Raw genomic sequence first — 144179 nt, 5'->3', positions numbered from 1 at the left:
TGAATAGCCAGTGTACTTTAGCAAAGCTTGAGCCTACAGCAAACATCAGGTGAGCATTGATACAAACAACCAGATGACTCCATGCCAACTAAGAATAGCAAAAGGTCACAGCAAACAACTATAATCAACACAGTTTTTAAAAGCAGCATTACATGCAAACAGTAGGGCTGTTGGTATACATATACACCAGCTGGACCCTTCTTTTCTCTTAATGAAAAAATATTTTATAATGGCTGAAAATCATTACATAATCCCAATTCCTTCACGTAATGTTTTATAAAATGGGAACCAGCTATCTCTTTATAATTCAAGTGTAGAGCCATTGTGAACATACGTCTAGCCATTAAGCAATGTTGTAATTCACTGATATTAGAAATGGGATGGTACTGCACTATTGGATAGAATGAAACTCAGACGGTCTTTACAAAATGTTTAATTGTTTACACATTTTCTCATTGCCAGAGTTTTCCTAACAATATCTCTTTGAGGGAGTAAAGATGCTCTCACTCTCTCCCAAATAATTTTCTATGTGAAGGACTCTTCATACATTCTGAGATTATGCTCTAATAAATAACATGTACCAACTATGGTAGATTGATATCTTTGGTTTTATGTGTTGTCAAAGGCTTTCATGACCAGAATCACTGGGTTGCTGCGAGTTTTCTGGGCTGTATGGCCATGTTCCAGAAGCATTCTCTCCTGACGTTTCATATGGCAGGCATACTCAGAGGTTGTGAGGTCAGTTGGAAACTAGGCAAGTGGGGTTATATATATCTGTGAAATGTCCAGAGTGGGAGAAAGAACTCTTGTCTGCTTGAAGCAAGTGTGAATGTTGCTCATTAGCCAAAAAAATGAATACTGTTGCTAGCCAGGCATGTAGCCGGGGGGGGGGGGGTTTGAGGGGCTTCAGCCCCCCCCCCCCCCCGAAATTCTCATGGTGGTTCGCGAAAAGGCCTTACTGGTGCATTATTTAAACTGTTATGTTTATTCATATCATGATCTGATCACCATACTCAATATATCGTCTCTGGCTGTGGCTGCTTCTGGAAGGCGCTGAACAGATTGCGCTCTGGCACCACGAGATGCAGAGCCAATCTTAAGAAATGGGGCTACAGGGTGGAATCCTCAGCATGCGAGTGCGGAGAAGAACAAACCACTGACCACCTGCTGCAATGCACCCTGAGCCCTGCCACATGCACAATGGAGGACCTTCTTGCGGCAACCCCAGAGGCACTCCAAGTGGCCAGATACTGGTCAAAGGACATTTAACCAAATACCAAATTTACAAAATCTGTGTGGTTTTTTTTCTTTCTTTTTTTTTCTTTTTTCTTTTTCTTTTTAATCTCTGTGTTTGTTTTGCTCTGTTAGAATTGTAATACAATGGTTGCTGATGACACGATAAATAAATACTCAATATATCTCATATGCATGGGGGTATTGGGGTAATGATACAAAAGGTTTGCTAGAGTAGACCCTCTTTCACTCAGACTCAGCCCCCCTGAAACTCAGCCCCCCCCGAAACCCCCCCCCTGAAAAAAACTCCCCCCCCCCCCCGAATTGAAATCCTGGCTACGGGCCTGTTGCTAGCTGTTGCATTATTCTGCGAAAGGCATTTATTTTTGGTTCAGTGTTGCACATAACATCATAACAGATTACTCACTGGAGCGACTTACAGGGAGCATGCCACTTCCTCAACTCCCCTGGTTGCTGATCCACTTCTGAGCACAATTCAAAGCGCTGGTCTTGATCTATAAAGCCCTAAACAGTTCCAGCTCAGTTTACTTGTCCTAACATATCTCCCTCTATGATTCACCTCTGAGTTTATCATCATTGGGGGAGGCCCTGCTCTCGATCCTGCCAGCCTTGCAAACGTAATTGGCGGGGATGAGAGACAGGGCCTTCTCGATGGTGGCCCCCATCTGTGGAATGCACTCCCCATTGAAATCAGGATGACTCCTTCTCTCCTCACCTTCAGGAAGAAACTCAAGTCTTGGCTTTGGGACCAAGCATTCAGGCAGCTGGCTGAGCAACAACTGTAATGATTCATGAGAATTGTCAATTAAGAGACCTTGGACCGGAACTCTGGACTATGATTTAGATTTGCGGACTCAGTCAAGAGGGTTTCAAAAAAGAAAACCCCAAAGGAGAACCCACACACAACCCACAACAATCAGCAAAAACGCCAGCTGCAAGATTATTGCATTTCAGGAAAACTTCCAGGGCTATTTGATTGCAGAAAACTGCATATGAATTTTCTATATTAAGAACCAAGCATTTTCACAGAAAATATTGTATTTTGCTCAGAAAAAGTAGTGTTGAAAAAACACACATACTTCTATGCAAAATAATTTCCCCAAAGATTTCCCAAAGTGCAAATAACAATCAAATATTGTGTAGACAATCATCACAATGTTGTCTGCATCTTAGGACAATCAGGAATAAGTGAGTAACTTGAGTTATGCCTGCATAATAGTAAATATTGTATATATATATATAGGATAAAATGATTGAAGATGATTACTGCAAGATTCTTGAGAACCAGACATTATGGATAATATAGAGACACATCGTTTCATTTCCCTGCAGATTAGAGAAAGCCAGATTTGACTCTATGAGTATTTCTACTGACACTAATTTCTGCTATTTTGTGCAGATGGACCTTGGAGGATTTTACAAGCAAATTAAAAAAGTTATTTTTTTTACCTACCCAACATCCTGATCTCATGGAAAATGATGTTTCAAAAAGAATGCCTGATTTAACAAGTGTGCTGCTTTCCTTGAAATGGTTGAGCCAAGGAGGTAATCCCATGTGATGGGGGTGAGTGAATTCTCCATCTTCTTTAAAGACGCAAACCCATGAAACGCCGCACAAAGTGACTATATTTTGGGGGCGTTGTCTACAACACTTCAGGTGACAATACTTTTAAATGCATACTTTGTTAAATCTAGTTCTGAAGGAGAAGTAATTTTAGAAGATTTTAATTGCTATATAGGAGTATAGGTCCCATCTTTAGAGGGAAAACAGACAAAAGTATCGCTTGGAAAAACAGCTTCCACTGCAGTAGTCTTCATGCCTACCTTACCTATTCTTTCACACAGCATTCTCGCTGTAACTTGTAACCAAGAGATAAGCTGGTGCCTGGTGAACACTTCCCCTCGAGTCAGGGTCACTTGAAAAAGATATGAACTTTCCAGTTAATTCCAATTTCTGTTGTTTTCCACCTGTTTGCTTGCTTAGTAATAGATAGCCAATCGGAAATGTGTTAGGTAAGCATAGATCAATTGAACAGACAATGTATTAACATCAATCAAAATGTGCTTTTTTGATTTCTGTAAAACAATAAAAGATGGCAACCCCATTCTGGGGGGGGGGGGTGTCAGAAGGGAACGTCTGAGAATGTGCAGAGTGCATGCCCCTTCGGTTCTATGTGTATTGTGCACTGAATATGAATTTAGCAGACTAAAATGTCCAGTCTTGGCCAACTGTTTTATAAAATTATTTATTTCATTTATATACCACTTTTCTCACCCATGAGGGGACTCAAAGCGATTTCCAAATATAAGGGTTTAAAAATTCAGAAGGCCACAAGCTGCTGGCTTGTGGTAAAAAAGACATCTGAGCAGGAATGCAGCACATCTCATAGTTATAAATTGTACTGTAGAAGATTACATTTATGCTCCCAAAAGAGTTATGTTATTTCTTATTCAATTACCTCCAGAATATAACTTAGTTGTTTTGTTTTTTTAATCATTTCAGAAGCAACTTGAGAACATACTGCAAGTCGGTTCTGGTGAGAAAGAATTGGCCATCTATAGATGGTAACGCCCAGACGTGTTACCATCCTGCTGGGAGACTTCTCTCATGTCCCTGCAAGCTAGAGCTGATAGATGGGAGTTCACCCTGTCTCGCGGATTCAAACCAGCAACCTTCAGGTCAGCAACCCAATCTTCAGGTGAGCAGTCCAGCCAGCACAACGATTTAACCTTAGTAACAGCAAAGAAGAATTAGTTGCAAGTAACATGTCATTTGTAACTAGTTCATTTCAAGTACAGGGATCATATTGATCTGTCAACAGAGCACACCGCTCCAGTCCAGGTGACTTCTATACTGCTTTTGTGTCATAAAAATCAACCGCACAGTGATTTTTAAATGATTTCAGCTCTCAGCTCTCAGTTGAGAATGGAAGAGAAGCTATTACCCACAGATTATACCTTTTCTGATAGGTCTAATTTGTTTTTGTGTCTTGGAGAAAAGAGGCACTTTTAACTAAAAGAACCACAGTGTTATTTTTGGCCTGAAACAAAACAATCTGAAGAAAAGGAAAAGCTGCTGAGAAACAGACATGGGTTGTTTCCTATCCCTTCCATCACAACCAGAAAGTTCTCACGTTCTTTTGAGTGCAATAGTAATAACAGCTCTGCTTGCTTTAATCTGAATTTTTCATAGGACTAATCCAAGATATTTTGAGGCAAAGAATAAGAGGTACCCACCTGCAAATTCAGTGTACAATAGCTAATCAGGCTGAGAGTTGGATCCCACATCAACCCTGGGAATGGGGCATCATGGGGATAGCTGACACATGCAGCTGATGCATGTAGCTCTGCCTGGAGTTTGGAACTGCATTATATGGCCAGTATAGACACATATAATGCAGTTCCAGTCATAGTCGTCCTGACTAGTTAGCCTCCTTTTCTGGATACTGCAGATTCATCATGCATTGTGTGTCATCACATACTTTCACTTCTGTCAGTTTCCTAAAAATGCTGAATTCCATGCTCAGTGCCAAATTTTGCACTATAGTAACTAGGAAATGAACGCAGCTTGATTATATGCCTCAGCAGAGAGATCAAAACATTAATTTTCTATTGCAAAATGACCATCTTTAGTTTGTCTGTCAATTGCTTAGCTTTTAATTGTTGAAAATCACTTTGTTGTTATGCAAGCTATAACTTATTTTATTTAAAAGCATGTGATTACATCAGCCCAAATTTACATCTGAATAAGCTACAGCTGGGCTGAATGGCTTCAGTGTCAGCACTCTTGAAAACTGCTAGGTAGTTCGCAAATGTCTGAAAAAAGACTGCCGTCTACCAGTTCGCCTTTGCATTAACATTAGGGTTCTTACCATTCACTGTGCTGTTGATTACAAATTATTTCAATAGTTTGAAAGTTTCCCATAAAGTTTACCTGGAGGACCTAGAGATTCCTGAAAAGACCATATGAATCAAATCTGGGAATAATCAAATCTACAAAAGTTAAACCTGCAAATGTGGAAGGCCGACAATATAAGCACTGTGATTCTGCCATATTTTTGTCCGAAGGAACCCTCAGATTTGCAGTTTTGGGATGTGCATTTAGAATCTTTGGCCAGAGATCTCCCTAGCGAATTTCATGGGATACAGCCATGCATTCCCCCCCCCCCCTTCATGGTAGTGGCTCAGGGTGGTTCCAGACAGGATTTTAACTTGTGTCCAATCTGGTTTTAAAAACCTGATTGAGTCTGCAATAGAGTCCACATATGCCCCAGAAAGCTCGTGCTTTTCAGGGGGATAGGTGTCCAGATGCCCTGTCAGACCCCCCAGAAAAGACTTAAAAACAAAAAAATTAATTTCCCTGCTGCCGACCCTCTCCTGGTGCATCAGGAGAAGGGTGGGGGGAAGCGATTTTCCTTCTCCCCCTCTTCTCCTGGCATGTCATTTCTATATATAATTTTAAGGTTAATATAACCAGTTGTTTTAAATGAATATTGATGCCTGGAATGAAATACATACCTTAAAATATCTTTAAAATATTCTTGGTAAAGGGTCTTGAAAGATTATGGATAATACTATTTGTTTCTCAGCATTGGAACCTCATTAGTAGCTTCACAGGAATCTGGACAGTCTACTAAATAGAAACCATCTCTTCCTTGCAAAAGGACACAATTATTAACTTAATTAAAGGATTTGTGTCTTGTAGGAACCAGCTAGAATTGCTAATGTGTTTTCTGTAAACATAAATGCAAATTGCAAATGATATGCATAGCCTAATTTGTCACTGCTATTATAGAGATAGCTTTTAATTACTCTGGGGAGGAAATCCACATGGAAATAGATCAATAAGCTAATTAATGGTCAGTTTCATCTGAAGGATTTTTAAGTGAATGAATGTCAACATATTCCCAAAGGCTATAATTCTGCTTTGGCATGCCACCTTTCCTGAGACCTCTTGCACTTACTGGGCACCTGCTCTATGCATACCAACGATATATGTTGTTGTGTGTATATGTGCTTTCATGTCACCTGTCAACATATGATGACCCTAGGGAATTTCCTAGGGCTTTCTTTGGTAAGGAGGATTCAGTGATGATTTTGCTAGTTGCTTCCTCTGAAATCATAGCCTAATAGCACCTAATAGTCATTGGCATCTCCCATCCAAGTACTAACCAGAGCTGATTTTGCTTAGCTTCTAATATTGGGAAGGGAAAGACACTGCCCCTCCTCTCCTCTAATCTTATTATAACACATAGATGATTTTTTAAAAAAAAACATGAATAAAACTCACCATAAAATTTATGGTGCATGATTGCCTTTGCCTTGCCTAATTACTTGTGAGGGAACTCTATTAAAGTCTTTTGTGCTTCCTTCCTTCTAAGTTGATAGGTTCAGTTTGCAAAACACACTAAAACTGAGCAAATGATTTTGAGCTAGTTGGAGTGAAACCTTCAAAAGTTCAATTATAACCACAAGCAATATTATAAGCCAGAAGTGGCCATTGTGGTCCATGCCTTGGTTATATCCCATGTGCCCTATGTGGGGCAGCCCCTGAAGACTGCCTGGGAGCTTCAACTAGTCCAAAGAGCTGCAGCCAGATTACTTACAGGTGCTGGAAACAGGAAGTGTACTACCCCCCTGCTACAGCAACTTCAGTGGCTGCCAGTTTGTTTCTTAGCCTGATTTAAAGCACTGGTTTTAACCTTTAAAGCCCTAAATGATTCAGGTCCAACTTACTTATCAGACCGCATCTCCTCATACCAACCTGTCCACACCCTAAAGTCATCAGGGGAGGCCCTACTCTCACTACCATCACCATCCCAAATGCGCGCAAGAGAGAATCTTTTTGGTGGCTGCCCCAAGTCTCTGGAATACCCTCCCTAGGGAGATCAAAATGGCACCCACCCTAACATCATTCAAGAAACAGCTGAAGCTCTTCCTTTTTAAACAACCCTTCAGTGATGAAATCTAGGCTGAAGTGATGAGAAGGTTAATCTTCACCAGGCAATATGAAGTGCAATAAGATTTTACAAGACAACAAAAGAATGCATATCATTTTTAAATGCTATTTATGTTTTATTGACTATCTACCTGTGCCTTTCACTGTTGATTATTTTGTTTTGCATTTTATTGTATTTTATTTTGTTTTGCACTTTATTGTATTTTAACATGTTGGAAACCGTTTTGAGCCCCTTTGTGAGAGAAAAGTGGGATATAAATAAAGATTTATTAGTATTATTATTTATTATAAAACAATAGTGTTTACACCCGTGATTCCCAACATGTGGTCTGTGGACCACCAGTGGTTCACAAGAATGAAAATATTGTCCACAGCCTCACCATTACTACTCCGTTGCCTCAAAACCACACAGCAATGAGAGTGACTGGTCTCACAAAACCCTCTTATAGTGCCGAGGCAATGGGGATATCAGGAGGGGAGAGGCTGACTACCCACAAAAGATTACTACTACCACATCAACTCTAGAATATTAAATATGGTTTTCTGTGGGTGAGCAGATGGCGACTTCTGGGTGGCATATGCTCTGTATCAGAAACTAGAGCTGATGTGGTCAATCCAATGCCATTTTCTGAATCAGCACCCCAAATAATCAAACTTAATCTAAAGTTGACCAAAAACTGATTTGTAACCCTTTTGGTACTAATGTTGGAGAGTGGTTCCTGGTCAAAAAAGGTTGGCAACCACAGGTTTACACAGTTGGCATAAACTCGAAACTTCCTTGTTCTCTGAGATCTTCTGACCTTGTGAGCACAAAGACTGATAATTTCAGATATGTCTCCTTAATTTCTTTGAACTAGAAATTAACAATTTCTTCCAGTCTTGATATTTGTTTATTTTCTGGTTGTTGTTTACAGTCCAGGTCATTATTATACCTATGAAATGTACAATGCACATTTAAAAATTCAGTTTTTATTGTAAACATCCAATTTCAGTGGAGTAGCAATGTTAAAATAACAGTTTAACACTGTGCCCAAACATTTCTTGTTTTTGAAAGTAATTCTCTGCAAAGCTTCCTAAGGAGAAAGAACAAGAATCAATACAGATCCTTTCAAACTGCAGGAACCTTGTTTTTTGCCCAAAGCATAGGTTGTTTAACCTAGACAAAATTTATTTGAAAACTATCCTAAAAGAGGATAATTAGAAGTCTGCCAGAAAAAGCAAAATCTTCAACTACTGCATTTTATGTGGAATTGCTTTCTTAAAACAAGGTTAGGGGATCTTTGGATCTTCAGATGTTGTTAGACTGCAACTACTATGAGTCCTAAGCAGCACAGCCACTGTGGAAGGATGATGGAAGTTGCAGTTCAACAGCATCTGGAAGAGCTATAGGTTCCCCATCCCTGTTGTAAAAGAATCTGGATTTGCTAGCAGCAGGAAGGGGGAAATGATATGTTAACCCAGTTTAGAAATGATTGCTTAGAAATAACTTTCTCTTGACACATTTTTTCCTTTTGCCCAGTATTTGTGCCTCTGTTGCCTCTATTACCAACAGCACTGATAAAATCTTCAAATGTTTCTATTGCATCTTCATGATCTGTTGTGAAAGTTGAGGTGGTGACAAGGTAGTACATTGGATACCAGATGGGGACCTCTGTAAATGTAATCCTGACCAGGAGCAATATGAAGTAATGTAAAACTCTGCCAAGCAAGACAAAAGTACCTGTCCTTTCTTACCTTCCAATCTCCAGGTTTCAGTGACAGTCATCACCTCCCAAAGTGGTATGAGTATATAGTGAAGAGCAAGGGGATGGTCCACGGCAGAACCCCCAGGTCTGTTCTTCTCGTGGGTACCCCCAAACTCCAACTTCCTGCTTCCAGTCAGGTAAGCAATAGCTAAACTGAGTGGGGTTGGCTGCAGCTGAAAGTTGGAACTTGGAATGTATGAGAGGACGGGTACTATTGTCCTGCTTGACAGAGTTTATGGTACTTTGTATTGCTCCATGAGAATGAAAGTTGGAGGAGCCCCATCCTATATTCAACTTGTAATAATAAATGTTATAATAATAACAATAATAAAGTAATTTTATTGCTTTTGTTATTGTTATTATTGTTGTTGTTGTCAACCTCAAAGTCAACCTTCCATTGACTTCCTGTCTTTGAAAGGGATTTTAAAAAGTATAACTGAAGCTCTGGCTTGATGGTATTTCAGAGTTTCTTTTGGCTAGAATAAAAGTAGTTAGGAAAATTCCACTTTAGGAATTGGGGGGGGGGGGGGGAGGGAAACAGCAATATGCACGGGCAAGCACACAGAGGAAGTTTAATTGAATATAAAAATATGTTCCTTTCTTTTTGTCCATTATACAGAGTGTTATAGGTGCAGGTTGTGGAGCAGAATAGTTGAATAGCATTTCATTCCATTCTGTGCAGAATTAATAACCACTCTCCTCTATTACATTGCTCTTAGCAAGTCGTTTTCCTCAACTGGCTGAGCATGGTTAGCAATAATACTCTTTTTACTAAACCGTTATTAAGTGACACAAAGCTCTTCCAAATGTTCGGCCTGAAAGAAATGGATAAGGCAGCCCGCTGTGCTTGTTATAGCTAAATAATCCGAGTCTTCACAGATGAGTGCTATGCTGTATTTGAACTGCTGTGTTTGAAACAATCACAGCTGATTGTTCTGTTCTCCTACTTTCCCTCTTTGACCTCAGCAAACACTCACTGGTGTAATTTCAAAGAGCAAAACTAATTTGTTTTCCAGTAACTCAATGTGGGGCATGAGAGGAGGGGACAAAGTCTTATTCTTCCCTGAAGTTTCAAGCAAAATCACACTGCTGCAGCCTCTCCTATTTTGTGTGTTCTTCATCATCATAATTTTTGTCATCTTGACCACAATCGGATGTTGCTTGACCACAGATGGCCCACTTTATATCTGTATTGCTGGAGGTCATGTATTTTTCCTCTGAAATCCGCTTGGAGAAGAAAGTAAAACAGCATCCAATTCTAAATTATTTCCCCAAGAAGTAAGCTGCTTTGGGTCTATGTGTTGTCGAAGGCTTTCATGGTTGGAATCACTGGGTTGCTGTGAGTTTTCCAGGCTGTATGGCCATGTTCCATACATGGGTCTCTTTATAGAGAGATAAAGCAAGATATAAATAAATATAATAAAAAAATCTCATTGGTTCGAAAAAATTACCTGTAGCTATGTTGTCTAGAACTACAAGTTTTCATATATTCAGTTGATGTTACCTTCATTTCCAACTCACCAAGCGATGGGGAAACTTTCTGAGTTGAGGGAAAGATACATGAACACGTGTTTAATCCTGTCATTCAAAAACAATGGCCTGATAAAATGTTCAGCTTTTCACTTAGTAAAAATTTAGAAGGGAGGTACAGAATTGTTGACCCATCAGAGGTTGTTGGATAAGAACTCTATGAATCCTCAACACTTGCCTGCTGATGATTGTGTCTGACAGGCCATTCTTTTTCGTGTCAAGAGCGACTTAAGAAACTGCAAGTAGCGTCTGTGGAGAATTGGCCGACTGCAGGGACATTGCCCCATGTGATGCCCAGATGTTTTACCATCCCGTGGGAGGCTTCTCTCATTTCCCCACATGAGAAGCTAGAGCTGACAGATGGGAGCTCACCCCACTCCCTGGATTCAAACCTCCGACCTTTCAGTCAGCAGTCCTGCTGGCACAAGGGCTTAACCCATTGTGCCACTGGGGGCTCCTGACAGGCAATAGAATCCAATGGTATCTTGGAAACCCGGATTCCCAACTCTTACTTTATATTCAGCACAGGTTATGCTCCATACAGCAAGATCTTTGCGAGTTTATTGAAGAAATGCTATCTCACATTCCTTGCTAATTAGTTCTATTGTATTCCATTGTGGTTCTAGTGCTTTCATAGACCATGTCATATTCAATTCCTTACTTATATATTTTAAATTATCTTTTCTCTTAGGGAATTTGCTTCCTGCCCCTCTGATTAATGAGTAACACTCTTCTCTATTGTTTCTATTCTACATCATCCTTTTTGAGATAGAGTGCCCAGGGCTATAGCCAGTCGCTGGAATTCAGTATTGCAGAAATGAATTCATAACCTATCACATTTATGGATTTTAACCTTGAGCAAAACTATGTAAATGCCCCTTCCATCCTTTTAACAGCTTGCAGCTGCATCAAATGAAGGAAGTCTGCTCAGAAGATTTTTATTTTTAATTTTGAGAAACTGCAAGTTGTTTCTGGTGTGAGAGAATTGGCTGTTGCCCAATTCTCTCACACCAGGACGTTGCCCAGGGGACGCCCAGATGTTTTACCATCCCGTGGGAGGCTTCTCTCATGTCCCCACAAGAGAAGCTGGAGCTGACAGATGGGAACTCACCCTGCTCCCTGGATTTGAACCGCCAACCTTTTGTCAGCAGTTCAGCTGGCACAAGGGTTGAACCCATTGTGCCACTAGGGGCTCCTGCACAACAGATAATAGAGACACAAGAAGGATAATGTTTCCAACCCCATCCCAACAGCAGTGCAAGATGCAGTGAAGATCTATCCTGCAATCCAGCTTCACTCACTGATAGGAATGAACTGGAAATATCCTTGTGGCCCAACTGGCAACTGAACAGACTTCCTTCACCTGATGTGGCTAGGGGGTTCAGGCGAATAGATGTTCTTAATTATGTAGACATAATTAGTCAGTGTAGAATACTAGCTAGTACTGGAAGAATGACTTCAAGATGGTTGTGTATTCTGGCATTACAATATTATGGTTGGTATACTGTTAGTTCCATTATTCACTTGGTTGTACTGTTTTGACCATGATGTAGCATTCACAGTTGCATAAAAGTAGTTCACAGTCAGTTCACAGTTGTTTCAACACAACACAATTCTGCCTATGTAAATGGTGTACACACACTTGCACGTTTTTGGATGGTGCTTAATGACTCCTTGGTGTTTTCAATGTACCACTCAGGTCACTGGGATTTTAGAAACAGGAAGCACATTGTGGAAATAACATAAAGATTATGTAATGTAATATCTCTTAACTACTCGAATGTAGATTTACAATACCCATGTGTTTGTCTCAATTCCTTTTTCAATAACTCCTATATTAGCATTTATGTATTAGATGTCGTTCATGCATGCCGGTGGTGCTTAAACTTTATCTTGACCAGTGCTGTGAGTAAGTCAAACTGAAATTGGTGCTGGGACTTGATAGATCCTTTGACCAAAGTTAGGGTTTGTTGTGTGTTTGCCTTCTTGCCCAGTATCAGGGGTCATTCCAGTTCCATGTCTCACTTGAGAGATATAGTAGGTTGATATTTCAGTGCTACCCAAAATATAAGAAACAGAAAAACACAATTGTCATCTGACAGGTAAGTGCATTATCTAGTACCATCAACTGTTAACTGAGGCACTTTCCTTTCTGATGTATCTTTGAATGCCACAATTTGTTCTTTGTACGGAGCTGACATTAGAACACTTCACCACAATGGATTCACAACCTTGATTTTAATTTCTTTTCTTTTTCATCCAGCTTCTGGTGAAAATAGTTTCAATGTATGCATTACAATACAGCCAAAGTTATGAATGTTCTGCAGGAAAATGCAATACATCTGCTGTGGTGCACAAAGGAACTGGAGAAAATGGAAATCGCATGCAAGCCATTTGTAGGCATTTTATACCATAAACCTGATACATGAGATCGGCTTTTATAAAACATACTACTCCAGCATGGAAGAAGAAAAGCTGTTTCACATGTCTGTGACTTGTTCAAACATTTATTTTTGAATTAATATAGACCAGGCATGGGCAAACTATGGCCCAGGTGCCGGATGTGGCCCCCTGGGTGCTTACCTCAGGCCCTCCTCATTTTCCCTGTCCTCCCAGCATAAGCACATGGGGGCTCATCCTTATGCAGCAAGGACAGGGGAGGAAGGCACACAGCAGCTGAGAGCCCTCTGGAGGGCTTTCAGCCACCACATGTCTTGTTTTCCTCCCAGCATAAGCATGGAGTGAGCAGCCCCAAGTCCTCTTGAGGAAATAGGACAGGTTATAAATAAAGTTGTTGTTGTTGTTGTTGTTATGATGATGCCAGGAGGACAACCTTTGAAAATGCAGTGTAATAGATAAACATGGAGCTATGAAATAACGAAACATGGAACGGCCTAGACAATGCTACTGGAAGATGAGATTAACAGGAAGAAATTGTTTTTATATATATTTTAATGGGTTTGTATGGATTTTATAATGTTGTTTTATTGTTTTTAATTGTATACTGTGGACTGTTATGGCATCGAATTGCTGCCAATTTGTAAGCCGCTGAGAAAGGCGGAATAGAAATATCATAAATAAACCTCAGGATGACCCGGGTCCTGCCATGCCACATTGCGGCCCCACCCTATCACAGGCCCTCTCCCTCCTTGGCCCATTTCACCCAGCCCATGCCTAGCCGCCCTTCTCCCCGCCCTCTCAGTCAGGCCCACAATGTGGCCCCAAGGCAAAAAAGCTTTCCCATGCCTTGTGACAAAATTAAAATCAAGTGTAGGTCACGTTTGACCAGTCTACACATTGCCTTGCCAGAAAAAAGATATGCAACACAAATGAACAGTAAATAACAAGTAGTTTACTCTTCATAATCCAGAACAACATATTTACAATCATGTAATCAGTTGCATCGACTCACATAATGTCCTTTTATAAGAGATTTAAAATGGTCTTTCTTTGTCTTTGTGGAGAAACACTTTCAGCAACTGATAAAGCAAAAGCACACTCCAAACTGTGTCTCTGTCTGCTTCTCTCTGTTTCTCTGCAAACATCTGCATAGGTCAAGCCTGAAAAATGTTAGCTTCATGCATCTTATTCTACAGTTGACGCACACACATTAACCAATTTCTTATATGCTCCAACATGCCTGATATAGACCAACTAATTTCTTAGATTTGCTGAATGTTCTTAGTTTGTCCCAAAATGCCATCTGTTGCCACACCTTTGTTATAATACTTTCAAAGAAATACGTCTTTATTTTACAAGATATTATTTGTCGAGAATAATTTAGCTATACAGGTTGCAAAATTTATTTCACACAAAATAAAAGCTCAGGAAAAATATGCTCAGCATGAGAACATACCTACCTGCATCAAATTAATGTTTTATATACAGTACTTTTTTACAATGAGATCATGATGAAGTTATATTTCAAAGGTATCATATAATGCAGGGGTCCCCAAACCTTTTAAACAGAGGGCCAGGTCACAGTCCCTCAAACTGTTGGAGGGCCAGATTATAATTTGAAAAAAACAAGAATGAATTCCTATGCACACGGCACATATCTTATTTGTAGTGTAAAAGACGTTTAAAATCAATACAATAATTAAAATGAAGAACAATTTAAACAAATATAAACTTATCAGTTTTTCAATGGGAAGTGTGGGCCTGCTTTTGGCTGATGAGATAGCATTGTTATTATTGTTGTGTGCTTTCAAGTCATTTCAGGGCCAGGTAAATCCGGTGCCCGGGCCATCGTTTGAGGACCCCTGATATAATGTGTGGAAACAAGACAAAAAGAAGAGGAACAATTTCTAGTTATTTTTCAAAATTACCTCTCAGACACATTTTAAGACATTTTTACAGATGTTTATGTAGAATGTTAAATGTTTGATGCTGTTCTCGTCATTATACTTGTTTCAAGACATCTTAACTTTTAAAATTTACATGTAATTAGGAATACAACAAATAAAATGATGAAGTAACACAGTTTTGTTGGGACTGTGTAGTGAGTTACAAAGGTAATCACTTTTCATAGAATCATAGAGTTGGAAGAGACCTCGTGGGCCATCCAGTCCAACTCCCTGCCAAGAAGCAGGAAAATCACATTCAAAGCACCCCTGAGAGATGGCTATCCAGCCTCTGCTTAAAAACCTCCAAAGAAGAAACCTCCCAATTTTATGAAGTAACTTCCCAAGCTTTATTTATTTATTTATTTATTTAAAATATATTTTGCTTTCCTCCCCACACAGGATCCACAACAGCATGCAATCCTAGGGGACAGAAAGCATATACTTTGTTGGGGTCTAGAGATCCCTTTCCACCTCCAGCCCTGGCTGTAGTCCCATTGATCAGGCATTTGGAAATGTATAATATGTTTTACAGAATTAAATAGTAAGATTTTCCCCACAATTCATGAAAACTGTGCATATGGGCTGCAACTGATTCATGGAATGTGTGTAGGCAACTTACAACTTTGTACTGGGTCCCCCTGAATGATGCTTGGGCCCAACTTGAAGTGCTATTTTCTCTGAGATGATCCCAGGATTATCTGCCAAAGTGGAGCAGGTGGTCAGCCGGGAGACCTTGCACGACGTGATGCTTGACTTCTTCCTGTGATAAAAATAGTTACCAATGTGGAAACGAAACTTGTCATGGAGGGAAGCGTAGATGAATGGATTGAAGCATGCCGAACTCATTGCAACAAGATGGCAGGACACTTGGATAACATTCACGTATCTCTTGTCAAGGATGGCAAATTCCTCGTCAATATCTCGGATCAGGTTAACCACCTGAAGGGGGAGCCAGCAGAAAGCAAAACACATGACAGCAATAACTAGGATCCGAAAGGTCTTCTGCTTTTTTTTAGCCCACTTTTCCTGGCTGTGGCATGCAGCTCCTGGGACTTTTCTCTTTTGGAGATGATAAGAAATGGCACAATAAGAAATGGACACAGACAACAGTGGGAGCATGTAGGATAAAAGGAGCATCAGGCAAGAATACAAGCGTCTCTCCTTCTTGTGGTGTTTCCAGAACTCTTCGCAAATGATCATGTCATGACCAATGCTGTTTAGATCCAGGTAATGGGTGTGCATGGAGGTGGGTATGGAGACCATGATGGAGAGTAACCAAATGAGAGCCACTATATAGACACAGGACCTGCATTGGATCCTTTTGCGAATGGGGTAAGCTACAACAACATATCGGTCCACAGCGATCGCTGTGAGGGACAGGACAGACACAAACACGGTCGCCACTTGCATGAGGGTGACAAAGTAACACATGAACATCCCAAAGAGCCACCCACGCATTTCAAATGCATAAGAAGCAGTCAAGGGGACACAGAAAATGCACATGATTAAGTCAGCCGCTGCCAAGTTCCCAATGAGGAAATTTGTGGTGCTGTGCAACTTTTTAGTGAAACCAATCAGAACAATAAGGAGAACATTGCCAGTGCAGGCCACAAGGACTAGAAGGGCATAGAGAGGGATGAAGAGAGGCTTCAGTTCGAAGAGGAGATCCAGGCCTGTGAAAATGGAAGCCGAGCTATTTGCACAGGAATCATTTGGTAGCTGGCCGTAAGTTTCCATCTTGAATTTTGGCTGTGATGGTGCTTATGTCAGGTCTGTTCTTCTGTTTCCTTTTTTTGTAAGCAGAAAAAGGAGAGAGGAATTTCATTAGATTCCAGAAAAATAAATTGCTGGAAAATTTATTGTTTCCAGTATTTCTACCCCGTTCCTTCTCAAACCCCAAAGGGGGACTCAGGACGGCTTACATTTGGCAGCAATTCGATGCCACTACATAGAACAAAGCAGTATAATAACAATTATAACAATAAATAGATCATTCATTAAAAACAATAAAAACAGTAGTAACAGCCATATCATCATTCCAGTTGAATTCCACATCCAAAGTGCTATTTATGCCTGCTGTCCAAAAGCCTGGTTCTAGAACTATGACTTCAATTTCTTCCTAAAAGACAAGAGGGATGAAGCTGATCTTACCTTGGTGGGAAGCAAGTTCCATAGGTAGATGGCCACGGCTGAGAAGGCCATGTCTCTTGTCCCCGCCAGCCATATTTGCGACACTGGCAGGAGTGAGAGCAGGGCCTCCCCGCATGATCTTAAACTGCGAGGCAGAACATAGAGGGAGATGCATTCGGACAAGTAAGCTGGGCCAGAACCATATAGGGCTTTATAGGTCAAAACCAGCATTTTGAATTGGCTAGCTTGTGGTCAAAGGACATTTAATATAATGCCAAGTTTTCAAACTTTGTTTTTTTTAATACAATACAACTGTACGCTTGGTTCACTCCTGATATAATAAATAAATCTCTGTGGTTGAGATGCTAACAACAATTTAAAAACACTACAATTTAAAACTAGTCTATTCTAGTGCTAGTTGAAGCATCACATGGACCATCTCTCGAGGGTGCTTTGATGGTGTGTTCCTGCATGGCAGCGGATTGGATTGGATGACTTTTGTGGCCTCTTCTGTGATTCTAAAGTGGTGGTCCATGGACTGGTGCAGGTCCATGAGCTGCCACTTTGCAGTGAGTTTCCAGGAAATAATCAGTTATAGTAAACAGTCATAAATATGGTGCCAATCCCTGGTCCATCAAGGATAAAAAAAAAAAAAGCTCTGTTGGTCCCCCATATCAGAGAACTCAAGAATCACTAGTCTGTTCCAATGTGCTGCGTACTGCAGGAGTCAAACAACTGCCACATCCCTTCCAGGGCCATTCAGCCTCTCTTATGTAACTCCAGCAAAGCAGCATTCATGATACACCTACCAAAGCTTGGAAAGGTGTGTTTCTTTTTACTAGAACTCCCCAAATCTCCAGCAGACTTTCTGGCTGGGGATTTCTGTCAGGCTCCAACTGTGCTTTTACTCTGGATCCCTAGATTCTTTTTCACCTCTACAGGATGTCACACATCCTACATATTGGTGCATTAGGGTTTTCCTGCCTAAATGTAATATCCTATATTTGTCCCTATGGAAATGCATTTTGATCATTTTTGCTCTGCAATCTGTTAAAACCATCCTCAGTTTAATGCCATCTGAAACTTTGATAAGCATGGCTTTTATTCCATCATCCAAGTCATTTGCAAAGATGTTGAACAACTGGGTGAAGGATGGAACCTCAGAACACTCCACTATTTTCTTCTCTCCAAGTTGACAAGGAACCATTGAGGAACACTATTTGGCCTCAGATTGTCAACCAGTTATAAATCCATCTGTCGTTAGTATTGTCTAAACCAATAGTTCCCAACCTTTGGTCCTCTAGATGTTTTGGACTTCGGCTCCCACAATTACTAGCAGCAAATGGACCCTAATCTACACTACCATATGATCCAGTTTCAGAATGTAGTTTAACTGCATTGAACTGGATGATATGAGTCTACACTGCTGTATCATGCATTCTGAAACTTCTTCATATGGCAGTGTAGATGGGCCCTTAATAAAAACAAGCTGCACAGAAGACAAGATACACTGGTAGTCCACTGTAATCAAAGATATAAGCTGGGGACGGGGGAGACCATGGGCCAGAGGTAATAAGAAATAATCCTGATTTTGGAATTGCTTGCTTCTCATTTTACTGGAATGGCACAGAAATGGCCTATGATCATCCCTGGATCAAATTTAAATTCTGATTAATAACCATGATTGAAAATTTTTAAAAAGCACCAAAGCACCTACAGCCCAGATTTTCCTGCTTAGAGACATTCTCTTCCTGCCTGAGACCTCTTTACGTTGATCATTCTATTCTCTGATACTTGGTATTATTTTTCATAGTAAGTAGTTTGTGTTCAAAGAGATTTTTCTTCTGCTTGGCTTTTATTTTCTTCCTGGAAAAGAAGTTATTATTTCACACACTACTTAGCATTTCTCATTTATATGAAAGATGGAGTTATCTATCTTCCATTCCGATGGGATTGCAGGAAATGCACAGTTGTCATTTCTAGGATAAAAGATTAAATGTGTCGTCTACATTTTTAAGGCAAGCTATTCAAACTGGGGACAATACTGCACTCTGTTGCTGGATTTGAGAGGAAACTTGTTATACATATACAAACTCTATTTTGGGTAAGATGAGTGTTAAGTTCAGGGAATGTTTTCATATAGACCGGGCTGTGGCACAGCTAGCTGATAGCCAGCTACATTAAATCACTACTGACCGAGAGGTCAAGAGTTCGAAGCTAATCAGGGTGGAGTGAGCTTCCGGCCATTAGTCCAGCTTGCTATCGACCTTTGCAGCCCAAAAGACAGTTGCATCTGTCAAGTACGAAATGTACGTACGTACCGCTTTATGCAGGGAAGCTAATTTAACTAATGAATGACACCATAAAACCTTCCAGCAGCATGCAAAAGAATGAGGAAGTACGTGTCACAAATGGACTCAGTGTCACAAATGGACGATGAAGCAGCAGCTCCCCCTCTAGCCAGAATCGAGCCAGAATCGAACATAACCTCATGAAGCCGGAAAGCTGGAGTGTTAAATTGCCTCTGTGTCTGTCTATATATGTTGTCTGTCTAATTGGCATTAAATGTTTGCCATGTATATGTGCATTGTAATCCATCCTGAGTCCCCTGCAGGTGAAAAGAGCAGAATATAAATACTGTAAATAGGTAATTAAAAATAAATATAGAGAAACCAGGATGACTTCCTCCTCTTTGTCCAAAACATGTTCACTAGTGCACAATATTTCAGGAAGAATCCTTTATGATTCAGGGGGTTGGACTACATAGCCCATGATTCCAGGGTAGTTAAAATGGAATGACAGGGCTGTGATTGTGTAGTATGGGAGTGGGCAAAATATAGTCCATGGGTCCAGTAGGTCCTTGTAATGCCCTTAAAGCCCATATACCCCCTAATTAAAAAAACCTAGATATTTTTTCACTCATAACCTTCTCCCAACTCAAAGCCATTGTGAATGTTTCACAACATCTTAATGTCCACCCCCACCCAAAAAAATAAATGGCTGAAAATTGTCTGAACTGAAACAAGAAGTGATGTTATTGCATTCTGCAGTGGTTTGCAGTGAGAGGTTTTTCTTAAAATGAGACAGTCTGGAGGATTTCTTGCACTTTCTAGAAGATGCAGTGATCAACACTGGTCTCCACCTACTCTGGAGATTTCTTATCAATGTTGTATAGTCAGCCTTCCATGTCCATGGATTATGCATTCATGAATGCCACTATCAACATCTTAAAAATATATATTTATTTGCTTACAATATTTATATTCCACCCTTCTCACCCCGAAGAGGACTCAAGGCGGATCACAATGCACACATACACGGCAAACATTCAGTGCCATTTTTAGACATACAAGACAGATAGTGGTCATTCAGCCTTTTTCCCAACTTCAGCTCCTGGTGGTTGCTCGATTCCAGCCAAAGCGGGGAGCTGTCGCTTCATCCACTATGACGCTGAGTCTTTCATCGTAGTATTTCATCCTTGTTCTTTGATCTCTGGCATTTTTATAGTGTCACAAATTAACCTCCCTGCTTTAAATGGTCGCTAATTTCTATACTTACAGCTCCGCTGTTTTCGAACTGCTTAGGTGAACAGTAAACTAGCTATTAACAGTCGGGAGCTCAAACCCAACTCGAACTTGCTTTGAACTTGCCACCTTCTGGTAGGCAGTGATTATTGGTGCTAGTGATTAACCAGCTGTGCTACAGCCAGCTGGTTCATTACAAAACCCAAATTGTTTTACATAAAGGACATCATTTTACTATTCTACTGCATATAATGGGACTTGAGGGTATTGGAGTGTAAGGAATTCACTTTCAAGTCCTTCCTGGACCATGAAGGCAAGGGTTGCCCTTGGGTCAGTCACTTTTTCTCGGCTTAGCCTACCTCACAGGGTTGTTCTGAAGACATTGTAGGAAGGGGAGGGCTAGGTGCAGCTCCCTTGAGCTCATGAGAGGACAAATATAACAAGTATGGTATATAAATAAATGCCATCTTAACAAAACAGAAGATTCCAAGTAGCAGAGACCACCAAAAATACTTATCTCTGACATCATGGTTTATGTATTGGTATAAAAATCAAAAATATCAAACCCAGTCAATTTTAAGTATGAATTTTAAACTCATTTTATTGCGTCTTTTAATATATGTATTTCATAGAGATATGTGCATTATATAATGTACAGGTGGCCTCCCTGGTGGTGCAGCAGGTTAAACAGTTGAGCTGCTTAACTTGCTGACCAAAAGTTCGGCAGTTCGAATCCGGGGAGCGAAGTGAGCTCCTGTTGTTAACCCCAGCCTCTACCAACCTAGCAGTTCAAAAACATGCAAATATGAGTAGATCAATAGCGGCATGTAACAGTGCCCCATGCAGTCATGCTGGCCACATGAACTAGGAGATGTCTATGGACAAGGCTGGCTCTTCAATTTAGAAATGGAGATGAGCACCACCCCTCAGAGTCGGACATGACTAGACTTAATGTCAGGGGAAACCTTTACCTATAATGTTTATGATTATATGTTTTAGCCATATTGTAACCCACCTCAAGTCACAAGGAGAGATGGATAAGAATTATTATTATTATTATTATTATTATTGCTGTTCCAAAAGATATTTCCCCAGAAAAAATAACAAAATGTGAAACAGGACAGCGTTCCTACTAATTCAATAGTTATGTAGACAGAATTTAAAGAAAGCATCCAGGAGAACAGCCTTCTTCAATAAGCAGTTTTCTTCTGAGACTTTTTAGCATTTGGTATGCTCAGGATTAAACTCTAGTATTGTATAGGATTCTAGTTGTTTTTTATTGTGTTTTAGTGGCTTGAGTCTGAAGACCATGCTTTGAATCCTTGTTCAGCCACAGAAACCCACTTGATGATCTTGGGCAGGTCACGTTTTATCAACCCCAGAGGAAGACCCCCTGTAAACAAATCTTGCCAAGAAAACCCCATGAAAGGTTTTGCTTTCAAGTCACTACATAACTATTGAAGGATATCAAAACCATCACGAATGCAGTCATCTGCAACAAGTATTCTGCTAAGTTTGGAAAGTAGTGTAATACTTGAAAATAAGGCAGTTGGATATTTCACATTTCACCACGAGGGGGAGCAAAGCACCTGCTAAAAGAGTGTAGTAACTAACTGATGCTTTTTGTAAGCAATAGGCATTGAAATGAAATGAGACAATTCTCCATATATTGTTTTTCACAAATTGATACTCCCGAGGAAAATGTGCTGCAACCAGTCATACAATAATCCAATGATTCTCAACCCAATCTAAAGCTTCCCTATGTATGTATACCAATACAGTCAGCCTGTCATATCTAGAGATTTTGTATTCATTGATGTAATCATTTATGGCTTGAAAATATTCTACTCCAAAAATTCCAAGAATCAAGCCTTGATTTTGCCATTTTATATAAGGGACACCATTTTATTACACCATTGTATTTAATAGACTTGAGTGGCCATGGATTTTGCTATCCACAAGGGGTCTTGGATCATGGCAAATGCAGGGAAAGAGAACTTGAAGCTATTGCTTTTTCAACACAGTGTGCCTTTCTTTGCTCCTCTAGGACCGTCCCATCCTACAACACTTTCTTGACACATACGGCACAGAGCCCGCCAGATCTCATCCTGCAACGTGCATGGGCAAGCGAGTGGTGTGGGTGATGTGGGATGCCGGGTGACAGATTCACCCCAGTGCCCCAGGGTTTGCTCCACAGCTCTACAGGATTCCTTGCTGTCCCCCATTTCAAGCAACTCAATGTGATGATGCCCTTACATTATTCTATTCAACAGTAAATCTGACCATAGTATTTGAACAAGTACTACATGAGTAAACAGCCCCATCCTCTGAAGAATTACTCTGCTGAAACTTCCACTGATATTAATATATTGGTGGGAATGTGCATCCTTCCAGAAGTAGTTGAATTTCTAGCACCAATGCCTGTCAACAATATATTTTAAAAACATAATTTCCAGCCTTGATTAAGAAGATTAAAGTAGATCAATTGAACCAATGAGATTTAGACAAGCATTGGTACATTAACATTAACATTTGAATTTGCTAGGATGGCTCCATATGGGACTACAAATAGGATTGATGACTGGCTCTTTCTAAAGTGCCTGTCCAATGTTAACCACAAAGTACTTCTAAATAGAAGGTTTTATAAAATCATAGAGTTATTTATTTTTTATTTATCATATCAGGAGCGAACCAAACAGTTGTATTGTATTTAAAACACACACACACAAAGTTTGAAAACTTGGCATTATACTAAATGTCCTTTGACTAGTAGCTGTCCACTTGGAGTGCCTCTGGTGTTGCTATAAGAAGGTCCTCCATTGTGCATGTGCAGGGCTCAGACTGCATTGTAATAGGTGGTCTGTGGTTTTCTCTTCTCTACACTCACATGTCCTGGACTCCACTTTGCAGCTGAAAGAGACCATCTAGGCTAACTCCCTACCATGCAGAAAAAGCACAGTCAACGTACCCCTGACAGATGGCCACCCAGCCTCTGTTTAAAAGCCTCCAAGGAAGGAGCTTCCACCAGATTCTGAAATATAGAGTTCCACTGGTGAACAGCTCTCAAGGGCAGGAAGTTCTTCCTAATGTTCAGGTTTAATCTCCTTCTTTGTAATTTGAACCCTTTGCTCTGAGTCCTAGGACCAGATCACCCACTTTACTATGACCCCCATCCCACAGCGGGAAACATCACTGCCCAGCTTCCCCCTATTGCTCCTAAGGAAACATGGAAAGCTTCCTGTATTGCCACCTCAGGGGCATACACCACTTGCTTTCCTCTTTCAGCACGGAGCCTGACCAGAAGTCCTTGTGCATCGTATAATGGGCTCCATGCCGAAAATGGAGAGCAAGCAGCATACAACGGGCAAATTAGTCACTGAATAGGTTGCTAGTCTCCAAGGCAGCAGAAAACAAGCCTGTTTCCTCTTTTGACATCCTTTCATATATTTATACATAGCTATCATGTCTCCTTTCAACCACCTCTTCTGTAGGCTAAACATACCCAGCTCTTTAAGCTGCTCCTCATAGGGCATGGTCTCCAGACCATGGATCATTTTAGTTGCCCTCCTCTGGACACCTTTCGGTTTATCAATATCTCTTTTAAACTGTGGCGTCCAGGATTTCTAAGCTACCAAAGACAGTGAATAGCCAACCTATTTTTCTGTCGTTAGTCATATTTGGTTTTGGAATTTTGGAGAGATAAAAAAGATGAAAGGAGCATCGGGGAAATGCAGGGAAGAAACAAATGGAAGGCAGTGTTATTTGGACCCACCACCATAAAATTACATAATAAGTGCCAATCCTGTCTGGAAGTACCCTTAGGGTATTTCTTTTATGTGTTTTTACTTAAATGTAATACATAATTTTTTTCACTTCTTATCATTAGCAATCAGAAACATGATTATTTTTATTAATAATGATAATAATAATAACAATAATTTTATTACCCCCCTCTCCTCATGACTCAAGGTAGGACACAGCACAATCAAAACACCCAAATATTGCAAAAATTCTATAAACACACATATTAAAATTGAGTTCTATAAAAGACACATATTAAAATATATTTCTATAAAATACATATTATATACACAGGACAGAGATTAAAACATTGGGCACAAATTTAAAATTCATGCTTAAAACTGGCGGGGTAGCCCTGCTGGAAGAGATAATCTTTAGATTTTTTTTTATTCTGACAGCTCATTTATCTGTCGGAGGTCTCCTGGCAGGTCATTCCACAGTCTTGCGGAGGCCGATGAAAAGGTCCTCTGGGTGGTGACTGCCAGTCGAGTACCCCCCCCCCCTGAGAACCTAAGTGTGTGGGATAGATTGTATGTAGGTAACCTGGATCCAAACCATGTAGATCTTTAAAGGTCAAACCCAACCTATTTACTTTGCCTGGAAACTAATTGGCAGCCAGTGGAGTGATGTCCTGGATGTTCCTGTAACCAATCTGGCTGCCATATTATGAACCAACTGGCATTTCCGAACTTGGTACAAAGGTAGCCCAATGTAAAGCGCATTGCAGACATCCAGCCTTGAGGTTACCAGTGCGTACACTGCCATATTTAGGTCCTCCAACTAGGAAGAGGCACAGCTGGTGGATCAGCCAAAGGTAATAGTAAGGAAACACTCCTGACCGTCGCATCTACCTGGGCTGACTTTTGGAGGGATGGATCCAGGAGCACTCCCAAGCTGCGAACACAGTCTTTCAGAGGGAGTGCAACTCCACCCAGAACTGATTGACACACCTCCATCCCCAGATCAGGACCCTTGATGGCAAGCACCTCTGTTTTGTCTGGATTCAGTTTCATTTGCTTTTCCTCCTGTAGCCCATTATCGAAAGCCCCTGAGAGGTCTAGACACACTCCTCAGTATTAAGATGGAGTTAATCCACTAAGCTGACTATAGCAGTCTCAACTCCGTATCCTGCTCTGAAGCCAGTCTAAAATGAGTCAAGGAAGTGTGTGTCATCCAAGACTGCCTGGAGTTGGAGAGCAACTGCCTTCTCAACCACCTTGCCCAAAAAAATGAAGGTTAGACACTGATCAGTCATTAGATTAGTCATTAGGGGATAGAGTTGGAAGAGATCACATCTAATCCAGTCCTCTGCCATGCAGGAAAAGCACAATGAAATCACCCCCAACAGATGGCCATCTAGGCTCTGTTTAAAAACCTCCAAAGAAGGAACTTCCACCAAATTCCATGGCAGAGAGCAATTAGAGAGGCGTTTTTCATGTGAAAATCACAGATTTTGGGTTGCATCCAAAGGAGTATAGTATCTGTTTGGAGGTGTCATGAGGCCCCAGGAGCAGAAAAATATTTTTAACCATTTTCTTTCACACAAAAATTGCCTCTCAAATTGCTCCAAAAGGTCCATTAGAAGATGTGGATTGCATTTCCACCACATTTTGCACACACACACACACACACCAGCAATGTAGCCTTTTATGGAACCAAAAACATATCCCCATATTCCCAAAGGCATTTGAGGGCTTTTTAAAGTAGTCAAACACTAATCTGAACATTGGAACATTTTTTCCTGACCTTAAGAGGCATTCAATAACAGAAGACAGTGCCTCTGAGGACGGTGGAATCTCCTTCTTTGGAGATTTTTGAAACAAAGGTTGGCTGATCATCTCATGCGAGGGCTTGTGTATTCCTGTATGGTGAGGTTGGACTAGATGGCCATTGGAGTCACTTCCAACTCTGATACTATGGTCAGAGTTGTGGAAAAACACTGGAGCTTCACCTGAATCTCCCCTTGTGTTGTTAGGTGCAGAAGCTGGAAGAATTAGCAACAAGATCTAATTTAAAATCCAGGGTTTGGGAAAGTTCCCCTCTAGACCTTAGTTGCCAGAATCTCCAGTGCAGGTGCTGGTTGGGAATTATGGGAACTGTTTTTAAAAAAAGAAAGAAGGGAAGGGAGTGTTGGAAATAACAACCTTCTTCAAGCCTCCTATACTAGTAATTTGTTATGTATATAATTCAGATTGCTTACTGTAGTGTATATGTAGGCAGTTTTCCTTAATTCTATGTTGTGGGAAGGACTGCAGACCATGTGATCAGGTCTGGGACTGTTCAGATCTCAGACTCTGTTTTAAAAACAGTATGCTTTACAGACGTTAGTAGAAACAGAATGCTTTAGTTCTTCAAGTTGTGGTGACCCCCAACCATAAAATTATTTTTATTGCTACTTCATCACTGTAATTGTGCTACTGTTATGAATTGTAATGTAAATACTTGATATGCAGGATGTATTTTCATTCACTGGACCAAATTTTGCACAATTACCCAAAACGCCCAAATTTGGATACTGGTGGGGTTGAGGAGGAGGAACTGATTTTGTCATTTGGGAGTTGTTGTTGGTGGAATTTATAGTTAACCTACAATCAAAGAGCATTCAGAACTCCACCAACGATGGAATTGAACCAAGCTTGGCACACAGAACTCCCATGACCAACAGAAAATACTGGAAGGGTTTGGTGGACATTGACTTTGAGTTTTGGAGTTGTAGTTCACCTACATCCAGAGAGATTGTGGACTCAAACAATGATGGATCTGGACCAAACTTGGCACAAATCCTTGATATGCCCAAATGTGGACACTGATGGAGTTTGGGGGAAATAGATCTTGACATTTGGGAGTTGTAATAGCTGGAATTTTCAGTTCACCTACAATCAAAGAGCATTCTAAACCTCTCCAACAATAGAATTGGGCCAAACTTCCCACACAGAACCCCCATAACCAACAAAAAATACTGTGTTTTCTGATGGTCTTTGGCGACTCCTCACACACACACACACCGGGTCCCAACCCCCAGGTTGAGAAATGCTGCTTTCAAGACTCCATTAGACTCTCAGACCAGAGAGATGCTTTAGACTTTGAATTGTTGGTTCTAAGAATTGTGCCCTATGTTATCTGCACAGAGAAACTACTTCAACTACTTGCCTTGCATGAATACTAGTGGGTATTTCCCACTGAGGAGAAGATTGACTCAAGCGAGTTTTTAATTCTTCTCAGGAAGATCATGCCTTTCCAATAGGTTATGATTACTCCAAATAGTATGAGTTGATCAATTGATCAAAATAAAGTCGTTTTTGCAGGAATACACAACTGAGTCCCTCACAAAAGATTATCAACCAACCTCTGCTCCAAAAATCTCCAAAAATGCTGGTGCCTTACCAAACTATGGCTCTGAGGATTCTGTAGCATTGAACCAGGGCAGTTAAAGTGGTGTCGAAATGCATTTACGTCCACAATGTAGATCAGGCATGGGCAAATTTGGATCCTCCAGGAATTTTGGACTTCAACTCTCACCATTCCTAACAGCCTGGGGTCCCTTCCTTTTCCCCCTCAGCGGCTTAAGCCACTGAGGGGGAAAAGGAAAGGGCCTGAGGCTGTTAGGAATGGTGAGAGTTGAAGTCCAAAACATCTGGAGGACCCAAATTTGCCCATGCCTGGTGTAGCTATACGCTTGCTCTTTTGAATCTTTTTCAGTCCTTTACTTTCTCGCCCCTGCAGCCCAGACCCTGACTTACCTCTTGTGGAAATCCGTGACGCCTGTCTCCAACCTGTTGAGCGGTTGTCTGGGGTTTTGCCCAGGTTTTCTTGCAGAGCCTCCCAGGGATGGCAGAGACAAGAGCCAGGAACCCTGCCAAGCCCCCTCTTCTCCTTCTTCCAGTCGCCCAAGTGGATCTTCCCCTCCCTGAAAAGAAACCCTCTTCCAAATCCCTTCGCTGCTCTAGTCCAAAGTCGAGAGTTGCTTTCGGAAAAGAAACATCTTCTACAGTCTAAATGGGGTTACTTTCTGATCTCCCTTTTCGGGGATGCTCAGATTGAATTGACTGAATGAAGAGACACAATCAATCGGAGCTGTCCACCCTTGTGGTGCTGAAGAGGCGCGCCTGCTCGCTCTGCTTCCTGGAGTGGACTCGTCTCCTCGGTTTGAATCCCAATTCTGTGGTCTCCTCCCACTTCATCTCGGCGCATCAGATTCCCTCCTGCCTGTTTTGGGAAAGGAGAGAGAGAAAGACAGCAGACCTGGGTCCAAGAGCGGGAGCTTGTGGCTTGATGAACCTCCCAGAGTGTCCCTCCCCACAGCATTTGAAAAACAAATTAAATCATCCAGACTTTAAATCCCACACGGTTTGATGTTGTTCAAATAGGTCTGGAAGCCAAGTCCTATGAGGAGCAACTTTTATTTATTTATTGTGTCAAAAGCAAATTTAGAATACAATTAATGAAGGTGAAGGTTTTCTCCTGACATTAAGTCCACTTGTGTCCGACTCTTTCTAAGCCGAAGAGCCAGCGTACTCCATAGACATCTCCAAGGTCATATGGCTGGCATGACTGCATGGAGTGCTGTTACCTTCCCGCTGGAGCAGTACCCATTGATCTACTCATATTTGCATGTTTTCGAACTGCTAGGTTGGCAGAAGCTGGGGCTGGCAGCAGAAGCTCATGCCGCTCTCTGGATTTGAACCTGTGACCTTTCAGTCAACAAGCTCAACAGCTCAGCGGTTTAACCCATTGTGCCACCGGGGACTCCTATACAGTTATAATATATAAAAAAACCCTACAAAGTTAAAAACTTGTCATTATGTTAAATTTCCTTTGACTATAACCTGGTCATTTCAAGTGCCTCTGATGTGGCTGTGAGAAGGACCTCCATTGTGCATGTGGCAGGGCTAAGACTGCATTGTTGTAAGTGGTCTGTGGTTTGCGCTCCTCCACACTCGCATGTCCTGGACTCCACTTTGTGGCCCCATTTGTTAAGATTGGGTCTGCACCTCGTGGTACCAGTGCACAGTCTATTGAGCACCTTCTACGTCGGCCAGTCTTTTCTGTGACCAGGAGGGACTTTCTCATCCAGTATCAGCTACTGATTGAGAATTTGGGTTTTAGCCTGCCACTTTTGGACTCTCACTTGTTGAGGTGGTGCTGTGAGTATTTCTATAAATCTTAGGAAGCTGATTTAAGTTGTTGGCATGCTGGCTGATATCTGAACAGAGGATGGGCTTGAGGTGTCAATGCCTTGGTCTTCCCAGTGGATATCAGGTGGTGCAACACTGATTAAACCCTAATTTCTCCGGTGGTTTTAGGTGTAGACATCCTGTGTTAATGTGACATGTCCCATTAAGAACCATATCCACTGTTTTAACATGGTGAGGTGTATTCCACACTGGGCATGCATATTCAGAAGCAGAGTAGCAAAGTGCAAGGGCAGGTGTCTTCACTGTTTCTGGTTGTAATCCCCAGGTTGTGCCAGTCAGCTTTCATATAATATTATTTCTAGAACCTACTTTTTGCTTGAAAGTTAAGCAATGCTTCTTGTAAACCAGAGCACGGTCCAGGGTAACTCCCAGGTATTTGGGTGTGCTGCAATGCTCCAGTGGGATTCATTCCCAGGTAATCCTCAGAGCTCGAGATGCTTGTCTGTTCTTAAGATGAAAAGCACACATCAGCATTTTAGATGGATTAGGAATAAGACGGTTTTCCCTGCAATATGCAATAAGAGCATCTAACGCTTTGAAGAGCTTCTGTTCAACCATTTCAAAGCTCCCTGCTTGAGTGGTGATGGCACAATCATCAACATAGATGAAACTCTCTGTCCCTTCTGGCAGTGGCTTATCATTGGTGTAAATGTTCAACATTAATGGAGCAAGCATGCTCCCCTGAGGCAGGCCGTTCTTCTGTTTTTGCCAGGAGCAACGAGGAGCAGCTCAGGTAGCTAGGTATGTTTGGCTTGGAGAATGAAAGGTTGAGAGAGAACATGAAAGGATGTCACATTGTTTTTTGTTGCACTAGAGACCAGGACATGGAGCAATGAGTTCAAATTGCAGGAAAAAAGATTCCACCTAGACATTCAGAAGAACTGATAGTAAGAGCTGTTTGGCAGTGAAATGTTCCATAGTCCATAGTCCAAAGCATATCTCTGTTCTGAGAGTTAATAGAGTCTCTATCTAGTCTCTAAGCATACTGTTCTTACTGAAGTCTAAAGGCATACTGTTTCTAAAATGGAGTCTGAGTCCTGAACAAGCCCAGTTCTGATTGCATGGTCTGCAGCCCCTCCCACAACAAAGAGTTAAAGTAAATTTGCATACCAATACACACATATACAATACAGTAAGCCATTATATGCGTAAGAAATAACTAGTGGAGGCTTGAGGAAGGTTGCTATTTTCAACAGGAAAGCCATACTGTTGGACTGTATTAGATATAAAACTGCCTTTCAATAGCAGTATGTGTCCTCAGCCATTAAGCACACTTCAGGTTTTCTTGAGAATCACCTTCATCATTATGATGCTCTATACTTTATTGTCATGTTTTAAGTTCTGTTTCATCCCTACCAGTAAGATCAATGAATTTTGCAAGCATAGAAGGCCGCACCTTCTCAGTGTTCAGGCCACAAATGTGGAATCCCCTTCCAAATAAATTATATTTGTCTCCTTTAAAATACACCTCTTCCAGGATGACCTTCCTTGGGAATACTTTCATTCAACTGCTTCTGTATGCTGCTGATCTGTGTATAGGAATCTTCATGGAAGATCTTTATTCAGATCTTTGTGGCACAATAATTTATATCATTTTGATGTTTATTGTTTATTTATTTATTTATTTCATTTATATACCACTTTTCTCAGCCCTCAGGCGGCTCAAAGAGGTTTACAACAGCAAAATTCAATGCAAAAACGTCACAAAAGATAAACATTTCTTTCTTTCTTTCTTTCTTTCTTTGGTGTATGTTACTTCAAGAAATAGGTTCTAAATACTGCGAATAATAAATAAACAGCATACAAAGAAAAATAATTAAAAGCAATATTATTCACATCCTAGTAGGCTGGATCTACACTGCAATATACCCCAGGATCTGATCCCAGATTATCTGTTTATCCCATATTATCTGTCAATGCAGAACTCATATAATCCAGTCCAAGACAGATAATCAGGGATCAGATCCTGGGATATAGGGCAGTGTATATCCAGCCCCAGTCTCATCTTCTCCATCTAATTCTCAGGACCAGACAAGAAAGTATACAGAAAAGGCATCATCTAGCATTCTGCTCAGTATTTACAATATCGTAAGCCACACCAAGTCATTGTAAATATTGCAGTTCATATTTACAACCATTGAAATATCCCCACCAAAGCTCACTTTAAAAGTCAGATAGTCACACCACCTGAAGGACACCTGAGGTGACAGTTTGCAGAGCACCTCCAGCCCTCTCTTTCCAGAAAAGTGTGGTGTGGCAAGCAGGAAGCTCTGTGGTTCAAGCAGTGGATTGCAGGTAGGCTGAATCAGGAGACATGGGGTGCATCTACACCAGTGGTTTCCAACCTTTGGCTAGGGACCACTTGACCAGGGACCACTTCAACAAAGGAACACTTTGACCAGGAACTACTCTCCAACATTAGTACCAAAAGGGTTACAAATCTGTTTTTGGTCAACTTTATATTTGGTTTGGTTATTGAGATGCTGATTCAAAATGTTGCATTAAATAGACAACATCAGCTCTAGTTTCTGATACAGAAAACCATATTTAATAATCTAGAGCTGATGTGGTCTATCAATTTTCTGAATCAGCACCCCCAAATAACCCCAGGAACAAAGACATCAAGCTCCCCCACTTCAAGGTGCCACGTGGAATGGCTCCACTCAGGGGGAAGGAGGGAGGAGAAGGAGAAGCAGCAATCAAGAGGCTTGTCAAGAGGCTTTTGTGGGTAATCAGCCTCTCCCTTCCTGACATCCCCATTGTCTCAGCACTATAAGAGGGTTTTGCAAGACCAGTTGCTCTCATTGCAACGATGTAGTAATGGTGAGGTCGCGGACTATATTATAGTTCTTGGGGACCACTGGTGGTCCACAGACCACATGTTGGGAACCACTGAGCTACACTGTAAAATTAATGCAGTTTGACACCACTTTGGTTGCCATGACTTAATGTTATGGAATCATGGAAGCTGTAGTTTTACAGAGTATTTAGTCTTCTGTGTCAAAGGGTGCTGGTGCCTTGCCAAACTCCTAATATTCCATAGCATGGATTCAAGGTATTTAAAGTGATGTTAAACTGCAGTAATTCTATAGTATAGATTCTGGACAAATAATGCACTCATGGTGACAATGACAGAGCTCCAGCTGCCAGTACAGAATTTGAGAACTATCTTTGTGCCGTAACCTTTACTGTAAGCTTTTCCATAATGACTAAGGGCCAAACTTTCTGTCTCTATTGATTTCATGACAAATATTCTTGCCATTTTTCAACATCCCTTGCTCTGTTTACAAGGATAGGAAAGTAAATTTTTGAATAAAAAGAAATTATTGATTCTAGAAAAAACTGACTGGTAGCGAATGGAATATTGAAATGAAACAATCAACACTGAGGGTTTCATTTACGGTAAGTATCCCACTATTTTTACCACAACACATATCTTATTTGTCCATTTCTTCATAACTTAGTTTAGACAATATTTATTTCACCCTAAGAGAAGGACTCTGGCCAGTCTGTACATCTTAGGAAAGGAAAGGAAAGGGGGAAAAAACACTCATTTGAAACATAATCATGTAGGAGAAGTAAAGAAAGTCTGATCTCTACCTAAAAGCTAAAATGATTTCTTACTTGAGACAAATTAGAAGACAATGTGATTAGTTGGAAAAGATAGTTCATATGAGTCAAGTTGAAGTTGGTAGGGAAAGAGGAAGGTGATATTACGGAATGATTGAATCATTCAAGAAAGTCACAGCCTAAATTTGCAAGATTTTGGCAGGACTGTTGATAATAGGATCTTCAGGGGTTTCTCATTCATAGGGTCAGCATAAGTCAAAGCCAATTCAACAGCTTATAGAAAGAAGAAGATTAAGTGAATTCATGCAGACTTTTTCTTGTATGCGAAGGGATCTGGTAGTTCCTTTGAGACTCACTGATAGAAAGAAATTGGAACTATAAGTCCTCATAGACTAAAGGACTTTATCACATGTGGCAGGCAAACCAGCATTTCAGCTGGACCATCATGCTACCGGGTTTGCTCCCCTGCCTCATAATTCGTCTATCCCTAGCTACTGATAGATTAAACAAATATTTCTCAACCTGGGGGTCGGGACCCCGGGGGGGGGGGGCGGTCACAAGGGGCTGCCAGAGGTATCACAAAAGACCATCAGAAAACACAGTATTTTCTGTTGCTCCTGGGGCTTCTGTGTGGGAAGTTTGGCCCAATTCTATTGTTAGTGAGATTCAGAATGCTCTTTGACTGTAGGTGAACTATAAATACCAGCAACTACAACTCCCAAATGTCGTCAGTTTCCCCCAAACTCCACCAGTGTTCACATTTGGGCATATTGAGTATTCATGCCAAGTTTGGTCCAGATCCATCATTGTTTGAGTCCATAGTGCTCTCTGGATGTAGGTGAACTACAACTCCAAAACTCAAGGTCAATGCCCACCAAACCCTTCCAGAATTTTCTGTTGGTCATGGGAGTTCAGGGTGCCAAGCTTGGTTCAATTCTCTTTGTTTATTGGTGAACTATAAATCCCAGCAACTACAACTCCCAAATGACAAAAGCAATTCACTCCAACCCCACCAGTATGAAAATTTGAGTGAATCTGGTATCTGTGCCAAATTTGGTCCAGTGAATGAAAATACATCCTGCATATCAGATATTTACATTACAATTCATAACAGTAGCAAAATTATAGTTATGAAGTAGCAATGAAAATAATTTAATGGTTGGGGATCACAACAACATGAGGAACTGTATTAAGGGGTCGTAGCATGAGGAAGGTTGAGAAACACTTGATTAAACAGTAGGATGATGAGTCCCTTTCACATCTATGTTCATATACTGCTGCCTGTCATGTGACATCAGTGGGTGGGATTCTCCTGCTCTCCCCTCCCACTTGCTATTCCAAGTTAGTGATTTTGCTTCTACTTTGTACTAGCTTAAGTACATGGTATTGCCCGGGTATACACTTTCTAAAGGGACAAATCATAAAACTGTAAATCTAATAATGAGTATTTCTAATAACTGGCATTAGAAGATTAATACCCAGGCACTGCTGAGTACATGAATGAATCATACTCTCTTGGCCTTGAGTCACACTCTCACACCAGCACTCTTTGACAGAGAAGGCTAAAGACCTGGTGAAACTTCTATTTCCATGATTCCATCTACCCTCTCCACTTCTGTGGAATGCCCTCCCCAGGGACATTAGATTGCCCCCTCCCCAAACCGTCAACGATTCGTAAAAGAGTCAAAACCTGGCTATTTGAGCAGGCTTTCCCAAATGCAGTGTAGCAGATAAACTCTGATCTTGGAATGGCTGGACAACGCGACTGGATAAGCCCTCTCTCCTTACTTTGCTTATCACAATTCTCTCTGCTTGCTTTTCCAAAGGAGAGACCGAGTGACCTGCTGCCTTTTATAATCTGTTTTAACATTTAACATTCCCAATTTCAGTTGGAGTTGTTAGTTAAAGTCTTTAAAAATTATCTGGTCATTTATCAGCTTGTTCAAGCTGCTAATATTGTTTTTCAGCTGTGTTTATATGCTCAGTAATGGCGAATTCTCATTCACTTTCGGTTTTGCCTCCCTGGGCATTCATAAATATTGAGCTTATCTTTTACCTTTTGAAGGTTTATTTCTGCTCATTGGGTTCTCCACCGTTTCCCCCTTCCTTCCAGTCCAAAAAGGATAAATCCGATTCTCTTTATCGGCTCATTTTCACTGCTTATTTCTATTTTGCTCACGAACCGGCACTGGATCCCTCTTTACCCAGCCAAGGATGACTCTGCCCCCCCCCCCCCGACTTTCAACTTTCCTATCAATTGTATATACCTTTCTAAATCTGACCTCTTCTGTAGTCTTACTGTTCCATTCTTCTACCTCTTATTTCTATTAATTTTCAAAGCCCACATTTACCAACATTTTCCAAAAATGCTATTAAAGGTTCCCAACCATTTGTTAAACTCCTAGTGATTTCTCTCTTAAAATCAATACAATCAATAATTTATCAGCCTTCGACAATACAATCAATAATTTATCAGTTTCTGCCAGTTTCCACATTTTCATTATCCAATATTTTTTTCTAATGAAATTTCCATATTCTTCACATTTATCAATCTCACTGAAGTAAGCTTTCCACTTATTTTTCTCCTCAGAATAAATGCCAGCTCCCACAAGATGAATGCATAGTGTTTTGCACCTTTTCATTCTGGTCCAAATAAGTTGATACGGTATTGAGTACCAAGCAAAGGGTAACAAACAAACTTTGACAATTTTCAAAGCATTCCCAAAGATGAAAGCAGGCAGATGCAAACCATCCAGTTCTTTAGCTCATGACTTCTTTTTAATCAAAGGCAGCCTGTGGCTGTTTTGGTGACAGCCCATTTCAGGAAATTGATATTCTTGCCCTGCACCTTGTTGTAAAGTTACAGTCCTGTCTGTGACAAAATGAAAATCATGTGTTGTTCACGTTTGATCAACCCACACACTGCCTTGCCAGAGAAAGAAAATATGCCATTCATATGAACAGTAAAGAACAAGTAGTTTACTCTTCGTAGTTCAGAACAACATATGTACAATGTGATCAGTTACATCAACTCGAACCATCCAGAAGGCCAAGATCTTCTGGGGAGGCCCTGCTCTCGCTCCTGCCTTCCTCACAGATGCGTTTGGCTGGGACAAGAGATGGGGCCTTCTCAGTGGTGGCCCTTCGACTGTGGAACGCCCTGCCTAGAGAGATAAGATCAGCCCCCTCCCTCCTGTCCTTTTGAAGAATGGTGAAAACCAAGCTTTTCGAACAGGCCTTCCCACATATGGCATAGATATATGATATTATGGACAATGATTTGAGATGGAGACACTTTGACAATGTTTTTAAATGCTGTTTATGATTTTTATGTTTTATATTGCTGTTAGTATTTTAAAGTATCTATGATTGTTTTAATTTGTTGTAACTGCACTGGCATCGAATTGTTGCCTATTGCTAACCGATTCGCCCTTGGGCTGAGAGGGGCGGTATATAAATGTAGTAGTAGTAGTAGTAAACTCAAGTAATGTCATTTTATGATAGATTTAAAATTGTATTTCTTTGTCCATGTGGAGAATCTTCCTCCAGTAGTTCATGAAGCAAGAGCACATTTCAAACTGTGTTTCTCTCTACGTCTATCTGCACCTGCATAGCTCAAGCCTGAACAAAAATGTAACAGTATCCAAAAGTCTCAGGATCGGCCATCTCCCCAAGCATTGCCCAGTAAATCAGCTTCATGCATCTTATTTTACAATTGACACACACACACTAACCGATTTCTTACATGCTCTAACACTTTCCTAAAGATACGCCCCACATTTTTAGGCACAGTAATAGGAATACTGTTGAGATCTTTTTCCTAAAAATGTTTTTAATTATCTTTTTGAACAAGAAAACAACAAATAAAGAAAAACTATGTGTACATAAACATAGACATACTTAAATGACAATTAACAAACTACACAACATACATATTTGAATGTGGTTTTCTTGCTTCTTGGCAGGGGGTTGGACTGGATGGCCCACGAGGTCACTTCCAACTTTATGATCCTATTATTGTCACTCTGTTCTAATTACATGTAACTCTAAAATACAAACATATATGCATAAATTAGTTTTAAAAGAGGATTTCTTGCTTCCCTTTTGTTGGTTTTGTTGTTATTTAACTTTTTTTTCATCCACCTTATATCCAACAAGTTGTTTACTCCTGCTTGTTTTAACATCCCCATAGTTATATCTCCAAACTTGTACATAAAGTCTTTCCCTTTCCCTCAGATATATATTGATAAAAAGCTGTTCATTCTTCTAAGAATGTGACAAGTGACTTGTCCTTCAACAGCATTGTTAATTTGTCAATTCTGTTAGTCCCCACATCTTAGTGTCTAATCTTGGTGTTTCTATCTTTTTCTACTGTTGAACATATAGGAGTCTTGCTGCTCTTAATATGTACTGCAGTAATGCTGAGAACTTAATAGAAAATAGAGCGCTAGCTGTTCAGCCATCAGATTAACAGCTGTGTATTCACTGATGAGGCCTGAACTTTGTGTATTGCATGTGAAGATGAACAGTGGACGGTACTTTGTCGGTGAATAGCCCTTACTCAAGAAAATGTAGTCCTGGATTTACAGGAAACAAGGTTAAATTAAAATAGCTAGCAACATGTAGAATTAGAGGAAGAAGAAAAATAAAATGTTGGGGTGAGGGTGGTGTTCATTGGAAAAGGAAGCTGAAAGCAGTTCGAGTTTCTATGGTGATTCTGGCTGAAATTCACTTTTGACCTTTTGAATCTGAAGTCTCAGTGTTGTTGTTCATTCGTTCAGTCATTTCTGACTCTTCGTGACCTCATGGACCAGCCCACACCAGACCTCCTTGTCAGCCGTCACCTCCCCAGCTCCTTCAGAGTCAAGCCAGTCACTTCAAGGACTGGTCGGCCCCTCTTCCTTTTTACTTCCATTTTCCCCAGCATCATTGTATTCTCTAAGCTTTCCTGTCTCCTCATGATGTGGCAAAAGTAATTCAACTTTGTCTCCAATTCCTTCCCTCCAATGAGCAGTCAGGCTTTATTTCCTGAAGTATGGACTGGTTGGATCTTCTCGCTGTCCAAGGCACTCTCAGAACTTTCCTCCAACACCACAGTTCAAAAGCATCTATCTTCCTTCGCTCAGCCTTCCCTAAGGTCCAGCTCTCACATCCGTAGGTGACAATGGGGAACACCATTGCTTTGACTATGTGGATCTTTGTTGCCAGTGTGATGTCTCTACTCTTCACTATTTTATCGAGATTGGACATTGCTCCTCCCAAGAAGTAAGTATTTTTAGCAGCATATGAAAGCTTGCATCCAATCACTAGAATAGACCCATGGCTTCATTGCTGAATGGATTTTTTTGTAAATATTTTTTTATTAATCATAAAAAGAAGAAAAGAAAAAAAATATTATTTACAAGTAGTAAAAGGCTCAGAAGAACCAGACGGGTAGAGGTATGACGGGGGGGGGGGGGGGGGGGGGGAGACAGGAAAAAGGAGTGGGGGGGGGGTTAAGAAAAGTAGGAAGGGGAGTTGTTGACTTCCACTCTCTTTCTTCTGGTAGATGAATCTTTGTTTATTTTCAGTCCTTGTTAAAATATTCTACTCCCTCTCTGAGTGTAGATTATATTACATCATCATCTTCATTTTTTCTTATTTCAAATGGTCTTTAAATAAAGTCCAGTCTGTTGTTTTTTTCTGGGTTCCCTTGGTAGTTCTTAAGTTGATAGGTTAAATTGTCCATACTCATAATGTCTGTAATTTTCAGTAACCATTCCTTTGTTGTTGGGATTTCTTTGGTTTTCCATTTCCTTGCATAGGTTATTCTTGCAAAATAGTTAAATAAAATACCTTGATTCTTTTCTAAGTTCATATCTGTCATTCCCAAGAGGAAGTATTCTGGTTTCATTTGAAATTTTATATTCAATATTTTCTGTATCATTTTGTGTATATTTCTCCAGTAATTATTCACAATTCCACAAAACTACCACATGTGGTAGAACTTACCCACACGCTTTTCACATTTCCAACATTTTTCCTGAATGTTCTTGTGGGTTTTTCCTGAATGTTTTTATAGCATTTTGCTTAATTTTGGGGTGTAATATACCACTGGTACATCATCTTGTACCAGTTTTCTTTCAAGACACATGAATATGTATATATTAATTTTTTATTCCAAATTCTTTGCCATTCTTCTATTTTTATATTATTCCCAATGTTAGCTGCCCATTTAGTCATGCAATCTTTTGCTTGTTCAGTCTCTGTTGACCTCTTCAAAAGGATTTTATATATTTTGATGATTACTTTCTTTTACATTAGTAGTAATTTGTCCCAGATAGATTCCTTATCAGAGAAACCCTTTTCCTTGTGTTTTAAACCTTCTGGTTTAATTGTACATTTAAAGGGGTGCAGGCTTGGGAGAAAACCAGGATATAAATTAAGTAAATAAATATTAAGCAAACTTTTATCTACATTCTCTAGTTGAGGGTAGCCATACCATAATTTGAAAGATGTTTTACAATGATTCACTCCGGCAGTGGAAGTAAATCTAGCATAAGGAAGTATATCACTGAATATCAACGGCGCTCCATGCAGTCATCCTGGCCACATGTTCTTGGAGGTGTCTATGGACAATGCTGGCTCTTTGGCTTAGAACTGGAGTTGAGCACCAATCCCAGAGTCGAACACAACTAGACTTAATGTCAGGGGAAACTTCTACCTTTACCTATAATCTAGGAATGTGTAGCAAAATAATTTGAAATATGTTTTACAATGATTCACTCCAGCAGTGGAAGTAAATCTAGCATAAGGAAGTATGTCACTGCATATCAAAATTCATGCCATAGTGTTCTTGATTTCTATGAGAGCTATAAAATGAAGAAAGTCAAAAGGAAGAAAATTAATCAATTTGAATGTGGCACAGAAGGGAAATTCTATAGATACCAAAAAGACAAATGAATGGGTCCTAGAGCTAATTAAGACTGAATTCTACCTAGAGAAGCCCCCAGTGGCGCAGTGGGTTAAACCGCTGAGCTGCTGAACTTGCTAACTGAAAGGTCACAGGTTCAAATCCGGAGAGCAGCATGAGCTTCTGCTGTTAGCCCCAGCTTCTGCCAACCTAGCAGTTCAAAAACATGCAAATGTGAATAGATCAATAGGTACCGCTGTGGCGGGAAGGTAATGGCGCTCCATGCAGTCATGCTGGCCACATGACCTTGGAGGTGTCTGCGGATAATGCTGGCTCTTTGGCTTAGAAATGGAGATGAGCCCCAACCCCCAGAGTCAGACACGACTGGACTTAATGTCAGGGGGAAACCTTTAACTTTACCTTTACCTCTGCCTAGAAGCCAAACTGAGAGCATCATACCTTGGACATATCACAAGACAACATGATTTGTTAGAAAAGACAGCAATGCTTTCCAAAGTGGAAGGCAATAGGAAAAGATAACTGCTATTTTAAAGATGGATAGATTCAATCGAGGAAGCCACAGCCCGGAGTTTAAAAAATGGCTCCCCTCCCATCTTTCCTCTCTTCTCCAAATCACACAACCTTGGCTGACTGGCAAATGCATTGGACAAATGTCCAGGAGATCTCTGGAGCTTCATGGGAGCCACTATGGTGATAAAAAATTTTGACAAAGGTAAGGGTGATTGTCCTTTGGTGCTGAATTAGAATTACAATAACTTTATTATCATTGTACATTGTACAACGAAATTAAATGCCATCCCCAATCACATTATGTATGTAGAATTACAAAACAAAACACCCATTATTCCATATACTAATCACTGTTTCAAAAAGCATCCAACCGCAGCAACTACGTGAGCAATCATTACCATGACATGTCTTCAAAGCAGAGACAAGTAAACACCATGGCAGAATTTGGGGTTGGTTCAAAGCAGCAATGTTTCAAGCCAGACCGGGATTTTGTGACCTGTGTAGATAGGCTCTGGGATTTCACCTACACTGTATAATTGATCCAATTTGACACCACTTTAAGTGCCATTATTGAACACCACTACCCCCACCCCTAATAAAAATGATTTATTGTTAGAGTTTAATAGTTTTCCAATGGCAACAAGCCAGAATGAAATACAGTGGCATCCTCTCTTTTGTATAAAGCTCCCAAGCCTCCCCACCACCCCAGCTGTCTCTCTCCATTCTATAAACTATATTTTACTCCACTTTTATGCCTATAAATCTATTAAATATATTCTATTTTACTTCTGGGAAAGGAAATATTGACCTCTACCTGACCTAGGTCAGGAAGCAAATGATTCAACTATTGTTTCACCTTGAGAAACAGCCTCCGGTGTGGTTTAGAAACAAAAGGAGGTTTTGGGTCATTGCAACATCCTTTATCTGGCTTTAAATCATCGCTTGTTTGTTTTTATTCTGATAACTGGTCTCATAATTAAGATTGGGAAGGATTTGGTCTATATAACTTACATGATCTGTACATTATAATCCCTCCTAAATCAGGAGCACGGAAACCTAACTGAGGGATCTTTTGAGACAGTGGATCCAGATTTCTCAATTGTTTTTCCTCTCACCTGTAGGTTTAAAGCACTTTCAATCCTCAAATAAAAAATGTGATTGAGCCTCAAAAATGTATATGATGATCAAATCTTCTTATGGCAGTGGTTTGGACATTTGTCGAGCACGGGAGGAGGTTTTTAATTTTCCCATAGATAATAGTAATAATATATACAGAGATAGTTGTGGTGCAAAAAAAACTACTTGCTAAGTTTTAGCAACAATAAAAGAACATATGGTCAAACTTCTGAACAGATGGTGGTATTCTCCAATTAAATTAAATCACATCCCTAATGAGTTAAGTACTGAGTGTTGGAGTTCAGAGGTCAGTTCATACTTTTATATTCCAAAACCTAACCATTCCGAGCGAATTGTAAAATGAGTATCTAATATAATGCTCCCGAACAACAATGTAATGTCTTTGCTAAGCTTGCAAAGCTTTGTTGGGAACAATAGTCTGGTTTTACATAAGTATCTTGGTTTCAATATTTACAGATTAAGGAACATTTCAACCTGGACAAGAAAATTGGATTGAGTGACAATGAGGACTTATGGGACAAAATTTTAATTGGAGAAAAGAAAATTATTATAAGAATATATAATAAACTCATAGGATGGGCGACGGAAACAGAAGAGATTAAAAACTCTATGATTAAGTGGGCCCAAAATATTGGAAGAATGATTCAATTAAGAGGGTGGGAACAAATATGGTCAAACCATTTAAAATTTACTTATGCTTCAGACCTCCAAGAATGATGTATAAAAATTTGGACAACAAATGTTGGAAATGTAAATCCCATAAAGGGTCATTTTACCATATGTGGTGGTCCTACGAAAAAACAAGGGAATATTGGCAAATGATACATGTAGAATGCAAAAAAAAAAAAAATTAAATGTAGACTTCCCTATGAAACCAGAATTTTATTCATTAGGTAAGTTTGAATCAGAGACATTTTGAAGACATTCATACAAAAAAATTCTTTACTTTTTTTACAACAGCGGCCAGAATTGTTTTTGCTAAATTATAGAAACAGGAACAAATCCCTTCAAAGATGCAATGGCTGGACAAGGTAATGGAAATTAAGGATATGGATGAACTGACATTTTGGCTTAGACAAAACAATGGGAAATGAATGAAAAGAACAGACTGGAAAGTTTGAAAAAGGAATACTCAACAAATATGAGATTGACAGGAAAAATAGAATGTTGTAGGGAAAAACAGATGATATAAGAATCCTCTCTTTATTTTGTGTTTTTTTAGAGAAAGGAAAAAGAGAACTAGAACAAAAACTGAGAAAAGGTAATGGAAGAAGAACAGAAGTCAAAACTCTTTTATTTTTTTATTTTTTCTTCTTTTCCTATCTCTACAGTTTTTTTCTCTTTTTTTGTATATGGAAGTTGGTATATGTGTGTATATATATGTGTAACAGAGAGTAGATGGATGAGTGACAGTTGTAGTTTCTCTAAAATCTTGTTATGTTATTTTATATTCTTTTGTGAAATTACTAATAAAATTATTTTTTTAAAGAATACATAGATTTTTTTGGTGTCCATGGGAGAACCTGGAACCAAATCCTAGCCTAGTAGATAATAAGGGTTTTGTGTAATCTGTTACTGATAAGTTTAATCTCAATTTGTGGTTTTTAAGGTAAACATGAGAAATTACACTGAGGGAAAACACAAGAATCTGAAAATCCATATTTGTGTTTACTGCTGGAAGCTTCCTGAGCATCAAAACACAAATATGAAAAAAGTGGGGGGAAATCAAAACATGCCTTTCAATTAAGTATATGATGTATACAACCCTTAGAAGTTAATGGTTACTATGGCAATTCATGTTCTTTGGAAGCACTCACAATTTCAAATCTCCTTTTTCACGGAATAACATTGTGGAATTAAATTATAGCTCTGTTGCTTTGCATCCTTCTGAAGTATGTAATTTTTATCTTTCTGCTTATTTTACTTGAAAAGAAGCAACAAGAGGAACACATTTTGCTTCTCTGGAGACTTCATTTTTGAATATGTAATCAGACCATGTTTGGCACACAGATACCCCATGATCGACTTCATGTGCTAGCGCCAATAGGGGGAGGATGGACCATGGATGATGGGATTTGCAGTACCTTCACCTGATTCAGCTCTAACTTCAGCAGACCACTGAGATCCACAAGAATGATGGACCTAGACCAACCTTGACACACAGACTCTCCATGACCAACACAACATACTGGAAAGGTTTGGGGGACATGTGATTTACATGAGTTATAGTTCACCTGCATCCAATGAAACTGTGCCCCCCACCAACACTGGACCACGACCAAACTTGACACACAGAACCCCCATTACCATCTGAATATACTGGTGTGTTTTGTGGGAATTGACCTTGATTACGGGAGTTGTAGTTCACCATTATCCAGGGAGCAGTCCACCCAGTTGACATGGGATCTGGACTAAATTTGGCACACAGATCCAATATAGCCAACTGTGCATATGGGCAGGAGTTGGGGTGAATGCCCTGGGAATATGGGAGTTGTAATTCACCCTTATCCAGAGAGCACTAAGCCCAGCTGACGAAGGATCTGGACCATACTTGGCACACAGACCCAACATGGCCAACTGTGCATACAGGCAGGAGTTGGGGGAGATTGCCCTGAGAATCTGGGAGTTGTAGTTCACCCTTACCCAGAGAGCACTAAACCCAGCTGATGACAGATCTAGACCAAACTTAAGTGATATTACCTAACATCCTAAAACAGAAAATGCCTTCTTCTACTAACCCAGGCACTGCCGGGTGCCCAAGCTAGTTATGAATAAAAGGTAGCTTGTAGTTACATCCCAAAACAAAAGATCTGATCTCTCGCCTAATAAAATGCATTCTAGAGAGCACAGCTGCCATTAAAAATATCAGCAGAGGGGTTTTTTTGGTTCTTGGAACAGAAATTATTATCGCAAATACTGGGTGAAAGAAGTCAATGAAAAGATTAGCCACAAGTCAGTGTGATCCATCTGCCTGAAACACAGTCGGGGTTACTTGCAGTATGAGAAGACAATCATCTTTAATTAACTGTCATTTTCTGTCAAAAAAAATCTATCCTAATTTTGAACATAATTGTATGTGAAAAGCAGAGGCAGGTGACTCTATCAAAAGTAATTTCAAATGACAAACAGAAAATGAATTTATGCTGATAATGGGGCATCAGTATAGTTATCTTCTCTGCCAGATCCCCCCCCCCTTCCTTTTCACTCCTTAAATCTATTCATTCAGATAGTATTCATGCCTTATGACACCTTCTCAAATCTATCAATATTTATGTTTAGGGAAGGAGATGTTACTGCAGTCCAGCCACTTCTGTTCATAACAGCATTGTTGTTGCCACAGTCCAACTGCTCTTTGCAGATGCACGCTTTCAAAAGGCATACAAGAATGGGTTTCTGTTCTTGGAAACACCTCCAAGGATGAGATACAATGGAAGACCTTTTGGAAGAAGATTTCCATTGTGGTGTGGAGTCTCCTTCCTTTCCCCATGCTACCCCATGTCTTTTCGTAAAGTTTGCTGTGGAGGTTCCTCAAGCATTGGAGCACCGTTAAATGCCTTCAAACAATTAAATAACTTGGTTGCTCTGAGTTTTCTGGGCTGTAAGGCCATGTTCCAGAAGCATTCAATTCTCTATATTATGTATGGCCATAAATATATTTTTAGATTGGATATTTCATAGTCTTGGAGTGAACCAGTGTTAGAGTTTATTTACACTGCAGAGTGTGTATTTACACTGTAGAATGGATGCAGTTTGACACTATTTTAACTGTGATGACTCAATGCTATGGAAGCTTGAGAGTTGTAGTTTAACAAGTTTTTTTAGCTTCTTAATAGTGCTGGTGCTAAAAGAATAAGACATTTCTGGGCTTTTGAGGATTCAGTTCAGGAAAGCTTGTGCCAGAAATGTAATCCTTCCAGTTACTCTCAAAGGTGCTACTGAATTCCTTTATGTCTTTCATTAATCTAAACCACGTTTCAACTACAGTTAAATTGCCCAATTTTATTGAAAGGCATCGAAGAGTTCAGCCAATCCTTTCCTCTGCACTTCTATCTCCACTTACCCACCAAACTGAATGGGGCGTACTTCTGAGTCTGCATGTATAGGGCTGTTCTGATAATTGTGTGCTTCTGGTTGCCATTCACCTTGAACTTCCTGAGAAACACAAAACAAAAAATTTCAACCAAAAACAAGAGGGAATGAATATGTATCTTGGGTGATGTTTCTATAGACAGACGTACTTCTTTAAAAAATGCAGTATGGGGAACAACTTTTATGGCACAAAAGACCACAAGCTGGCATGTATCTTTTGCAGTCTCAATTAAAACTGAAAGGACCTAATTCATTTATTTTCAAGTGTGTCAGGAACATCAGGCAGAGGATATAATATAATACAAAATTCTACTTTAATGGCTGTGTTCCAATGCTAGCTCATGCTCTCAATAATTGCATAGATTCTTAAGTATTTTAAATCTCAGCTGAGTATGTGATATATTCTTTCTTATGTCAAGATGTGTCCTCTACAGTGAAAGAATGTCATAATAGATAGTTCAGCACTATTTAAAAGCAATCAATGATTGGTTACTTTAGGAGTGGGTTGTATGTGTTGAGCACCAGTAAGTGTCCCCAACTATTATGACCACTTCCTTCATCACCCTAAGGAGTTTGTTGTATTTGTTTCCATATAGTAGAACAGCATTTCTCAACCTGGGGGTCGGGACTCCTGGGAGGGTCACAAGGGGGCGTCAGAAGGGTCACCAAAAACCATCAGAAAACAGTATTTTCGGTTGGTCATGGGGGTTCTGTGTGGGAAGTTTGGCCCAATTCTATCATTGGTAGGGTTCAGAATGCTCTTTGATTGTAGATGAACTATAAATCCCAGCAACTACAACTCCAAAATGTCAAGATATATTTTCCCCAAACTCCCCCAGTGTTCACATTTGGGCACATTGAGAATCCGTGCCAAGTTTGGCCCACTTCCATCATTGTTTGAGTCCACAGTGCTCTCTGGATGTAGGTGAACTACAACTGCAAAACTCAAGGTCAATGCCTACCAAAACCTTCCACTATTTTCTGTTGGTCAGGGGAGTTCTGTGTGCTAAGGTTGGTTCAATTCCATCATTGGTAGAGTTCAGAATGCTCTTTGATTTTAGGTGAACTATAAATCCCAGCAACTACAACTCCCAACAAAATCAACCCCAGCCCCACCAGTTTTCAAATTTGGGCGTATCTGGTATTTGTGCCAAATTTGGTCCAGTAAATGAAAATACATCCTGCATATCAGATATTTAGTTACGTTTCATAACAGTAGCACAATTACAATTATGAAGTAACAGTGAAAATAATTTTATGCTTGTAAGTCACCACAACATGAAGAACTGTATTAAGGGGTCACAGTATTAGGAAGGTTGAGAAACACTGTAGTAGAGGATCATCAACACAGGTGATCATTTGTGGCTGAGTAGGATTGTCTTCCAAAGCTAGTCTTGGCAGTGGGTTCGTAAGTGACTGGATCCACATGATCTTTCACACTGAGGACATATATTTCCAGATGGAAGGTGGTCACAAGGTTTTGCTTGATGTGCCTTCCTCTTGGCACATTTTTCCTTTTGCTCTGAATTTGTACCGCTTCAAAATCCATAGCACCATTACTAACAGCTGACCTCTAGTTATAACACTTGAGTGCCAGAGCTTCCCAAATCTCAGTGTTTCAGTTGGAAATGCATTGTTTGACATGGGCTGTTCCTTTGCTTTCAGAATGTGATACTGGACAACTACTGTTCAGCTTGGTGGGCTCTGGTGTCCATCAAGGTTCCATCTTGGCTCCTCTGTGGTTTAACATATACACAAACCTCCTATGAATTCTAGGTTTTCTGATACGGGTTTGCAGTAAACTGGTAATACCTAGCTTTGTCTGTTTCACTTGAATCCAAAGACATTTATTTAGTCCTAAAACACAGCAAACAAATCAAAACTTAATCTAAACAAACTAGAAATGCTTACCATTTGAAAGCAGAACTTGGAAATGTGATCTTTCTTTGGTATATGACTCCCAGTAACTTCAAGTGATCTTGCTATATGGATCTGAATTCCAAAACAGCAAATTTCTCAATCTTTGTGCTAGGTGGGGTGTTGGATTATACTGCATTTTAAGAATCAGGTTTGCAGTTTGGGTTTACTGAATGTGACATTGAACTGGACATCCAAGTATTTGCAGTCTCCATGAAAATGTCTATACAAATAATGTTCTGTTTGCCAAGAATACCTGCTCTTGCACATTTTGAATCTAGGCACATTGACATAAACACTATAAATTGTATTAGTCTGATATCATTTTAACTGGCATGGCTCAGTCTATGGCATCCTGGGATGCATAATTTCGTTAGTTTCTTAGAATTTGCTGCTAGAGCTTATTACCATTTCCAAACTTTTTTTCAGAGAAGGCTGAGCACCACATTCAGAGGATATTTTGTGATAGTCTGGCTTCAAATACAGGCTCATTGGCATACACAAAATCTACTTTAGGAGCTCCAGAATCACCCACAAGATGGGAAAATTTTAAAATAAAATTTAAAATAAAGTTTTATATCAAGTATATCTGACCTTCTCATATACTGCACAACTTTTGAATGGTTGGAGATGTGATATGGTTTTTTTTAATACCCCACCCTCAATCAAAATGTCTCCCAGGATGACATTTAAATCCTTCATTTGAGTTTTCTGCTCTCAGGCTCATGATCATAAATGTAGTATACACTAGAAAAAAAGGGATAGTAATTGTTAGGGATTAAGGCCAACAGGTTTTAGCTGTTCGTGTCTGCCGTAAAGGCCAGATCAATGGCAAGTGGAGTTTGGAAGAAGCACCTCTCACCAGCTGCCAAGGCATGATAAAGCTGACTGGTTGCTCTTCTCCCCCTCAGGGAAGTTGGTAAAAATATAAGGTAAAAGTAAAGGTTTCCCATGACATTAAGTCTAGTCGTATCCAGCTCTGGGCAGTGGTGCTCATCTCCATTTCTAAGCTGAAGAGCCAGCATTGTCCTTAGATGCTTCCAAGGTCATGTGGAAAGCATGACTACATGGAGCACTGTTACCCGCTAGAGCAGTACCTATTGATTTACTCACACTTGCATGTTTTCGAACTGCTAGGTTGGCAAAAGCTGGGGCTAACAGCGGGAGCTCACCTCGCTCCCCAGATTCAAACCACCAACCTTTCAGTCAGCAAGTTCAGCAGTTTAACCTGCTGTGCCACTGGAGACCCCTTTGGTAAAACTATATCATACTCCAAATGATAGTTGTCTTTCTGTTATTAGATAAATATTTCATAAGGACATGATTAGATCAAGTTATAACCCTTTCAATGTAACTTAACAAGTTCAATGAGCAAATACCATTCAGAATCTGTGATGACTTTATTATCTACTGGTGCAAACTGGAAAATTATGACTAGGCCATTCTTTTTTGTTTAGAGAAAACTGAAATATTATTTTAAGAGTAAGATAAGGTGGTCAGACAACAGACATCTCAATTGGAGAAAATATTTTCATTTTGTGATATAATGGAACTACAAGCAGAATGGCTTTATCTTTTGGTGTTTTCATCCTGCTGTGACAGAAAGAAAATTGCATTTTGCTTTAGTCCTTCAGTTATTGACCATTTGTGTAAAAATGATCCTGGTAATGCATTTGAGAGAAGCAGACATTTCAGTAACTAAAAAACAGAAATGGTCTTTATCCGGAACCTACTGAAAATCTACCAGACTACCTGCTTCTTTTAAGAAGTAGAAGTCTTGCTCAAATGAGAGTATTGAAAAATATATCCCCCAAAGTTTGATGAGTTTGTGTCAAAAGCAAGCAGTGAAGTACAAAATTACCCAGAAGAGTAAAAGTATGTGAAGAATTCTAAAGACAGCTCTCAAAACCAGAGAGGCTTCTGAATGGTCCTATAATCATCCTGCCTCTAACAGTGAAACCTTACAAGAAGCCTAGGAAATCTTCTAGAGGAGTATACCTGGGAGAATTGCCATGCCAATGACAGCCCAGGTCTGCCTGATATTTTGTGCAGACTACCCCCCTCCAAGTCAAAATATATTAAATTATCTTGCTGGGGCAGGGACAAGTCACAGCAGGCGAGAACCTTTTATTCTTTGAATTCCCATCCTGAGAATGTCCAAAGGTTTGGAGGAGCCCAGCAGCAGCTACCGGCACCCAGGATACTTTAAGCAATCTTCCCTCATTTGATTAGTTATATTACTTTCTAACCCCTAAATATACATGCACATTGGTGCGTTATTCTCTATATCTGCTTCTTTGTATCTTTGTTCTCTCTCTCCCGTTTCCACCATCCGCAGCCGACACCTTCAGCCACATGGCCAACACAGCCCCCAGAGCGGGGTTCATTCTCTCCCTCACCTCAACCCCCCTTTTGTCTCCACAAACCCCTGCCAACCCTCCTCCCCTGGTTCCCTCGATTGGGAACCCCCTGGTATCCACAAATCCCCATTATGTAACCCTTTTAATGTATATATTTTATATATTGATATAAAATATCTTTTGGAGAAGCCTTGGTGGCCTTTCATCATGACCCAGGAAATTCCCTCCAGCTGTTTTCCTGGGCATCATCTCAATCATAAAGGATTCACTCGCGCATCATCTCCAGAGCCAGTCCATCTCTACTGGCTTATAGACCCAGCTGTAGAGAACAACAGAAGCCTGAGTTTGGGCCACCGTCCTTTGTGTAGTTACTTGGACGTTGCAAAAACACTCATCACCTTGGCATGGATGCCAGAGGGCCATGACCTCTTTTCCCAAACTGACATTTCCCCCTTTTCCAGGACGTTATTACTAATCTTATCACTTTGGACAAAACTACACAGGAAACACAATGGACATCGGTGCCATGTGTGCCCAACCCACCTTGATGGGTCACTCATCCTCACAAAAGACTTTCATAAAACGCATAGTACCTGATGGCCCCTCTTTGCTCATTCCCTTGTTGGGACAACTGTGATTCATTCAAAGTACTTTACAATTCTTTTGTCACCCGAACCAGGCTGCCCCGTCAGCCATTGGAGAGCGGAAATCTGCATTAGAAATGGAGAACGCTCTTCTATAAATTGAAGAGGCATCGCAGTCCCGCCTCTTCAAGGGAATCCCACCCAGCTGATCATGATGTCAATGGAGCTCAGCCAATCATGGTGCAGCCAGGTCCAGCTGGTTCAAGAGCGGGAAATTCAAAGGATTTCTATCTATTAAAAATGTATGTTTTTAACTGTATGGCATCTCAGCTTCCTTCTACAGCTTTCTGCGAGCTGGCATCCATTTCAGCTTACTTGAATAAATTACCTCAGTGGCTTCTTCTTCAGCTTTGTGAGATTTCTTGATTTGAGAACATTGGGTTAGCTTCTTCACCTTACCAGGTGCATGGATCCACAAGCAGCCTGCTGCCAGTACCGGTATCCGCTTATCAAACTTGGTATCAGCACTCAGGTTTCCCTATCTGCAGCCCAGATCTCACTATCCATGGTTGTTTTAAATTGCTCAAGTTCATGCCTACCCAGAAATATCAGTCATGATTGTTAAGTAACAGCCTGGAGAACAATGCTGTGGAACGGAAGTTGCAGGTAGGCCAACAAAGGAAAGCCTATCACCCTCCGTGTATCTTGTTTCATGCCCTCCCAAAAGTATCAAGTTTAATGTAAGTAACATTCATGGTACAGTGCCCCCACGAACATTGGGCAGATTGCACAACATTTTGCTGGGTGCAAAGAAGAGAATGGTGTCTCTACACAACAGCATATTCTGGGTATCTGCTTGTCACAGCTTGGCCTTCTTCCCTGGGAAAGGGAACTGAAAAAGCCCCTACTTGCATCTAATTTATTTTCCCAAATAAATGTGTGATAAAACAAACAGCTGCTGCTTCCTCAGCAGTTCTGGCCAAATTAGAAATTCGGATTTATGTACCCACGAGGTGAAGCAAGTGGTAACAGTTTTTTGTCATATATGCAGCAAACACTACCTGGCAAGCTTGCAGATACTCAAAAGAATATTTATTGTTTTTTTTCTAGCAGGTAAGTTCAAGAGCATTACAACCGCCTCTAAACCCTCCAGTACTTTTGTGTTTTAACTCCCCCCAATCCTCCATTTCTGGCATTTATCCCACACTCTCCATTTGTCCTTGCTGTGATGCATTCTCTACTCCTCTTTCCTCTCATCTGATGCAAAAAAAGTTACATTTTTTTCTGTTGACCTGAGAAAGAACTAACAAAAACATCAACATGCTTTATCCTCCACCTGATACTGGACAAAAACTGAGGCTAAACTGGAATGCAGACCACATATTAAAAAGGTGAGTAAAATGGAGTTAAAAGGGGAAAATCTGCATAAAAGGCAACACTTTTATCCTACATTAAACCCATGAAAGCAAGAAGAAATTATAGTTTGATTTTTGGATTGAGTATGTCAACTCAGTGCTGAAAACACCTCTGAAGTGGATTTTCAGCCCCAGATAGATTAGCCCAAGAAGAGAAAATTGAGAAGTGACGTTTTTCTGTATTTGAAGAGATATCGTGCAGATAGAACAACCTTGGTTTTTGCTGATCTTGAGATTAAGATGTGAACTAATAGATTCAAATTACAAGGAGAAAAATTCCACTGACACTTTGGGAGCCCCAAATAGCCTAAAGGTGCGTGCTTTGCTACTAAGCAGGTTGTTTTTATGAGCCTCCAAGTTAACTCCAACTTATAACAACTTTACTACAAGGGATTATTGGCAAGATTTATTCTGGGGTTGGTTGCTTTACACCAGTGGTTCTCAACCTGTGGGTCCCCAAATGTTTTGGCCTTCAACTCCCAGAAATCCTAACAGCTGGTAAACTGGCTGGGATTTCTGGGAGTTGTAGGCCAAAACACCTGGGGACCCACAGGCTGAGAACCACTGCTTTACACCTTCCTTGTTCAAGTGACAGGGTGTGACTTACCCAAGGTCACTCCGTGGGTTTCTATGGCTCCTGAAATTCTAGAATCCTGATCGAGCATTCAAACACTACACCTCTCACTGGTCCTCAGAGTAAGCAGGTAGCTGGCACTAATGCTTTCTACTCTCTAAAATAACCAATACATTAAAGACTACAGACTTCGGAATCCTTAAGCTTATTCTGAATAGTTTGAAATGAACCATTCCCTACTTCCAAATCTTGTTTCATATCCTGTTATCAGTTGTGATTGCATAGAAGGAAACCTACCTGTGTAAACAACTTAAAATAGATTGACATTACTACATTTAGATAGAAAACGTGAGTTTTTCCAGAATGGGGAAAAGTGAACCAAATGCAGAAATAACAATTAATTTTATTACACTTTAATGGGAAATTGAACTCCAAAGGAGAGGGAAGTAGGGGGGTTTGTTTTGCTTGAAATAGCTCTACTTTTATGTATATATATCTTGCCTTTCTCCCAGGATAAGACTTGCCATGTGAGTATATAACAGAACTATTTAAAGATTCTTTCATTTCACATTTAAGTTCCTTATTAGCTTTACAGCAGAAGAAACATACTTCAGCATCAAAATTTAAGTCACAGTTCTGAAATCATATGATCGTCAGTCATACCATGCACTTCTTACAGATATATATATATTGCTGGATTTAGATAAAAGTTATTAAAACTTATTTGTGAAAAGGTATCAACTATATAAATAGTCAGTATATAGATTACACACAATACAACAGCAAAATACGTAGCTCACAATCTACAATATCTCATCAAGAATAGGAAGAACTTCAACTAAAGATGAAATCAGATGAACTAATACAATGTAAACTTCTCTTACTTTCAAACATTTTGGCTAGCAAACGTGGTTGACTCTTTTATTTATTGATAATTTCATTCAGATAATACTGCTCTTTGATTTCAGATAAGAGATAATCATGACATATTTACACTCCTTCCTCACAAAAAAACCTCTTCCAGAACCACATTTTTCTACGTCCACACTTTGTAATATGTCAGATTTTCCCCAGGCACAAATTTCAAGTGATGAGGATATCAAAGCATTTTATAAAAGCCTTCTAACCCTGATTTATTTCTGCTTGCTGGTGAACCTCAACAAACTCACACTTGATGTCACTTTAGAAATGGTTTCAAATCAGTTTTCTGTATCCTTGGACCAATGACTTCACCAGGTAGCCACTCAGAGGGACCATTACTGACAGCTTCTCTGGTGACAAATTTATTCAGGCTTAGTCTGACATCAATACTGTCCACAAGTCAAGCCTGACAGGTTAAAACCTCAATGTTTTTAAGAAGTGAAAAACTAATGGAAAAGAAAGGGCATTCAAGCAGGAGGCGGAGAGACAGCAGAAACAGTAAAGGGAGCCAATGGGTAGGAGCGATAGAGATGCTGAAGTCGCGGCATGGGGTGAGGCTACAGAACAAATACCTTCACACAAAATCAGTGAAGCAGGAGGGACTAGATCAGTGGTTCTAAACCTGTGGGTCCCCAGATGTTTCTGACTTCAGCTCCCAGAAATCCAAACAGCTGGTAAACTGGTTGGGATTTCTGTGAGTTGTAGGCAAGACACCTGGGGACCCACAGGTTGAGAACCACTGGACTAGATCATCAGATGATGGTCATATTAATGAAATATATCACCTACTGCAGCTCCCTGCATCCTATTTCAGCTTGTTTTATGTGTTGTTTTGTTTATTCCAATGCATTGCACAAGTTTATGTCCAGATTTTTCCCCCAGAATATACTATGCTTGCTTCTGGCAAAAAAAAGAGAAAAGAAACAGAAACATGAAATATTCTTGGTAAAATTCTTGATAAACTTAGACTATAAATAAAACGAATTAAAAAGCAAAGTACTTCCACTTCAGAGTAATTGAAGTCCAAAATTATGAGTAAAGTACTCCATGAAGTACTGCAGTATGAAAGACAGTTTCTTTGTGGCAACAACAATATTAACACAGAAGTGCTGCATTTATCCAAGACTGAAACTTTCTGGATATGGAGCAGTTATTTTGGAGAAACCTAAACTCTGCATGAAGTACTAGTACTGAATTCAAAGACTGTTTCTTTGCGGGAACAAGAACAATATTAACACAAAGAGATTTTTCACTCCCTAGGAAATGCTTCATTTATTTAAGGTTGAAACTACCTCATGGTGACCTCAATGTTTTGTTGTATAACTACAAATAATGGGCACAGGAACATTCAAAACAGACGCCCAGCTGCTTTTCACTTCTCTAGAGATAATCTATCTTTTGGGCTGGTTAAAGTTATGGGAAAGATGTTGACAGCTGCATGTCACAGGGATGTTTCAACCTTAGAAATTATCCATTAAATAATTATATACTGGGAAACTATATTTGCAAGAATTATGGTTTCTAATGATGGATGTTGTGATGTTGCGTGGCTGAAGTACTGGGTGGCATTTCTTTACCTGGCTTAGCTTTGCTCCTCCATTACACAATACACTGTGCAGGAAAGGGGTAGCAAATGGCCTCAGAAACTGGCTGGATCCTCACATCAGGACTCAACTAATGTCTGCACTCATCAAGTGAGGCCATAGAAAAGGAGACCCTGTCATTTGTGATCACAGATCAGGGCGAATGTTCTTCTCTCAGCTAATTGGGAAGCAAAGGAATGTCGTGGGGTGGCCCTGTGGGCTGTAGTGAACCTTTGTGGGCTCATGATTGAGAGGTTCCTCTCCATGATGGAAGGAAGAGAGGAAGAGTAAAATGTTTCTCCTGCAGTGGAATTTGAATGGCAACTTTCTGCACATTCTGAGGCCATTTTGAACCAGCTAACAATACAAAAGAAGATGGCATAAAGCATATTTCAGAAACAACACTACAAAACTACAAAAATTATCTGGGAATGATGCCAATACAAATAAACAACAATAGGAGATATTACAAGTGAATTAGCTGACTCTTTAACTTGAATGCTCAATTCCAGTCCATGTAAAATTTCAAATGTGCATTCATTGACTTCAATCATCTTCACAGATTACATATGTCTAATTATAAATCTGTGACAATATAGACATTCCAAGTGGAATAGCTACTGTAAGCTAGAAAGTGCGAGGGGGGCAAAAGCTACTGAGCAGACAACAATTGGTCTACCTCAGCCAATTGTTGGCACTTCCCTCCTCTTGGTTTTTTAACAAATGCTGCCAGCCCCTGTCTTGGAGGCAAGGTTTCACTGCATTTCACTGTTCCACAGCCATGGCCTCTTCTTCACTCTCTTGCTTCTCAACACGAGCTTCAAGGGGAATCAAATACTGTATTTCCTCACTGCTGACAGCAACTTTATCAGGCTGCAACCAACGCTTCAAGTGCTCCAGGGTGCTGAAAACAGAAAATACATATTAAAGTACAGGGAAGTAGGAAAGAATAAATAGAAAAGAACATAATCAATAGGTTCCTACAAGCCTTTCTGACTCTCTTCAGTCTCTAGGTAACAAAAGACTCGGCCTGGAAAGGCCCACCATCAAATTCTAATAAGATTTACAAGCAACTCCAGGGTCTTTTAATCACTTGCTGGAACAACTTTTATTACAGAGATACAATGGTGACAGTCACCATGATGTAGTGGTTTGAGTGTTCCACTCGTTTTGAATCCCCACTTGGCGATGAAAAGTCATTGAGTGATCCTGGCTACATTGCACTCTCTCAGTCTCAGAGGAAGGCAAGAGAAAAGCCTCTCTGAAAAAGTTGTGCCAAGAAAATCCAGTGGTAGATTTGCCAAAAAGTCAGAAATGACTTTAAGTTACATAGCAAACACAACGTTGTTTTTTGCTCCTTGGAGGAAGTGCGGCATATAAATAAAATAGCCAAATAGTGAGGACATCACTCTCCAAAAACCATAGTTCCACATCCACGCTAAGCCACCAAGCCTGGACAGGAGATTCTGCCATCCCATTACAAGAAATATTATCTAGGGCATGGTTCTAGGAATCAAACACATCTAGCACAATGAAGAAAACTACCGTAAAAGGTCCACGGAAAGCAAGCCAGATCAGCTTCACTGGGGGAAATCTTTCTCATATAATTAAAAACATCAGGACAGCAACCATCATTTTGAGATAAAATCTTCGCCATAAAAGATGTGAGATAAGTAACAACAAATAATGCATTCCCTTTGTGGTAGATTACCATCTAGCATCTCTTAACAATTAGAGAGTAAGCTGTCCATTGCAAACAAATTCAAAACATCTTACTACAACCTTTGGCAATCTTCTAGTTAGAGCTAAGGAGACTGCTGGTAAAAGCTGTCCTAAAAACACCAGCCATCCAGGATCACACCCTTGTGACTCAAAGTGTTCAATCATCTATAAATATCTTAAGCAACCCATCACTTGCCAATCCTACAATCTTATTTATCTGATCAAATACAGGCAGGCAGGATGTCATCTTCAGTATGTGTACATCACAGACTTGTGTACACACTGTAGCTTGAGCTTTGAGTATGTTTTTAATCTGTTTTTATGGATTTTAACTGTGACTTTAAAATACCATTGACATTTAATTCTGTTTTAATGTTTGTATATTTGGAGATTTTACATTGTATTGAAATGTTTTTATAATGTAAGCTGCTTTGAGTCTCCTTTGGGGAGAGAAATAGTGGGGTATAAATAAACGCAATAGTAGCAGTAGTAGTAGTAGTAGTAGTAACAACTGTAAGTCTGCTATTCTAACAAGGAAGCCAGAACAACCAGCAGCCTGGCATTTTTGCTTGGATTACGGAAGTATTAAAAGTGATCATTTGATAATGTAAGGCTTCATGTGTTTGCTTTCGTTACAGATAATCAGTTGCTTTAAACAGGAAACGTTACATACAGATTATCGTCAGAGGAGGCCCTGCTCTCGATCCCACCTGCTTCACAAGCATGTCTGGCAGGGATGAGAGACAGGGCCTTCTCTGTGGTGGCGCCTCTGCTGTGGAACTCCTTGCCCAGGGATATCAGATTGGCCCCCTCCCTTCTAAGCTTTCAAAAAACCCCTGAAAACTTGGCTCTTTGAGAAAGCTTTTGGAGCCTCAGCTTAATCAGATAAACCTGAATTGGAAAACGACCTAGGAATGGCTAAGACGATGGAACGGATGAGGAGTGAATATGACGACATAGTTTTAAAAAATTTATTGTTCACTGGTTTGATGTTTTTAGATATAGTGTAATGTAATGTTTTATTTTTATTGATGTATGTATTTTATATATGGCATTGAATTGTGCCGATTGTTCGCCATCCTGAGTCGCCTTTGGGCTGATATGGGCGGGGTAAAAATGATATAAATAAATAAATAAGTGATTGAAAAGTATTCCAAATGAATTGCTCTAGAATTCCACATTTGGGGGAAAGGTCCTAACTGTGCTATCCCCAACAATATAAATTGTGTGTATAACAGGAGCATACTAAATAAATGTAAAATAGTCTGCGAAGGAAAAAAAAACTTTCCACAAAATAGATGATATTTGATAAGCTATTTTTCAAAGATTATGACACCTAGAATCTTCTATGTTATCTGGGGATATCAAGAGTTGTATGCCAAAACGTAACTTTTCCAAGATTTTCAAAAGAGGACAAGGAAAGAAAACATGCTGCTAAAATGAAGGGAACCCATGTCTTTGTTGCACTTTGGTGTCAAGAAGGTGGCACCAATTTTGTAGAAAAATCAAACAAATACCATAGAGCAGGGCTTAGTGACATGGAAGCTGTCAGTTTGCTCATTATTTCACAACCTTGAACAGAAGCCCTCAAGGTGTGAAAAAGCAGCCTGAAAATGGGCAAGCCATTTGTACTCAATGTATGTAATCCCATTTGTATCAAACAAGCTTTCCCAAGCTTACATGGGTCAGGTTTAAAACCAGAGAGAAAGCGGAATGAAATAACGAGCAATGGATATTCAATTAAAAAGGCCTCCAGCTACAAAAATGCCAGCCCAAGTGAAAATGCTTTGAATTAGTTTCATTGAGGTCTCAGCTAAGGCAAAGCTTCTGAACTAGATTTTTAAAAAGCTAAAACAAGTCAATACAAACCCTAGAGCGCTCTTACATTACTGCTAGACATCCCAGAGTTTAGAAAACGTGAAGAACAGTAACACTTTGACTACTCATTTTACTCCCTAACCACAGATGCCCAGAGGAGAAATTGTATGTATGCTGTAGTTTTTCAGCAGGGAAGTACTTAACTCTGGATACAATCAAGAGACATTCCCCCTCTAGCATGAAATGAACCTTTGGCCCTCCAGACACTGGCCCTACAATTCCCACAATCCCTTATATAATAATAATAATAATAATAATAATAATAATAATAATAATAATAATTCAATTTTTTAAATTTATTTTCCAGGGTGATTCAGGGCAGATTCCAACATACAACGGCAAACATTCAATGCCTACATAGGACAAACAAGTACTGACATAATAATCCAAAAAAAAATCCCACATATGAAAATAATATTAGAACCTAACATCACTAAATTAAACCAAACATAATAGAACAAAAATTATACAATGACATAAAATCTGAACAGAAAACATCCACATTGATTTACAGAAGCCAACTATCATTCACAAAGTTCAGCATGGCCCTTATCGTTGGCCATGCTGAAAGGTGTCTTGAGGGCAATAGCATTCCTTTTCCCTTTCTATGCTGTATCTAGGACTGGATCCTAGCAGGGAGGCACTGCCTTAGGATCATGAGAGGGGGAAGGGGAGGCACTGGTAGGGTGCTTAAAGGATTGGTCCAATGTTTTATTTGTGTATGGGGTTATTATGGTTTAATATGTTTAATGGTTTAAAATGTTATTTATATGCTTATTGGTTCTAGTGATTTTATGTTATGTTTTATATGATTTGTATAATGAGGCATTGAATTTTTGCTTAGATGTATGTTGTACGCTGCTCTGAGTCTCCTGAGGGGTGAGAAGAGAGGGATAGAAATGAAGTAAATAAATAAATAAATAAAAATAGCACCAAAAATTGGGCAAGTACAGCTTAAACCAAACCCCTGAAAATCCCTTTTCACATAATATTCAGCATCTCTATAAGTATGGAAGGTCTCTGTGGGAATTCAGGAAGCTGTAATCTAACAATAACATTTCCAGATGTTAAGACCACTTGATAAAGTTTCAGAGGATAGGCTCCTCACACATCAAGGAGCCGGAGTTGCTTACTATGGCTTATTACCTCTCGTCTGAATCAATTCCTTCCATATAAAAGTCAGATTCTGATTTCTCCTGCAGAAATCTGTCCCAGCATTCTTTCTTAGCTTGAGAAAGAGTGTGCAGCATATCCTTGGAGGTCACTTCCTGAGACAAACCCTTTATTCTCATTAATCTTCTCTCTAAGGAAAGAACCAAACAAAGAAAGGAAATAGGTTTCAGAGCTAGAAAACACAGAGACACCTTGAAGTCAATGATTTCTAATCCAGCCTCTCAAACAGATTTCAAATAAAATGCAATTGCTGATTAAGGCATCTCTTTTACCATACTGGGATATCCAGAGATGCCCTGACTTTGAGGGACAACAGATGAAAAAGAACCTACATGTAACAGGTCAGTGAATTTCTTCCCCTCGTCTTCACTGTCCACTTGTGTTCACATTTCAAAACCCACATTAAACATTTTTAAATGCTTGTGGATCAAAGTTTACTTTATGGAAAAAGTACATTTTAGTTTTTAAAGTATGGCTTAGTATTATTACTTCTTTATTCTCTCGAAATCCAGGAAAATGAGAGCTTTATTTCCCTACTCAACAATAGATTAATTGTATACATCAGTGGTTCTCAACCTATTCTTCACCACAGGCCCTCTTTTAAATATCTTGGTTGTGGATCCCCTAGATTTAAGGATTTAAGACACTACACTGCATGAAATAATTATTTCACTTTTCTTATAAAGGTCCTTCAAATTTAGAGAGAAGGGGATATAAGTTAATCTCTTAATGCACACACTCCTAATATATAATATTTTGATTATAATGATTCCATATGAATTTAAGATAATAGTATCAACACTAATAATAGTAATCATTGAATAGTTTAATCCTTCGCAGATCCCCTGTGATGACATCACAGCCCCTAGTCTGGAATGCATAAATAAGATTAATGCTCACAGACAAACCTCTTTAAAACTTTCTACTCAGTTATACAACAGACTGACTTTTAACATATTTAACCTGGGAGGAAGTCAGCTTTAAAAAAAATACATCCTTATTTTTTAGTTCTGCACAACATGAATATTTGTTGGTGGGGCTCACAAAGCCCTGGCGCTTTGCTACTCTGCTACTAAATGCGCACGCCCAGTGTGAAATACATCTCACCATGTTAAACAGTGGATGTGGCTCTTAATGAGACATGCTGCATTATCACAGGATGTCTACGCCCTACATCCCTGGAGAAATTATACTGTTTAGCTAGTATTGCACCACCTGACATCCGTCGGGAAGTAGCAGACTGTAATGAAAGGACCAAGGCATTGACATCTCCAGCCCATCCTCTGTTCAGATATCAGCCAGCAAGCTGACGCCTTAAGTTAAGATATAGCTTCCAAAGATCTCCACAGATATTCGCAGGAACACCTCAGCAAGTGAGAGTCCAAAAGTGGCAGGTTAAAACCCTGAACCTCAATCAGTGGCTGATACCAGATGAGAAACTTCCCCCTGGGCGCAGAGAAGACTGGGCAACTTGGAAGGCACTGAACAGAATGCGCTCTGGCACCACGAGAAGCAGAGCCAATATTAAGAAACAGGGGTACAAAGTGGAGTCTACAACATGTGAGTGTGGAGAAGAGCAAACCACAGACCACCTACTACAATGTAGCCTGAGCCCTGCCACATGCACAATGGAGGACCTACTTACAGCCACACCAGAGGCACTCCAAGTGGCCAGCTTCTGGACAAAGGAAATTTAGTACAATGCCAAGCTTTTGACTTTGTTTGTGAGGTTTTTTAATGCATTATAATTGTATTCTCAATTTGCTTCTGACACGATAAATAAAACAAACATAAGCAGAAGCCAATGATTAGAAACCTTGCTTTTGTGGATTGCAGCTCCAGAACTCTCCAAAGAAGAAGGGAAAGCCCATACAGACAGGTGCATTTTGAGATTTGTTGTCTAAAAAGCAGCTTTTCCATACTTAATTGGAACTATTTTCGTAGTAATTAACAGTTGAAATGCCATATGCTTCGTGCAAAAGATTAGTGCATGAAGGCAACAAAAACCCTCAAATACAATCAGCCCTCCACATTTGATGGGTTGGGGTACAGGACCCCAATTAAAATAAAAAAAACTGGTAATAACAAAATTGCTATTTTTTACCTGAGATGACACAGCTCTAGGAATTTCCAAGTCTTTCAGCATAACTCTATGGTCAACTTCCACTGGAAACTGAACTCAGAATTGTATTGGACAGCACAGGGATTCCTTGAGAGATGTTCTCTCTAGAAATTTCTAGTCTTCCAGCATGACCGGAAGAAGTTGAATACAGAGTCAAAACAGAGACCCTATAGATTCCTAGAGACATTTTAACAAAATCCACAAAAGTAAAAACTGCAAATGGCGAGGGACCACTGTTTTGGATATACTGACCTAAAGATGCCAAATAAATCTCAGAATCCTTCAGTGGTGCCCAAGGCTTCAGGTCTGCCGCTTGGTAAGAGGTGTCCATGACGTCATTTTGGACATAACAGTCTGCGAAGGAATCTGCAAAGGCATTGCTAGACTCTTCATTCTGATCTGGATGTGGCAGCGACGAACATATTTCAGCCCATAAGTCCTGGCTGGAAATAGTGACTATGGAGTCAATGCTTTCAATCATGATCATAATGGTGGATCTCCTGAAAAACAAGTCAAGTGTTGATCATGAGCCGCTTCACTCACTTTTTACACAAATGTCTTCTTCTTTTAAACCACAAAGATCAGAAGCCCGGGAGACAGTCCAAACAGAAAATGAATTGTTCAACTGGTCAGCGAATGCCTATTATAATCCAGACATCTAAATGTTTTGACCTAACAGCTTTGATTGCTGCAGAGGCCAATGGTTTCTCTTTGCCATCTTCAAAATCTTGCTATTTTCTCAAATTTGAAAATTTTGCTTATCCCCATTGCCAAGCAAATAAACACAGTGGGGGCAGCACAGGGCATAACCTCTACTTCAACCCCAACACAGTTTCAACCAAACTTGGGTATTGTTTTTATCGTGTCAGAAGAGACTTGAGAAACTGAAAGTCGCTTCTGGTGTGAGAGAATTGGTCATCTGCAAGGATGTTGCCCAGCGAACCCCAGGATGTTCTACCATCCTGTGGGAGGCTTCTCCCATGTCCTTGCAAGGGAAACTGGAGCTGACAGATGGGAACTCACGCCATCTCGTGGAATCAAACCACCAACCTTTAGGTCAGCAGTTCAGCCAGCACAAGGGTTTAACCCACTGCAGCTTCGGATTTGGGTATAACAAGTCACAAACAATACAATTACCTTAAAACAAGTGTATAAAATTACATTTCAAAAGCAATTCAGTCAGTAGGATCCAAATTATTTTATTGTGTAAAGAACAACATTTTCTCATTACATGTTCAGGTATGTTAACTCTAAATGACCAGTTTCAATGCTACTCTCTCAAGAAAAGGTAAAGGAAAAGTAGCAAGTAGAATAAAAATTACTTTTCTAACGCTACCACAAATAAAGTAAATTCTCTTTTAAAACATTCCAATTCCTAGCTTTACCTTTGAACATAAAAATCTCCAGCAGGTAACACAAAACTTCAAAATATTCTATTTATGTATTTATTATATTTTACCCTGCCCTCTCTCACCTCGAAAAGGACTCAAAACAGCTTCCAAATTGAGAACAATTTAATGCCATACAAACAAACCTATTCTAAAATGCATTTTGAGTCTTTCAGGATTTTAATTGTCCTGCTAATGATACAACCAGTCATGTTATTTCCTAGTGAACTGAGGGGAGAAAACTGCTTTGAACATTAGATTAGCATGAGATTCAGATCAACTGAATATTTAGTAAATAATGAGCAATTTATATACAGATTTGGTGAAGTGATCCATTGATTAACAATGAACTCATTCTCGACAGATTTTAATGAAACCAAATGGCATTATCCACACAAAAGGTGCAAGCAGACTTCTCTATAATTCCAAATTTTACATAAATTCAAACAAAAGTGGTTGTGGAAAGTGGAAAAATGAATTTCAAAAAATTGTTCAGTGAAACTCAGGTACATTAAGTGACCAGAACATTTTAAATAACATGCTGTATGGTGCTTTAATTGTTACTACTTTAACAATGTTTCATGTTTTATGGGATTTTAATTGATTTGGTTAAACAATTCTCAGTTCAATGCAATTTTAATATTTAGAAGTTGTTGGTTTTAAATTGCATTGCTTGCAATAGTGTGAGTTGCTTTGAGCCTCGTTTAAGGGACAATAAAAGGTAAATAAAGGTTTGCCCTTGACATTAAGTCTAGTTGTGTCAAACTCTGGAGGGTGGTGCTGATCTTCTAAGCTGAAGACACCTACTAGGTCATGTGGTCAGCATGACTGCATAGAGCGCCGTTACTTCCCAGCAAAACGGTACCTATTGCTCTACTCACATAAGTGCTAACATACTATCCAGTAATTTGTTTGGCAGATCTATTCTAACTGGGACAAGCAATTACATTTAAACCTATGATGCTAACGCCACAGAAAACACATGTCTTCATGTTTTCAAATTGCTAGGTTGACAGAAGCTGGGGCTAACAACGGGAGCTCTCCCCGTTTGCAGATTCTAACAGCAGCTTCTATTCTGTTGCTTAGCGGTTGAACCCACTGTGCCACTGCAGCCTCTTTAAGAGACAACAGAAAGGTACAAATATAGTAATGATAATGGTGATGCATCAAGTTATTATTATTACTATATTTATATCCAGACTGAAAGGAGCTCTCAATACCAGAAACAGTACAAATTGCAATGTAAAGCCTACAACTTATAAACATCAACAGATAACTAAACAAAGAATGGTTAAAATCACCTAAAACCCTGAAAACCTGTCAACAAAACCAATGAAACACTAAAAACGTCCTTCTTTAAAAGCCTGCCTGGAGAGAGCAATGGAAACACTTCAAAAGGGGCCTTCTGGGTGAAGACCATCATAAGAACAGAGATCCCAGGAAGGAAAAATGATAAATCTTCCAGGAAGGATGTAGGCCTTGCATGGTTTCCTTGGCAACTGCAAGCGAATGCCTCTGCTTGCTATGGGCCTCCTCTCACCTAGATTAGCCCTAAGACCCCTTACCTGGGAGGCCAACGCTCCTCCTCCTCCGCCTCCTGCGTCTTCAAACAAATGCCACAAAGCGAAGGTGCCTCAGCAGCTCTCTGGAAGAAGGCAGCCCCAAACTAGCCAATCAGCGAATAGGGCGGGGACACGGCGCCTTTTCCTGCTCCTCTGTTGGCTGGAAGAAAACGTCTATCACAACCAGTCCTAGGGAAGAGGGAAACCCTGGGGATTCATTCTCACAGGTTCTCACAATAGACTTCTGGTTCTCAATGGCCTTCAGTGTGTGTGGGAAAGTATGATGGAAATTAAAACTGTTATTGATACACAATACATCAACATAAGCTCACTATGCTGGGTTTTGTATTGGGTCACATGTCGGACACTTCCCAAGTGTCTAGGATGGTGTGATGTATCGGCAAATAATGCATGCAGATCCGAGTAGGGTGGCCCTTTGCAGCTGACAGATGATAATTTTGTCAGTGCCGATTGTCTTTAAGTGCAGGCCAAAGTCTTTAGACACTGCACCCATTATTATTATTATTATTATTATTATTATTATTATTATTATTATAGCATGTTTTGTATCCTGCTTTAATCTCTAAATTCAGATGTAAAAGGGCTCAGAACATTAAAAAACAGACCTCACCTCTGAGGATGCTTGCCATAGATGCAGGTGAAACGTCAGGAGAGAATGCCTCTAGAACATTATTATTTTTTATTTTTACTAAACTTTATTTGTACCCCGCTAGCATCTCCCAAAGGACTCAATGCAGCTTACAAAGGCCAAGGTCTCAATACACAACATAACAATACACTTAAAGCAAATTAAAACAGTTAAAGCAGTATTAAAACAACAAAACCACAAGCAATAAACAATACATCAAACAGGATAAAATTAGGTCGGACCAGAGTAAAGGGTACAGGATTAAAAAGTGCTGATGTGACAGGTGATATGTAGGGATTACATGGCCATATAGTCCGAAAAAACCTACAACCAGAGGCAGCCCTAGGTAATTTTCAACGGTAAGCAAACACTATTTTGGTGCCCCCCTCATCCAATCACTGATATATATTTTCTGTTCGTCGTGGGAGTTCTGTGTGCCATATTTGGTTCAATTCCATCATTGGTGGAGTTCAGAATGCTCTTTGATTGTAGGTGAACTATACATCCCAGTAACTACAACTCGAATATGTCAAGGTCTATTTTCCCCCAAGAGCGCCTCAAGAGCGCCCCTGGGCAAAATCAACTATACTGCAAATGCTTACTTTGCGTAATGGCTTGGGCCGCCCCTGCCTACAACAACCTATTAAAAAAACTGTGCAATTTAAAATCCACAACTTACAAATATTACGTTGTTGCTCAGTCGTTTCTGACTCTTCATGACCTCACAGACCACCCCACGCCAGAGCTTCCTGTCCATCGTTGCTGCCCCCAGCTCCTTCCAGGTCGAGTCAGTCACTTCAAGGATAACATTAATAATAATAATAATAATAATAATAATAATAATCGATTGTGTTAAAAAAACAAAGTATGGATTGTCAATGTTGCAATCCCAGGTGATAGCAGAATTGAAGAAAAACAACTGGAAAAGCTGACATTATATGAGGATTTAAAGATCGAACTGCAAAGACTCTGGCACAAGCCAGTCAAGGTGGTCTCAGTGATGATTGGCACATTGGGTGCAGTGCCTAAAGACCTTGGCCTGCACTTAAACACAATTGGTGCTGACAAAATTACCATCTGCTAGCTGCAAAAGGCCACCTTACTGGGATCTGATTATTCACTGATACATCACACAGTCCTAGACACCTGGGAAGTGTCTAGAACTGTGTGATCCAATACAACAGCCAGCAGAGTGATCTTGTCTGCTGTTGACTCATCTTGTTGTGTTTCAAATAATAATAATAATAATAATAATAATAATAATAACTTTATTTATATTCCGCCCTATCTCCCTGAGCAGTAGGGCATTATTTCCTGGAGTATGGACTGGTTTGATCTTCTTGCAGTCCAGGACTCACTCAGAATTTTCCTCCAACACCCCCGTTCAAAAGTGTCTATTTTCCTTCACTCAGTCTTCCTTATGGTCCAGCTCTCGCATCTATAGGTTACTATGGGGAATACCATTGCTTTAACTATGCATATCTTCATTGCCAGTGTGATATCTCTACTCTTCACTATTTTATCGAGATTGGTCATTGTTCTCCTCCCAAAAAGTTTACAGTAATCTTCATGCCTAGAAATACAAAGTCTGTCACTGCCTCCACGTTTTCTCCTTCTATTTGCCAGTTATCAATCAGTCTGGTTGTCATAATCTTGGTTTTTTGAATGTTTAACTGCGACCCAGCATTTGCACTTTTTTCTTTCACCTTGGTTACAAGGCTCCTCAGCTCCTCCTCACTTTCGGCCATCACAGTGGTATCATCTGTATAGTTTGGCACCACATATCTAAGGTTGTTAATGTTTCGTCCAGCAATTTTAACTTCAGCCTTGGATTCATCAAGCCCTGCATGTCACTTGACGTGTTCTGCATACAAATTGAATAGGTAAGGTGAGCGCATACAGCCCTATCATACTTCTTTCGCAATCTTGAACCAGTCTGTTGTTCCATGGTTTGTTTTTACTGTTGCTACTTGGTTGTTATACAGATTCCTCAGGAGACAGACAAGTTTGCTTGGTATCTCCATACCACAAAGAATTTGGCACAATTTATTATGATCCACACAGTATAAGGCTTTCGTCAATAAAACAGAAATAGATTTTTTTTCTGAAACTCCTTGCCTTCCTCCATTATCAAGTGGTATGTCATTTCTCTGCCTTTTCTAAACCAAATATTAGACTTTTAATACTAATATTAAACTTTAAAAAATAAATTAAAATGTATTTATTTATTTATTAACAACATTTATATCCCGCTCTTCTCACGCCGAAGGGGACTCAGAGCAGCTTACAAGTTATATGTACATACAATATATTATATTATTAGCACAGAGCAGTATTAATATTATATATTACTATATTGTACTATACCACTATACTGCAAAATTAAAAAAATTACATGTAATGATTCATAACTATATTATATTGTACTATTATTATATTGTATTACAATATTATGATCAATTTTGTATATACATACAATATATTATTAGCATAGTGCAGTATTATATATTACTATATTGTACTATATTACTATACTACATTATACTATATTGTACTATATCACCTTCTGGGCACACAGAAAACTGGGTGACTTGGAAGGCGCTGAACCACCTCAACAAGTGAGAGTCCAAAAGTGGCAGGCTAAAACCCAAATTCTCAATCAGTAGCTGATACTGGATGAGAAACTCCCTCCTGGGCACAGAGAAGACTGGCCGACTTAGAAGGTGCTCAATAGACTGTGCACTGGTACCACGAGATGCAGAGCCAACCTTAAGAAATGGGGCTACAAAGTGGAATCCACGACATGCGAGTGTGGAGAAGAGCAAACCACAGACCACCTACTGCAATACAACCTGATCCCTGCCACATGCACAAGGGAGGACCTTCTCGCAGCAACACCACAGGAACTCCAAGTGGCCAGCTACTGGTCAAAGGACATTTAATAGAATACCAAGTCTGCAAACTTTGTGTTCTGTTTGTTTGTTTTAAGGCAATACAATAATAATAATAATAATAATAATAATAATAATAATATAAAATTACATGTAATATATAATATATAATAATTATATGTACTATTATTATATTACAATATTATGATCAATTTTATATGCACATACAATAGATCATTAGCAATATAATAAAAATAATAAAAACTATTAAAATAATCAAATACCACCCCCGTTTCCCTCTTAAGAACTTTCTTCTTTCAAACCTATGGGAGAAAAAGCGTAGGAATAGCAAGTGGCCTTTAATCAAACGCTGTCTTCTTACACTTTCCCCAGAGTGCAGTTCCCCGTTCATCCACGCATATGGAGGCCGCCTAAGCAGAACCGGAAATAGAGATTGAACTCCGTGCCATTAACTGCGCCATATTGGAGCCGGGCGGAAGTGCCCTTGCGCGCGCTTTCCCCCTTTTATGTAACAGGATCAGAAACAACAACTTTCCTCTTCCTCCTCCTCCTCACAACAAGAAGCAGGTGGAGTGGGAGGGGCCGCAGAGGGGCAGGATGTGAGCCCAAAAGGAGCTCGTGCGCCTGCGCAGGTGAGTTTGCCCTGCACCACGCCTTGCTTGGGGTTGAGGGGGAGAGAGAAGGGTGCCTGGGGGCTGCCTCTGGGGGAAAGGAGTGAGTGCGCTTTTTCTTTCAGCCTCTTTTTCTCCACTTTGGGAAGAGGAAGGCTGTTTTTACTTGCAGTTACTTCCTTATGGCCACAACACCTCTCCATCCAAGAGTCCTGTGTAAACTTAAAGGCTTGTAGTGTGATAATGGGAGGAAAAACGGAATTGATTCTCTATATTAAGCCTGGGCAAACTTGGGCCCTCCATTTTATATAAGGGACTTTGCCACACCATTGTATATAATGGAACTAAAGAATTAATGCAATTTGACACCTTTCATGGTGTCAAATTGTCATGGTTCAATGCTACTGAATCATGGGAGTTGTGGTTTGGTAAAGCACCTGCACTCTAAAACTACTTCTCCCAGGATTCCATTGCAGATCCATGACAGTTAAAGCTGCGTCAAACTGTGTTAATTCTACAATGTAGATGCACCCCTAGAATTTTGTTTCTGTTGGAATGTGATTCAGAATTATCTCCCTCTTTTTTCCAAATGCTTCCACAGAATGTGAGTTTGATTATAGATGCTTTTCTTTTTTTTTTAGTTCTTCACAGTTCTACATAATTCAGTTTGCTATCTAAAAACAGACTTGCTTTCTGACACAAAACTCGAGATCCTTCTACATTAAATGCAATTTTCCTGTTATTCATATTAGTTGTCTACCTTTGGGGAAATTGGGCATGTTTCTTCCTATTTCGGTAATAACAAATCCCTAATAGTTTTCTAATTATTTTTTCATTAGTTTGTAGTGATGACCAGTTACCGATATTTTGGAATAGTGTGTATCTTGATATTTATTTACTCATGGTATATCTCACATCTTTAACAAACATATTTTTGAGGGGCAGCTAATAAGAATAAGGAACAAGTTGAAAAACACTGGTAAATTCTGAAAACCTAGGGAAACAGAAAATATTTAACTCTAGCACTAAAATGATGGTAAAGGCCTTACTTACTTACTTACTTACTTGCAAAATGAGCGACCATTGAAAAGCTCCTTCTAACCACTGCCTTCTGTATTTCAAATGACACACACTCTGAAAATGGCTTCAGATGATTAATTAAATAGGCAAATGGATCTGGGAGAAAGTATGTACATATTTAAGGCTAAACTGGATAGCATTTCACTGGTTAAAATGAATACTTTGAATTGAACTTTGACACTTAAGAGGAGTCACTTCTTCAGTGTGAGTGACATACAATCTGCCCAGTATGATATCTGTCCACATTAGCCACAGTGTTTTGGACTGGCTTCTGCTTTCACATTTTCTTCAATAGTAGCCCTATGTACTATAATCCAAATAAGTAGCACAACTGGCACTTGAGTTAATGTGGAACAGCCTATTAATATTTCACTTTGGCAGCACATGTATTTCCCCTGACTCTTTTTTTAAATCTATGCATCTATTCTTAATCTTGGCTGCTTCTGGATGCGGAAGATTTAGTTTCTGTGGGGTGTTACATGAGCTTGTTGCACATCTTTTTCTTTTTGCTTCATCATGACTGGCTGGCCAGACCCAGGATTCCCTAGGACATTTTTGGGTGATGAGCTGTACGTTGCCACTTGCTACCTTGCTCATGGGACTTCTGTTATCCAGAACCATGGCTTGGACCTCGACCGGGAAGACACACGCTGAGCTGCTCAACAACCTTTACAGTGAGTACAGACAGCAACTCATCTCTAGGGCTCATTGACCCCTGCTACACTGCCATGTAAAATCCATATTATCTGCTTTGAACTGGATTATATGGCAGTGTGGATTTATATAATCCAGTTCAAAGCAGATAATGGGAATTATCTGATTTGATAATCTGGATTATATGGCAGTATAGAAGGGGCATTTGTTCAACAAGCTACTGAAATACTGGGATATATGGGTAGTATAGAGTTAATTACTAGCTCTCTTCTAAAAAAAATCAGAGTTAACCCAAAGGAAATAGTAGAACAGCATATTCCTCAGGTTCGGAATTACGTAGCAGCTGATCTGTCATTTCCAAATGTTTGCTGGCTCATGTATCTGTTCCTCTGCCCCAGAACACAATTTGAGCTGTTTGAGATATTAGACCAAAGACCTATCTAATTTACTATCCTGTTTCTGCCATTATCCATGAGAGGACAAGAGTACAGTAGCATCTTCCCACTCATGTACTCCAGCAACTGCTATTGAGCAGCATATTGCCTGTGACACTGAACATAATATGCTATCATCTTTAGTAGCTGTGAATAGTCATATACTACATTACTTGGACTATTTTATAGAGCTGTCCATTGAAGTCATAACAGTTAACAAAGCCTCTGACAATAAAGCAACTGCCTATGGCAGGTATAAGCGAGGCTGGATCTACACTGCCATTTTATGCCATTTCAGGATGCTGATTAACTGCATTGAACTAGCAAATATGAATCCACACTGCATATAATCCAATTCAATGCAGTTAATCTGCATTTTTAAACACCATGAAATGACAGTGTAGACCCAGCCTCTGACAACAAAACTTCTCCAGCCCACATTCTAGTCTTTCATCTAACAACTTTTTCAGCAACATTGGCATTGGGAGGATGGTGAAAGATGATTGGAGAAACAACACAGTTTCACTATCAGGTTGCAGGAACGCGTCTTCAGTAAACAATATAGTAAACAAAGTCCAAGCTGGGAAAGAGTGTGATTCTACTGTAGCTGATCCTACTATAGTTGTGCACACCTGTCCACACCAGGCAAGGTAACAGCAGCTGCCTCCAGAATCCCTTACTGAGCATTCATGAGCAGCGAAACAGAAAAAATGGGAAGGGCAGATAAGACCAACTCACCAACATATCTTTATGTATTTATTTGTCTGCCCAATAGGTGAAAGACCTATGGTCTATGCATTAAATAAACTATGTATCTAACATGTTAAAAAACATAGACCTGTTAGTTTGGCCACCAAAAATGGAAATCAAAAATGGTGAAGTAAAGGAAGGCATCTTTGAATGCATTTTGGAAGAAGCCCCCAAATGTTATCAAGAAAGCTCAACATGTTTGCTTGCTTATGCAAGATTTACCTGAACATTTTGTTTCTTTTCCAATGTGTATATTGTTGGTTCATTTTCAATTAAAAGTTTACAGAAGTATGTCGTAGATAGGTACCTGTTTCTATTATTTTCATGTTTCCTAGTACTGTACCAAATTTTCTGTTAAGTAAATATACTTTGTTAATTCAGGGTTCAATATGTTGGCTATTATTACAGAGTAGTAGAAAATTCTATGATTTACTGGTGCGCTATGTGAAAAAGTATTGTCGAAGACTTTCATGGACAGAATTACTGAGTTTTTTGAGCAACACTCAAAAACAGGGGAGTTTTAGGCAAGATTTAATCAGGGCCAGCTAACACCTCCCAACAAAGGATTCGCCTGAGCAGCAGCCAGCCAGGTTTTGAAGCTGCAAGGCCATTAAATGCTAATTAAGGTGGCCATTTGCAACATTCACACTTGCCTCAAGCAGACAAGAGTTCTTTCTTCCACCCTGAACATTCCACAGGTATATAAAACTCACTAGTTTCCAACAAACCCCGCAACCTCTGAGAATACCTGCCATAAATGTAGGTGAAAAATCAGGAGAGAATGCTTCTGGAACATGGACATACAGCCCGGAAAACTCACAGTAACCCAGTGAAAAAGTATTGCCTTTTTCTTTATTTCCCACTGAGTAGTTCCAGGTTCCAATATTATGAGATGGTAACCACAAACCATAACGTGGGGTCATCCAATAAAATATCATATGGGTGATAGCTCAACTAACTTACTACACAGTAGGCTAACAACTCCCTTTTTGGAATGAGTCTGGTCAATGTTTAGTTTTGTACAAAACTATGAGGAGGGTTTTTTTTTTTTGTATTGACAGAAAATGAAACCAGTAAGTTGAATGACTTTGTCCCCAAACTGTCTAAATGATCTGAATCCCATTGAACTACTCTCTCTGTTGTTTTATCTCTGCTTTTGTAGAAAATGGTGTGATTAAGTCTCAGCGTGTTTTTGATGTGTTAGTGGCCACAGACAGAGCTCATTATATCAAGTATTTCCCCTATATGGATTCTCCTCAGTCAATTGGTAAGTAATGGCAAAAATTATGTTATTTGTATGCTCTCTTAACCCCAAATCTTGGCTGCAAAAGTTCATCCTGGAAATCATACTTTTCACACATTGTAGCCTATTTAAAGCAGCAACTCTTAAGTGTCTGCATTGTGTTGGTTTAAAAATGCTCAAATTATTATAGTTTTTAAAATAAAACAACAACTGACTGGTGGCTTTCTTTTCAGGGTACAAGGCTACAATAAGTGCACCTCACATGGTAAGACAAATTACAATATCTATTAAATACTAGATAAACTCAGTCCCAAGTGTATCATAAGCCATGAATGTGTAAAAATGCCTTAGTCTGAGACAGAACATTTTGGATCTAACATGATACTATTTTCTGTGGGTGTGGAGTGCATATGTGTCTTTGAACAGGAGATGCGAGAAGATTGAAATCACAACTGTATCCCTGAAAACTATTTGATTATGATTCCTTCCTAAGAAATTGTGCTAAGCATCTGCCAGGCAGTTTACTGTGCCACGCTGATACAAGTATTACAAAACAAAAGTGTTCAGAGGTTTATGCTGCAGGTGATTTTCAGCTGAATTTTTTCCTGGTGCTAGGCTTCATTTCCTCTCATGCTTGCTTTTCTCAAGTAAACATAAAAACCATTTTTTAAAAACTTGAGTATAGTTAAAGGGTTGGCATCTCTAAACACCTCATAAAATTGTGATAGTGTTTTGTTACACAATTTTTGTCACTATTGAAAATCAGCGTGAATTTATGTTTGTGGTTTTTGCAGCATGCTCATGCCCTAGAGTTACTGAAGGAGCAGTTAGTGGAAGGAGCAAAAGCCCTGGATGTAGGGTCAGGAAGTGGATACCTTACAGCCTGCTTTGCTAGGATGGTAAGCAGATCATGCATTTCTTGGGATTCTGTAGTAAGAAAAAGCAATGCCTCTCTCTTTCTCTGTCTCTGATTTAAAAGCCCCACATATTTGCAATGCTTTTCTAATCAGTCTTATAATTGATACTGTATCTGTACAGAGAAAGATCTAGCTTCAGTGATATTTACATTTAAGCAAATTAAATGTCACTGAAGTAACATACCTTGAAGAAGAGTGAGGCTGCAATTCTGTCATACTTTTTTGAAGATATATCCCAGTGAACTTAGTGAGACTTATTTTAAGCAGAAATGTAGACAAATAACACTATAAAATACTATTCCATTGAAGTTACACACTTAGCACACTACATCTCTATGAAGAATTCGTGACAGGTATAGTTGTGAAGATAACTGAATAATTTTGTAATTTATTTTGCTATTTCAGATATTTTAAAACTTACATTGGCTTACATTTAAAATGAAACTACAGATCAAAAATCTGCCCCGGGGTTTTTTATTTTAACCCTTCCGTAGCAGTGATTGAGAACCTATATGGGTTAAAGGGCAGTGTTAATGGAAGTGTGAAATCCCGGCCATTGTGTACAAATGATCAGATGTTATCAAGTAATTCTTGTAAGGGAAATTCTGTTTTCTGAATTAATTCATCTATTGAAGTAACTTGTATTGAAGTGAATGGGGCTGTTGTTACAGGTGGGCCCAACAGGAAAAGCAGTGGGCATTGAACACATTGAAGAGCTGGTTCATGAATCCATCAGAAATGTCAGGGAAGATGATCCAACTTTGCTGAGTTCTGGACGAGTAAAACTTATAGGTAAGAGCTCTAGTTTGAAGCCTAAATACTTGTGAAAACTTCCTTTGTGAGAGCAGTGTTATTCTAGCAGTTATGCCGAAGTACATTTTCTGAAAGGTACATAGGCAAGTGGATTGCTGCCAAATGTTGCTTCACCAACATTTTGCAAAATTTATAATTAAATTCCTTTAATGTTATATTGGATTGAGATTAAGATTGAGAATATTGTCTCCCATTCTGAATCCTCCACCATGTCTCAAGATCAGCTATGGATTAAAAGTCATGATCTATTATATTAATAGTGAGGCTTCTTTTTCTTGTATCATTTAAGAAGCATACTAATCCCTCTTAATTTTGCTATCTTTATTGTATCATATTTATAATAAAACTAGAATTTAAAGTTTACTTACGGTACTTGTAAATTTCATTAAAAAGGAAATACATGAACTTGAACATAAGCATTAATCTCAACTCCAATCTTTCTAGAAAATTAATTATTTTTTTACTCAACACAACAAATTCATATTTTCCTAGAAGTGAGCCCTATTGATTTCAGCTGAGCTCATTCCAAAGCAAGTATGAATGGGATTGCACATTTAGATCTACATTTGTAGGCCTACATTTTCTATGCATGCACACTTGGAAATGTCTTATTTAGCCCAGCATTAATTACCAGTAAATATGGATACGATTACACTACAAGATGTGAAATATCTACTAAAATAGCTGACATTAAACTTGGCTTTTCTTTCAGCTTTTTGCTCTTTCCAAATTCTATTTAGCCTGGAAGCTCAGTGTCAAAGAGCAGTGTTTCCCCCAGTTGGATTTCTCCATACTCTGTTTTAGGACCCCAGTGCTAACATAATCTGCATACCAGTCTCTTCTGCATGTAGGTATCAAGTGAAAGAGAGGCAGAGGAGGACTGTTTAGGAGAAGCTGCCATCTGAACAAGAACCTTCAATGCCCATTCTCTCTCCACAGTTGGGGATGGCAGGAAGGGGTATCCAGAAGAAGCCCCTTATGATGCCATCCATGTTGGAGCAGCTGCCCCCACAGTGCCAAAGGCGGTAAGAAATAAATATCCTTGCCTCTTTTGTCCCTCAGTGCTGGCTGGAACCTTAAGATGTATTTATTTCTGTATTTATTTTGCAATTTATATCCCGTCTTTCTCTTGCCAAGGGATTCAGGAAAGCTAAGAGACTCCAATGAGAAGTCTGTGAAATCATGTTGAACTTGTACTTACAGCAAACCCCCATATCCCTGGGGGATATGTTTCTGAGCTTAACATGGAAACAGGAAACATGGGGTAATGATGAAGCCAATTGAAATGAATGACTTCCTAGAAAATTCCTAGAGAGGTATCCTCTGTACACAGGTTTCTGTAAAAGTGTTTGAAAAATAGGGTGGTGGAGGCAGTATAAGGATCTTGTCTTAAGCAGAATCATAGAGTTGGCAGAGACCACATTAGCCATCTAGTCCATGTTGATGTTTAATAATCACAGCATTCCTTACTAAGTGATTGCAGACAGCCTCCTTAATTATTTACTCCAGAATCTTTTCAGGTATTGATGTCAGGCTGACTGGATAGTAATTGTTAGGGTCCTTTCCCCCACCCCCCACCCCGCCTTTTAGATAGGGACAACATTTGCCATCTGCTAGGACTTCTGTTCTCCAAGAATTCTCAAAGATTGAAGAAACTTCTGCTAGTTCTTCAATATGCTTGGATGTAGTTCATCTGGCCCTGGAAACTTCAATTTGTTTAGAGTAGCCAGGTAAATCTTGACTACTTTTTCACCTATTTTGGGTTGCAGATACCCTATTGCCTCATCTGCCTCATATTGCTCAGTTTTAATACTGATTTCCTTTTGAAAGAAGACTGAGACAAAGAAGGTGTTGAGCAGCTCTGCCTTTTCCCTATCCCCTGTCATCATTTCACCATCATATCCACATAGAGGCCCTACTGTTTACTTTTTCTTCCTTTTTCCACTGATATAACAAAAAAAAAAACCCCTTTTAATTGTTTTTAATCTCTCTGACAAGCTTGAGCTCATTTTGCGCTTTAGCCTTTTTGACCTTTCCTCAAGTCAGCTCTCCTAAAGTCTGGAATGCATGTCTGACTTTTTTTTGTTTCCCCTTTCTTCTGTATCATAAATCCAGGAGGACATGGTCACTCCTACCTAAGAATCCCACCACTTCAACTCCATTTGCCAGATTCTCATTGTTGGCTAGGATCAGATTCAGAATAGCTGATCCCCTTGTTACCTCTTCCACCTTCTGGACAATAAAATTGTCTGCAAGGCAAGTGAGAAATTTGTTAGACTTTGTACTCTTGGCAGAGCTTGTTTTCCAACAAATATCAGAATAGCTGAAATCTCCCATTACTGCTATATCTCCTTTTTCTGCATGTTTGATCATCTGTTCAAGGTTTCATCTAGTTCTTAAGTCTGGCTTGGAAGTCTGCAGTAGACCCCCACAACTACATCTTTTTCAACTCTTGTTCTCTTCATTCTTATCCAGATACTTCTCAAATAGTTTCCAGGATTGAAGTCTTGCATCTCTTCACAGGTGTAAACATCCTTGACATATAATGCTACTCCACCCGCTCTCCTGTTTAGCCTATTTTTCTGAATTAAGTTATACCCCTCCATTGCTACATTCCAATTATAGGACTCATCCCACTAGGTTTCAGATATGCCTATTACATCATAACTGTTTTGTTGTGATAAAAGTTCCAGTTAATCTTGTTTATTTCCCAGACAACGAAGCCCACGGGATGTTCCTGTTAGCAATTTATTTTAGATTATTGTCCTCTCACTGCTTGGTGCTTGTTCTGTTTGTCCAACAGCCTTTTGGCTATTCTCTTCAAGCCTTGATGAACTATCATTTCCAATGATGATGTCACCCTCTCCCACACAACCTAGTTTAAAGTCTGCATGATCAAGTTTACAAGTCTCTCAGCAAAAACATTCCTTCCAACTTTTGTGAGGTGCATGCAGTCCATCCCGTGCCAGAAGCCCATCTTCCTGAAAAAACAGACCATGGTCCAGGAAGCCACATCATTCTTCATGATACATTGTATCATCCTAAAATAAAATACTGGATAATTTGTTTGCTTAAAAAGTGAAAAAAAAAAGAAAAGTTTTAGGGGGGAAATCATTTTTTCTGTTACCCTGCTGACTTTACATTTGGAAGCATTCTGTTTTTCTTGCAAGACTAATGAGAGTTTAATTTTGTTTGCTTCTCTTCAATACATGGAAATTTCTCCATTTTGTTTTGTTTGGGAGTTTTGGTTTTTTGTTTTGTCTTGTTAATCTTGGTAGTTGTTCTTCTGTCTTACCAGTTACTCAATGAGCTGAAACCCGGAGGACGACTCATCCTGCCAGTTGGGCCCGAGGGTGGAAACCAGGTTATGATGCAGTATGACAAGACTAAAGACGGTCAGATTGTGGAAAAGCAACTGATGGGAGTGATATATGTTCCTCTGACAGACAAGGAGAAACAGTGGCCTCGGTAAAATATTAATAAGCTCTTAACAATCCAAGGCATGACTAGATTAAAGCTTGTTTTTCCTAAGCCAACAACACATTGATGAAAAGAATCCTTCTGCTACTTGTTTTAAGCAAAACAAAACTGCTAACATGTTGTAGGTCAGAGTGGGGGAGAAGGTGGATTTGTAAGTGACCTTTTAGCAGATCACACAAGGCTTACAGACAGAGTCTTATTTAACAACAGAAGCAGCAAAATGTCTCTTGTTCCATCCTGGCCTGCATGCTGAAAAACAGAATGGTTGGGATGAATAGGACTTTTTTTGTGTGAGAACTGGAAAGCTTTATTCCACCATAGTGCACCAGACAAATATTGAATGCAGGATTCTTGAAATCAAGTATGTAACAGTTCTGGTTGATGTATCTCAGGGCTGTAGCAAAAAAAATATTCCATTAGCTTGACTGACTACACATTTCTTCAATATTCCCTTATATTGGGGAGAGAGAATGTATTGGAAACCTCAGAGAGAGAGAGAGAGAGAGAGAGAGCTTGAATAAAGCCTGTTATTTGCAATGCTGTACTGCAAGCATTTTATCTTCTTAGAACTTAGCCAAAGTGGCAAGTCTTCCAAAATCATTGCATCTCAATGGTAGAGCATGTCTCACATTTAATACTGTGATTTCATACGCACAAGAAAGGAAGTGCTTTTAAATGCAATACAGTTTACCAATACCATTGGTTCCCAACCTTTGGTCCTCCAGGTGTTTTGGACTTCAGCTCCCACAATTCGTAACAGTTGGTAAACTGGCTGGGATTTCTGGGAGCTGACATCCAAAACAACTAGAGGACAAAAGGTTGGGAGCCACTGCCTTATACTGAGCATGGTTGCTATGAGGCTACCTGTGTATTTCATATGTGAAAGCGTCTTGATTCCTTTTTTTGAATTGTCTCCTTTAAAGATTTTATCTTCTATATTGTAAATGATAAGACTTGACATTTACTACTTATCATTTTCTCCTGAATGGGACCTTCTTTTCCCTTAATGAAGACATGTTTCTTTAAGCTATGCCCCCCCCTCCCCCCAGCTGCTTCTTATCTGCCCACATTAAGTTGGGGGAAAGCTATAGCTATAGTGAGAAATGTCATTTCATCTTTGGGAATATTTTTCTCTCCAGCCAAATGTGAACACTGAATGTTTGCGGAAGATGTTAGCGTATGATTATTAGTAATGGTCAATTGTCTCTTTTTCCCCAGGGGTGAACTTTAAAAGACTTAAGTCTGTAGAGGATATTTGGAAAGCCTATGAGAACTATGTTTGCAAGGAATAGGAATTCACACGCTGTACGTGCTAATACAGTGTTCTGCTTTTTTGAATTGACTCTTTGCATTTGAGATAGCATCAATATTTGGGAGAAATTAAGAAATCTCTCTTTAAGGCTAACAATGGACTCAATATCTAACTTCAAGAACTGCAGTTTGGAAACTAAACAACATGATAGGCTCACAGTCAAGAAGTAGCATTAGTCTGGCTTTTCTACTTCATAGACTACAAATAAGCTCTTGTGTTTGCAAGAGTGAAAAAGGTAGTTGTGCTAGGCTTCTGTGTGCCCTTTTATAAATAAGGAAGCAGTCCTTATCTAGTTTCCTGATACCCTGAGGAAATCTTTTTGCATGGTCTTCTATTGGTGAAAACAACATACAGGATGTAACTTGTACTTTAACAATTTAATCTAATAAAAACAAGTTAAATCATGCTATTCTGTGTGAACTGATTATTTTAATAAGAAACAGTCTTACTCGGCTGGATCAGATGAGGGACTGTCTACTACAGCATGCTTTTTAAACACTGCCTTCTTACAAAATGATAAAAGGTCAGAATCCTAATAACTGTACTCTTGTTTATCTTTGGCATCTGACAATAGAGGTTTAATTCAGCCAACCTGATACAAAGAATGACTGTAGCCAATTCCTGTAGCCATTGGTGGTTCTTGTCAGTTATAAAGATTGACTTCTTAACCTTAACAATGGCTGCTGTTCACTACAGGCCAATGAATTGTACTGTTTTGGACCTTGTGCTGTGAGAAAAAAAGTCAAATGGTAAGTCAAGAGTGACATAAACCTGCTCTCTATGTTTATTGCAAACTCTCCTGGAAAGGCTTATATAATCAGTTCTCTGGGTTTTATTGTTTGAGAACATGCTGTATGACAGATGCTCTGCAGCTCTCTAGAAAAGATATTATCTCACAGGCAGCTTGGAAGGCTTTTATTTCTCAAAGCACACAGTATGGTTATGAGCAAAGTTCCATCTGAAAGTTGCTCACCTCATATCCCTCACCCTGGCCTACACCGTTTCCATGGAGACCCTCCACCCTTGCTTCAGGTGTGCTACTAGCCAAGGCGTGATACTTCAGGAAATAAAGCCCAACTGCTCATTGGAGGGAAGGATAGTAGAGGCAAAGATTAAGTACTTTGGCCACATAATGAGGAGACAGGAAAGCTTGGAGAAGACAATGATGCTGGGGAAAATGGAAGGAAAAAGGAAGAGGGGCCAGCCAAGGGCAAGATGGATGATTTGGCCGGGGTGGTCCATGCCTTGGTCACCTCTAGATTGGATTACTGTAATGCGCTCTAGGTGGGGCTGCCCTTGAAAACAGCTCGGAAATTCCAACTGGTTCAACGGGCGGCGGCCAGGATGTTAACTGGCGCTCCTTACAGAGAGAGGTCAACCCTCCTGTTCAAGGAGTTCCACTGGCTGCCGTTTACCTACCGAACCCAATTCAAGGTGCAGGTGCTTACCTACAAAGCCCTAAACGGTTTGGGACCTGCCTACCTGGTGACCGCATCTCCGTTTATGAACCCACACGCTCCCTTCGTTCATCCGGAGAGGCCCTGCTCACGATCCCACCTGCGTCGCAGGCATGTTTGGTGGGGACAAGGGACAGGGCCTTCTCTGTGGTTGCCCCCAACTTTGGAACACCCTCCCCAAAGACATTAGACTAGCACCTACGTTGGCAGTCTTTAGGAAGAACTTGAAGACCTGGCTATTCCGATGTGCCTTCCCAGAATAGGACAACCTCTAGCACTATGTCCCAGTAGCACTTTACTTGAGTTTAAGACTCTCTGCACATGGCACTTGCCCAGAATCCCAACATACTACCTCTCACACCCAGCACTTTTTAATCTGTACCCTTCATTGGCCCGGCCCTGGTTTTATTGCGTAACAGTGTAATGTTTGGGTTGTTGTAGGTTTTTCTGGGCTATATGACCATGTTCTGGAGGCAATTTTTCTCCTGACGTTTTGCGTGCATGTATGGCAAGCATCCTCAGAGGTAATGAGGATGCTTGCCATAGATGCAGGCGAAACGTCAGGAGAAAAATTGCCTCCAGAACATGGCCATATAGCCCGGAAAAACCTACAACAACCCATGGATTCCGGCCATGAAAGCCTTCGACAATACAGTGTAATGTTTGTTATTGCTTATGTTTTTAATTTGCTTTGTATTGTATTGTTATTGTCTATTATTGTTGTGTTGAGGCCTTGGCCTTTGTAAGCCGCATCGAGTCCTTCGGGAGATGCTAGCGGGATACAAATAAAGTTTAATAATAATAATAATAATGAAGACCTTCTCAACCTCTGAGGATGCTTGCCATAGATGCAGGCAAAACGTCAGGAGAAATGCCTCTAGAACATGGCTCTATAGCCCGAAAAAACCCACAAGAACCTAGTGATTCCAGCCATGAAAGCCTTCGACAATACATTGAACATCTCTACGGGGAGAAACTGTTCCAAGACACAAGGAAATTGGAGAAACTAAGGACCAGGAAAGCACATCTACTGTGCTCCCTGACTTTCCTTCTACGCTGCAGAGACACAGATACCATCCCACAATTTCTTGCAGCCAAAAGGACTTTCAAAACACCACAGGCTCATCGGATCTATGACTCAGGCAGGCCTTCAAATGCTAATGAAGACCTTCTCAACCTCTGAGGATGCTTGCCATAGACGCAGGCGAAACGTCAGGAGAAATGCCTGTAGAACATGGCTCTATAGCCCGAAAAAACCCACAAGAACCTAGTGATTCCAGCCATGAAAGCCTTCGACAATACATTGAACATCTCTACGGGGAGAAACTTTTCCAAGACACAAGGAAATTGGAGAAACTAAGGACCAGGAAAGCACATCTACTGTGCTCCCTGACTTTCCTTCTACGCTGCAGAGACACAGATACCATCCCACAATTTCTTGCAGCCAAAAGGACTTTCAAAACACCACAGGCTCATCGGATCTATGACTCAGGCAGGCCTTCAAATGCTAATGAAGACCTTCTCAACCTCTGAGGATGCTTGCCATAGACGCAGGCGAAACGTCAGGAGAAATGCCTGTAGAACATGGCTCTATAGCCCGAAAAAACCCACAAGAACCTAGTGATTCCAGCCATGAAAGCCTTCGACAATACATTGAACATCTCTACGGGGAGAAACTGTTCCAAGACACAAGGAAATTGGAGAAACTAAGGACCAGGAAAGCACATCTACTGTGCTCCCTGACTTTCCTTCTACGCTGCAGAGACACAGATACCATCCCACAATTTCTCGCAGCCAAAAGGACTTTCAAAACACCACAGGCTTATCGGATCTATGACTCAGGCAGGCCTTCAAATGCTTATGAAGACCTTCTCAACCTCTGAGGATGCTTGCCATAGATGCAGGCGAAACGTCAGGAGAAATGCCTCTAGAACATGGCTCTATAGCCCGAAAAAACCCACAAGAACCTCATGATTCCAGCCATGAAAGCCTTCGACAATACAATAATAATAATAATAATAATGGTTGGCATCCTTGAAGTGACTGGATTGACCTTAGAATCATAGAATCAAAGAGCTGGAAGAGACCTCATGGGCCATCCAGTCCAACCCCCTGCCAAGAAGCAGGAATATTGCATTCAAATCACCCCTGACAAATGGCCATCCAGCCTCTGCTTAAAAGCTTCCAAAGAAGGAGCCTCCACCACACTCCAGGGCAGAGAGTTCCACTGCTGAACGGCTCTCACGGTCAGGAAGTTCTTCCTCATGTTCAGATGGAATTTCCTTTCTTGTAGTTTGAAGGCATTGTTTTGCGTCCTAGTCTCCAAGGAAGCAGAAAACAAGCTTGCTCCCTCCTCCCTGTGGCTTCCTCTCACATATTTATACATGGCTATCATATCCCCTCTCAGCCTTCTCTTCTTCAGTCTAAACATGCCCAGCTCCTTAAGCCGCTCCTCATGGGGCTTGTTCTCTTGTTCTCCAGACCCTTGATCATTTTAGTCGCCCTCCTCTGGACACATTCCAGCTTGTCAATATCGCTCTTGAACTGTGGTGCCCAGAATTGGACACAATATTCCAGGTGTGATCTAACCAAAACAGAATAGAGGGGTAGCATTACTTCCTTAGATCTAGACACTATGCTCCTATTGATGCAGGCCAAAATCCCATTGGCTTTTTTTGCCGCCACATCACATTGTTGGCTCATGTTTAACTTGCTGTCCATGAGGACTCCAAGATCTTTTTCACAGGTACTGCTCTCGAGACAGGCTTTGTCCCCCATTCTGTATCTTTGCTGTTCGTTTTTCCTGCCAAAGTGGAGTATCTTGCGTTTGTCACTGTTGAACTTCATTTTGTTAGTTTTGGCCCATCTCTCTAATCCAGTGGTTCTCAACCTGTGGGTCCCCAGATGTTTTGGCCTTCAACTACCAGAAATCCTAACAGCTGGTAAACTGGCTGGGATTTCTGGGAGTTGTAGGCCAAAACACCTGGGGACCCACAGGTTGGGAACCACTGCTCTAATCTGTCAAGATCGTTTGACGTGTGACTTTCCCCGCAAGGTCTGATTTCCCTGTAGCTTTAAGTTGGCGTCACTGGACGAGCCCGCGTGGGATTGGCTGAGGAGAGCCCTGACGTCACGGAGCGTCAGCGTGCCGCCATGACACGTGGGGCAGATGCTTCTGCTGCTTCGGATGCCGCCTCAGCGTTGGCTCTGGAGCGGAAGCGCGTTCCCTTGGCGGGCGTCTCTCTCTGAGGGCGGCAGCATGGCGGCGCTGTCTTCCCTTGATTCCGGGGGCTGCCCTCCCTCGGCCGAGCGGCGCCGGGCGGAGAAGCGTCGTCAAGGGAAGGGGAAGGCGGAGGAGGAGGCGGCGGAAGCGGGCGAGGCGCGCTACGTCCCTCCGCCGAAGAAGCGCAGCGCAGGCGTCAGCTTCAACGAGGCCCACTTCGCCGAGACCAGCTACTACTTCGAGGGCGGCCTCCGGAAGGTGCGGCCTTACTTCTTCGACTTCCAGACCTACTGCAAGGGCCGCTGGGTGGGCCGCAGCCTCCTCCAGGTCTTCGGCGACGAGTTCCGCTCCCAACCCCTCGAGGCCTACCGCGCCGCCGCCGAAGCAGGCCGACTCCGCCTCAACGAGCGGCCCGTCAAGGACCTCGGAGTCCGGCTCAAGGTGAGCCCTTCGCACGCTTCGGCCTGCTCGCCCTCGAGGGGGGGTTGGACTCCAACTCCCACAATTCCTAACAGCCGCTAGGCTGTTAGGAATTGTGGGAGTTGGAGTCCAACCCCCCTCGAGGGCCGAAATTGCGTACCTGTATTACATTATAATACTATAAATATTATATGTATATACAATATATTATATTACATTACATTTCTGTGAATCCAGTAAACTGGTATGATCTATGCCTCATATGCCAAACCCTAGGCCTACAGACTGAATCTGGCCCTCTGTGTCATTTCTGAGTTTTCAGTCTCAATTCAAAGTGCAGGTTATTACTCTCCTCACTTCCATCACTTCCATCACATGGGGACGACGGAGAGGGCCTTCTTGGTGGTGGCCCCCCAGCATTGGAACACCCTCTCCAGAGAGATTAGGCAGGCCTCCACACTGTCCTCTTTCCATAGGGATCTGAAGACTTGGATGTTTAAACAACCCTTTGAGAACGTCTACCCCAGTGGTTCTCAACCTGGGGTCCCCAGATATTTTTGGCCTACAACTCCCAGAAATCCCAGCCAGTTTACCAGCTGTTAGGATTTCTGGGAGTTGAAGGCCAAAAACATCTGGGGACCCCAGGTTGAGAACCACTGGCTATCCCAGTGGTCTGCAATCAATAACACAACACTGCACTTCTATCCCATGCCCTGTCCCTTAGCTACAATGTTTACTATTTTTATTTTTTTTATTATATTAACATAATATGTTTATTACAATGTGCCTCCTATGAACCATTTAGGAACTTAAGATCGTCTGGGGAGGCCCTGCTCTCGATCCTGCCTGCCTCGCAAGTGCGATTGGCAGAAACAAAGGACGGGGCCTTCTCAATGGTGCCCCCCCCCCCAAGCTATGGAACTCCCTCCCCAGGGATATTAGATCGGCCCCATCCCTCAAGACTTTCCGGAAAAAAGTAAAGACCTGGCACTTTGAGCAAACTTTTGAGAATGCAGCAGAATAGATAACACAGAACTATGAATGATGAACATGGAATGGCCAGACATTGTTACTGGATAATGTTTTTAACAGGATGATACCGATTAAATGCTTATATGCTTTAACAGTTTTTATTTATGTTTTATAATGTAATGTTGATTGTTTTTAATGGCACTTTAATGGACACTTGACATTGAATTGTGCCAATCTGTAACCTGCCTTGAGTCACCGTATGGCTGAGAAAGGCGGGCTATAAATATCGTAAATAAATAAATACTATCCCATTTCCTTGTCTTGTTTACAGTTTGGCCATGTCTTACAGCACTTGTCACCCAGGCCATTTGGGTGTTGATCTGAGTTTTAAAACTGTTGTTTTTATATGCTATCGTTTTTTACTTTATTGTATTGTAATGTGTGTTTATTTTATGCTGTACCTTGGCACGTTGTGCCATATGTAAGCCGCCCCGAGTCCCTTCAGGGAGATGGAGGCAGGGTACAAAAATAAAGTTAAGATTTGATACATAATAAGATTAGTACACAGCAAATAAAATCACTATGCTGACCATTGTATTTGATCACACATCGGACACTTACCAAGTGTCTAGGAATGTGTGTTGGATCGGCGAATAATGCATGCAGATCAGAGTAGGATGGCCTCTTGCAGCTGACAGATTGTAATCTTGACATTACCCATTGTTTTTAAGTGCAGGCCAAGGTCTTTAGGCACTGCACCCAGTGGGTGCACCTTGACTGACTTGTTCCAGAGTCTTTACAGTTAGATCTTTAAATCCTCATAATAATTATTATTGTTATTATTATTCATGTGTTCCTCTAGATCAGTGGTTCTCAACCTGAGGGTCTCCAGATGCTTTGGCCTTCAACTCCCAGAAATCCTAACACCTGATAAACTGGCTGGGATTTCTGGGAGTTGTAGGCCAAAACACCTGGGGACCCACAGGTTGAGAATCACTGCTCTAGATGCTTGACTACAACTCCAATATTTCTCATTATTAGTCATGACTGGAGCTGATGGGAGTTGTGAAATGGTAACATCTGGAAGGCTACATTTTTTTCTGTTTAGTCAGGAGAGTGGAGTTTGAATGTAGATGCAAGGCTTGTGGATATGATGCCTGACTTTGAAATGTCCTTTAACTTTTACCCAACCTCAGAGCCATAAGTACTGTTGAGCTGCAATTCCCATTATCCTTAGTCTGCATGGCGGATACTCAAAAGTGATGGGGGAGTTATCTTTGATTACCATCTGGGGACTTAAACTGGGTAAAAACTAAAGAGCACCAAACAGTACTGGCCCTCTGTATACACACAGATTCACTGTCCATTACTTCAACAACCCTTTGAAGGCAAACCATAAAAAGGATGTTGCCTTAAATGAAAATGAGCTTGATTAAACTGCTGAGCTGCTCAACTTGTTTACTGAAAGGTTGGCAGTTTGAATCCAGGGAGCAGGGTGAACTTCTGCTGTTAGGCCCAGCTCCTGCCAACCTGGCAGTTTGAAAACATGCAAATGTGAGTAGATCAATAGGTACCGGTCTGGTGAGAAGGTAACAGCGCTCCATGTAGTCATGTTGACCACATGACCTTGGAGGCGTCTACAAACAATGCCGGCTCTTCAGCTTACAAATTGAGATGAACACCACCACCCACTACACTTAATGTCAGGGGAAAACCTTTATCTACTCTCCTGGAGGACCTATATTTTTGACATGATTGCTTTGCTTTTCAGAATAACGACTTTCTGCGAAACACAATACATCGCCACGAGCCTCCAGTCACAGCGCAGCCTATTGAGTTTATAGAAGAAAATGATGAGGTGGTGGTGGTCGACAAGCCTTCCTCTTTACCAGTCCATCCGTGTGGTAGATTCCGACACAATACTGTCATCTTCATATTGGGTAAAGAACATAACTTGAAGGAGCTCCATACTATTCATCGGCTTGATCGCTTAACATCAGGAGTCCTCATGTTTGCAAAGTCTGTTGAAGTATCCAAGAGGATAGATGAACAAGTTCGACAGCGACAGGTGAAGCTTAAGTGATTGCTGTATGTCTTTATACCCCTATTGTCCCTAAAAGACAGTCTTCAAATCCAGCTTCTGCATTTTCTTTATCTGGCTTACTCTGCTTTTTCATAGCTATACTTCCAGTTAATGATCTGAAGCAATATAGTGTTTTACCCTAATCCGGATAAACAGAACATTTTAGTCTACTTGAGTCACATTTTGTAGTAAAGTTCATATAGAATAGGCATTTTACAATATACAAATAGTAGTAAAAATATCATCAAATTACAGCTGTATGACTTGTACAGGTGTATTGACATAGAAACAGAATGCAAATGTTAACTTCCCCATTTCAGAATTAGCCAAAGACTTCTCCAGCCAACTTTTAACTTTGGCAGTACAGGTTTTCGGGGGGACGGGACGGACGCTAAAAACATGAGGTTCTTGTGGGTTTTTTCGGGCTATATGGCCATGTTCTAGAGGCATTTTCTACTGACGTTTCACCTGCCTCTATGGCAAGCATCCTCAGAGGTAGTGAGGTCTGTTGGAATTAGGAAAATGGGTTTATATATCTGTGGAATGACTGGAGTGGGGCAAAGAGCTCTTCTCTGCTAGAGCTGGGTGTGAATGTTTCAACTGACCACCTTCATTAGCATTTGAGGGCCTGGCTGCATACCAATACACACATATACAATTCAGTAAGCAATCTGAATTATATAGAAACAAATTAATAGTGGAGGCTTGAATAAGGTTGCTATTTCCAATACATTTGAGGCACTAAAATGTGTGTTGGCCAGTATTAATAGATCCTGTACTGATAATATTTTTTGCTATTTCTGTTTACCTTCTTGTCACCCCCCCCCCCCAACAGCTGGAGAAGGAGTATGTTTGCCGTGTGCTCGGAGAGTTTCCAGAGAATGAGGTGATTTGCGAAGAGCCCATCCTGGTTGTGTCATACAAAGTGGGAGTGTGTCGAGTGGACCCCAAGGGTAAGCCGTGCAAAACAGTCTTCCAGAGGCTCAGTTACAACGGCAAGACCAGTGTGGTGAAGTGTTTTCCCTACACCGGGCGCACTCATCAGATCCGTGTCCATCTGCAGTTTTTGGGACATCCTATTGCCAATGACCCTATCTACAACACAAATGCCTGGGGTCCTGAAAAGGGCAAAGGTGGCGTTGTTAACAAAACAGACGAGGAACTGCTTCAGGCCTTGGTGGAGGAGCACCTCTCTAAACAGAGTCTGGATATCTTGGATGTTGCTGAGGATGATCTAAAGCCCATCATTGGAGATAAAGGGAAGCAAACTCCAGGGAAGTGTACTGTGCCTGTGGAGGTCATCCATCCAAAAAATCCTGATCAGACGGAAGAATCAAAGGATGAAAATCAGAGTGGAATATTGACTTGTTCTCAGAATTGTGTCCCCGAAGCACCAATGTGCCAGTCAGAGAATGGAGAAACCTGTTTGGATGAGCATCGGACTGAAAAGGACCCTTTGTGTGAAGAATGCAAGATAGTAAGGCCTGACCCTTCACCCAAAGAGTTGGTGATGTATCTCCATGCTTTGCGCTACAAAGGAGCAGACTTTGAGTACTGCTCCAAGATGCCTGCATGGGCACAGGATAATTGGGAAGAGACCTGAGACTTTCAAAATGTTTTTAATATATGTCTGAGAGATGGATGGATTTTCCACATCTGTTGTTTTTATCACCCATTGAACATGAATGGAGAAAAGTTCCCTTATATGTGGGAAGCCATTGAGAAGGAATGCCTAGTGTCCTAAGGCAGCTCTTCCAGGGAACAGTTCTGATATTTTGTCTCCGTTACATTACAGAGAATTTAGATATACAGTAATTATCAGAAGATGCCTCGCCTTAAGACTTTTCTGAGATGTCTTGTTTATAAAGTACCTAAAATGTACTTAGCACAATGCAGAGATTAAAAACACACCCTTCCATACAGGCTTTCAATTGAAAGAATTGTATATGATGAATCTTGTCTTATTTGCTTAATATCTCTATTGGGAAAGCAGTATGTTAGCTTTCCATTTCCAGATTGCATCTGTATAAAAGATGTATGGATGCCAAGGTCTGTGCAAATAATTTATTTTTGACAGTAATTTGATTTTAATTTATTTTTTAAAAAATTGTCTCTATCAACATAAGACATTATGTTGTTCCTATTCACAAATGTATACTTTTCCATTCATCCTAGCAAAGTCCAAGAAGAAGAAGAAATCTGGTTTCAGTTGCATTTTAATTTTGGTTTGGATTTGATAGTCTGGCCAGTAATTTGACATTGAACCAATTCCCAATTTCACATACAATAGGAACTTATGATTTAAAGAAACAACATTTGAAGTGCTAACCTTTGTATATGATGAGAAAGTATTGATTTAACTATCATTCAGAACCTGCGGATACAGAGGGTCACCTGTAAAATGGTTTATACTTCAGCAGGGTTAGGGAAATAGTGTACAGGGAATACAATCCCCCTGTTACACCAGCTCCACTGGCTGCCAGCCTGCTACCGAGCACAATTCAAAGTGCTGGCTTTAGCCTATAAAGCCCTCAATGCTTCCAGCCCTACTTACCCATCCAAACATATCTCCTCCCATGAACCACCACAGATATTAAGATAATCTGGGGAGGCCCTTCTCTTGGTCCTGTCTCATTCGCAGGCATGACTAATGGGGACGAGAGACAAGGTCTTAGTGGTGGCCCCTTGGCTGTGATACTACTTCCCCAGTGATATTAGAGCAGCTCTCTCCCTCCTGACCTTCAGAAGGAAAGTGAAAACCTAACTCTAGGGTCAAGCCTTTGGAGATTATAGTGCAATAATATCCTCGAAATATGTGCAATAAACCTTTGGAACAATCCCGGATTATGATTGAAGATGACGTAATTTTAATAGTGAATGCAATGTTTTATATGTTTTAATATACATTTAATTTGAATTTGAATTTTTTAACTTAAGTGTATTCCAACTTAGTTGCTATATGTAAAGCCACCTTCGGGGTAGAGAAAGATGGGATACAAATAGAGTAAATAAATAAAAATAAATAGGGAAATGTCCACCCGAAAGCCCAGTTTTGTGGTCCCTCAGATCCTTGCTAGCATCCCAATTTTTTGTTCCCAAATGTCCACTAACATCTCTCACAGTTCCGTCAAATTTGAGGGGACCACACACTTTTTGCGAACAAATTATTCAGAAATATACTTCCTAATTGCTTCCTAGTGGGAAAAAAGCTGCTTGTCTCTTTAATATGGCCCAAATCTACACCCAAAAGTGATAAAATTGCCTCCCTTAGGTCTCATTGAGGAACATTTGAGAACAAAATAAATTGAGGGAAGTGCCAAGAGAGTCTCTAGCCTCAAGCAGCCATCCTCTTTCTTAAACTCAGGGAATTTTTGCTTCAAAATTAGCCGAGAAGAAATACATTTCCACTGATATGGGAGACAAAAACGTCTGGATTCATTCTTCATTTCTTCAGGCTTTGTACTTGATTGCTTAGGTTTTGTCTGCTTTCCTATTCACAAGGAAAACCCATTCACCCAAGACAGGTGTTACTTGTTTTAAAATGACAGAAGTCCACATAATGAAAACCTCTGCAGTATTTCCATGCTGGGAGGCTTACAGTTCGAAATGTACACATAAACCCCTCTTAAGTGGCAAGAAGGTGTGGATATTTGCTTTCCACTATCATTGCCACCTGGGTGGGTATCTTCAAATCTCCCTGTGTAATTGAAAGATGCTTCAACTCTGTCCACCCATTCCTGTGTTCCTGTCAATTGCTTTTCCATTTTACTGCTGAACTGGACAATAGCTTGAGGTAACAAAGTGGTGCTTGAAATACTTCTGTCTAAAGGAGATTCTGGGAGTTTCCTTTCTTGAAAAGTAACTCTTCTGAGCTCTGGAAAAGCACCACAAATATATTTACCTATCCCTTTATGTGAGTGGCAGGAGAAAGTTTCAAAGTTTGATCTACAATCGTTTTGTTTTGGATGCTCTGGTAAGTGAACCCCTAAAAATAGCAAGTGGTTACTATTTGGGAATTTATTTGCATCAACTGTATACTTTTTGAACTCAGTTGTAAAACAAAATGTAGAATTGGACAATGGAAAAACAGTAACCTAACCAATAATTTCAGTCCATTGTGTGCCAAGAGGACAAGCTAAGATTTATTTGGAACAGATTGTCCTCAAAATGAATTTATTCAAGTATGCAATAAATTGCACTGCTGATAATGGGTGTTGGAAGGTGTTGGAAGGGCAGATATCTTGAGCACAGCACATTTCTATACTTCCTAACCATTCTGTTGCTGTTCCATTCCTTAATGGTGCTCTATAACCATGCCAATAAATTAACTGCACAAGGGGCTCATTAAACAGTTGCGATGATACTTAACCTGTGGAGTAGAATTGCCTTGTGAGAGCCCTTCAATGCCTACTTTACAGCTTTAAACATCTGCATAATGATACAGCCTGTCTGGCTTAGAAGTAATTGTTTGTGGTTATAAAAATTAGGAAGCATAGAAACACCTCCAATAAATATCCATATTGAAACAACCCTTGGTAATTATGCAGACAAGGTCAATAAGCTTGAAAGAAACTCAAGCACAGTCCTTGAAATGCATGCTGTGTTTGGATTTCCTTACTGAGGAAACACATGGGGGAAGAATAATATCCTACTTTTAAAAAATACAATAACAAGTGTCTTGAACACCTGAAATTCCAACAACAGAAATTCTAGTTCGGTGTAAAGAAATCTGGATTTTGCACAATGTAATTATTATGTAAAAATTGCAAATATTTTGCAGATGTGGAATTATGCATTGAGCAGTGGTTCTCAACTTTCCTAATGCTGCGACCACTTAATACAGTTCCTCATGTTTTGGTGACCCCCAACCATAACATTTTTGTTGCTACTTCATAATTGAAATGTTGCTACTGTTATGAATCATGATGTTAACATCTGATATGCAGGATGTATTTTCATTCACCGGACCAAATTTGGCACAAATATCCAATACGCCCAAATTTGAACACTGGTGGGGTGGGGTGGGGGCATTGATTTTGTGATTTGGGAGTTGTAGTTGCTGAGATCTATAGTTCACCTACAATCAAAGAACATTCTGAACTCCACCAATGATGGAATTGAACTGAACTTGGCACACAGAACTCCCATGACCAACAGAAAATACTGAAAGGATTTAGTGGACATTGACCTCGAGTTTTAGAGTTGTAGTTCACCTACATGCAGAGAGCACTGTGGACTCAAACAATTATGGATCTGGATCAAACTTGGCATGAATACTCAATATGCTCAAATGTGAACATTGGTGGAGTTTGGGGAAAATAAACCTGATATTTGGGAGTTGTAGTTGCTGGGATTTATAGTTCACTGACAAAGAGCATTCTGGACCCCACCAACAATAGAATTGGGCCAAACTTCCCACACACAACCCCCATGACCAACAGAAAATACCGTGTTTTCTGATGGTCTTTGGTTACCCTTCTGACACCTCCTCACGATCCCCCTGGGGTCTCAACCCCCAGCTTGGGAAACACTGTTTTTGAGGAATGTGAATCAATATACAGGACAGTTTTCTCAGTGAAAAGAACATAATCTTTAAAGATTTTTGTTGGCATCTATGCTTTTCAATTCATTTCTTAGCACAAGGGGACATGTATTAAAAGCTTAATTTTTTGAGCTAACAACGCAATCAAAATTATCATCCATATTACTTTTATCTATACTTCGTCTTATCCCAGTTTGGGATTCAAAACCATTTACAGCGTACAAAAATTAAAGAAGCAATTAAACCATAATAAAACTGAAAGTGACTGGATTGACCTTGAAGAAGCTGGGGATGGTGACGGCTGACAGGGAGCTCTGGCGTGGACTGGTCCATGAGGTCATAAGGAGTCGGAAACGACTGAACGGATAAACAACAACAAAAACTGAAACCAGTTAAAAAAAAATTACATAAAAGTCCAGTGCATTATGAAAGACATTTTAACTGCTATGGCTCAATGCTGTGGAATTGTGGGAATTGTTTGTTTTACAAGGTCTAGCTTTCTCTGCCAAAGAGAGTTGGTGCCTCATCAAACTACAAATCCCAAGATTCCATAGCCGAGGCAGTCGAAGTGGTGTCAAACTACATTATTTCTTCAATGTAGATTAACTCTGGAAGCAATTAGTGTTTTTGACTAAAACTGAGGATATCCATTGGACATATTTTGATATAATACTAACACTTGGCAAAATGAAAGGCAGTAGGAAAAGAGGGAGACCATGCTACTGGTAAATTCAACCAAGGCCTGGAACTTCAAGACCTGTTGGTGACAGGATCTCTCTCATTCATAGGGTTGCCATACATCAAAGTTGTCAGGAGATAATAACATACTGAGCATTACATTTCAGCATTCAGATGCATTAGGTCTGGAGAGCTGGAACTGGAAAAATATCCAATTATTTGAATGCTATTGGAAGGAGCCTACACTCCTATAATTGTCAAAGTAACAGAAATGTTATGAGTGCACCATGTGGAAGCATTTGTTTATGGGGTATTTTTGGGTTTGTAGTTCATTATGTATTTAAGAAATTTGTTAATAACCTCTCAACCTATCACGACCACCAACTCAATACGCAGTGTTCAAGGTCTCCAGAACTATTTTGCAACAAACAAGCTTCTGTATCTTCTCTACAAAGCGTAGTATTGTGCAATTTGTAGAGAAGTGGGCACCTTAATTAACAGTAATGAAAACAATGAGTCAAAGATGGGGCACGGAAAGAGCCTCCTTGTAGACTCAAAGACAAAAGACAACCTGGCAAAATGGCACTACCTAAAATAATCCACCTTGTGCAACTGTGGAGCAGAACAGTCAACTCCGCATCTGTATGCTTGTCTGCAATGTCCTCATGTACAGAGGAAGAATGGTTTGGGGGGCTACAGACAGTGTGGTCGCTGTTGCCTGTTTTTCATCAAAAGATATTTAGCCACTTGTGCTCCTTTATTTTTATTAGTTTTATACTAATTTATGCAATGCTTTTGATACAAAACAAATAAATAAAAATGAGTTAAAGAAAACAAACTGTGTTACAGCTTGAAATCCAAGATTGCCCAAAACTGTCCACATGGATGGCTGATATAGTGATATCTTTGTTTTCTGATGATTCAAACACAATTTTTGTTTCATGCACAAAATTGTTAAATTATATTACATAATGTCACCTTCATGGGGCCATGGTGGTGCAGCGGGTTAAACTGCTAAGCTGCAGAATTTGCCGTTGGAAGGTCTGCGGTTTGAATCCACGGACGGGGTTGTTTTTTCGTTTTTTTTGTTTGTGTGTCAGGAACGACTTGAGAAACTGCAAGTCGCTTCTGGTGTGGGAGAATTGGCAGTCTGCAAGGACGTTGCCCAGGGGATGCCCGGATGTTTTGATGTTTTACTATCCTTGTGGGGGGCTTCTCTCATGTCCCCACATGAGGAGCTGGAGCTGATAGAGGGAGCTCATCCACGTTCTCCCCAGATTCGAACCTGCGACCTGTTGGCCTTCAGGTCTGCCGGCACAGGGGTTTAACCCACTGTGACACTGGGGGCTCCCACGGGTGAGCTCCCGTTGTTAGCCCCAGGTTCTGCCAACCCAGCAGTTCGAAAACATGCAACTGTGAGTAGATCAATAGGTACCACTTCAGCGGGAAAGTAACAGCACTCCATGCAGTCATGCCAGCCACATGACCTTGGAGGCGTCTATGGACAACGTCGGCTCTTCGACTTAGAAATGGAGATGAGCACCACCCTCCAGAGTCAGACTCAACTAGAATTAATGTCAAGGGAAAGCTTTACCTTTATTAATGTCACCTTCAGCTAGGAAACATCAATGTGTGTCATGTTTTGACTTGGGTCACGTCTGCAATATATCTCATTATGTACATACACACACACACACACACACACACATGCAAATAAAGATATTCCAAATCCAAAACATTGCTGGTCCCAAGCATTTCAGATAAGGTATACTCAACCTCCATTGGGATATTTATTATTTATTTATTTATTTATTTATTTATTATTTGCACTTGTTAACCGCCACTCTCAGCCCGAGGGCGACTCGTGGCGGTGTACAGAACATGGAAAAGACAACAATTTACAATAGATCAAGACCATAACACAACATCTTACTAATACAACAACTAATTAAACTAAAAATCTGCTTCGTCTAGTTTGGGGTCATAATCAATCTCATAGTCATAGTCCATTCCGGTGGTCATTCCAAAAACACAGCACTTAGTTGAAGGCCTTTTCGAAGAGCCAGGTTTTCAGGCCCTTGCGAAAGGCCACGAGGGAAGGCGCCTGTCTGATTTCAGCAGGGAGGGAGTTCCATAGCCGGGGGGCCACCACCGAGAAGGCCCGCTCTCTCGTCCCCGCCAGGCGTGCGGGGACGAGAGAAGGGCCTCCCCAGATGATCTCAAGGTCCTCGTGGGCTCGTAGGCCGAGATGCGGTTCGCAAGGTATTTTGGGCCAGAACCGTTTAGGGCTTTGTAGGATAACACCAGCACCTTAAATTGGGCCCGGTAGCAAATCGGCAGCCAGTGGAGCTGGGACAGCAAGGGCGTTGTGTGCTCCCTGCGTCCCGCTCCGGTTAACAACATGGCTGCCGCGCGCTGGACTAGCTGGAGCTTCCGGGCCGTCTTCAAGGGCAGCCCCACGTAGAGAGCATTGCAGTAGTCGAGGCGGGATGTGACCAAAGCGTGTACCACCGTGGCCAAGTCAGACTTCCCAAGATACGGGCGCAGCTGGCGCACGAGCCGAAGCTGTGCAAATGCTCCCCTGGTCACCGCTGAAACCTGGGGATCCAGGCTCAACGATGAGTCCAGGGTCACACCCAAGCTGCGAACCTCCAGGGTCACACCCAAGCTGCGAACCTGCGCCTTCAAGGGGAGTGCGACCCCGTCCAGCACAGGCTGTAACCCTATACCCTGCTCGGCCTTGCGACTGACCAGGAGTACCTCTGTCTTGTCTGGATTTAATTTCAGTTTGTTCGCCCTCATCCAGACCGTTACAGCGGCCAGGCACCGGTTCAGGACTTCGACAGCCTCCTTAGTAGCAGGTGGGAAGGAGTGACAGAGTTGGACGTCATCTGCGTACAGGTGACACCGCACCCCGAAACTCCGGATGATCTCACCCAGCGGCTTCATGTAGATGTTAAACAGCATGGGGGACAGTATGGAACCCTGAGGAACACCACAGGTCAAAGGCTGCGGTGTTGAACAGGAGTCCCCCAATAACACCTTCTGGGTACGACCCTCCAGAAATGACTGGAGCCACCGCAAAGCGGTGCCCCCAAGGCCCATCTCTGCAAGGCGTCCCAGAAGAATACCGTGGTCGACGGTATCGAAGGCCGCTGAGAGGTCCAGGAGCACCAACAGGGACACACTCCCCCTGTCTAGCTCCCGGCGGAGATCATCCACTAAGGCGACCAAGACCGTCTCAGTACCATGTCCCGGTCTGAAACCAGACTTTGCCGGATCCAGATAATCCGTGTCTCTCAAGAATACCTGGAGTTGTGAGGCCACCACGCTTTCCATGACTTTGCCCAAGAAGGGAAGATTGGAAACAGGCCGAAAGTTGTCAAATTTAGTGGGGTCCAATGATGGTTTCTTCAACAGCGGCTTTATAATAGCCTGTTTTAGGCTCGCTGGAATCTTGCCTTCCCGAAGGGAGGCATTAACCACCACCGTTACCCACTCAGCCAATCCCCCTCTGGCCTCTTTCAGAAGCCAGGATGGGCAGGGGTCTAGGATGGACGTGGTAGGCCTCATTCCTCCAAGTATCTTGTCCACATCCTCGGGCTTCACAAGCTGAAAAGAATCCATCAAAATAGGACAAGCAGGTGCTTGTGTCACATCCACAGAGACTGCATTTAATGTGGCGTCCAGCCCAGAACGGATCAAAGCGACTTTGTCTGCAAAGAACCGAGCAAATGCTTCACAGCGCGTGGCCGAGTTGTCAGGGCTCCCACCTGAGGTAGGGGGAGTTAAAAGACCTCTGACAATCCGAAACAACTCCGCCGGACGGTTTTTTGCAGACGCAATAGTGGCCGCAAAGAAAGTTTTCTTTGCGGCTTTTATTGCCACGGCATATGCCCTTAGAAAGGACACAAACCGTGCTCGATTTGGCTCGCTTGGGTCCGAGCGCCACACGCTCTCTAGTTCCCTCTTCCTTCGCTTCATCGCTGCCAGCTCCTCAGTGAACCAAGGAGCTGGTTTAGCTCGGTTACTTGAGAGGGGACGTTCCGGAGCGATCCTGTCAATTGCCCTGGTCATCTCCCCATTCCAGAGAGCGACCAAGGCCTCGACATGGTCACCTACCGAGGTAGCGGGGAAATCCCCAAGAGCCGTCAGGAATCCATTTGGATCCATAAGCCTCCTGGGGTGGACCATCTTAATGGGTCCTCCACCTTTGCGGAGGTTAGGGGGCGCAGTGAGCCTAAATCTGATCAGGAAGTGGTCGGTCCATGGCAACGGAGAGATGGACAACTCCTCCACACCGCCACCCTGCTCCCATCCCTGGCAGAAAACCAAGTCCAATGTGTGTCCAGCACAGTGGGTGGGGCCAGTTATTTGTTGGGACAGCCCCATGGTTGCCATGGCAGACATGAAGTCCTGAGCCGCTCCTGTGAGGGTTGCCTCGGCATGGATGTTGAAGTCCCCCAGCACAAGAAGCCGTTGGGACTCCACCACCAGGCTCGAGACCACCCCCGCTAGCTCAGGCAGGGAGACTGTAGTGCAGCGAGGTGGACGGTACACTACAAGAATCCCTATTCTGTCCCGGTCACCCACCCTCAGGTGGACGCATTCGAAATTTGTGGTCTGCGGGATATAATGAAGAATAGTAACAATAGCAATACTGTTATCATTAACAGAGAAGGACAGGGTACAAATGTTTGAAATAAATAAAATAATAAATGATACCATTTTGGTACTGTACCTAAATATCTTAGTTAACTGAACTGAGGTTTTGTTTTTTCTTACTTCAAAGGAAGTTCAAGTTTCACTAATTTCAGTAGGAATATCTTCTGAATACAGATACATTCAGGGCTACTTCCCTTCATTTGTGTATGTAAGGGAGAACTACACAGAGAGCATCTACACCAGGCATGGACAAACTTCAGCACTCCAGATGTTTTGGACTGCAACTCACACAATTCCTAACAGTTTGCTGAGAGTTGTAGTCCAAAACACCTGGAGAGCTGAAGTTTGCCTATGCCTGATCTACACTGTAGAGTTAATGCAGTTTGACACCACTTACACTGCCATGACTCAATCCTATGGAATCCTGGGAGTTTTACAAACTTTTCAGCCTGCTCTGTGTTCACCTTTGACAGTTAAAGTGGTGTCAAATTGCATTAAATCCAGGGTGTAGTTGCGCCCACAGAGAAAGGGCACGTGTCCAATGTGATGTGTAGATAAGAAATACAAAAGTGAAAAGACATCTATGAATCCCAGTCCCATCGCTGCAACAAGTAAAAGAAAACCGAAGCTTTTACTTCCTGGTTAAATGGACGAACCCAGAGGGTGCTCACCAATGCTTCCTCTTCATCTTGGAAAGAAGTGACGAGCGGAGTGCCGCAGGGTTCCGTCCTGGGCCCGGTCCTGTTCAACATCTTTATTAATGACTTAGATGAAGGGTTAGAAGGCAGGATCATCAAGTTTGCAGACAACACCAAATTGGGAGGGATAGCCAATACTCCAGAGGACAGGAGCAGGATTCAAAACGATCTTGACAGATTAGAGAGATGGGACAAAACTAACAAAATGAAGTTCAACGGGGACAAATACAAGATACTCCACTTAGGCAGGAAAAATGAAATGCAAAGATATAGAATGGGGGACGCCTGGCTCGAGAGAAGTACGTGTGAAAAAGATCTTGGAGTCCTCGTGGACAACAAGTTAAACATGAGCCAACAATGTGATGTGGCGGCAAAAAAAGCTAATGGGATTTTGGCCTGCATCAATAGGAGCATAGTGTCAAGATCCAGGGAAGTAATGCTACCCCTCTATTCTGCCCTGGTTAGACCACATCTGGAATATTGTGTCCAATTCTGGGCACCACAATTCAAGAGAGATATTGACAAGCTGGAATGTGTCCAGAGGAGGGCGACTAAAATGATCAAGGGTCTGGAGAACAAGCCCTATGAGGAGCGGCTTAGGGAACTGGGCATGTTTAGCCTGAAGAAGAGAAGGCTGAGAGGGGATATGATAGCCATGTATAAATATGTGAGAGGAAGCCACAGGGAGGAGGGAGCAAGCTTGTTTTCTGCTGCCCTGGAGACTAGGACGCGGAACAATGGCTTCAAACTACAAGAGAGGAGATTCCATCTGAACATGAGGAAGAACTTCCTGACTGTGAGAGCCGTTCAGCAGTGGAACTCTCTGCCCCAGAGTGTGGTGGAGGCTCCTTCTCTGGAAGCTTTTAATCAGAGGCTGGATGGCCATCTGTCAGGGGTGATTTGAATGCAATATTCCTGCTTCTTGGCAGGGGGTTGGACTGGATGGCCCATGAGGTCTCTTCCAACTCTTTGATTCAATGAGTCTCTCTATCTGAGGAAGAACGCCTAAGTAAACCAGAAGAAAAACATGCAAAAGATTGTGAATGGCTCCTAAACCCACGACAAAACCTAATATTTGGACTTGGGAAAAAGAATGCAAAATGGGTGCTAAATAATTTGTCTACTTAACAAAACACCATTAGGATAATAATGATACAGTACAAGAGCATGACAATGTTTCACACGCAAAAAAAGGGTAACGACGAGGATGGGATTCGAACCCACGCGTGCAGAGCACAATGGATTAGCAGTCCATCGCCTTAACCACTCGGCCACCTCGTCACAGCAACCATCCTTCTCTCCCAGCCTATAAGGAACTGTTCTAAACAGATTCTCTTCCTCTACTCATGCATTTCTTTCCGAAATATAAATTCATTTTGAGCAATAACTTGATAGCATGCTCTGCGTTTACATTAAGCAATAAATGTGCCGATATGCCGCAGACCGCTCCTTCGAGGCTTTGACTCCCTTTCTGTCTACTAGTGCTGCGGAGAGGCATAGAATTAACCGAGTGGGCGCAGCCATCTTGTACGGAAAAAGGGCGCTGCCATGTTACGTTAAAGTCGAGGCGTTCCTGCGGCAGGCAAGGCGCATGCGTGGGACCAAGCGGTTAGTTTGAATACGGCGCCACTAATGGCGGCCTCAGCCAGGCAGTGACATTGAGTGAGAGCAGAGAAAAGGCGGCCAGGGAGTCGCTGTCTTCTTTCTCCTCAGCCGTGGGACCCGGAGGCTCGGAAGGAAGACGGAAAGGGTCCCTATTCCGGTTTGGAAGCGCTTTTTCTGACTAGGTGAGGTGGAAGCGGAGGCAGGGCGTCACGGTGAGGCCAAATGAGCGCTTGAAAACCGGGCTTGGCGCTTCCACGGCCTTCTCCTCAGGAGCCACAACGCCTTCTGACGGTACTCTTCTTACCACTTAGCCAAGGCAAATTTCGGCCCTCCAGGTGTTTTGGACTTCAACTCCCACCATTCATAACAGGTGGAGACAGTATTATTATGGATATAACTGGGTTCTGAAGTGACTGGTCAAGGTTGCTGCTTCATTTACGTCAAAGGGAGTGGAATTCTTTATGCAATCTTATTGTAAAACTAGCTGTCCCCTGCCACGCATCGCTGTGGCCCAGTCTCTGTAGATGTGTTTTGAGTGTGTATATATTTGTGTGTATGTGTCTATATGTGTGTTTGTGTATGTATATATATATGTAGTTTTAAGCATGCGTTGTAATGTATTTTTTTGCTTTTTAGCTCTTTAAGTCTCTTCTGCTGTGTTTTTCAGTGTTTTTATGAGTGACTAGCTGTCTCCTGCCACGCGTTGCTGTGGCCCAGTCTGGTGATCTGGAAAATAAAGTAATGAAAAAGTGTTGGTTTCTAATATATCTAATTTCTTTCTGCTTGTGAGTAAACAGTGTTTCTTGCTGTTTCTTTGTCAGTGTTGATGTGGAGATTGTCTGGTTTGCCTTCTCTGGAACATGCAACATATAATTGTCCTTCTTTAGGGGTCCCTTTCAAATCTATGATACTCTATCTCTGCGTGAGTGAATCATATCTATCTTTCTATATCTATGGCTGGATAGCTCTTTGTCAGGAGGACTTTGATTACGTTTTCTTGCCCTGATAAAGGGAGTTGGACTGGATGACCTTAAGTATTTTCTGTTGGTCATGGGTGTTCTGTGTGGGAAATTTGCCCAATTCTCTCGTTCATGGGGTTCAGAATGCTCTTTGATTGTAGGTGAACTATAAATCCCAGTAACTACAACTCCTAAATGTCAAGGTCTATTTTCCCCAAACTCCATCTGTGTTCATATTTGAGCGTACTGCGTGCTTGTGCCAAGTTTGGTCCAAATCCATCATTGTTTGATTCCACAGTGTTCTCTGGATGTAGGTGAACTACAACTCCCAAACTCAAGGTCAATGCCCACCAAAACCTTCCAGTATATTCTGTTGGTCATGGGAGTCCTGTGTGCCAAGTTTGGTTCAATTCCATCGTTGATGGAGTTCAGAATGCTCTTTGATTGTAGGTAAACTATAAATCCCAGCAACTACAACTCCCAAATGTCAAAATCTTTTTTTTTTTTTAGTGATGGGCACTCCTTGTGTTGTGAGACGTTTTGTTGCCAAATTTGGTGTGATTTCGTTCATTGGTCCTTTTGTTTTTAAGGTACTCATTATGCACAGAGCATTTTTAGATAGATAGATAGATAGATAGATAGATAGATAGATAGATAGATAGATGGTCACTCGTTGTCCTGAGAGGTGTATTGTGTCCAAATTTGGAATTTCAGTCCAGAAAAAGGAACTTGTTCAAGCTCTGATTGTTATATGCTTCTTCTTTTTGTCCAAGTTAGTTCTTGCCACCTGCTTGAAACTATCTCTTGTGCAGATTGACTTGAGAGGAAATCTGCATGTCTCCAATAGACTGTAGCCTTTGTTCCCAGTAGCTCTTGAGGGTAGATCTTCCACCCTGCAAGTTATTCCATAGAAACAGTCGCCGAGTTATGAATAAGATTTAAGTGTAACTCCAGCCATAATACACACACACACACACACACACACACTCATTATTTAGCTTTGGATAGCATAGGAAGATTAACACGCCTGTGGTGTTTGTTTTGTTGTCTGTACCTCTGTTCAGAGGATTTCACCTCATTTTCTGTTCCTGTGATACCGTATATATTCAAGTATAAGCCAACCCAAATTTTACCACAAAAAACTGGGAAAACGTATTGACTCAACTATAAGCAAAGGGTAGGAAGTGCAGCAACTACTGGTAAATTTCAAAATAAAATGGATACCAATAAAATTACATTAATTGAGGCATTGGTAGGTTAAATGTTTTTGAATACTTACAAAAAACTGCAATTTAAGACTGTCCAACTCTGATTAAACCATTATTCTAACCACCTTCAATGTAAATGTGCTTATGTATCCTTCCAATAATATAAAGAGAGTAAAATAGTAAATGTAATAAAAATAATAATAGAGTAAATTAATGGAAATGTAATAATAATAAATAGAGTATAATAATAAATGTAATATAAGAAGAATAAATAAAGGAAAATAATAGAAATGTAATAATAATAATAGAGTAAAATAATAAATGTAATAATAATAATTGAGTAAAATAATAAAAAACTTTGACTCCAGTATATGCCGAGGGGGCCTTTTCAGCCCAAAAAAGGACTGAAAAACTTGGCTTGTTCTTGAGTATATACGGTAATTGGATTTTGAAAAAATTGGCTTGTTGTGGAAGCAAGATTGGTGAGAAAGTTTCAGGGGAGACACTTTTTCCACATGCTAACTCTTTCAGGGGTAAATTTTCCTTCCTAAGGGTAGATCCTTTCAATTCCTGTTGTCTCACCTCTGTTCTTAACAATGAGCCGTTTGTAAGTCAGGTGTTTGTAACTCGGCGACTGCCTGTACTTTGTTTCTAAGTAATATTTCCCTGGAATCACAGGAATCTGTCTTCCTGATTAAAGTTGTATTGTTTCTGTTTTAGATGTACAAGCCACAGTGTTTTTAGATTTAATTTCCCTGGTTGAAGGCTTACTTTATATTTTCTAGAAATATGACATAAATAAGGAGCATTTTCATTCAAACGTTTCATGATAAATCAGGAAGGAGAGTTAAAATGAATTCCAAAATTCCAGTTACTACATTGGTCTAAACTTCCAAGCCCACATCAGAAACTGCGCCAACTGCCAGCTTTTGTGAATTTTAAAAATTGTATTATGTGATGTTTTATGTGTGTTCCCTGTTGTAAATTTATTATGTCATTGTTTATATGCTTATGTATTGTTTATTTTATGTGTGGCACTTCGAGTGTTTTTGTGAACTGCCCCTGAGTCCCTTTGGGGAGATGGTGGTGGGGTTTAAATAAAGATGATGATGATGATGATGATGATGATGATTTTTTCCTGATGGGTGGAGTTGTTGTATTGTGCCTCTGACAGTGTTTTGAGAAACTAATGTGTCTATTGTTTCAGGTAACCAGAGTCTTTCAAAATGGACAGAAGTTATTCTGAAACAAATGAGGAAAAGTAAGTTGAGGTCTCAGTATTTTCTATCTTGACTGTTTATTGTTCTTTGTAATAAAATGGGTTGATGTGTTGATTAATACTTCTTTATCGCCTAATATGTCAGAAAATGTGTATTTCTTTCACACTGGAAATGCACCATAACTATTTATTGATACTGGCTTTATTTTGTGATTCATTGTGGACAAATGTGTGTATGAAGTGCTGAGGAGGAATGAGATTTTGTCTTTTAGACTGAGTGCTTTTTCTTGCTTTTTTATAGAGACTTCACAGATGGTACAATTAAAAGAAGAATTTCTTCAGTAAGTGCAACATATAAATCCTATATATTTAATCATTGTAAAGGCAAGTAATTTTAGTCATGATTCCTTATCTAAAGAGACATTTTAGTATAAAACTAGGAATCGAAAGAAGATGTTTCAATGTCCTTTTAAATTTACCAACACCACTATAGAATAATAATTTTAAAAGACTATATTTCCATTACAAATAAATGGAAGACTTTGAGCTTATGTGTGGATTGTTTATTTTCTTCTATGAATATATCTTTGCATGACCTGCAAAATAGAGTTCTTAATGATGGCTCCATTGAGTAACCAAGGTCAAAATATTAAATTTAAAGTGCTGTTTTTGCAACAGATACTATTTATTTACTTTATGTATACCTCGTCTTTCTCCCCATAGGGACTCAAGGCAGTTAACAACCACACAGTCTGATGTAGTTTAAAACAAAGCAAATACAAACATTAGAAACATATTAAATAGTACTGTTTGGATATAATATTAAAATGCAAAGGTATAATAAATACAATTAAAATTACATTTAAAACTGACCACCCTCCCAGAATCCCACCAGCGCCTCCCCAGCAGCATGTCCCTCACCCTCCTCAAATGCCTGCTGTCACAGAAAGGTCTTTACCTGCTTACAGAAGGTAAGCAGGGATGTGGCCATCTAGACAAATTGGTTAAAATTTTATGAATCTGGAAGCAGACTGCTCTCAAGAAGATTGTCTATTTAAAGCTGTGTACAAGAATTTTGCAAACAACTGAGGGCATATCTACACTGACCACTTAGATTGGTGTGTAACTAGCAGAGGAGAAAGCAGTTTAAGTGTGCAAATGATCAGGTGGCAAACCCTGGAGCCAGTTAGAGGCCTTGATGGTCTCCAACCAGTTTCACCCCAAAATCCGCAGCCTCCATGATTTCATGGCTGTGGAAGTATTGAGGGTTTTTTTCACACACACACAAGCAGCTTACCAGAGTACCTAAGCCTTAGTTGGAATTTGTAGAAGCATACTGAAATCCTTTTCATACACACAGCATGCACATTCATTCATTCATTATCTAAAACATGACTACATTCTGATTCTGCTTTTTATATGGAGTGTGCTCATTTATGTTTGAGCTGATGTGATTAGATTCTCATTCTTGGTTATTAATAATTACAATAACAGAGTAGGGCAGAGCATTTACTGACAAGGCCTGGCTATAGGATTTTAAAAATATATATTTTGAACCAAAAAGTTTCATCACAGACTGCTTTTAAATTTCACATTCTTTCAGTCTGTATGAGCTAAAGCTTACACTGGTTTTCTAGGGTGCAGTTTAGAATAAAAGTGTTTACTGTAAATTATTATTAAAATGTAATAGTTGAAATTAGTTATTTGGTGCTGTAGAGATTATGTTCTCTTTATCTATGCCTATTTCTCATTTAGATTTTAAAAGCTCCAAGAACTCCTCTCCAAACTTTAGGGAGTGGAAATGAATTAATCCAGGTATGCATTAAATGATTACTTTGGGAATATTTTACATATGAAACTCTTTTGCAAGCAGTATCAGTGCCCACAGCTTCCACTGGTTGAAAACCCCCCAATGTTATGCAGGTTGATTCTACCTTATTCTGAAAAGGAAAACCTTCAAAAACTAAAACATTGCACCACCTGCTTGTGCCTTTAAGGCAGTGGTATTAGTGCTCCTGCTAAATTGTCCCTCAGGTCCCCCATCTCTCTCCAGCCTCACATTTTTATGAGATGCCAAGTCAGAGAGAGACTGAGGCCCCTTCTCCATTGCCAGATAATACAGGTTATCAAAGAAAATCCACATTATCTGATTTGAACTGGATTATCTTAGTCTACACTGCCATATAATCCAGTTCAAAGCAGATAATGTGGATTTTATATAGCAGTGTAGAAGGGGGCCAAGAGGCTAATCTATGAAATGGCAGGAAATGCCATGGTGAATTCAGTCTCACCTTTCTCTCACTTCTCACTCCTTTTCTTTTGACAGAGGGTTGGCATGGCGAAGGTGGTGTAAGGAGCTAGTCACCTCTTTGTTCTCCCTCATTCTTTTTTCTTTCGCCATTTTCCTGGGAGGTGGAGGTTCCCTTTCTATTCCCCTTTGCTGTTTTTCTTGGGGTGGGGTTGAGGTGTAGGGGAGATGTACTGAGTTTGAGCCTCCCTTCTGTGTCTTTCTTTCTCGGCTTTCCTTCTTTTTTCTATTTCTCTCTTTCATCCTCCCTCCCTTCTTTCTTCTCCTTGGACTCTTCCCTTTATAGCACCCCCCTATAGCATTTCCCCCACCTTATCACAGACAATACCAGCACCCAATGAACAAGATAGAGGGCTGGGGGAAGTGAAAGAATCAGTGAAATGGCAACAAGCATATATATTTAAGTATATGCAAATATAGATATTAAAAAACAAGTGTTTGGCTTAATGTTGTAATGTTCTATTTTTTTTTTTACAAGAATAATATTACTATTCATGTCTTGAAAGTTAAGCTAAAAAATCACCCCCCAAAACCTGGGCTGACTTTTCCATGGGTCAATATGAGTAGTAGACTTTAATTCTTACTTTAAAAAAGGAACCATCCTTTCTCTGAGCAGAATGGTGAACAGCAAGAGTTTAGTTCATCCTGAGAGAATCTTAAAACAACACCCCCTCTACTCTCTCAGGGCAGAGAAATGGAAGCTGCTGAGGTGGCATTGGTGCTTTTCCATCTCCATGGAATGATTTTTGACTTATCATCAAAATCATACCAAAACTTCCCTTGACTTATACAAAAGTATACATAATACTAAGCTTTTGTATTCTATCTCAGAAAGCATCCATTAAGATATGCTTTGCATCTTGATCAAGTGAGATGCCAATTTTGTTCAAGGCAGTAAGATTCTTAGAATTAAGCTTAAAAATTATTTTGTTATTTCACTTGGTCCTAGCACATTGCTAGAGTTGCAGTACACAACCAGAGTTGATCAGTTGCATGTGTGCATGTATACATATTAACGTATGTGAAAATTATAATTTATATTTGTTCAGCTAACATGGATATCTTAATACATTTTAAATAAAGGTCTAATGTAATGCTATCAAGCATTATTACTAAACTTGGTGGTGCAAACCACCAGCTATCAATCTATTTTGATTTTTTTAAAAAATAGTAACAAAATATGGCACTAGTCACAACACTATAGAAAGAAGAAAAAACAATTCTGTACATGCAATAGTCTGATAATCTTTTTATATATGTCATCAACATTTTTCTTTTAATTTTTAATTGCTTTCTGTGGTTTTTATTTCTGTGTTGCATATTTAGAACTGCAATGTTGAGAAACGTCAGAGAAATTCTAGGCGTGTCAGTTTTGCAGATACTATACGGTGAGTTAGTTCTCAAAGATATGTCATCTGTAATTTTCATCCTGAATACAGTACTGGGAAATAATGAGCTGTTCCACTTTGATATATAAATTAACAAGAACATCTTTGTAATAAAAATCTTCTTCAAGGAATCAAATGTCTCAATGCAGAGAGAGAATGGTCTCTGAAATATTGCTCCTGGAGGCTAGGTATTTGGAGGTGTTACCATTTGTCTTCTCTGCTTGAGCTAGAAAGTTTAGCTCCCAGTCTGTGTCAAAGAAGAAGACTGCATGTATATGTGCCTTCAAGTCAGCTGTTGATTTGCGGGTCAGACAAATGGCTGAAATACTCAGGAATGGTGTGCCATGGGAACATTGTAGTGTTAATAATGCCCTGAATTCTTTCTCTGCTTCTTGCTAGAAAAATTGCTAGCATAGACAAAAGTAGAATAGTGGCTGAAGGAATGGGAGAGGCAGACAGTTCATTTTTATGTCAATATGTTGCCAGCATAGCAATATAGTCTCAGAGAAGTAGCATGTGATTTGAATCTTGATCCCCGGAATTGTAGGCCAGCACTCAAACCATTACACCATATTGGGTTTCTCAGTGTACTTTTGCTTTTGTTATAGCACAATAGGAAATATCTCTATCTGCCAAAAAATGGAATTGAAATGGTCTATAAGTGTGTGTGTTAATATGTGAATGGGCTCCCTCAGTTCTGGCCTGTGACAAACAAACAAAAAATACTACACAACATATTTTCATAAGTTGAACTCTTGTTTTCTTAGGGTCTTCCCACCAGATCCTCAAATCATTGTGGAATCAAAGCAGGCAGGTGAGCACTGCATTTATATTATCAGTTGAGCAGGGTCAATTAAGTTCTTATTCTCTTCACTATTGTTTCCACAAACACATCTCATAAGGCTAATATTTCTTTTGTGTTTTTAACAGTTTCAGAAACAGCTGGAGAACCAAGAGTTCAAGATTTTTTTCAAAAGTAAGTATTAAAAAATCTCCTAACCAGACAATAATTTGAAAAGGGCTGCAGAACTTTTCAGCTTATAATAGCCTTTTAAAATCAATATTTTGTCACAATATAATTCTCAACCTATAAAAAATCTCTCTCCAACCCCCCACCCCCCATGAATTAGAATTTAGAAGCTTGATTTATGCTGGTAACCCGAGATATTTGTTTTTAATGTGACGTCCATTTAAGTATATTTTTATAGCACATTCACCAAGGTTTAGAGTTAACAACTTTATAAAGGAACTGCTGTGTAGGAAGCTTTTTATATGTGAATCGCCCTGAGTCCCCTTCGGGGTTGAGAAGGGTAGTATACAAATATCGCACATAAATGAATAAATAATATGTTTTTGCTTGGGAAGGATGAGTTCATTGACAGGATACTTCCAATACAACTGTTTTTAACCTAAAAAAGAAAAAAAGGTGTCAGAGGGAAGAGTCCAATTTATTTTAGTGTGAATTTGCACAGATTTAAAATCATTTTTTCCAGATTTATTATGAAGTGTACAATTAATTGCATGGGTATTTAACCAGTTAAAATGCCGGGGTTATTTGGATCTGAGAAATTTTCATATTTTTCATTTGTAAAATGAAAACCTATATCCAGGGTCTACAGCTTTCTGTTAATACTTAGTTCATTTTTCTGAAATGATCTTATATAATTAAAATTATACATTATTGTATTTTTTTTAAAGAAATGAAGATCCAGAAGTTGTTTCATGTGAGATCACTGGTAAGTATAAAGCCCCAAAGCATTTTAGGTAATTCAAAATTTCTCTCTATGCTTTTCCCCTGACTTTGTGAAATGATCATTTTAATTATTATTATTATTATTATTATTATTATTATTATTATTATTTCTAACCTGTCCTCTCTACCCATAGGGATTTAGGGCAGTTTACACATACAAAAGGCAAATATTTGATGCCATATATAATCGTAAAAACAAAAGCAAAGATATAAAAAAATAACTCAATAAAACAATAAAATACAGATCATAATTAAAAGCACATATAAAATAAGCTCTATGGGAGAGATGTAAGGAGCAATATAGACAGGAATTGACTGAACAGTCACTTTCTTTTGTGGGGGGGGGGGGCAGTTATTTCATCATGGTTTTGGCAATCTGGGCTGTTTCAGTTCCAGGGGAGGCCTTTATGTAGCCAGAAGTTAAGTGGAACTTTAAAACTGGTTTACTTCCTGATGAAATGAAGCCTAGGATGATTTAAACATATGGAGATTGTTTTTAGCAACAGGTGGGAGTTAAAACAGCTTAAAAATCCAGTGGGGCACATTCCAGGGTTATTGTTGCTGTCTAAGGTCCTGAGGCAAACTAATGCTTCTCCTCAACCTTTGGCAGATGCCCATTGAGCCAGTGCTGCAAAGTAATCCTAAATTGGGGGGGGGGGGGGGAATCCTTCACACTGTTTCCCTCTGTGGTTCCCAAGATGGTAACACTTTTTTCATGATGTCATTTTTTTCTCTTTCTAAAAAAATTAAGTTATTTTCTGAAGGTTTATTCATATGCAGAAATAACTTTATGCACTTCAACTTGTAATTCTGCCTTTTTTAGATTTTGGCCTTTGCAGTCATTGCAATGTAATACCAAAAACCAATCTTAATTAGAATTTTGCCCTTTGACTGAAAGAGGTTCTCAAGACTTGAGTTTGAAAACTGCATGCTCTGCTAACCAGAAATAAAAGTTTGATTTTTCTTCTTCTTAAAAGGGATGAGCACTTTACTTCATGCTCCCATCCAGACATGTTTGCAGCCAACAGAGGTAAGAATACAGGATCTTCTTTCATCCATGTAATCTAGTTCCTAGTATCTCAATTTTATGCAGCTTTACAAAGAATATGTATATTCCAGCAGAATGTATTTAGAAAGAGTGTGTACATCTCATGTGTGTATGTATGTATGTATCCCTTTCTCTTGTTGGGTGAAGATGCACCTTTGTTCAGCTACCCATACTGATCAGGGGAAAAGCTTCTAACTCGGGTGTGTGGAAATACCTGGCTGTATGGTTTTAAAGGGATACAGTTCCTTCCCACCTGTGATCATATTTGTCATCTACCTTAGTATGTAGTTCCCAATCAGAGAGGGAGGCAAGGTGATCAGTGTTTCTACATGAAAAATTCCTCTTTCAGATATGACATAGTGGATGGCCCTTCACATATGCCCAGTGTTAGGAGTCATGCTATTTTCTCTGATATTTGATTGCAGAGATCCCACCAGATGCAATCCTGCACTGTTAGCTAAAAAGTGTTGCATATATGTATGGTCTCCCAAACTAGAAAAGAGAACATTAATCTTGGGTAGAGAAGGAGCTTCAGGGGATCTGTGGGAGAAAAAAGGGTTGTCCCAATTTTCTGTGGAAAAGTGGCCTTTTTTTCAAAATTGCAAAATGCAATAGTTGTGTCCAGTACAAATTGAAACTTATCCTGTCAATTTGGGAACATAAAATGTATTAGAGTATATGTAACTTGGTGTGTGATAAAATGGTGAAATTTGCTACATTAAAAGTACAGTTAATTCAGAATATAATTAAAATTGAACTTTTGAACATTTTATTTATTTGTTAAAAAAATTAAATGGAGCTATAAGATCTTGAACTGTTAGGAGCACCTTTGATTTTCTCAGTTTAAGAAAATCAACCCCCACTCATAAGTAAAAACAGAAAAAAAACTATCAACCATGTTAAAACTAAACTATTTTATCTCCATTAATTTTGCATAATGTTAAGAAGATACAGTGCATTCATTTCCATTAAAAGAACTGACAGGCTGTTAAAATGATCTGGTACTATACAAAAAAGAACTCCTCCAACATAGTTTTTAGAAATGATTTTAGTGGCAATAAATATATGAACAACTTACCTAAAACATTTTACTCATTATAAAATAAAATATTCCAGAATCTTTGTTTTTTTCCCATTTTTTTCAGGAAAAAAAATTACCTGTTGTTTTGAGACAAATCTCTATGTTAAGCACAGAATTCAGATGAAAAGAAAGTTATTGCTTAACCAGTTTAAAGAATGAGCTGGCCTTTTATTTTAATGTCTCTGAAATCCAACTAGTTAATAGCCTAATACTTAGAAGTATCTGCTTTTTTTAATAGTGTTGGGATGCAGAATCTTGTCAAGCATGGAACAAAATGGATAGAACAGTCATATTTTCAGATGAAAATGAAATGGATATGACGTCTGGTCACACAATGTTGATTACCCATGACATTAGAATCTGTGAAGAAATTAACAACACAAGGAAGATAAATTTCGAACCATATTCAGCTGATTTAAAATCGGGAAATGAAACTTCACAAATGAATGAATGTCATTTATTCAGCAGCCCTGAAAAAATGAAACAGACAAGTTTATCTCAACAGCAGCTGAACACTGAAAACACCCCTAAAATTAACTTTAGTGACTTCATGAACAGCTTGAAGTCTACCGTGCATTCTCTACCTGCAGGAGTTCTGGAAAGAAAAGTTGGTTATTCCTACTTTCATGAGGAAGACTGCAACACAACCACTGCTTCTGAAGTAGTTTATAATATACAAAACCATGTAACATCTAAACTTTCTAACAAAAGTACTGTCACACTTCCTTCAAAGCAGGTAGCTTATGAACAAGAAAATACAGGCATGGTTATTACCAATATGGAAAATGTTTTGCCACCTGGAACTAGCTCACTTAACATAGCAGATTCCCAAGAAAGCTCTAGGAGAGATTGGTCAGCTAGTAATAACATGGACAGTAATGGATTAAAGACTTCTAGAAATCCATTTGGTGTTCAAGAGGATCAACGTGTGTGTGCAAATGAACTAACCATGAATCATATAGAATCAATTGCTGATAAAAAACATACTGAGATAAAGGAGGATGCCCCATTTGCTCATTATTATAAAACCAGTATAATGCCTAGGCCTGTTGACTCTGTCACTTCTATGCCTGTTTTCCATGCAGACAAAACTACTGCATTTTGTGACTTCAGTGCAGATATGGAACTAACAGGGAATTGCACAGGTTTAGCTTGCGAAGAAAATTTCAAGGGAATAGGCAATCCTTTTGCTCTGGATTTTGGCAAACAGGGAAATAATGTCTCCAGGCTAATGGAGAAAACTATTTTTCAAGAAGAGCATATGGACATCACAAACAATCAAATCCCTTCACATTCTTATCTACATTCTGCTTTGAATGAACGACCTGGTCCACTTCAAGAGGTTACTTATAATACAATGGGTCTACCAAATTCAAGAATACTGGATATTCCTCAGACATCCTGCCTCCCTGAGACAAACTATTGCCCACTTGGTCCAGTAACAAAGAGTTTTGGAAGTCAAGCAGTGAGTCCCTTTCTTTCCTCATCCAATGACATTATGCAACAGGCTCATACCATAGTAGGAGAAAATAAAATGGAAAAAAAGAGTGGACTTTCAAACAGAGTGTCCTTAATTTCAGATGATAAAACTGCCACATTTCATTTCAGTGAGAACATGGACATTACTAAACCTATAATTTACTTAGAAAACTCTCTGAATGCTCATAGGTTCCTGGCTATGCCTCAGCAAGGAATAGAAAATGATCGAAAAAATGTGATAGGGTTGAACAGTAATAATACTGTTCAATTTTCCCTAAATGAAGACAATGAAATTGATATTACCAGAAGCCATACAGTGCCAGTAAAGTGTTATATGCAGCCATGTCAGAGAACCCATCAAGCATGCTCTATACAATCTGCAACTGAATCTGTTTATATGTGTAATGATTATATGGATGAAACCAGAGCTATAACAGGAGTGATAGATCAGTTTATAGAAACACCTACAGAAAAACGAAGTAATGAATCTAGGAGAAGGACACTTACTGGACCACTCAAAGATAGGACTATTGTACTTAATGATGAAAATGAAATGGAAATTACACAGAGCCATACAGTGGCATTAAAACATGATGATGTTGCTAAAAGTGTGGATGTTCCTGTTTCATCAGCTCTTTTTTCAAAGAAAATTTCCATGCTTACAGTTGGTGAGGATATGAAAATAACTAAGCCTGTTGAATATGTAACTGAAAAATCTCTGCAAAATGAAAGAAAGAAAGAAGTAACAACATCAGCTAGTGAAAAAACAAGACCTGCCCTGACTGAACACAATGGCATGAGACTTACCAAGAGACTTACAATGGCAGTAGAGGAAACTCCTCAATTGTTTTCCCTAATGCTTGCAGAGAAACGCAACATGTCTATACATAGCGGTGACATAAGTCAGTCCACACATTTTGTTCCAGCAAATAAAACTATCCTTTTTATGCACAATAATGACATGGAAATAACTAAGCCCATGACATCCACATCTTTAAAAGATACCAGAGTCAATGATTTGGAAGTGGAAAAAGAAGAAACTATCAAAATGATTCTACAAGGAAGAACAAAGGAAGAGACTGATGCTTACTTGCCTGATAACTGTGAAATGGAAATTACGAGGAACCATACAGTACAAATAAACCATGATATTCTCCATCAAGTTAAGGAAACTCCTCAAGGATTGACCTCAGCTTCTGTTGGTAAAACCAACATATTTACTCACTTGAGTGATGCAAAAACTCAGTCCAAAACTTTTGCTCCTGCAGATAAAACATTTACTTGCAATAATGACCTGGAAATAACAATGCCTGTATCCGATGCGAGTTTCACTGCTTTGTCACTAAAAGGAAAAGAGATTAGGAAGACTACATTACTAGGGTTAGATAAATATGATACTATTGTTTTTTCACAACATGATGCTGAAATGGAGAATACAAAGTGCCATACAGTGAGAGTTACCCATGACATTTTATCTCAATGTGCAAGGTCTCCACAAGTATCATTTCATCAGGATAATATGAACACAACAGGATCTCATACTGTTACTAAGGAAATGGTGGCTGATAATCCACAGGTCAATAAAAAACATTCTATCACACTTGATAATAAAACAGACTTGCCTTGTAAGGCAACCCTCCAAGCTGAGCCCACTTTTCCTGTCAGCACTAATGCTACCTATAATGGGAATCTCGAGGAAAGTGAGAAAAAAGAAATGCCAGATAAAAACATAAAACAGAATATGAATAAAGTGCTTTCTCATACACATGGTGAGGAAATACAAGATATAGATGTTACAGAAAACCAAATAGTTTCCATTTATGGCTCTAATAATGATGTACCTGATGCTACAAAAGAGATATTAAACCCTTTCACAAAGTCCAATGAAAAGGCAGTTGTTTCAGACGGCAATAACATGGAAATCACCCAGAACTACAGAACAGGGATTGAATTTATGCACATGAATGATAACAATGAATGCCACACAAATTCTGAAGCTAAATTGAGCTCTGGATTTCCTCCTTTGGTTAATGATTACAAAAGCAAATTAGAGATTGCCAAAACTGAGAAAAATCCTAAACTAACAACAAAGCTGGATTCTTCCCTGAGTGTGAAAGAAGATCCTAAAAAAGACTTGGATACTGCCGCCTCTACAGAATGGACAGAGGGTGCTTCTCTTAAAGTACCCTTGCATACCGAAAGCTATAACATTACAAAATTGCCCTTGGGTATCTTTCCACCTAAGCTACCAAGTAAAAGAAAGTCTACCGTTTCAAATACAGAATGTGCAACTGCTGGATTAGAAAAGAGAAAACAAACTCAAGATTCAGAAGTTTCTCCGCTTATTAAAAGATTATCAGACAAATTAGCACAAAATCCAAATCTATCTTGTTATATAAATGAAGAATTGCTTCCTGCATATGAAGAAGAAATTGATTCTAATGAGGCTTTAAGTTGTGATATGCCAGAAAAGCTTTATGATGTGCAGAAGGATGTAGGAACTGCTGGTAATGAAGGCGGCCTGACTGAAACTAATAAGAGACAAAGGGCTTTGAATCAAGAAAACGAAGAACTTCAAAAAGAAAAAAAGTTCAAGAGAGATGAGGGCTGGAATGACTCTACTGATTTCAAGCAGGTGTGTATAATATTATTAATTTGATATGGTTACTTTTACTAGCAAAATATGCTTCTGTGCATTACATAATTAAAGTAATGCTTAACAATGAATTATCATGTGAGGAAATTGCTATAAATGCATTAAATGAACATTTTTTCTTGTTCTTTGACACTCCTTTTTAAAACAATGCTTAGGTTATGTATATGTAAAGAATGTTTATGTAGCATTACTCCAAAGCACAGATGATCTGTTTGGTTAACTAGTTTGGTCTTTTTATTGTTGTTCAAAGCTAAATATGTATATATTGAAGTAAACTTCCACTGACTTCTGGTTTCAGTGTAAGGAGTTAATGCGAGTCCACAGAATGAAAATTTAGTCCTAAGCTCTTTGAATTAACTACCTGCCTGATTAAATCTTTTTTAAAAACTAGAGCAATTTGTAAGATGGGTGTCAAAATTGGCAGGCAGGTCATTATTAATGTTGACAACTTGCAGGCATGTTTTAACAGAACAATGAAAGCATAATAGATTGCATTAATATAGTCATCTTCATTGTATTAATCCAACTGAAGGCAGTAACCATCTGAGTACCATGAAAGCAATAACAAGGTCATTTAGTATACTTCTGATTGATAATTGCTGAGAATTCCAAATACAGGGGATTTTCATGGTCCAATTTTGCCCGATTATTTCAGGGTGGCTTAGCCCTCTCCAAGCTGAGCCGGGTGAGACTTGTGTGCTTCACTGGTCCACGATAAATAAAATATGCTAGGCAATTCCATAGTGGTAATTGAATTCAAAGGTACTTTTTCCCTGCTAAGGAAATACAGGATTACAGCTCAACACGGCTTTCCAGGAATCTGGAAAACTTGTTGATAACATTCCACTATGGAATATCTAAAAAGTGCTATTGTGATGATCCATGGCAAATAATAAAAACATTTTGGTAGATATACAAGCTTCATATTGATCTAATGTTTACTAAATGATAACTATTTTAATTTAGCCCCTCTGCAGCACAGCCATTGCTTACATCCAGGGAGCAACCCAAGAAGATAAAAATGTTCCAGAATTCATAGCTGTGAACCTGGAAAAGACGCAAGGCAGCAACTGCAGCTCTTTGGATTCAGGCAAGACTGATACAGACTTCAGTAGTTGTAAGGATTCCTCCTTAATCTGATTATTTTGGTTTCCTCTAACCTAGTAGATATAGGAACTATAGTATTATTTATGCAGCTGATGTTTCTCTTTCAGTGATAAGAATATTTTTTTGACATTACTTAGTTCAGATGCAGGGTTTATATAAATATGGATAAATGTCAGATAGTCATGTTGTAGTTCTCAGTGCCTCACTGTGCATCCCTGATTCAGTCTTATCTTCCAAGGGACTTAGTGTTTCTTGAAATCTTGCAGAGTTTCTGAAGACAACTTGCTTAAATATTGTATCCATATGCATAGCTTTTGCTCTAGGTAACCATGCTACTGTTGCAAGCCTGCCTAAATCCATATCATTGCAAATATTTCATTTGTATTCCAATAAGATTTTACAGCAGTGATCTCTTGAAGGAGAAATGGTCTAAAATCAAGTGGAGCTTCACCCAGTTTATTCCAAATTTCTTTCCTCAACAGTGTTTTTCCTACAAGCACACGTTTAATCCTGATACTCTTGTTGAATTTTAGAAAAGACACAGATGCCTATAAAGGACAGAATTTCTTTTTATAGACCCAAACCTTGCCACCAGTGGGGCTCTGGATAGTTTCTCTATGATGGGAAAACCTATTCAGCCAAGCATAAGACCCCCAGTCTCAGTATACTTTGCATTTGTACTGTTAAACACAGTCAGCTTTCTTCCAGGAAGCAAAAAGGTCAATACCATAGATGCATGGCTGGCTAAGAGCGGAGGTCCATGTACTTCAGCACTGCCTTGTCCAGCGGTGGCTAATGAACATTGAAACAGGATGTGATATATAGGATTGCCTCATCAGCATAGCAGCTGAAGACATAAACATAAGTCTATCTTTTCAACTATTATGGTTATCAAAGAATGATAAAACTGTTCTCCATGAACTAGTTTTATCATGTTGATAGCTGTCTAAGCCAGCATAACCATAATCATATTTTCAATAAATTCCAAATGCTGAATTTTAACACTCTTGTGTCATTGGAGCAATAGAGATTACATCCCAGTTCAAAGAATGGCCATTGGTCAGAAGATTGAGCAGCCCCTTCTACCACCATAAAATAACTCTTCTCTAACTGATTTGGAGGCGGCTTTAGCCCTCCATGTGAGTTGCCCGGGAAATCAGTCTCATGAAGTATGGGCCTGTGTTTAGGGATTGTAGGATCCAAATTCCAAAACATCTGAGCGTCGTATGTTCTGCTCTCTCACAATATATTTTCTAAAGAAACTGAATTATTTTTTGTTCAGTAGCTTGGAGAACAACATTATCTACTGCTCATGTTCTTACAGAGTTCTATGATACTGATTGGGATGTAAGCATTTACCATTGTAAACATACTGAAGACATAACTTCATTTCTAAAAGAACCAGAAACTTTTAAAATCCCATCAGCCAAATGAGCCAGACCATCTGAAGTAGTTGTTTACATAACAGAGACATGCTGTCAAGTTTCTGTATGCACATGGAAAACTGCCTCTTATCAGATCTACTTTTCCTTCTAGTTCAGCGAAATAGTGAGATGGAAACTCCGCTTCTTGTGGATAGTATTTGTGAACAAAATTTGCAGGAGGTATGTTACCTTAAAGTCCCTTTAACCCCCCTCCCCTTTGTCCACCTAGATGTATATTGCTGCAGCTGTGAAACATCCTCATTAGCAGGTCCAATTAGTATTACTTCAGGCAGATGATATTTTTATTCACACAAACCTTCAGAAATAAGTTGTACCCTCACTGTAGATTTGGAACTTTGTTCCCACGCAGCACGGAACATCTTTTCTTGATAGTTTCCTAGAATCCAGAGCAGGTTTTCAGCATAAGGGATAATTGTTCCAAGTTGAGATTTCCTTTTTTCCTTTGGCTTCCTTATTATCATTTCAAACTGTAATGAGATGTAAATCCATGTTGTACTGAAACAAAATATAATTTATTGGGCTTTAAAAATACAAATACTTGAGGTCATTTTAATGAGTTATGTTTGGATGTCTTATTTTCAGAAATTACAGGAGGGTACCATAACAGTCCGTGAATTTTTCACACTCCTTGAAGTCCATGTTCTGATACAGAAACCACGGCAAAGTGTGCTCCCACCAAAAGTGAGTATATGAGCATAAGGATGTAAATATAATTACTTACATTAAATGTTGATTTGTAAAGCACCCCAAAAATTGTGTAGCACTTTCACTAAGTTAAATTTCTCCCCCCCCCCCCTTTTATCCAAAACTTAAAATGACTTGATGATTCATATCACATGAAGAAATGCATAAGTATTAACACTGGGATTTCTACCTTTTCATGTTCTGGCAACTCCGAAGAAGCTATTTAAACACAACTTGAAATTGTTTCAGCAACGATACACTTAACCTTGTGGTTCTTTTCTGCGCACATACTATCATCTCTGGATTCTTAAATACATAGAACCATATTGGATTTTTCTTCTTCTGTTTAGTATGAAGTCAACACAACTCCTAACCTGGAAGACGAGATTATAAATCAGTATGTATACCACCCCAAGTTGCTGTCTTATAATGAAGACTGTCAAGCCCTCTGCAAGACAATAGATGAGTACGTTGATTGCTATTTCTGTTCAAAGTGCATTTTGAGTAGTATTTAATAAATGCCAACACCCAATGGGCTTCTATTATGCTTTGTCTTCATCTGGTCTCTTTAATATGTGTTCCTGACAATATTTACTGGGAGCTTTACAAGCTTTCAAAATAAGAGATATTGATGTATTTTCTACCTCACAAAGGTTATGCTTAGAGAATCTAAATGAATCTGACCTTTCTCCTTTCCTCTGTTTTGCTCCCCTGTCTTCCAAAATGCATTAGACAAAGTGGTCTTGATTCATTACCAAGGTGTCTTTTATTATAATGTATGTAAAACTGTTGTATACCATCTATATTCAGTTTATTCCAGAGTGTGGAATAATTAAAACAGTAAAGCCTACAATAATACAGTACCATAACATAAACAATAAGAAGAAACCAGTAAATTCTATGCTTATCCATTATGTCTTTCTTCAGTAAACAAAGTGACTTTCAAGACACCTGACAACAAACCCTCCCAAATACAAAGAAATACCTGACACATAAATGCATTTCTTAAAAATAAATAAATAAATTGTTTTGAACCAATTGAAACACCTTCAGTGATACCCTAGCATAAATACCAAAATCGTGTCTGAATAAAAGATTGTTTGTTGACTTAAAGGTGAGGGAAACAAACTGACCTTCCTTGTCTGGGAGAAACTATTGCAGAAAACCCTGTCATGACTCCAAGAAATCCCGAGGGTAACTTAGTGATTTCTAGAAAAGGGTCTCCCTCAAAGATCTTATAAATGGCCAGGTTTCAAGAGAAGAACATTTTAAACTGGTGTTGTCGAAGGCTTTATAGCCAGAATCATTGGGCTGCTGTGAGTTTTCCGGGCTGTATGGCCATGTTCCAGAAGTATTCTCTCCTGATGTTTCTTCCACATCTATGGCAGGCATCCTCAGAGGTTTGGAGGTCTGTTGGAAACTAAGGAGGTGAGGTTATTTTCCCCACGTGGCTAGCCTGTGATTCACACAATTGGTATAACTCCTGCGCGCGCCTTGATTAGCACTGAATAATATTAAACTTATATAAGGCCTTATTGGTTAAAACAGACACTCTGAATTGTGGTCAGAAAATTAGCTGGCAGCTAATCTCTTTTCACAAATACACTGTATTCCCTTTATAATCCATTTCAGTGAACACTCCCTAGTTGTACCATTTTGAATCAGTTTAACCTTCCAAATGTTTTTCAGAGGCAGTCCTATGTTGTAGCACATTATAGTATTGAATCAATTAAAAATACCTTCAACAGTATCCTAGCATAAATACCAATTCTATCAAGAAAAATCTAGGTCATGTACTGTGGCCAATAGCAAAGTTTTAATCCCAGTCAGTATCAAAGATTTTTGGGAGCAGATCTTACTAAGACTGTCCTTAGCTTTCTGTAGTTAAATTCATATAAAACAGGTAATACATTCTGATAACTTAGAACAGCCTCAGTTGTGTTGATCAGCAGAATTTATTTCTGCCTGAAACTGTAGGTCTACTTGCCAACAGTTCTAAACACTTAAGAGAGAAGCACATTTTAGGCCCTTTCTATACTGCCATATAAATCCAGATTATCTGCTTTGAACTGGATTATATGGCAGTGTAGAAGAGGCCTTATTTTAGCTTTTTGTCCCACCAGTGTAGGAACTCAATGCAGGATTCATTTATTGTGTGTACAAGATTTGAAACTTATCTTCTTTGAATCCCTAGAACAGTGGTTCCCAGCCTTTGATCCTCCAGGTGTTTGGGACATCTTAACGAAATTCCTAGCAGCTGATAAAATGGCTGGGATTTTTGGGAGTTGAAGTTTAAAACATCTGGAGGACCAAAGGTTGGGAATCACTGCCCTAGAACATCACTTGAACTTTTGAATTGATCCATTTCAGTTACTCAACAGCTAGAAAAAAGAGATATAAACAATATGCTTAGATCTACTAATTTTAATATACATATCTTGCAATTGCATTGGGTTGAGGGAGCACATCTTCAAGTGTACAGTGATATTATTTTTGTATGTTTATTTATCTTTCAGATTAAAGGTAAATGCAAATGACCAGGATAAACTTCTAGTGAATGTGCATAAAAGTCTGTGGGAAGTAATGAGAACCTGTTCTGATGAGGAGGTATGGACAATTCATATATTTTGCCATAACTTCAGCTGTTGGGATATGTCAATGCCAGATCCAGTGGTCCAGTTCTTAGGTTGTTTTGTCTCTGTTTGTCCGGCTCTCTACTTCTCTTTGTCCATTAATGACCTACATCTAATTATTATTCTTTTTACAGTAGTCTGTTCTGTTGTATGGTGTTTTTCTTAAAAAGGAAGACAAGTGTGCTCACACCCCTGAACCCCTTTACATTAGTAAATTTGCTGGAATTCATAAAGGGGAAGCTGTCAGTTCTCTCTTAATTTCAGAGTTCTGTTTATGTCAGAAACACAAAATTTGTTACCCATTGCCTGATTGTATGTCAACAGGAGAATACATTCTGTATTGTTCACAGCAGAATAAATTCTTTATCAGGAGACTTTTGGAAATATGGCTATCCAGAAGCCAAATATGAAACAATAGGAAGTGATTGTATCAGTATAATATACTGTGAAAAGTGTCTATTTGTTGAGAGGAGGAGAAGGAGTCAACTCCTGCAATGAATTGAGATTTGCATGACACTGGGTATCCTATTGTCTGTATATGTGTTATATCCAAATACAAGGAATGCCAAAAAAATCTATTACAGACATATCTTAATATTAGTCTGTTTCTTGGGTACACAAAAGATAAGTATCCACCAGGTATCAACATAAAAATGTCAATTTTAAAGTGTTGTGTCAAGAGCCCTTTCTGACTGTTACTTAAAACTTGAAAAAGTGAGATTCTCCAGAAAATTGCATGTCTGCACACACGTTGCTCCTTGTTTTCAACATTATTTAGATCTTAATTGTGAATCACATTTGGGTATGATACATATTTAGACAAGTGCAGATTCTTTATCTCCGAACAAATTACACAAAACATTGATGTATATTGAATTATGAGGACCTAAGAAGAAAGAAACATAATTGAGGACCAATCCATTGTGAATTCCGCTTACTGCTATATTAAGTTATCAACATTTTTTTTTCTTTTCTGGCCGTAGCCATATACTCTTACTCTTTTACTGTCTTTCATTTTACCATAGCTGAAAGGCTTTGGAGCAGAACTGAACAAAATGAAATCTTGTTTTACGAAGAAGAGTAAAGTACTTGCTCACAAAGGAAAAGCAAAATTATATTCAAAGTTGGTGCAGAATGCAGAGGTAAACTGTTTATATTAATGGTTGTGAAGCAATCCTGGGCCAGTCCATATATAGATGTCTTGTTTATTTGCTTATCATGTGCCATTCTTGTTCCCATAATTTTAGCATATTTGGAGTTCAAAGTAATTTTCTTTATGTACCCAAGGCTTATCTGTTTCATTTCACAAGCACACACCATTAATCTATATAAATAAAAATGTAATGTGTGTTTGTGGGATTAACATAACTCAAAAACCACTGGACCAGTTGACACCAAATTTGGACACAATACACTTATCAGGCCAATGAGTGACCATTACTCATAAAAAACACTGAAAAACACAGCAGAAGAGACTTAAAAGGCAAAAAAAAAACCACACCCAAAAATACATTATAATGCATGTGTAAAACCACATATATACACAAACACACATATATACATATATAAACAAATATATACACACGCATATATACAGACTGGGCCACAGCAACGCGTGGCAAGGGACGGCTAGTGTATTATAAAAAGTCTGTTGAAACATGTTGAATAGCAATTCTTTCTTGTGTTGCTGGAGCATATCCCTATTCTTTCCTTATTATTCTACCTCTGCTACCAAATTTACTGTCAAAGAAGTAGCATTCAGGAACATGTCTACTTTGTTAACTGGGTATACCTTTATTTTGTTTTTTGACTACCAAATAAGACTAGTTCCAGCTAGACAGAGAGTGAGAAGAAAGGGGGAAAGAAGGCTTGCTGGGCACAAAAAGTCTTCGTTGCAAGAAACCTCTTAGCCAGAAGCATTGTTAACTGGAGTATACCTGTGTTATTAAGAAGCCTTACTGAACTGAAATTTAGCTGTATAGTATAATAATTTGCCAATGACATCAAAATAAATAAGTTTGAAATACTTTTTTCTCTCCATTTAAGCTCCAGTGGGAAAAGCTGCAGTCAAGATTAGCTAAAATAGATGAACTTCTGCAAGAAATGGATAGCTGCATCAATGCTCTGGAGACAGGTAGAGCTCAAATGTTTTCAGATAACTTGACTTTTCTGCTTTAACAAATTTCATTAACACGTGTTTTATCTTAAAGTGGTAGCTATGTTAATATATTGCGACAAAAGCAAAGTATTTTGTAATGTGATTAAAAATGACATTATTATATAAACTTTTGAATGTCTGAGCATTCTTCATCAGATGCTTAGTCCATATAATTTCATTGATTTTGTTTTACCTTAAAGTAGTAACCATATTAATGGATTGCAGTATGATAATGAGTAAGAGACCTTTTTTAAAAATGGAATCACAAGGTGGCACTACAGTGACATGATATTGCCTGAAACATTCTTACAGTTTTATTACTGATGTTCCTTTTGAAACATGGCTTTTATTTTCAGAAGCTGCTGCCTTGAAAGAGGCTGAGCTGGATGTCAATGATATCGTATCAGAATATGAGTCAAAAGTGAGGGACACTGAGAGAGGTAATGAGATGTATTTGAGGTGCCTCCTGTAGAAAAACTAATAAAAACACAATTGGTGGTGGCCATTGTATTTGCACAGAAGTGCTTTGTTACTAATACTGTTGGCATAAAATAACAATTGAAGAGTCAGCTGTATGCTAATCTGTTTTGGTCAATTCTATTTGACCAATTCTATTTTGACAACAGCTGACCTTTCCCCATGGTCTGTATTGTTTGCTGAGTTCTGCCATTTGTGCTATGCTAGAAATGTTGTAACTTCAGTATTATGTGTTCAGGGCTAACAACCAAACATTGTAACTATATACAGTGGCAGACCATGAGAAACATCCTCATCAACAAGCAAATTCTTAATACAATTGAGCTCTCACACAGACCTCAAATAGGGATTACCATATATGCATTAGATAGTATTCGTGTGCACTTTGTCATTGTCTGCATTACTCTGAAATTCTATAAAACACTCATGCTTGGAATAAACCAGATCTATCTCTACCAGTGCTGTGAGCAGGTTGGACTGAAAGCAGTGTTGGCATTTGGTAGATCCTTTGACCAAAGTTATTTGTTGGGTCATCTTGCTCAGTTTCAGGGCTCAGTCCAGTTCTGTGTTTTGCTTGGGAAATACAGTAGGCCTGATATTTCAGTCTTGCCCAACACTACAAGAATGCCATAAAATACCCTTATATGTCAGATTCATTCTGTTTTACAAGATTATTTCCATCTAGCAGTTTTACTGAGCACAATCTGTTCTGAAGGGAGAAATGTAAGGAAAAGTTGTTTGTTTGTTTTTTTAAACGAAACCTCTTAATCAGATAAAAGAAACAGGTATATTTCTAATCTGCTTCTAGACCCTTAATGTATGTTTTCCCCATTTTTAGAGCTGGAAGACCTCAGAATTCAAGAGGAGGCTCTTCAAAGGTAGTATATTGCATATTTCTTCAGAAAAGAATCAAAAACCTGGCTATTTATGCAGGCTTTTGATAATGACTAAGAGTATCAACCATCTTACTGGACAGGATTTTAAATGGGTCTAGAACTAGAATTTATAATGCTGTATACCCAATCATAGGAATTGGCTGGTTTTAAACTTGTGTGTGTGTGTGTGTGTGTGTGTGTAGAGGGCTCAACTAGACTTTTAAACTGTTTATTTATGTGTATACTATTATGCTATTTTGTTGTATTAAGTGATGTGTGATTATTTTTTGTATCATTTATTGTATTTGTTTATTTCCTGTAAGTCCCTTCGGGGAGAGGGGGTGGGATATAAATAAAGTTTATTATTATTAATATTATTAAGATTTTTGTCTTGTATGCAGAACTATTGAATTTACCACTGTTTGCAGTGTTTGCTTATGTTTTACATTTTCTTTCCTTCAGAGATCAATCAAATCTCAGAGATAAAAAACAACACCACGTTTCTGAAATTAGCCATCTCCAGGAATATGTAAAAAATTGTCAGGATATTACAGAAAAATACAAGTAAGCAAGCTCACTTCAAGGAAACCTTGTTGTAATTCTACCATACTTGCCAAAAATTAGTGATAATCTTGAATTTTTATTGTCAGCAATGTATGTTTACTGTAATGGTTTCCTAAATACACCTTCACATATGTGTGGCATAGTTTTTATAGAAATGGGTTTTTTGTCGTACATTTACATGGACATCTCAAGCATTAAAGGACCAATAGTAAAATTGACTCTCTCTGCATTGATCCATTAAATCCTTATATCAAAGCTGACCCTCATTTTCTGTATTTGTTCGGCTAATCCTAGGGAATAAAGATGGAAGAACTGCAAAATCTATATAACAAGCTAATGTTAAAATTCTCAGAATTCCAGTTTGATGTAATCTTCACATTAAAAAGAAGTGTGAGTTAGTGAAGAAGCTTGAGAGAAGGGAGTTGGCAACAGGAAGCCTATCTCTTTTGGTACCTTCTGATGAATTAATTTTGTTTATTTGTCCACCTTGTAGCTTTTCTGAGTGGGTGATGAAAGAATGGAACGATCATCAAGCAGTGTTCACTTTCCTTTATGATTCTATTGAGCTTTTTGTTGAGCTTGAGTGTCCTGTAGGTAAGTGGCAAACATACCAGGAAGTACATCTGGTGTAATACAAAAAGGTATTGATAAAATGGAATATTTTTGTTTTTTAAGAGTCTTCAGTTTTGAAAAGCTTATCCTGCCACAGAAAAGCTGAAGGCTGACTGCAAAACATTGGAATTGTAAACCCTAAAAGTCACAGTTGCCAGATGTAGCAGTTAAAGCAGATTATGTGGGGGGGGGGGGGATATCAGTGGAAGCAGTCACAGAACTTATATTAGCTCAACAATTATGTAAAAACTATGTGGCATCAGCACTGATTGAGGTTGCATTATGTCATTATTTTTATTGAGCAATAATGACCAATTTTACTGGGTGACATACATTTCAGTCTGAGCAACCTGGGGATATAGACAAGATCCTTGTAGTAAAGATTAAATTACTTGAATGCTTGATCCATATACTTAATTAATTAAAGCACCCAGAGGAGGTTTGTTCATGTGAACAATTACTTGTCTGAGGAAAGCATACCCCCATCCAGTCTTAAGATGGCCACTGTGAGGTCTTTGCTGATAAAATCAACTCTGGATTACATTGTGTATTTTCTGGTAGCCTCAAATTTGCCATTCTTCGGCAATATGCTTGACCATGTAGTGCAAGGCTTCCTTTGCCTTCTTTTGATTGAAACTGAAGTAGGATAGTCCAGCTACAGGTGAAAGCTAAAGTACTTTTCACACTGTATTTTCTCCCCTCACAGATGGTGCTGGTTACAACAACAAGATTGTTAGTGTGAACTTTGAATCGCTCTTAGATGGTAAGGCCTTTGAATGCTTTTTTCTAATACTTTCTGAAAGGAGATATACGTTGTCCAATTTCTCACCTGAAGTATATATGAAGAAATATTAAAAAGAAACTGGTATAAAGAGGCTTCGATTGTCTATGTTTTAATATTAAACATTCATATTTTTATTATACTGGGATTAAAATGCATCCCATCAATAGGAAAACTACCAACATGAAGCAAATAATATTTTAAAAAATAATATTCTAAAGAAATGTATTTAAGGTATCTGTGTGGCCTGATGTCCCTATGAAATCTGTTTATCAGTTAGAATTTGAACTGATAAATAATGGTATAACACTCCCAATTAATTTAAAATATTTCAATAAAAACTTTTCAGGTAGGCATTGAAATACAGTAGTTCTAAAAAACAAGATGCCTTTATACACATACGGTGGTCTTATGTGACAAAATTTGGAATGAGATGTATAATGAAATAAGTAAAACAAAACAGGACAGATGATAGAAATTCATGAAACTTTGTGGATAACAACTCTAAATAGTTACAGACATGTAGTTGGATCATGGTGCCAAGCCAGTGGCTAAATATTATTCTGGGATGAAAAGAAGTAAGATTGTACATATAAAAGGTATTTTCAGTCACATGACTACAACTGATATTTGGTACCAGCATTTCAACTATTTAAAACGGTTCATTATAGCTTAAAAGTGAATTTAACTTATATTGGAAATTATTTGAATGTAACCATTTTTCTGTTTGTTGCTTGATTGTTCTTGCAGATGACAGAGCTTTGCCTTCCTCGAAGCTCGTACATAGGCTCATTTTCCAGTTTATTAATAGTCAGAGTTCACGGCTAGAGAAATGCTCAACAGTGCATCATCTCTCTCAGGTAATTAACAAGAAAATGTGTGTGTGTGTGTGTGTGTGTTCTCTGCCACTTCAATTATATTCCAAAAATGTGTGATTCCTGTTTATCCTCCCATTTCCAAAGTCTGCCTTCAAAGTGGTTAGGATACGATTCTACACATCTTCCCTTTATAATATTACTATAATGTAATGATTAGTTACTCCAATTTTCCATCAGATTCTGCATGATGTTTCTGTTGTGGTGAGTCGTTGTCAACTTCTGGGAGAAGAGATAGAATTTCTGAATCGATGGGGTGGAAAGTTTTATCTGCTCAAAACAGAGGTGAATGACACAAAGTAAGTATTTCATCTAGTCCTATGTATTATAGACCTTGATAGGTAATATATGAAAAATGGCCATTTGTGAAAGTAGAGACTGGTAGTATGTGTTGTATCTGTTCAGTACAAAATGATGGCATGTTTCAGCTTTGTGGGTGTTTTAAAAAAATATTTGCTACTTCTCTCAGTGATAGTTATGGAACAAGAAATCACAGCAATGCTATATATGTGTGTGTGTGTGTGACAAGAAATCAAAGCTGAATTCAAATATTGCATCTTCAAAGCCAAAAATGAAACACAGAAAAATTAAAGAGCTTGACCAAAATTGTTTGCACCTAAATAAAAGTCAGGCAGAGATCTCTAAGAGAGATTTATATACAGTTACAAAAAGCCTCTTTCCACATTGGCCATCCATCTAATTTCTAGACAGTTGCACCTGAACAAATACTTTATATAAAGATCCTATTGCTGAGCATATTCATTATGAGAGCAATAGCCTTCCAGGAACCCGACCCCCCCCCCCCCCCCCAAATCACAGGACCCTTAGGGTTTTATTACATAAAAACTATCACCTAGAATTCTCTTTAGAAATAAATGTGGAACTGGTGACATTGCATCCTGGTCAGAATTATTGCTCCCTTTTAACAGCTTCTCCTGTATTCTGGACCAGTGAAGTTTTCAGAGATGCATATCATATGCTATTAATCAAGCCTATGTGTCACTAACAAAATCATGGGCTGGCACTCATGCCATGTTATTCCATGTATGGTCCCAGTCAACATACCAACTGGAGTTTTTAAAATAGATGCTCTATGTCATTAATGCTACTTGGGCATTCAACAGAATTGAGAAATATCTCCAAGTTACCAACTAAATCTTTGTGCAAGAGTGTTTTCCATCCTTAATATGATCTTAGTATTCTTTTTCACCTGTTCCTACTATGTCTAAAGCTTTAAGTTCATGGTTGTTCTTCTCCAGCCCATTTTGGAGTCTAGGTAGTAACACAGCTTTTTTTCCCTGGACCAGATGAAAGGGAGAAGTGTAGCTACTATGTATTATGTGCATGTCAGTGATGCTTCACTCAACATCCTTTTAAACTCATTCCTGCCTCCCCCACACTCCAAAAAAAGTCAGGCAGTTTTTTTCATCTGCACAAACAATAAGTCCTAAGTTTTGGAGGTCACTTTCTGGATGATGGGGGGGGACACCCTGAAAATGCTCCAACAAAACTGGTAGAAGCGGTGCACCATGGGTCTGAACAGGCAGAAAGTGGCACCTACACCTACCGCACTTGTCCACTCATAGATGGTTAATGAATTGCCTCACTAATAAATCCATCCGTGTATATTTTTTCATTTGCAGGGTAAAGTTCTTATTCTCCAGTTCTGTAGCTTGTTCGAGTTTTGAAGTTGAATTCTCTTTATCTGCCAACTATCCTGTATCACCAGTAGCATTCATCATCCAGAAATGCACAGGAAACCTTAGGTGAGTAAACTGAAAGACTTGTGAATGATAATTGCTAGTATAACTTTGTAGTTAAGTTTGAATAAAAGTACTCACCATCTCCTATTTTCTGTTTTCAGCCAAGGAGACATTTCTATGATTTTGTCTAACGTTCCAGTGGGAACTAACTACTTGAGAAGAATAGTCAAGGAGATTAGTCATAATCTGCTCCAGTGTTCTCCTTCAACAATCCAGAAACAGCAAAGAGTAGCTGTTCGATAGTACATTTTGCCTCTGGAACAATGAAAAAAATCTTATGTCACCTCTGAGCAGTACTGTCTCAATGGTCCAGTATTTAGGAAGCACTCATATTGAACTGTTCTGTAAAATCTAGCAAAAAGAGAATTTCATATCATTTATTTAAATGTTTCTCATCTTCAGCTGCTAACAGTGGCTACCTTTGTTTCTGGCGAATGTTCTTACATAATGTTGCCATTTTACATCTGATTTATACATCTTTCGGAGGTGAAATTCTGCAGTAAAGGGCTGTGTTCTAAGCTGCATCACTTTTACTATACATGTACAAATTAACAGTGCGTTGGACAAATTGAATAGGCCTTTCTGTGATGTTTCAAAGATACAAACTCTTGATTCTGAGATGGACCTAAGTTAGATCGCATTCAGGCTTCTGTTGGCTGGATTCAACCTCTGAGCAGAAAACTGTTGCAATCACTAGACTGCCCTGAGAATCGCGTTCAAACATTTATTCAGGCTTCTTGCCTTTGTAAAGTTTGGTTTACCATGGTTACATGACCAGAGTGTCTGTTTTCTGGTCTGTAGTTACTGGGAATTTTTGTATGTATAATATGTAAAATATATTATTTTAATTTTTTTAATTATGAATGTTGGTGTTTTTATAAAGTGTTGGTTTCCTTTATGGAAGAGGGGAAATGCATTAAACAGGTTTGAAAAAAACTGGAGCTAGCAGTTAATAATAGCTTCGCGTTCATACTGCCAAGTTGTATCAGAGTTCTCAAAAATAATTTGAAGGAAAAATCAAAACATATTTTTGAACTGGCTCTTTTGTTTCTGTAATGAAGACATTCTGCTTTTCTCTTGTAATATTGGCTGTTCTACACTGGAAAGGTAGAAATGGCCTACTGAATAATTTATGTTAGTAGGAGAACCATAGAAAATCCAGTCCTTTGGATTCAGCATTTTCAGTTTCATAGCTACACTTGCCCAGTAGAGGGCTGTTTTGATTCAGTAGTTCATGAAGACTTGGTTGAAATATCAAGTTATTTATTGGCTTTGCTGGCTACTTTGGGGGGGGGGGGGAGACCCAGAATGCAATTGTATGAGGATGTTCAAGGATAGATCTACCCTGAATGTGGCTATAAGCCAAGAGCAAAAAAAGTGCTAGTTATAACATGTGCAACTGTTAAGGCTTTTCCACATATTTTGATGTGTGCATACCACTATTTCACAAATATTTTCCTAGACTCTCACTGTTGGTTTTATTTATATCTATTATGAATGAATGCTTAAAACTCAATAGTTTGTACTCAAAATTTCAGCTTTTATTTACAACTGTCCTCCAAAAGAAATTATAATGTAGCTTCAAATCTTAAACAAGCATTTAAAATATTTAGCACTCCCTGTTGTTCTATCAGAAGTGAGCGATTTTACAGAATGATTTACCATAACTCTATTCTCTTGCCATACCACTAAGAAGGCAATTTTGTCAACAGAGCAACTGTCCCACTGTATTTTATGCCAATTCTTGGACTTGAACCATAGTCTCCGTAAACTTTATGAAACTTTATGAAGAAAAGTAGCTCAAAATGAAATGGTGGGTTCAGCCACTTTTTAATGTATATATATTGCTGTTGTTGTTGTTGTTCATTCGATCAGTCGTTTCTGACTCCGTGACCTCATGGACCAATTCACGCCAGAGCTCCCTGTCGGCCGTCACCACCCCCAGTTCCTTCAAGATCAATCCAGTCACTTCAAGGATCCCATCCATCCATCTTGCCCTTGGTCGGCCCCTCTTCCTTTTTCCTTCCATTTTCCCCAGCATCATTGTCTTCTCTAAACTTTCCTTTCTTCTCATGATGTGGCCAAAGTACTTCATCTTGGCCTCTAAAATCCTTCCTTCCAATAAGCAGTCGGGCTTTATTTCCTGAAGTATGGACTGGTTGGATCTTCTCGCGGCCCAAGGCCCTCTCAGAACTTTCCTCCAACACCACAGTTCAAAAGCATCTATTTTCCTTCACTCAGCCTTCCCTATCCAGCTCTCACATCCATAAGTGACTATGGGGAATACCATTGCTTTAACTATGCGGATCTTTGTTGCCGGTGTGATGTCTCTACTCTTCAATATTTTATCAAGATTGATCATTGCTCTCCTCCCAAGAAGTAAGCGTCTTCTGATTTCCTGGCTGCAATCTGCATTTGCAGTAATCTTTGCACATAGAAATACAAAGTCTGTCACTGCCTCTACGTTTTCTCCCTCTATTTCCCAGTTATCAATCATTTCAATAGTTTATTGAAAAAATGAAGAGAGTTGATTGCTGCTATATCACACCACCGAAGGACTCCACAAACCCTGCACTGGTTCAGTACTTTCGATACCATTAAGTATTGCCTGAAAGGATGGCAGATTATATAACAAGAACATAACAAATTATAACATGGACAGAAAATCCACACAAGCAATGATTAATGGTTTCCACTACGTTTTCTATTCTGTGTTCATAAAAGGAATCAAAGACAAGCCGCTTTAACCAGCATACCTTAGAATTGGTGGTTAACACTAATTCTTACCCAGGCTTTGCTGAGTTTATTTTGGCTGAAAATTTTAATCTACTGAAACAATTACTTGCTATCTGAATGGACAAATAAAATCTTGTGAATTTAAAATAATTGATGCTGTCAGCATTTTATAAGTTGTGGTGCCATGGTTTGGCCTCCTACACAGCAAGGAAAGACCTAAAACTAAAGATAGAAAAAAAAGTCAGCCACATTTAAATATACTGATTTCCTGCTCATGACCTAAATGTGAGAAATTGGACTCTTATGTCAACTCAGTTAAATATCAAGTATGATTGAAAGTTAATAGCAAACGTTTCTGCATCCTTCAGATACCCAGTCACGTCTTAAACCTATCTAGGAAGAGTTGCATAACATAAAGTGTAAAGTTATATAAATACCAAGGTCAGGATCATCCACTGCAAAGGTTTTCTGATTTCTATATATGTTTTGAAGCTGGATAGTGGAGATCAACTCATTTTGAATGTGCTACTAGAAGACACATGGATGACATGGATCATCCAAATGAGAAATAAATGGGTCTAGGGCAAATCAAGCCTGAATTCTCACTGGAAATTATGGTGATTAAACAGATTATTGCAGTGGAAACATGTTAAGAAGCAACACGACTCATTGGTAAAAAAAAAAGGGGGGGGGGCAATTAAGTGCAAGAGGCTAATTGCAATGGAGGGACATTTATAATAATAATAATAATAATAATAATAACAACAACAACAACAACTTTATTTATACCCTGCCACCATCTCTCCAAGGGGACGCAGGGTGGCTTACATATGGCCAAACCCACAATACAATACATCAAAATACAATAGAACACAGCAATAAATAAAATAAAAATAAAATACGAAGCATTATAAATACTACATCATCAATATAAAATTGTAACATTTAAGATGGAGAGATAAATCTCAGTGGGCAGGGCCAATTCCAAAGGATTAAAAAATTAAAAACACTAGGTGAGAGAGCAATAGTGTGTGTCTGGACAGGGGATCTGGGGATAAGTGAAATTTAATTGCACTACTAGGAGATATAAAATGCTTGTGAGGGCATTTGCAGGACTTGGTCTGCTTCTGGGCCTAGGTGTATATCAACAACACTAATTGCTAATTAATATCTACTCATGTATTTCATTAATAATTAATACAATGTAAATAACAATAATGCATCTATAAATAAAAGTCCTTTCTAGGAGTGCATCTACACCAGGCATGGGCATGGGGACGAGGAGCAGGGCCTTCTCGGTGGTGGCCCCTCACCTGTGGAACTCACTCCCGGGAGAAATTGGGGCATCAACATCCCTCCTCCCCTTCAGGAGGAAAGTAAAGACGTGGTTGTGGGACCAGGCCTTCGGGCAATCTGACAACTAGATAAGGACAATCAAATGACTAGGACTGACAGGACTGACAATGTGGAATTGGAATTTGGAGTATGAGATAGTGAATGCTGACCGTCTATGAGGAGTAATTGGGTTTGTCTTGTTTTATTGGTTTTATTATTATTATTATTATTATTATTATTATTATATTATTATAACTTTATTTGTACCCCGCTAGCATCTCCCAAGGGCCGAAGCCCCAAAACACAATACAAAAAGTACAATACCTAAAGCAAAATTAAAAACAGTTAAGCAGAAAAAACAATAACAGTAACAATACAACAAGACACTATTAAAACTGGGCCGGCCAGAGTAGGGGTACAGGATTAAAAGTGCTGATGTGGCGGGAGGAAAGTAGGATTATAATATAAGTGCAGTGTGCAGTGATCTTGGTTCTACTAAAGTGCTTCTAGGATTTGGTGCTGGAGGTTCCTAATCTGGAAAATTTTATTGGTTTTAGGGTTGTAATGCAGGAATTGTTGTTTAACTGTTCAACTGTTTAATTGGTGTTATTTTGTTTTACTACTGTTATGTGACGCTGGCACCGAATTGTGCCTTTGTAAGCCGCCCTGAGTCCCCTTCGGGGTGAGAAGGGCAGGGTAGAAGAAACCGAAATAAATAAATAAATAAATAAATAAACTTCAGCCCTCCAGGTGTTTTGGACTTCAACTCCCGCAATTATTTACAGCAAAATCTGACCATCAGTATTTTTTTAAAAAAAACTCTAAAATCAGGCCAGTAAATAAAGAACAACACAAAAAACAGGCAAGAATCAATCAGGGCCAGCTAACACCTCCCAACAAAGGACCCCCAGGCAGCAACCAGCCAGGCTTTGAAGCTCCAAGGCCATTGAATGCTAATCAAGGTGGCCAATTGCAATATTCACACAGACAAGAGTTCTTTTTCCCAACCTGGACATTCCAGATATATAAACCTCACTTGCCTAGTTTCCAACAGACCTCACAACCTCTGAGGATGCCTGCCATGGATGTGGGCGAAACGCCTAGAGAAAGAATGCTTCTGAAACATGGCCATACAGCCCGGAAAACTCGCAACAACCCAGCGATTGCGGCCATGAAAACCTTCGACAACACTTTTCCAAAAGGTGATGTCTGGCTGCAAAAGAGCCTCTTGGAAGAAGGGAGGGGAGAGAGGGCAAGTATAGAGGCGGTGCGCATGCGTAACGGGGGGGGCAAGCTCACGCCGGAGCGGACCAGTCAGCTCGCAGCAGAGGCGTTACTCTTCAGGAGAGCGCAGTCACGTGACGCAGTGGCGGGCTCTTCCGAATTTGTGGGCGGAGAGGAAGAGGAAACAGGGAAGCAGACGGGGCCTGAACCACTGAGGTAGCTTCATTCTCCCCACCCCCTCCATAATTCATATTCAGAAACAGATAATATTGGGGGGCTCTCCCCTCGGCTTCCTCCTGCTTTGAGAAGTTCTTGTTTTGTTTTTCAAAGGAAACGTTTGCCTTCCACTCAGAGTGGGAATGATGTTGGCTGAGTGAGGCCGCCATTACTGGGCAAAGAGAGGGCGTTTGGCCAGCTGTGGCTTCTCTTTCCTGGTGGGACAAGGGCCTGCGTAGAGACTGGGAGAGGGGTATCTTTTCAGACTACAACTCCCAGAACCTCACAATGGTCCACAAGTGTGGCTGAGAGAGTGAGTCCATTTACTACACCAGGCCTGGGCAAACTTGGGCCTTTCAGATGTTTGGACTTCAACTCCCATCATTCCTAACAGTCTCGGGCCCTTTCCTTTTCCCCCTCAGCCGCTTAAGCTGAGGGGGAAAAGGAAGGGCCCTGAGGCTGTTAGGAATGATGGGAGTTGAAGTCCAAAACATCTGAAAGGCCCAAGTTTGCCCAGGCCTGGTCAGCATTAATCCTGCAGTGTAGAAATACCCAATATTAGCTGTATGCTTTTTTGTATAGGAAACCCAAATGAATGATTTAAATTGGTATTATTATAGCATACTAGCCGTCCACACGTTGCTGTGGCCCTCAGAAAACAGAGGAATTCCAGGCATGAAACAATAGACAGAAGAGACATGTGGAAGGCCATTGATAGACGGAACTGAAGGTAGATGGATAGAACATAGGTAAGGTAGAGAGATGGATGGTCAGATAGACAGACAAAAGTGGGTTGGACTAGATGGCTTTTGGGTCTCCCTTCCAAGTGGTTGGCCATTTGTCAGGTAGGCTTTGATGGTGTCTTCCTTTACTGCCCAATGAGGTTGGACTGGATGGCCTCTGGTGCTCCTTTCCTACTGGATAGCCATCTGTCGGGAGGGCTTTGGTGGTGTCTTCCTTTACTGAAAAAAGTGGTTGGGCTGAATGGCCTATGGGGCACCTTTAATAATAATAATAATAATAATAATAATAATAATAATCTTTATTTATAACCCACCGCCATCTCCCCAAAGGGGACTCGGGGCGGCTTTAACTACCATGGCTCAATGCTGTGGAATAGTTCCACGCTGTAGACCAGGTAGGGACAGATTTGGCCTCTCCAAGGGTTTTGGACTTCAACTCCCACAATTCCTAACAGCCTTTTGGGGTTGGAGTTGTTTTTGTCACTGTGTTTTTCAGTGTTTTTATGAGTGATGGTCACTCGTTGACCTGATAGGTGTCAACGAGTGACCATCAATTCATCCAGTGGTTTTTGAGTTATGTTAATTCCACAAATGAACATTACATTTTATTTATGTAGAGGGTTTGACTGCCCAATAAAAATACTAGTAAATGTGTTTATTTATTTACTCAATTTATACCCTGCCTTTCTCACCAAGTAGGGGACTCAAAGTGGCTTACATATATATAGGCAGCGATCCAATGCCATACGAACATACATCAGTAAAATAAACATATACATTGAAATAGTCATTTAAAACATATCAAACCTTTAAACCACTTATTTACAAATGGAGTCTTGTACCAAACAAGCTCTGTGAAACATCCCATCATTTAGCAGACTTTTCCTGTTTTATTAGAAACATCAACAACTTTAGCCATGGCCATGCAAATGCAGAGTGACACAAGCATAGATGCATCAACAGAAGAGGAAAGCTTTGGCCCTCAACAAATTTCACGGCTGGAGGTATGTGGTGTTTCTTACGAAATATATGTTTGTGTTGAATTCATTAAGGAATGCTGATAAGTATTGCAACTGGCTGGTCTGGAGTGAAGGGTCATCACTAGGTGAAGGGTAAACAAGGGGAAGGAAGATAGAAGTAAATAACAAGTATGTAATACAGCTAGAGGGCCCCCAGGTGGCACAGCAGTTTAAACTACTGATCTGGGGAAATTGCTGACCAAAAGGTTGGTGGTTTGAATCAGGGAAGCGCAGTGAACTCCTGCTGTTAGACCCGGCTCCTGCCAACCTAGCAGTTCGAAAACATACAAATGTGAGTAGGTCAATAGCTACCACGCTGGCAGGAAGGTAACTGTGCTCCATGTAGTCACGCCAGCCACATGACTTTGGAGGAGTATACGAGCAACACCGGCTCTTCGGCTTAGAAATGAAGATGAGCACCACCCACCCCCCAGAATCGGACATGACCAGACAATGTCAGGGGAAATCCTTACCTTTAATAGAGCTAGAGGATGAATGCCATATATTATAGGACGCAAGACATAACATATTTCTGTATTGCAATCTGTTATGGGGAAATGGTACATACAAGAGAACGTTGCAATGTACCTGCTTGGGGAATGGCATACCTGTATTATATGTACTTGATTATCCCTAGTTTTCTTTTTAATGTTTTGTATGTCATCAATTCACTCAATAAAAAACCTTTAAATTAAAAAAAAGGAATACCAACAATTCTTTTTTAAGTGTAGCGTTTAAATACTTCATTTATTTCAGATTTTTTTTACCCCACTTTTCTCCACAAGTGCACCCAAGACAGCTTATAACATACAAAACAGATGTTAAAAACATAGTTAAAATCAAATATTTGATATAACCAATGCTAGTTTCAGTACAAGGAATGCTATTGTGGTTTTTAGTTTTGGTGAACTGAAAAAAACTTTTATCTCAGGACCTGCTCACCACCAATGAGAACTTTAATTAAACTCTGGTTACATTTATTTATTTTAAGGTATTTCAGAGACACCTGTCTTGTACAATATATCCAGGCAATGCAACAATAATAAAAAGTATATTCACAATAACTACAAACCTTAAAGAAAACAATTGACTTTTAAGTTATGATACACCATCAAACAGAGGCCAATTATAAGAAGTGTTTGATGTTGAACTGAATCAATGTTGGTATTATTTTGGATGAGTAAATGAGACAGGTATTCCAGAAAACAGGTGTTTTCCTGGGGAAAATTGTAGAAAATCCCCAAAATATGGAAAACGTGCACATAAATCCTTGCCATGCTGACACAACTCTCCCCAGAGCACACACACCCCAAACCTGTGAGGTCCTCACAACCTCTGAGGATGCCTGCCATAGATGCAGGCAAAACATCAAGAGAGAATGCTTCTAGAACATGGCCATATAACTCAAAAAACCTACAACAACCTAGTGATTCCAGCCATGAAAGCCTTCGACAATACACGGCAGCTGGTTTGTTATTGGAAAAATAGTTTTCAGTAAAGTCTGATAGGCAGTCTAATCATGGAAGTGGTTGTTCCTGCACAGGCAGGGGAGTGGACTAAATGGCCTTCAGAGTGTTTTCCAGCTATATGAATCTAATCCATAACAGAACTAAATTATTACAGCATATATTGTTCAGCAAATGAACTAAGAGTACCATGGTGTATATATTATCACAATGTATATTGTGTCACATTCAAATTTGTTTTATATCATCTCTCATCATCTTCCCAGTTGCACCCAAATGCCTCATTTCAGATCCTGTATCAAATATACTGTAGTGAATAACACGATGTTTGTTTTGAACAGCAATGTGGCATAAATGCAAATGACGTGAAGAAATTAGAAGAAGCTGGATTCCACACTGTTGAAGCTGTTGCCTATGCGCCAAAGAAGGAATTGCTCAATATTAAAGGAATCAGTGAAGCCAAGGCAGACAAAATCCTGGTAATTACATTTAATTAATTAAGAAAATGGAAATATATAATATTTGCATGGGTGTTTTTTTTCTCTGTAATAATTTCTTTTGAACAGTGCTTTTGAAAATTGCCAAGTAAGGTGTAATTGCCTATTTAGTTCTAATTGTATTATGATATGGTTTCTGAAAAATATAGTGTTATAAGTGAGAGTTTTAACATAGGAGTGCAGTATTATTTAATTTTGTTACTCCGTGTTCTGATCTTTCTGTTTTTCTCAGGCAGAGGCAGCAAAGTTAGTTCCAATGGGCTTCACAACAGCAACAGAGTTTCATCAACGGAGGTCAGAAATCATTCAAATTACCACTGGATCAAAAGAACTTGACAAACTCCTTCAAGGTGTGTGTATTGACTTTTACAAAGTATAAGTGTAGAATTATATTTATACAAACATGTATGTATAAAAATGACAGACCTGGCATTGTAATACAAATATAAGAGGGAATCTAGTTTTAGACCACATGGATATTGAACTTCAGATTTAAACTACATTCAGTATCCACTATTATAACAACAACAATAACAACACCAACTTTATTCTTGTACCCCGCCTCCACCTCCCCGAAGGGATTACATATGGCACAAAGTGCCTGAAATAAAATAAACACACAGTACAATACAATAAAGTAAAACATATAGCATATAAAACAATTTAAAACTCAGAACAATGCCTAAAATGTGTGGTGACAACTATCATAAGACATGGCCAGAATGTAAACAAGAAAAGGGAATGGGATAGTGCAAATTGTAGCTAAGGAACAAGGGCATGGAATGAAAGTGCAGTGCTAACCTGAATATATATCTTACTAAGCTCAGTATGGTTATTTTTGAGTGAACATGCTATGATTGCATTACTAAAAATGCTGGCATCTCCTTTTTGCAAAAATATCTTATAATTTGTTGGATCATATATATCACCTTCCGTATCAGGTATTAAGTGCAAAAATAATTCAGCACAGAAACACTCAAACAGTAAGTAAAATATTGTTGAACGCTTTCATAGCTGGAATCACTAGGTTGTTTTCGGTTTTTTCAGGCTATATGGCCATGTTCTAGAGGCATTCTCTCCTGACGTTTTGTCTGCATTTATGGCAAGCAGCCTCAGAGGTTGTGAGATCCTCACAACCTCTGAGGATGCTTGCCATAGAAGCAGGCGAAATGTCAGGAGAGAATGCCTCTAGAACACGGCCATATAGCCCGAAAAAGCCTACAACAACCCAGTAAGTAAAATAAATTACCTTTAATTGGTGAATAATACTTCATAGTCATACCTTTTCCAGAATACCATGTCTAGTTGGTGAATAATACCGCATAGTCATACTTTTTAAAGTAAAAGAAACAAAAATCTGTTCTGTGATATAGCTAATTTGCCTTTAGGAACTTCTCATTTTTCAAAATCTGTCCTCTGCTCCTTGTAGCTGGAACTTCCCACATTATTTTGGAAGTTGCATCAGAAATATTACTTTAGTATAAGGCCTATTCTAAAAGTAGGATACCAAAGTGATCTTTAATGTTTCCGTGATCTTGAATTTATAAATTTACGATATATGTGTGTTGTAAATTAGATCCCCGAATCTGAATCTTAGCATTTTTCTTATCCAGGAGGAATAGAAACGGGGTCTATAACGGAAATGTTTGGAGAATTCCGCACAGGCAAGACTCAGTTATGTCACACACTTGCAGTAACCTGTCAGGTAAGAAACTAAAATAATAAAAAAAAACATGCTATTCAGAAGGAATTTTGAAGTCCCTTTGAAAATGCTGAAATTTGCCAAAAGCACAATTTAGTGTGGAAAATAATTACATATTTTTAATAAATAGTTCTCACTGCTTGATCCTTTTTGTACTTATCATTTTCTCCTAGAACTCTCCTTCCTTCACCATTGATTTTCCCTCTTCTTTGGTCCTGGATAAATTGGTCATATTTTTGCAGATGTTCCCTCAGCTAATTTGAACTATACAAGCTCATTGAGTAAATTCTGTCCTATAATGAGACATAGTGCCATATTATTAGTAAGAACATATCTTATAATTTGTTGGATCATATATATCACCATCCGTATCAGCTGATTTATATTGTTGTTATTGATACCGTTGGCATTGAATTGTTGCCTGTGTTAGCCGCCCTGAGTCCCCTTACTGGGGTGAGAAGGGCAGGGTAGAAATGGCCAATGGATAACTTATTCTATATCTAGCAGAATATCATAGTCGCCTAATATTTACCTCGGGTGTGGCTCTTCTAGTCCTTCTTTAAATAGCAGTTTCCATATTTCCATTTTAGCTAGTATTCTAATAATTTTAGCTATAATTGTTTCCTAAATTACAAACAATAAGCAAGCCCAACCGGTTTTGTGTGTTTTTAGCATTTTTCTGAGAGATCCTGAGATACATTAAATCATTGTAAACTATGCTCGTTGTAAAAAGATGCAACTAGGTTTATCTTTCCCAAAGTTCTTAGTAGTCTTACAACAGTCTGGCTTTGCCTTTCTCAGCTCCCTATTGATCGAGGTGGTGGCGAAGGAAAGGCCATGTACATTGACACAGAAGGGACTTTCCGTCCAGAGCGTCTACTTGCTGTGGCTGAGAGGTCGGTAAAGAGATCCTGGGAATGACTGGTGTTGCATCCAGGGTGCTTAGAAGGTTGCAGTGCCATCTGCTGTCAACTGATGAGAGACATACAAGCAAAGCAATAGCACTGAACCAACTTGAATCATATTAAAAATTCTGTATTAGTTAAATGATATTTTAAAAATTCAATACGACAATACACAGTCTTCACAATATTAATAGGTAAACAGGAGCTGTTCTGCAACTAGGTGTGTGCTCTGGGCTGCAAGTGAAAATCCTTACCTACCTCAAAGGCTGATTCAAGGAGATATGGAATGGTATTCCATATGTACTTTGATGAGCTATCTGCAGCCGTTTTGGCCTTTATTGTGACTGTAAAAGTATTAATAGGTATAGTCAGGTCTATTACTATATTTTTTTTTGCTTGGTTTGAAAGTATATGGGCTATTTTGGAATGTTCCTTGATCCCCGTCTTGATGGACAGGCATACAAAATGTTCCCTGTTTTCTATTAGACCACGTGAAGTATAGCAATGCAATGGTATTAAAACAAATTTGAAATAATTATGAATGAAATTTCCCAAAGATAAGAGCTAATTTATAATTGATGTGTTAGCTATTTCCTCAGTGCTTCCTACCCATGAATGTGTAGGAAACTGGTCAGGGACTAGAGATTTGAGACAACGTGTTATTGGAAAGTATTGGAGACTTTATAAGTCTTAAAAGGAAGAGCCACAGCTTACTGGCAGAGTACATGCTCTCCATGCAGAAGGCCCCATGATCAATCTATTATATCTCCACTTAGGGCTGGGAAGGGATCTGGCCTGTAACACCAGAGAGCTATTCGGTTTTGACAGTATTGGGTTCAGTGTAAGACAGCTTCCATATTCCATCAATAGTTAATGCAAATGTCTTCTGTGATTTTTAGCAGTTGGTGGTCAGGAGACTTGAGCAACGTGATGAACAAAAAGTTACATGCCAGAGATGCCTTATTGGGACTTCTGACATACATCCCCCTCCCCCGCATCCCCAAAATAAACATGTAACACAAATGACAGTAGCTTCTATCCAAATCAAATCAATAACATGAAGCAGCAAAAAATTAGGTTTGTGGGGAGGGAAGAAAATTATAAAATGATCAGTTATTATGCAGGAATTTGTGTGAGCCTTCAGTCATCATCACATACTTCTGTAAAATAAACTCAGTATATCCACCAGTCTGTATGTTTTCTTCTTGTGTTGGGCAGCACTATAGAGTTCTGTGTTTTTTATGGAAAGTACTGATGAAAATGTAGATGGTAAACTCATAATCAACCAGAGAAGAAAAATCAAGGTCCCCCATACCTCACTTGAGAGGAACAGTGGAAGGGATATGAAGAGAAATTGAAATCTTTGATACCACAATCAAACAGGTCTTTGAAAAAATGAGGCTTTATTGGGAGTTCATTTATATGTTGTGTGATATGAGTTTAAAGGGGAAATTATTGCTCTTTTTCAGATGAACTTTTTGTGTCTTCTGATATACTTTCCATTTGATTAAAAATGCAGCAATCTTTCCTTTGTTGGTTATGTTTTTTCTAGGTACGGCTTGTCTGGTAGTGATGTGCTTGATAATGTAGCATATGCGCGAGCCTTTAACACAGACCATCAGACCCAACTCCTTTACCAGGCATCTGCTATGATGACTGAATCAAGGTAACAAAAAGTTTTAAGATAAAAAGTAGCAAGCAAAGATGATTTCACTGTTTCACAAATAAAATACTTGTGGTGTTACCCTTTATCTCTAAAAGCTGTCAAGATCATAACATGTTTAAACATCCTTTGTTCACTTTTGGCATTGTGTTTTCTGTAGGAGTGTTAAGACAAGCTTCCATTATGACTCTGTGTTGGGAACTTTCTGCTTCTAATGTTTTGAATCAATGATCTTAATATTAATGTAATTCTTTTTTGGAAAAAAAAATCTGATTTTAATGTTTTAATGTTTTGTACTCCTGGCCTATGATTATCACAATAAAATTCATTCAGAGATCTTCCATTACTTAATATATAGTTATTCATTAACAATCGGTTTGACTGCTGTTTGTATTCATCCAGAGAAAAAATCCAAAACACCAAATTCTTCTCCCTGCTGCTGACAAGCTCAATTCCAAGCAATGTTTTCCTGCCCTATCTCCCCATATTTCAAGGAAAAA

At 39.6% G+C, this 144179-nt stretch overlaps 6 protein-coding genes and 1 non-coding gene across 11 annotated transcripts in view; 4 read left to right on the top strand and 3 right to left on the bottom strand.

Moving 5' to 3' along the window:
• Positions 1-15168: 15168 nt before the first annotated feature.
• LOC132761834 (prolactin-releasing peptide receptor-like) lies at positions 15169-28389 on the bottom strand. The gene is made up of 2 exons (XM_060754898.2): positions 28030-28389; positions 15169-16621 (listed from the first exon to the last, which is right to left on the bottom strand). Exon 2 carries the CDS (start codon positions 16569-16571, stop codon positions 15450-15452), a length of 1122 nt encoding a protein of 373 aa, XP_060610881.2. The 5' UTR covers positions 16572-16621; positions 28030-28389; the 3' UTR covers positions 15169-15449.
• A 24547-nt stretch (positions 28390-52936) lies between these two features.
• On the bottom strand, positions 52937-68863 carry CCDC32 (coiled-coil domain containing 32). 2 transcript variants are annotated; one of them, XM_067462846.1, is made up of 5 exons: positions 66231-66346; positions 64906-65062; positions 62205-62452; positions 59804-59960; positions 52937-55961 (listed from the first exon to the last, which is right to left on the bottom strand). In XM_067462846.1, exons 3-5 carry the CDS (start codon positions 62437-62439, stop codon positions 55823-55825), a joined length of 531 nt encoding a protein of 176 aa, XP_067318947.1. In that variant the 5' UTR covers positions 62440-62452; positions 64906-65062; positions 66231-66346; the 3' UTR covers positions 52937-55822. The 2 variants fall into 2 exon arrangements, with proteins under 2 accessions (XP_067318947.1, XP_067318948.1); XM_067462847.1 differs by lacking the exon at positions 52937-55961 and adding an exon at positions 68825-68863 and having other exon boundaries at positions 59800-59960.
• A 139-nt stretch (positions 68864-69002) lies between these two features.
• LOC132766053 (protein-L-isoaspartate(D-aspartate) O-methyltransferase-like) lies at positions 69003-80163 on the top strand. Of its 2 annotated transcripts, none has more exons than XM_060760389.2 (9): positions 69003-69095; positions 70687-70828; positions 73155-73259; positions 73469-73500; positions 74030-74134; positions 74824-74944; positions 75905-75990; positions 78264-78433; positions 79664-80163. In XM_060760389.2, exons 2-9 carry the CDS (start codon positions 70717-70719, stop codon positions 79674-79676), a joined length of 744 nt encoding a protein of 247 aa, XP_060616372.2. In that variant the 5' UTR covers positions 69003-69095; positions 70687-70716; the 3' UTR covers positions 79677-80163. The 2 variants fall into 2 exon arrangements, with proteins under 2 accessions (XP_060616372.2, XP_060616380.2); XM_060760397.2 differs by lacking the exon at positions 69003-69095 and adding an exon at positions 69096-69177.
• A 4189-nt stretch (positions 80164-84352) lies between these two features.
• On the top strand, positions 84353-89960 carry RPUSD2 (RNA pseudouridine synthase domain containing 2). The gene is given in 4 exon segments (XM_060760410.2): positions 84353-84438; positions 84440-84878; positions 87601-87897; positions 88748-89960. Coding segments are annotated over 4 exon segments (1575 nt in total). The 5' UTR covers positions 84353-84367; the 3' UTR covers positions 89516-89960.
• Positions 89961-100694: 10734 nt separating this feature from the next.
• TRNAS-GCU (transfer RNA serine (anticodon GCU)) lies at positions 100695-100776 on the bottom strand. Its single transcript has one exon. It is a non-coding gene; the product is annotated as a tRNA-Ser (tRNA).
• Positions 100777-101090: 314 nt separating this feature from the next.
• On the top strand, positions 101091-131196 carry KNL1 (kinetochore scaffold 1). 3 transcript variants are annotated; one of them, XM_060760421.2, is made up of 26 exons: positions 101091-101282; positions 104475-104528; positions 104788-104827; positions 106242-106301; positions 108121-108182; positions 108950-108996; positions 109113-109158; positions 109881-109918; positions 110913-110965; positions 112303-116178; positions 117166-117316; positions 118843-118910; positions 119334-119432; positions 119786-119901; positions 121952-122042; positions 123094-123210; positions 124115-124202; positions 124583-124666; positions 125542-125581; positions 126041-126142; positions 126636-126736; positions 127461-127517; positions 128286-128395; positions 128591-128709; positions 130054-130176; positions 130275-131196. In XM_060760421.2, the coding sequence occupies exons 2-26, from the start codon at positions 104494-104496 to the stop codon at positions 130414-130416; spliced, it is 5865 nt and encodes a 1954-aa protein (XP_060616404.2). In that variant the 5' UTR covers positions 101091-101282; positions 104475-104493; the 3' UTR covers positions 130417-131196. The 3 variants fall into 3 exon arrangements, with proteins under 3 accessions (XP_060616404.2, XP_067318945.1, XP_060616413.2); XM_067462844.1 differs by lacking the exon at positions 101091-101282 and adding an exon at positions 101289-101391; XM_060760430.2 differs by lacking the exon at positions 101091-101282 and adding an exon at positions 101398-101470.
• Positions 131197-135584: 4388 nt separating this feature from the next.
• The window catches only part of RAD51 (RAD51 recombinase), a 10772-nt gene continuing 2177 nt past the window's right edge, over positions 135585-144179 (top strand). Inside the window, exons 1-7 of the mRNA XM_060760450.2 lie at positions 135585-135684; positions 137325-137431; positions 139254-139391; positions 139642-139759; positions 141023-141114; positions 141913-142007; positions 143569-143682. Coding sequence (XP_060616433.1) covers positions 137345-137431; positions 139254-139391; positions 139642-139759; positions 141023-141114; positions 141913-142007; positions 143569-143682 — 644 coding nt within the window. The 5' untranslated portion in view covers positions 135585-135684; positions 137325-137344. The remainder of the gene's footprint in view (positions 135685-137324; positions 137432-139253; positions 139392-139641; positions 139760-141022; positions 141115-141912; positions 142008-143568; positions 143683-144179) is intronic.

Source organism: Anolis sagrei, chromosome 1 (genome assembly GCF_037176765.1).
Source record: "Anolis sagrei isolate rAnoSag1 chromosome 1, rAnoSag1.mat, whole genome shotgun sequence".
Lineage (NCBI taxonomy): Eukaryota > Metazoa > Chordata > Lepidosauria > Squamata > Dactyloidae > Anolis > Anolis sagrei.
This window is presented reverse-complemented; position numbering and strand designations above follow the sequence as displayed.

Bases quoted from the DNA above. Each gene is read 5' to 3' on its own strand.
- LOC132761834 (XM_060754898.2), bottom strand. From the start codon at position 16,571: ATGGAAACTTACGGCCAGCTACCAAATGATTCCTGTGCAAATAGCTCG.
- CCDC32 (XM_067462846.1), bottom strand. From the start codon at position 62,439: ATGATCATGATTGAAAGCATTGACTCCATAGTCACTATTTCCAGCCAG. The intron at 59,961-62,204 runs GTCAGTATATCC...TTCTTTCCTTAG, and splicing joins GATTTATTTGGCATCTTTAG to AGAGAAGATTAATGAGAATA. The intron at 55,962-59,803 runs GTAATAAGCCAT...TTCTGTTTTCAG, and splicing joins GGAATTGATTCAGACGAGAG to CACCCTGGAGCACTTGAAGC.
- LOC132766053 (XM_060760389.2), top strand. From the start codon at position 70,717: ATGAGCTGTACGTTGCCACTTGCTACCTTGCTCATGGGACTTCTGTTA. The intron at 70,829-73,154 runs GTGAGTACAGAC...CTGCTTTTGTAG, and splicing joins GCTGCTCAACAACCTTTACA to AAAATGGTGTGATTAAGTCT. The intron at 73,501-74,029 runs GTAAGACAAATT...TGGTTTTTGCAG, and splicing joins CAATAAGTGCACCTCACATG to CATGCTCATGCCCTAGAGTT.
- KNL1 (XM_060760421.2), top strand. From the start codon at position 104,494: ATGGACAGAAGTTATTCTGAAACAAATGAGGAAAA. The intron at 108,997-109,112 runs GTGAGCACTGCA...TGTTTTTAACAG, and splicing joins TGTGGAATCAAAGCAGGCAG to TTTCAGAAACAGCTGGAGAA. The intron at 118,911-119,333 runs GTATGTTACCTT...TCTTATTTTCAG, and splicing joins GTGAACAAAATTTGCAGGAG to AAATTACAGGAGGGTACCAT.